Source organism: Brassica napus, chromosome A4, assembly GCF_020379485.1.
Source record: "Brassica napus cultivar Da-Ae chromosome A4, Da-Ae, whole genome shotgun sequence".
Taxonomy (NCBI): Eukaryota; Viridiplantae; Streptophyta; class Magnoliopsida; order Brassicales; family Brassicaceae; genus Brassica; species Brassica napus.
Window position 1 is genome coordinate 10,368,049 of NC_063437.1, and position 133,936 is coordinate 10,501,984.

The following is a 133,936-nucleotide window of genomic DNA, read 5'->3' on the forward strand; positions in this document are numbered from 1 at the left end:
CCAGGAAGTCTTCCATACGACTTCCAGGAAGTCTTCTGATGCAATCTTCTCTCATGTCTCCCTTTCATAATAGATTTGAGCGTTTTGGTAAGTTCTTATGTTGATTTTTTTTCATTTGGTAACCTCCTGTTGCATAAAATTCATATTTTTTTCTCAAACTAAAACTCTCCAAACCCATAATCTCTTTGTCTTGAAAACACTAAACTTTATATGAATTTTTCACTTTTGTCTCATGTCTTTCTCGCTAATATATCTTTTTGTTGCATGTTTTAATCAGATGGTTCTCATCTTCCACTTGGATATGTACTTTGTGTGTTTTATAAAAGTATGTTTATCTAATTTTCCACTCATTTTCTTTGTTTTAAATTCATTTGAACGTTTTTTGATATGATATGCAGGTTTTACAAATCTAGGTTTGATATACATGTTTTTCAGATCTGGATCAGACTTTGGAAGACCTATGGGAATTCTTCTCGAAATTCTTCTAAAATATAATGTGCTAGAAGACTTTCAGAAGACTTTCAGGAAGTCTTCTAGACGACTTCCAGGAAGTCTCTCACGAGGTCTTCTTCCATATCAAGTAGAGTCTAAGCTTGTCTTTGTAGAGGAATGATCTATAATAGTTTTGTGTGTGGTCTGTTTTGTGATTTGTATGTTTACTCATTTAGTTGTAACTTTTTTTTGTAAATTTGAAGAGATATTAATGAAAAAGTTTGGTAAATATGTTCATTTTCCACGACATTATCTTGCCAAATTTACTTGACATAGTTGAAGTTATTGATAAAACTTCAATAGGAAAACACAATAACACAAAAATTAATCAAATTTATTACAACTAAGGGAGAAGAATTCTCAAAAAAACTTAGTCAAATTCACAAAAGATAAAACATTACATAAGTTCAAAGCTAGAACACTTTCAATAGATACATAAGTAAAAAGTATATCTTATGATCTGGGAAGACACATTGAATCATGTTACTTGATATTCTTGAAGTTACTTAACACTTTTGAAAATTAAATAAACATATTTTAAAGTTACTTAACAAATTTACAAAAACTAACGTAGAAGACTTCCACGGAAGATTACAAAAACTAACGTACAAATTTACAAAAACTAATGTAAATTTAGAAACTTAATATTCTAGTTTGATTATTTTTAGGAAACTATTATTAATTAGTTATTATAAATAAGGAGATAAATATATAATTTTCAGCAACTTTTACAAAAAAAAGTAAACACAAAGAAGAATGACTAGTATAAGCTCTATTGAGAAGAAAAAAGAGGAGTCTTCAACTTCTTGTTTAATCAAATCAAGAGTCTACGGCTTTTGGTCTAACCACTATCCATGTTCTATTGCTCTATTAGTTTTCTTATAGATTATAACTCATGATTGTTGATATAAAAAATCAAAAGAAAAAGGAAACTGAAATATTCATAGTCTCAAAGAGGTGTTTTTTCCTAAGGTTTTAATTATAAAACCAAAATATGTTAGTAAAATATATTATAACAATATTTTGTCAGAAAAACATAAATTATTTTAGGTTAGTAAAAAGATCCTTATTTCTTTTTGAACAGGTCTCTTTAGAGTTTGAGACGGCCCTGCAACAACCAGACATGGACATAGATTGCACAAGCGCCTCATCACTACTGTCAACAAGAGAGCCAAACAAGACGCCAATAGGAGCCAAATATAGTCCCACAAGAATGACAGAGTAAACAAAAAACATGAATGAAGCTTCAGCTCTGAGACATGTACCAAGAGAACCAACAACCTACTACACATATCTAACTGATGCCAGCAGAGTCACCATCACCCAAAGCCACCATAGAAATGAAATCGCAGGTGAAAGAAATAGCCAGAGGAGGAGAGCAAAACGACGCCACACACACCTCTTGAGAAAGGATTTCAAGCGGGCCACCGGAAAGCCATACCACGAGTGACTCCTAACCTGAGAAACTGCGCTATCAGAGAGAACAGAAAAAGCCAAATGAAGGGAGGAAAGAGCATGAAGATCCTCCCCCAATGGTGGCAAAGCCAAACCACCAGAGGAGGCGGCAGATCAGAAAAATTTGGAGGAGGTTGCTGGAAAGAATATTAGTTCCATTTGAAATCAATATTCAGAACTATAAATTATGTGGTGTATATTCGAAGGAAATGTGTAAAACTTTTGCTCAACTTGGGGCTGGGTAAAAATTTTGAATTCGAAGAACCAAACCAAATGTGATCCAAGAAAGTAATACTGAATCTAAACCGAAAATTGGTTAAACAAATTCAAAACTTTGATATCTAGAGAACCAGAACTGAATATGAACCGAACCAAAATATTTCAAGTATCTGAATATATCCAAATCAGACTTACATACTTAAAAAATTAATTATTTTTAGAATTAATATCCAAAATATAAAAAATATTTTAAAATTGTCCAAAATATTTGAAAATATATACAAAAGTCAAAAGTAAATATCTAAAATAGCTAAACAATACTCAAAACACCAACAATATTTAAAATATCTAATTCAAATATTCAAGTCAAACAAATTTTTTATGTTTGAGTATTTTGGCAAAATTATTCAAATATTATATAAAATATATTACTCTTATTTATAGATTTTGAGAGTATATATAAATTATAAAATAATTTAAATGGGTTATTTGAGTCTTAATTGAACCAGCAAAAATCCGAATCGAATCCGAACCAATAGAACCGAAATCTTTAACTCCAGATATTCAAAACTCGAATAGGATCTGAACGGGTACTTCCAATACCCATCCCTAGCTCAACTGTACTTTTCAGTTAGTTTTAAAATATGAGCGTCTTTAAATAAAAAAATAAGGAGTATTTAACTATAAATTGATTATATTAATAGTGCTCTTTTTGGTACTTCAACTACCACTTTATAAAACCACTTGCTTTTGTGTTGTCGGCTTGCACGCGTGCGATATAATATTTGTACAGCAGTTAGCTTTCATTCACTTAAACCATATTATAATGAAAAATAACGCAAATGATTGTAACACAGAAGTTATTAATTAGTTGTATAAGGTTATTAATCATACATCTCGGCTAACCTACAAGTAATTAGACCTATGTCTACCAGTCTGTCACTCTGTGTACGTGTAAACATGATTTTTTTCTTTCTGTTTATATGTATGTATGCATATATTATCATTCATAATTAGGCATGGGAGCGATAGGTTCATTCCTGCTTTTCAATCCTAGAGTTTGGATAGACCAATAATTCGGTTCAAGAAAATCATACTAAAAGCAACCAAGTTAGATTAGGATTTGGTCTAGTTTGAATAATTTGGGGTTTAACTTTTTTTTTAATACCAAATCATGCCAATTTTTTGTTATAATCGGATTAAAATAGTGTGTTACAAAAAAAAAGAGAAAAGAAATTGGATTAAAATAGATAAATTCAATTAAATTAAGATAAAATTAGTTACTTCAATTAGATTGTTTCTTCAAATTTAAATATTTCAAATTTAAATTTATATATCGGTATAAACTGATTTCTGTTGAAATTAGATGGAGATATATCGTTTAATTAATTGGATTGACTAAACCGTACCAATATTTTATGCAAAAATCAATAATGTTTAATTTGCAACCATAAATTTTGGTAGATATATTCTAACATTTCAAAACTATTGATTTGCCCAGATATTTACTGCTAACAAGTATCAGTATAATATATGTAAGTTTTAATTAACAAAAAAATATATACAATTAATTTTATATAAATGTAATATTGACCAAAACAAATAAAAATAGCTATTATGGTTAGTGTTAGATATTCATGTTTACGGTTCAGGTCGGATCAGATTTTTCGGGTTTTGGATTATTTGGGTTGGAGTGTTTAGGACCCATTTAGGAACTGAACATTTTCTGAATCGGATTGGTTGGGTAATGTCGGGTTTAGGTTGGGTTTCTATTTTTTTATGAAACCTGAAACAAAACTGAACTAATATGATTCAGATTTAAAGCAAAAAAAAAAAAATTGAGTTAAACCCAGAAACCCCCCTCCCCCCCCCCCCAAAAAAAAAAATTGGTATTTCAGGTTTTTAGATAATTTTAATGTATAAACTTTAATTTATATATATAATTAAAAAAACATAATTTATTATATTTTTAATATTTTGGTATCTTTCGATTCTGGTTCAGTTTTTATTTTTCAGGTTTAGAAAAATAGGAACCGTTCAAGTTTTTTCTAAATTTCAACCTGTTTTTTTTTTCACTTCCGATTTTGTTTTTTTGAGTTTCAGATAATTTGCCTAACATTAATTATGCTTCCTCACAAATCACAACATCATATAGTAGCTTATTTTAAAAACAAATGTACAAAAGAAAAAAAATCACACTTTGAAATCGTGATCAAAATCTAATTTACCATCATATAATATTATATTTGATTACATGTAAATGCTTTCCGGTGATAAAACCCTGAATTTATATGGCTGCAAGAGCTTAGTCAGAGTTTTGATTTGAAATTATCTTTGTTAAAAAGAATATAGAGGATGTAAGCTTTGAAACTAATTTTAAATTATGTATTTTATAACTAACCAGTCGCTATAGGTTTTGAAATTACTATTAAAATGTAGTTTATTATATCAATATTAATTAAGTCACTGACTTTTTGATAAAAATAAACCATTGATCTAAATACTCATTTACTTGAGCCGATTTTCCTTATATAAGAATGAAAAATGAGAAACATCCACAACAGTGTTTCAAAAAAAAAAAAAAAAAAAAGAGAGAAACATCCACAACATCTCTAATATTTGAGTTAGGATACAAATGAAAGATCATTTCAACCTTAACATCAATTATTTTGTAATAGTATATATTTGTCTTCATGGAATACAATACGTGTTTGAGTTCCAAAAAAAAAAAAAAAGGAATACAATACGTGTTTACGTAAACAGAAAATATTACATCACATGCAAAGCCTTACACATCTCTAAAACTGAAAACTAGAATAGTATCGTGTATGCAAATACTTCTGCACCAGAAACTATGATCTTCAACATATAATTAATCACTCAATTCAAAACCTAACAAATGTGAGACAATACAACAAATTACAACACAGACATAATACTCCTACAAAGAACTTATCGAATTTCTCTTATAGAGAGTGTTTCAAATAGATTAGAGCTAATTAATCGATTGACTGATTAATCGATTATTAAAGTAAGGAATCAAATTAGGCAGTAATTGGGAGGTGAAGAAAAACGAAGAAGTTTCAACTCCTTAAAAGCAGGATCTTGTAATAAAAAGACTTTGTCCCCATCCCCAACACCTATCATGTGCAAGTATTCTCGGTCTTCTCTTTCCTTCCCTTTGAACAAGAGTCTCTGCTCTATTGGCTCAATTCCACTCACTATTGCTATCATCATCTTCAATTCACCTGGGAAGAAAAAAATATAAATGAGGAACTGTACAAACAAGTTATCGATTGTATCAAAAGGCGAAATAATTAATTTAAATGTAAATACAGTTAGTAGTAGCTTCATCAATTACCAGCCAAACTAGAATCAACGTTTGTTTTATTTATTTATTTTTGGCCAAACAGTCACTATTTTTATGCTAAACTGAAAAAAATACTAAGGTGATATCATTTCCAATGGTTCACTCTATTTTTACTCTAAAATATAATAACTTTATAACAAAATCATGATATACTCCAATTGTACTATATTTTACAGTGGAAAATAAAGTGAAAAACCCAAAAAAACAAAATAGTATTTGAACATTTTTACTGTAAATTCTATTTTATAGTGAAAAATAAAGTGGAATTTGAAAGTCCTCACACTGAACCAAAAAAAAAAACAGGATGGCTACACTATTCATTGTATATAATTTCAATATTTTGAAATTCGAACGCAAGGTTAATATTTGTATTTTTGAAAGATAGAAAGTCAACTATTACAAAATAAAAAGTATGCCATAAGTAAAAAAGTTTGCAATATATTCTAGCTAGTCGATCTTACACTCTTACTAATTACTACTTTTATGTTCGGTATTTTAATTATGTCTACATGAGGAAGTCAGAGTTTAAATTTAATACTTTAAAGTTTAATACAATCCTACCTGCTGGAAAATATTATGCTGACTGAATACTTAGTTGTCTAAGCTGGCTTTGACAAAAACAAACAACAAATATATACCCTAATGTGCGAACATATATGAACACTATGTGTAATTATTACCAAAAGTGGAGTTTGCATCAATGGAGATTTCATATGAAAGCTGAGAAACAGTGGAAACTTTAAGGCTGATTAAATCTTCAGTGTTGGAATCTTCTGATCTCTTCTGAACCAGCATCCCTCCGGGCCTCATCTCCCATTTTATGTTGTTATTGTTACATGATAATGATGACGACGAAGAAGAAGATAATGATGATGATGACCTCTTGTTGTTGCTGTTGCTTGTCCCACTTCTTCCACACACAAACCCAATGCAAAACCTCTTTGCCGTTAGCTTTCCCATTCTCTCTCTTTCTTTCTTTTGCTTGCAAGAAGAAGATAGACGTGCTGTCTTATATTTATAGAAAAACAAGGTTTGATACACACTTAATAAAATATTTCATAATCATCATATGTTTGGAAAAGCAAGTAAAGAAAAAGAGCGTATATTCATTTTTAATTTGCTCAAAAGAGCTTGTTAAAGTTATAAAATAATAGTTCAAATACTCTTCTATTTAATTTCTTCATTTTTCTCTCTTGTGGGTTCTCTTTCTCTCCACTTTTTATGGTTTTCTTCTTCCAGTTTCTCTTTCTTGGAATCTTTATTTGTTGATCTTTTTTCTCTTTTTGCTCATTTTAGTTTGTTTTTTTGCTCCACGATCTTTTTATGAAATGAATCTTGTTAAAAATCAGGGTTAAAAATTCTTGACAAATAGATTTATGCAGCATTTTACATTTCACAGTTAACGTATGGATCAGACTTTGTTTATTGTATTAGCTGAGTTAATTACTGTTTTGACAAATATAATTTCATGAATATCATATTCATAGTACCATTTTCATCTTTACACTAACCACTTCTAATGAAGAATAAAAACACTAATATTCCTAGGGTTAACTAACATATACTTAGGGTTTAGAGTAGAGGGGTGGAGTAGAATTTTTGGAATGTGAAATTTAGGATTCTAATAATTATTTAAATAAATACTTAATATATATATATATATTTTTTAAATAGTTTCAAACATAATTTCGATCAAAAAATTAAAAAAAATTAGAAAAATATTCGAATTTGAAAAAATATAATTCGAAAACATAAAAAAAAAATTATTTTTTATTATTTAAATAATGAGTTATTATATATATAAGTATAAAATTCTTTTGTCACTTAATGAATAAAGTATTTTTGAAAATGTCTTTTTAATAGTGGTAAAGATGAAAAATGGTAAACATGAAATTTCTCTTTTATAATTAAGGTCTAAGAGCATGATTATCAGGAGTTCTTAGAGTGAAACTAAGAACCAACTCTTAAATTACCCCCCCCCCCCCCCCCCCCCCCCCCCATTTTGATTACCATAATATGACCTTCCTCTCTTTGTCTATTTTAACGTGGTTTTGTTGTAATTCAGGAGTCAAATATCTTTATGATTGATTTTTAGTCTATTACATCATGATTATCAAAAACAACCCTAGCTAGTGTCCACAAAGGAATCTAATTGTCTAAGAGAAATGATGACTACCAAACTGCCTCTTTTTCTGTGGTGATCTGTACAACTTCAACATCTAAAACTTCGGTTGAATATTTTTTTAGTAAGACTATAAACACCAGGGTTACCCATTAGCTTAGCTTACTCATAGGATATAGTGGTATTCGGTTCCTATAATTTTATAACTGAAAATCTAAACTAACATTTTACCCAAAAAATCTAAACGAACACCGACGAAAATACCTAACTAGTTGTGTTTGGAGTATTTAAAATGGTTGTGTATATTCTTCTATTTTTGTATTATTATCATTTTTGAATATTCTTCTATTATTTACTTGTTAAAGGTAAAAACGTAATTTCACAAGATTTCATCCACTTTATAAACCTATAATTCGTGTCCTGTCGTAGTAAAGCGTGTGGATTCTTGTGTTAGTTAATAAGGCATTGTTAGTTAGGTGAATAAAATCTTTTATTTTCATATATCTTCCTCTAAAGATGTCCCTTGAGACTTACTTTACGATAGAGAAGGCCACTTTTGTTATCCTTTAGGGTATCAACCCACGTGGGTCGAAAAGTCATAAATATTTTTTGTTACTATATTGATTTGAAATATTTATAATCCAGATCATGTACAATATAAATTTTAACAAAATAAATATATTATTAATAACAGATTAATATTTTAATTTTGATTTATTTTATAATTTAGATGTATGATTTGTTATAAACAATATTATATTATTTTAATTTGATATGTGATTTTAGATATATAATGACTATTCAGTGTGTTATTATTTGTATTGTATGGCATCTATTTCTGTAAAATCAACTATAATTTTGGTTGGTTAAAATATATTTTATTAAATTTATGTTTTTAATATATATTTCTTTGGAGAACCAAATGAAAAATAAACTAAAGTGTTAATGAAATCAAAGATCGATAAAACCTAGCTAGTTTTAAAATATGTTTGGCTAGTTATGATATTTAAAAAGATTTTTCTAATTATTTAATCAAAATGGACTTATATTAAAAAAAACTTGAGTTTCATTATATAATATTTATTGCCTTGCTTAAAATAAAATATAAAAATAATATTATTTAATATTTAAAAATAAGATCATATTTGAAAATTTATTTTGAGCAATCATGTTATATAAAAATATTATGTTATTTAAAAATATTCTGGAGAAATCATGTTATATAAGTTAAATTTAAGTTAATTTTTAAATATATATATATATATATATATATCTAATATATTAAAACAGAAGTAATTACTTCTTTTCATGTGTGATTTTTTTTTCAGTTTGTACCAGTCCTAGAAAATATTATATTTTACATAAGTTCATTATTATATCTTTTAATATCTTTATCTTTTTATTTGAAATACAAATGAATATATTTAAAATGTTCTAACAAAATCTTTTTAAAATCTTCATAGAATCTTTTTAAATTTACTTTCGAAAATTAGTTAGTTTTAACTTAAATATCATAAAATATAATTAGAAATAAAAATTGAATATAGGTTTGGTTTATAAATGAAAATTTAAATAAAATGAAATTAATTAATTTCAAAAATACATTTACTAATAATTTTTAAAGATTTTGTTAGAAATATATATTTATTTCTATTTTAATTTTTTCCATTTTTTTCTAATAAAATAAAAATCATGATTTTTTGATGAGTGATATTTTTATTTGGACCATCATTTAAATTTTTTATTAAATGTATATCAATAATGCTAATATATATAATATTTTTAACTACTTTAATCATAATATCTTTTATATCTTTTAATTAAAAAAAAAATTCTAACAAATCTCTTGAAAAAGATTATAATAAGATCTTAACTGTCATAAATTGAATATAAATATTTTCAACTAATTTTGTAATTAGTAATGAAATGTTACTAAAAGAATAGAATTATATCACATTTTATCAATTTTATAATAATATCTATCATTTTAAAATAAAAACGTTATATTGAACAAAATATGATAAAATTATTTTAAATTGATAAGTTAACATATTTTATTTTCATAAATATATAATATTTATGCCAAAAATATAATATGTTGGTAGAACGGGTTAATATTAGTAAACTATATAATACATGTATAAAAATTCTCTTATCTTAAACTTTTTAATTACAGTAATTTATTGTATAAAATTAATAAACATTAAAAATTACTTAAAAAATCTAGCGATTTGAATTACAGATCATTATTATAATAAATTAAATACAAAATTGTTTTCATATATGTTGTTTCATGCATTAAAAAAATTAGTTTAGTAATTAAACGCAAATTCAATAGGACAAATATATAATATGCAACATATATATGTGATTATTTTAATTTGCAGCATGAAAACTATAAAATTATTATATTTGGCATAATTATACAAACATTTAAATATGTGAGTAACATTAAAAATATATAATAATTATGTAAAACAAATATCTATATATATATATATATATGTGTGAAAATATATACCCGCACGGTTGTGCGGGTGGAAATCTAGTTATGTAATTTAAAAATATAAATAAGTCATAAATTAAAGTTATTTTTTTTAGAAAAATGATTATGTAAAACATAAATAAAAGATGTCAGTAATATTAGTTCTACATTATTTTAAGTTCATTAAAGACATTTCACTTTATATTATTTTAAATTATTATAATGCTTTAAGAAAATAACTTGATATAAAGAAAGTATTATTTTTACTTAAAAAAATATTATGTTAATTAAGATTATGCTTAAGAAAGAATAATATTTTTAATATCAAAATTATTTTTGTTAATATTTTTTGAAATCATATTATGTATATATATTCGTTTTAATTAATAAAAAAAATATTCGTTTTAATTAAATTTTATAATTATTTCGATTAATAAATTTTATTTGGAAATAATATAAAGAAAAAGAAACAAAAACTTAAACAAAAATAATAATGGCAATTAGATATAATATATTTAGTTCACTAAGTGTAATTTTTAATTAACCTTAGTGTGACATGTAAGAAAGTGAATTATCAGATAATATTAGATATAAATAAATACCATTTTTTTCCTGTGAGTTATTTTTGAGAAATCATGTTATATAAGTAAAAATTGAAGTTAAAATTATAAATATTTTTATGTAGTTTTATAAAAATAAATAAATCAAAATATAAACTTTAAGAAAAAATATTCAGTAATATTAATTCTTAATCATTTACTTCCTTAAAGATATTTCTTTTATGTTATTTAAATTATTTTTAATCCTTTGAGAAAATAGCTTGATATAAAGAAAACACTTTTTGTTACTTTTAAAATGAATATTATGTTATTTAAGATTATGCTTTACAAGGACTATTATTTTTAATATCAATATTGTTTTTTGTGAACTTTCCTTTTTATGAAATCATATTATTTATAATATTTTGTGCATTTTAAATATAATAAATTTTCTTTAATAAATGTTATTTGGAAAGAGTATAAAGAAAAAAGCTAAAATTAGTATATATATATAATGATAACAAGTAGATATAATATTTTAAAGATATTTATGTATTAAATTGTCATAATAATTAACATTAGTGTGACATATAGGAATTGAATTGACACATAGAGGTTACGACTTTACCGTCAATTCTAGGAAGATGGTGTTTCACAGATGCTTTCTAGAAAGAGAATGATATTTTCTCCGGATAGGGTTGGTTTAGTATTCTAGAAGGATTTGATGGGCTGTTAGGGGCGAGAAATGTCCGGGCTAGTCTTTCTTCTCTTCATCCAGAGATGAAAGCACTAGTCTGTGCAATGGAATCCTTGAGAAACTTACGTCAATTTCATGTTACATTTGCAACGGATTGCTTTCAATTGATGAAGATGGTTTTGGAACCAGAAGAATGACCAGCTTTTGCAAATTATTTAGAAGATTTAAAGGTCCTGAAAGAAACTTTCCTCCATTCAGAGATTATCTATGTATCAAGGACGCAAAATACAAAAGCGGATGGCCTAGCACGCAGTGTCAGGAAGCAATCGCCTTTCGTCGTTCACATGGACCAAGATCTCCTGGTTTGGTTCATAGAGTCAGTATGAGTCTGTATAAGTCGATGACAAACAAAAAAAATATTATAGAGATTTCAAACAACGCCGGTCTTCTTATTTAATCATTACAACTAGAGCTTGACCCGCGCGGCCGTACGAGTGTTTTTTTTTAACTATTTATATATATATATATATTTTTTAAGACATAACAATTTAATGGCTTTCTTGTGTTGTTTTAATTTATTATTCATATGATATATTTTCTTATTTTATCGTGTTATATATATTTTTTATTAGATGTGTGTTGGATCAGTTATGTAACTATACAAAAAATATTTGATATATATATTAATATACTGTTGGATGATATTTATATTGATATTTCTTTCGTATTTAATTATACGATTGAAATATACTATTAGTATATTATGTGTTTGAGTCAAACTAAAAATGAGTTATAAATATTAGAAAAAAAAACAATAGGCGGGTCAACTAATATCCCGTCCTATTGGGTTTTTTCAATATTTATAACTCATTTTTAGTTTGACCTAATCGGCTGGGATATAAGTTGACTCGCCTATTTTAACAAAAACCATGGGAATAAAGTTAATATTATATGCAAAATATGAAGATGATATTGATGATATTGCTGGAATAATCTTTTTTTATAAAACAAACGGATGACATTATTCTAATAAGTTTATAATAGAGAAAATGACACAAAGAACACTAAATCAAGTTTTCCTTCCCAAACTAGCACTCAGGATTAGAAATCACAAAAATAGGTTTCATTAAAGGGGCAATTTACCCTTATGCCCCCTTCTTTAACTAATTTAAAAAACAGATTTGAAATCAATTTGTCGCCGTCCTCGTTTCATCGCTTCTTCGTCGTCGTCTCCCCGTCCTTGTCGTCGTCGTCTCTCCGTCGTCGTCGTCGTCGTCGTCGTCGTCTCTCCGTCGTCGTCGTCGTCGTCGTCGTCGTCTCTCCGTCGTCGTCGTCGTCGTCTCTCCGTCGTCGTCTCTCCGTTGATCCGTCGTCGTCGTCTCTTCGTTTATTTATCGTCGTCGTCGTCGTTTCTCAATTGATCTGTCGTTTCTACGTCTATTCATCTCATTCTCTCTCTCGTGTGTCTGATTTGATTAAGGTTTGAATCATTTCATTTTGTTATACATTATCTAGGTTTTGTTATATATTATTCATTTGTTGACGATTTGAAGTTGATTTTGTAGAACAATGGAAGTTTTGTGCATCTGTGGACAATGGATCTCAAAAGAATCTCTCCAGTGGGAGTTTCTTGTTGATTTGAAGAGGAATGCATCAATCATTTCCATAGAAGAAGATCTACTGTATGAAGATTTGATGAAGATTGTCTCTGAAGATTTTAGTGTTAAAGAGGAAGAAATCAGTTTGAGTTATGGTTTTTCATTGGATATGAAATGTATTATTGAAAGTTTCCCCCCACTCTCGATAGGTAATACTCGTCAGCTCAGAACTTTCATTTCCAAGACTAGAGCATTTGATGGAACCTGTCGTTTGTGTGTTAAGGTTTTTTTCTTACTTAGACTTTTCAGGATATGCTTCATAACCAAGTATTATGCCTTACAGAACTACTTGACTTTATGCAGGTTAGTACTGATCCAGCTAGCTGTAACACTCAAGCTTCTGATACAGTTGCTTCTACTGTTCCATTGAATGCCAATCCAGCGATTCTTTCTACTGTGCAGAGTGAAAAACAGGTACATTGTCCTTAATTCCCTTTTTCTGTTTGTGTTTGCATGATATGCTTCATAATCAAGTACTATGCCTTACAGAACTACTTGACTTTTGCAGAGTCTTCTATTGAAGGTGTTTCTACAGTTCCTGTGAATGCTCTTCCGGATTTTAGTACTGATTCAGCTAGCTGTAACATTCAAGCTTCTGATACATTTGCTTCTACTGTTCCATTGAATGCCAATCCAGTGATTCTTTCTACTGTGCAGAGTGAAAAACAGGTACATTGTCCCTAATTCCCTTTTTCTGTTTGTGTTTGCATGATATGCTTCATAATCAAGTATTATGCCTTACAGAACTACTTGACTTTTGCAGAGTGTTCTATATGAAGGTGTTTCTACAGTTCCTCTGAATGCTCTTCCGGATTTTAGCCCTGTCCATATTGGACTTTCACCAAACACGAGAGTAGCTGGCGATATTAAGGTGAATAGCTATTTTAAGACAAAGAGAGAGTTGATGTTGAGGATGAAGAAATGGGCTTTAGAGTGGAAGTTTGAGTACAAGACTGTCTCTTCTAACAAGTCAAGAGTGCTTTTGAGTTGTGTTGATGAAAATTGCACGTGGAGGATGCGTGCTATCAAGCTACCTGTTTCAGATTTTTTCGTTGTTAAAAAGTATGTTCATGAGCATACATGCGATACAACACACAGGAAAGCCAACCACAGACAAGCATCTGCAAAGTTGTTGGGTTCTTTGATTTCCAGCAATTATGGAGAAAAAAAGGAAGGTCTCAAACCGAAACAGATCATTGAACAGGTCAGGATGCTGCATGGTGTTCACATCAATTACAAACAAGCTTGGAGAGTGAGAGAAGAAGCTCAGATTTTGGTTAGAGGGACTCCTGAAGACAGCTATTACAATTTGTCTAGGTGGTTGTATAAAATCACAGAAACAAACCCTGGTTCCTTGACTTATCAACATGTTGATGCTGCAGGAAAGTTCAAGTATGCATTTGTGGCTTTTGGTCCATCGATAAGGGGATTTTCATTGATGAGGAGAGTTATTGCAGTAGATGGTACATTTCTGAAGGGAAAATTCAATGGGACTTTATTGGCAGCTTGTGCTCAAGATGGGAATTATCATCTATATCCTCTCGCTTTTGCAGTGGTTGACGCAGAAAACGGCGCCTCTTGGAAATGGTTCTTTAGAGGTTTGAGCCAGAAGATCCCGGACGCTTCGGATCTTGTTTTTGTATCAGACAGGGCTAACTCCATTTCTTCAGCGTTGGAGGATGTATATCCCTTATCTCACCATGGAATTTGCAGGATCCATCTGCTCCGCAACATCACTCCTACATATGCGAAGACTGGGTTGCTACCTCTGGTGGAAAGCGCTGCTGATGCCTATACGTGTCACGAGTTCTGGTTAATCTTCAAGGACATAAAGGATAAATGTCCTGAATTGGCTAAGTATCTGGAAGAGTCTGATTTTAGGAAGTGGGCACGAAGCTATGCGCCTGCGAACAGGTATAATATCATGACTACCAACATTGCAGAGTCTCTCAATTCTATGTTGAAGATGCCTCGTGAGTTGCCCATTATCTCTCTCCTTGAAACTATCAGATTGACGATGACCACTTGGTTTTTTGAGCGACGCGAAGCGGCTGCGAAACATAAGCACCTGGTTACTCCAAAAGTTGTTCAGAAATTGGTATCTAGGTTAGGGGCCGCAATGTTGTTGAATGTGTATCAAGTTGATCGAAGCGAGTTTGAGGTGAAGAATGAAACAATGAAGTTTGTTGTTGACTTGGAGAAGCGGCATTGCACATGTAATGTTTTCGACATTGACAAGATCCCCTGCATCCATGCCATCGCTGCTGCTAAGCATATCAAGAGAGATGAAAACCGTTTTGTTGATGCTTCTCACTTGACAGAAACGTGGGCTAAAGCTTATGCTGAAAGCATACATCCTGGTGGAGAGTTGTCAACGTCCACCTATCCAGAGAATATTGATGAACTGTCTTGCCCACCTCCAGCTACCAAAAAGAAAAGTGGACGCCCTCCTACAAAGAGAAAGAGATCCGTTGGCGAGTTTGGGGTTCCTGGATCTAAATCTCAGTCCCACAAGTGCAGCAGATGTGGCACAGGAGGGCACAACAAGATCACATGCCAGAGGCCTATAGGATGAAGTTCTACATTTTTACATTTTTATCAATTATTATTTGGATGTTGGCTATTTGATGGTTACATGATATGCACAAGACCATATACATTTTTTCTTTTGGAACCCTATCCTGAATAAGTATAATTTCTTACAACTTTTGTAATATACAACATTATCTTTTGATCTCATTTCAATTTTTAGTTTAAACTTCTTTGCTAGAAAAAAACACAGTAATATTCAACTATTCTGGAATCCTATCCAACTTTTGTAATATACAACTTTTGTAATATACAATGTATTATACTATCAATTGTATGGTTAAATACAATTATGTGGAAGCAACTAACAGATGATTCTCCTCAGCCTAGCGGCTAAACCTCGAAACCTATGACACCGAAACATTTGCTCGACCCGGGTTCGACTCTCCTACGAGTAATGGGTGTTTTTTTTTTTGTTCAATTGTATGGCTAAATACAATTATGTGGAAGCAACTAACAGATGATTCTCCTCAGCCTAGCGGCTAAACCTCGAAACCTATGACACCGAAACATTTGCTCGACCCGGGTTCGACCCTCCTACGAGTAATGGGTGATTTTTTTTTTTTGTTCAAACATATATCTCAGGAATCACATTTGTTGCAATCGGAAGCCCATCCTGAACTATCAAAGATCTTTCCAATGTATTATACTATCAATTGTATGGCTAAATACAATTATGTGGAAGCAACTAACAGATGATTCTCCTCAGCCTAGCGGCTAAACCTCGAAACCTATGACACCGAAACATTTGCTCGACCCGGGTTCGACTCTCCTACGAGTAATGGGTGGTTTTTTTTTTGTTCAAACATATATCTCAGGAATCACATTTGTTGCAATCGGAAGCCCATCCTGAACTATCAAAGATCTTTCCAATGTATTATACTATCAATTGTATGGCTAAATACAATTATGTGGAAGCAACTAACAGATGATTCTCCTCAGCCTAGCGGCTAAACCTCGAAACCTATGACACCGAAACATTTGCTCGACCCGGGTTCGACTCTCCTACGAGTAATGGGTGATTTTTTTTTTTTGTTCAAACATATATCTCAGGAATCACATTTGTTGCAATCGGAAGCCCATCCTGAACTATCAAAGATCTTTCCAATGTATTATACTATCAATTGTATGGCTAAATTCAATTATGTGGAAGCAACTAACAGATGATTCTCCTCAGCCTAGCGGCTAAACCACGAAACCTATGATACCGAAACATTTGCTCGACCCGGGTTCGACTCTCCTACGAGTAATGGGTGGTTTTTTTTTTTTTGTTCAAACATATATCTCAGGAATCGAAAGTCTCTTCCAAACGACATCATGTAACTCAGTAACCGAAGAGTTTCTTTTCGTCAAGATTGGCTGTTATATGATTGGTTATTTCAGTAACTGACTTCAATAATCGAAGAGTTTCACAATAATCAAGAGTTTATTTTAACTGACTTCAATAATCGAAGAGTTCCTTTTTGTTCTATAAATATAAGGGACGATATCAGACCTTTTATTCACTCACTTCATTTCGTCTGATTTATCCTTTTGCAATACAAGTTAGTTTTCGATTTTTCTCATTTTCCATTCAATTCATGAACTTTTTTCTATTTCTATTTTATCGTTACATCTTAGTTTCGATTTTGTTGCAGGACAAAGTTTCAATGGAAGGAAGTTCAAAGAAGATGATGAAGCGTCCCATAGAGGAGGTTTACGGATGTGATGCCGCCGAAGGTTTCAAGAAGGGGAAGAAGGAAACTGTGGAACATTACAGGGCTCTTCTTCGTTTGTCCAACGAATACAGGCTATCTGAGAATGATTGGAATCTTGCATCCAGCAAAGCAAATTCAATTGCTGTCCAAATCGAGTTGCTTGAAGATATTATCAAAGCTGATGGAAAATTTGATTTAACTGCTGAGTTGGAGAAACTCAAAGAAGAGCACTCGGAAGCGGAAGGAATGCTTGCTGATGTGAAGGTCAAAGTCCCTGATTGGGATAAACTTGGCGAAAGTTGGTTGTGTCATGAGTAATTTCATGTTATCGTCTTCTCTTTTTATGTTTTTAAGGACCACATTATGTTTGAATTTCAGTTTTTTATTTTAAATGAATAAGTACTTTTGTTTCTCTTGGATATTCAATGTTTTTCACTATTTTGTAATGGTTTGGCCTAGTGTTCTTATAACTTGGTTATCTGATTTGGAAAGCCATCCTGAATACATAAAATGATATCCAGATTATATAAATCTATCGTCTGTGAATAAATGAGTTCACATTTACTCTGTTATCGAATATGTAGCCTAGTGGCAAGCCCTTCTACTCTTAGTGTACCCTTCACACAATAAGCCGTGTTCGATCCCCGTTGTGTATACTCACATTTTTTTTGTTTTTAATTAAATATTCGTTATTTTCGTTTTATTGTAGCTTTTGGCAAGTATAAGACCCTTGGTACAACGGCTGCACACTTGGATTAATCTATCGAGAGTTCACGAGTTCAATCAACATCAGATCACATTCTTTTCATTTTTTTTGGTAAACTTTAAAGGAATTTGTTTTTGGAAAGCTATCCTGAATACCTAAAATGATATCCAGATCATATAAATTTATCGTCTGTGAATAAATAAGTTCACATTTACTCTAATATCGAATATCCACCATAGCCTAGTGGCAAGCCCTTCTACTCTTAGTGTACCCTTATCACACAATAAGCCGTGTTCGATCCCCGTTGTGTATACTCACATTTTTTTTTTTTTTTAATTAAATATTCAAACGTTATTTTCGTTTTATTGTAGCTTTTGGCAAGTATAAGACCCTTGGTACAACGGCTGCACACTTTGATTCATCTATCGAGAGTTCACGAGTTCAATCAACATCAGATCACATTCTTTTTCATTTTTTTTTTGGTAAACTTTAAAGGAATTTGTTTTTGGAAAGCTATCCTGAATACCTAAAATGATATCCAGATCATATAAATCTATCGTCTGTGAATAAATAAGTTCACATTTACTCTAATATCGAATATCCACCATAGCCTAGTGGCAAGCCCTTCTACTCTTAGTGTACCCTTATCACACAATAAGCCGTGTTCGATCCCCGTTGTGTATACTCACATTTTTTTCTGTTTTTACTTAAATATTCAAAAGTTATTCTCGTTTTATTATATCTTTTGGCAAGTATAACACCCTTGGCACAGCGGCTGCACACTTTGATTCATCTTTCGAGAGTTCACGAGTTCAATCAACATCGGATCACTTTCTTTTTCATTTTTTTTGTAAACTTTAAAGGAATATGCTAGGCTTTGGTGCATTTTGCTTTCTCACTCTTTTTCTGGAAACCCATCCTAAAAGTACCATAAGCATTTGACAATTCATCAATACATCCTAAAAAATTTTCAATAACAATCTAAATGAAAAAAACGTTAGGGATAATTCATTACAAACTTAAACTTAAACGTTAGGGATAATTAATATCAAAGTAGAAAAACAGAGTAGAAAACAGAACAAATATGACAGAAAACAGAAAACAGAACATTTTCACTTCCTTTGACCTTCCTGGAAATCTTTATCCATAAACTGGTCGAAGATCTCACAACATAGCTTGCTTCGTAAGTCCATCGCAGTTTCATCATTTATATTAGCCATGCTCTTCAATCCCAGTGACCTGCATTCCAGCATCTTCACAACAAAAATACCACAGTTGTATGGAAATTTTGTCTTTGGAATCCCTTCTGCAAACTTAACTTCAAATGGACTGATATCTTCGAAATTAACCTCTTCACCAAGAAGTTCCATCTTTATGGCACTAATCAAAACTGTCATAAATACCCAAAATTATACAATAAATCAATCACCAACAGACAACAAAATGAATATGTAAAAATGCATCACAAGCACAAGCAGCAAGTGACAAACTTTTATTTTCTAAATTAGCTAAAATCTTTTTTCAGGATACGCATACTTTCACAATCCTATCCATTATCAATGTAACAATATAAATTAAACTGATTTTTCTACACTGAATGATAAAATTAATATTTTTACCTGCCAGTTCTTGGATTTTATTAAGAGCACGTTTGATATTTGCTTTTGGAAGACCACAATGGAAGAGTGTGATTGTGTTGTCCATCAATTGTATCTCCACCCCAATATAGTGATAGCTCAACTTATCTTCAATGACACCATATATAACATCAACATCTTCCAGCCATACCTTCTTTGGATGTATTAAACCTTTCACAAGTTCGCCTACACAGCCCTCCAATAACTTCTTATGTGGCTTCCTGACAGATTCATAAGCGTACCCAACCACTTCTAAGAAATCGACTGGTACAAAGCATGCTGCTGGAAGATTGTTGTTGCGGAACCAAGCACCTTGCTCAACCCTCTTACAATTTAGCATTTCAAATGCAACATTTATGTGCTGCCAATGTAACAATATAGTTAGAAACTTCATATAGAACTGCTATAACATGGACATCTAGCATAGCTCAACTCAACCTCTTCCTAAACATATGACACAATCAAATAGAAGACAGAAACAGAGTGTTGATTACCTCTTTGTTGAGATTTTTTTCTGCATCGTCCATTTTTTGAAAGAACTCTTTTTCAATTTCTTTTCCATTGATATAAAACGGTCTGTAGTTGATAAAATTAACTAGTATCAATCGAAACTTTTACAAAATAAATTAGGAATATTTATGCGAGGACAAAAAGTTGCTTACACACGATATATGCCCCGTAGATCCATCCAGTGTGCAAGCCTTGAAAACCGAGGAAATTCAGGTGTCACAAATGGATCAATTGGAAGGATTACCTCAGGTGTTACAGGTATAGGAGGGTTTCTAGGTCGTATTGGCCTCTTCTCTTCTCGCTGTAGAAAAGGAAGCAAATCTACTGGCTGAGCATTTGCTTTCTTCTTCTTACCAACATGTGGCTTCCCCTTTAATTAAAAATAAAGACAAAAATTCAGGATCGTTTTTATCTTTATACTTGAATGCCTTCCTAATATGAAGTAAAAATATTTTTTATACCTTTTTTGCATGATCGTCTTGACTTGGTTTCACACTCTTACCCTGCTTTACTTCCATCTGTGAAACAAAACCGATATATCAAACTATTGACCTGAACTTCAATTCAAGTGGATCTTATTCATTTTTATTACCTCTTTTGCCATTTTCCCAACAACATCTTCTGATGGACCAGCTGCTTCATTTTTCTTACAAGCGACAGCCTTCCCCTTCCCCTTTTTGAATGACAAAAATTCAGATACATTTATATCTTAATTCCTAGTATGATGTATAAATATTTCATACCTTTTTATCACCATCTCCTTCACTTGGATTCACACTCTGCGTCTGCTCTTCTTCCTTCTGAAAATCAATACCGAGATATTAAACAAATGACATTATTTTTCAATTCAAGTGATCCAAGGCATTTGTTTTACCTTTTTTGTCATCTCCCAAACACCATCTACCCATTTTCTTGGTTTTCGAATCTCAGAATGGTGGAAGTAAATTTCTTGTTTAGAATTGTTCAAAGCGACAAAACACGAGCTATCAAACAAAATGACTTTAACTTTTCCAGCGCACCAGGCACCATCGTCGAACGCCTCCACGTCCTGCATTAGCTCATAACTTTTCTTCGCTCCAGATCTCTCAGGTGGTGGTTGAGGACGTATTCTGTCAATTGATACACGTGTCTCAACACTCCTTTTCCTCTTCTTTTCGTCCAGAGACGGGACGGAGTACTCAACTTTCACCATCTCAACCCCATCAACCAAATATGTTGCCAACACATTTCCTGGATACCATTTATGACAAGTATTGTCATCTTGTGATGAAATCTCCACATTTGCTCCGATCTCAAAGGGATTTTGAACTCTGCTTTCTACATCCTGTGATGGTTTAGATTCAAGGATATCCAGTCATTTTGATAGTTGCTGTATATTTATTAAAGGTTTTAATGAAAGTAATACCTTATTTTGCTCTGTTAAAAGATTTCTGCGAGCTCGGGTATTTGGCTGTGTGTCGGAAATGTTTGGTGAAATGATCTCATTCATAAGCTCGTGAGTCTCCTGAATTCAGGAATGGTTGAATGAACACGTACAAGGGCTTCCAAAAATTACTTGAAAAGTCCAATTTTTTAAAGAAGGTACCTGCTGCGTCTGAATTGGAGTAAGGACTGGAGTCTCAATATTCTGTTGAGCTATTGGAGAACCAGGTGTCTCTTTCGTGATGTCATTCATAGGCTCTCGTGTATCCTGAAGTCAGGAATGGGATTATGAACACGTACCAAATTCATAATTTTATAAATACCAACAGTTTTCAAAATTATACTTGCCTCATTGTTAAGTTGTTCATCTGCTTGATCTGCATTGGCTTCACCTTGTCTGGAAGCCGTCTCATGAAATGGAGTTGTGTCAGTCTGTGCAAGTACAACAAAAATTAGGAAGGCAATCCTAAATATGTATAACATCTTCCAAAAAAGTTACCTCATTGTTTGGAGTTCCATATGAAGTAACTCTTTGTAGTTTCTCTAGTTTTGTCACACGTTCTTTAATCTGTTTCCTGTCTTTTTCAATCAAACACAAACGATCGTTCATGATCCTTAAATTATCTCCCACCATCTCGCTGATTCTGTTGATCTTTGATTCCAAAGACTCCTCCTGATACGAAGTAGAAGCTTGACTCATCCCTCCATTCCCAAACAGTAAAGATGCTCTTCTTATTTCTTCATTAGCACCGTATAGGTCTACTGACATGTTTCGCCAATCTCTAATTTTAAACTTATAACCTCTCTTGGATAAATCGGCCATGTCATCCAGATCTTTATTAGCTTCGTCTTCCATGCAAACATCAGCTTCTGGATCATTAGAAATAGGAGGTAGGATGCATGTGACCTTAAGCTGAAACCATAAAAATAATTAGCTTTTAAATGGAGAATCATAAGGCAAAACAAGAAAAAAATAATGTAAAAACTTACATGATCTTTGATTTCAATTAGGAGAACATCTATCAGCTGTGGAGAAGCTATTTGAAGGTACTTCTCACACAAAAATATTGGGGTAGACGGTTGAACGCTCAGAATAGGAACAACTTGACTGAATGCATACTGTAGCAAAGGTACTGACTCAAGTATCCATATAAGAAATGCCATAGGGAACCCTTGCAAATCATAATTGTTTTTGTCGAGGCTTTTGTCGACAGCTCTCTGAAGTGATTTTAACAGCAAATTATAAGCTGTTCTCCCCCATGGGTATGTCATCAAGACATCCATATCCTGCGCTATTTTCACATAATCCAAAGTAAAAGTTGTGCCACCGTCGAGAAGGCTCTTCTGTAGTAGTATGCTCTCAATCAGGAGGAGCATTGCAAGGCAGAATCTCTCATCAGAAGCATCTTCTCTTGTGTTTCTGAGCTGCTTCTCCACGTCCTTTACTGTATGAGTACGCCCTTTTAGGAAGTCCCACTTAAATTTCTCGGTCCCCTCTCGTGGTTCTCTTGCTTCACCACTACATTTCAAACCAGTCACCATGTGGAATTCTCTTATAGAGAACCTCATTGGCTGAGCACCAAAATGGAACCATGCTTCGTGTCTCTTCACTGTCTTGATGCTTTTGGTGAGAACTGCGTGCACTATCTTAGCTGATAATTTCAAAGACCTCTCTCCAAGCTTGATCACCGGTCCCAAAAACGTCCCTCTTATTCTGTTGAACTCATCATTTCCTAGAATTTCCTTAACAGTTTTGATATAAGCAACTATCGAGTGTTGGTTTATCGATATCGTCTTCTCTGGCTCTGATCCAATCGGATACCTCAGCTCAGGCAGTGCTAGTCTTAATGGTAATGGATCTCCCATCTTGTTTCTATCCTGCGTAAACAAGAAATTTTTTATTAGGTGTTGGTTTCCTGAAACAATACAAATCCTTCCTGAAGTCTATACACATGCATATTAGGTTAAAACGAGCAAGTCTATACACAAGCAAAAACCAGGAGACCAATCTCTCAGAAAGAAAACACACATAAGGTTGAATCTGCAACATACCTTCAAGAGATAGAGCTCTAGAAATGGTTTTTCTCGGAGAATAGAGAGAGCTCGCGTAAAAGATCGAGAGAGAGAGAGTTTCTGGAGATGGGTTTTCGTCGGAGATCGAGAGATATGGAGATGAGAGAGAGATTCGAGAGGCGGAGACGAGTGAGATTCGAGAAGTTTGAAACGGCGAGATTGTTGAGACGGCAAGAGTTTTGTTTTTTTTCAATCGAAATGTATTGTTTTGGAAACCTATCCTATATTAATTGGGTTAAGTATGCTTATGGTATATTCTTTAACAGATGATTCTCCTCAGACCAGCGGTTAAACCAAGGCATTTTATAACTCAAAAGTCTCTCTATCCCCGGGTTCGATATGTGGTGGATTCAAAATCTATTTTAATTTTTTTTTGTGTTACAGTTTGGAGTTAAATAAAATTAAATGTAATCCTTTAACAGATGATTCTCCTCAGACCAGCGGTTAAACCAAGGCATTTTATAACTCAAAAGTCTCTCTATCCCCGGGTTCGATATGTGGTGGATTCAAAATCTATTTTAATTTTTTTTTGTGTTACAGTTTGGAGTTAAATAAAATTAAATGTAATCCATTAACAGATGATTTCTTCTTGGCCTATTGGCTAAACTCCCACACTATCCAAATACGCAGACTCTCTCCCTCTGGGTTCGATCCTTTGTGGTTCTAAATTTTTGTTGTCTGTAAACATCACAATTTTAAGCTTACCATATACATGTCCAATCCTTAGTATATAATCTCATTTCATTCTTTTTTACATTTGAAACACTTAACTTTTTTTCTGGAAACCCATCCAGAAACATTATTTTAACCTTCCAAGATATATGATACCCAAATAAAATACTTGATATCCTTTCCAATCTTTCTTATGTAACCAGACGCCAACAACATAACAAAATAAACAGTCATAACTAAAACCGAGTCTTAACTAAAACAAAAAATGTTTTCATGCATCATTCTCATTTCCCAAAGCTCTCATCCACAAATTGGTTGAAGATCTCACAAGACAAGGTTCTCCTTAGCTCCAATGCATTGTCATCATTAATCTTTGTCATGTCTCCTATCTTCAATGACTGGCACTCCAGAATCTTGACAAGAAATATCCCACAGTTGAAAGGATGTTTTGTCTTGGGTAAACCTTGTGCCTGCTCAATCTCAAATGGAATCATCTTCACCTTATCTACCTCATCACCAGAAGATTCCACCAGCAGATTAGAAATCAACACTGTCATATTTAAAAATCAATATCAAGATAGAATCAGTTGAATATTTCACACCAGAAACAGATGAATACATCAAATACAGATTGTTTATACATACCTGCCAACTTTTTCACTTGAGGAATATCAATGCTGTTGCTTTCCTTTTGAAAACAATCATATACTGTGATTCTTTTCTTCTTCAAATGAATTTCCATCCCAATCCAGACATTGCTTTTTTTTCCAAGAGTAATCCCATACACAACATCAACATCTTCTCCCCATGTCTTCTCTGGATATACCTTCCCTCTCACAGTATCTTTAAATAAATCGTTGAAAATCTTTTTACCTTTGACCTTTTCTTTCTTGTAAGCCAAATCATCAGAGAGCAAGCAATGCAAGAACTCCATAGGTAGGAAGCACGCCTTTGGAATCTTGTAGTTGTGGAACCAAGCAGCATTCTCATTTCTTCTGCAATTTAGCATTGCAAAGGCTCCATCAATGTGCTGCAAAAAAAAAGGCAAACATTATCTAATTTGTTACTATATAATTCCTGAAACTAAACAAATCCTTCCTGAATTTTTTTTAAAAAAAAAGCTCAAGGCAAGAACATATGTAAACAAATTACCTCTTTCTTAAGGTCCTTTTTTGCATTTTCCATGCTTTGAAAGAAAGATTTCCTTATCTTATTATCATTGATTGATAGGGACCTGCAGTCGATTAAAGATTCAAAGGAATTACCAAACCTCTTATACATAAATATAAGAATATATAGACAAGGACAGAAACATGCTTACGTTTCATGCATGCCGGGCTTTAATGTCATCCAATTTTGAAGCCTTGAAAGCTTATGTTCCGCAGGAGTTGAAAACGGATCAACTGCAGGTATAATCTCAGGTATTACAGTTAAAGCCGGATTTCTGTCAGACTTGAATGGAGTTTTTGTGTCTCTAGATCGTTTAGGCACCCTCTCGCTCCTTCTTAGGAAAACATTATCCATTCCTGAATTTTGTGATGAGGCAGCAGCTTTCCTTTTCTTATCAGGCTTCACCTTTAATCAAACAATAGACACCAAGCAAAATATTATCAAATTTGTTGCAATCGGAATTTCTGGAAACCATTCCTGAAACTAAAATGTATGTATATCAAACAATTCACGTGAAGTATAATTCTAGTTATGATTTACCTTATCTGCCATCTTCCAGACTCCATCTTTCCATTCTCTATGAATTCGCAAATCTGAATGTTTGAATAGAATAGTTTCCATAGAAGTATAGAGACACACCGAGTATGTGTTATCACCAAGTACCATGCTAATTTGTCCGCTGCTCCAGCCATTGTTGTAGAAGGCTTCTACCTTATCCATCATCTCAAAGGATTTTTGGTCACTAGTTGGTGTTGCAGGACGTATTTTGTCAGCCGTGATAGTATCCTGAAGTTTCTGAAGTCTATGTTGGTCTGTGAAGAGTGTCGTGTACTCAACTGTCAGCTCCTCTAGTCCTTCACACATTTTAAGATCAACAACCTTTCCTGGATACCATATTTCGTCATCAGTAGACAAAATCTCAACCTCTGCGCCTATTTGAAAGTGAGCTAGAAGCCTGCTTACTTCAACCTATTAAAAATGAAGATTCAGTAACATCAGCGGTTTTAAATTGTTAGAATAATAATTAAAGATCAAATATACTCGATGCATACCTCGTTTGTTTCTGAAAAATCTATAGCACTTGTCTGAAGATGCTCTGTTTGCACAGTAATAGGCGTCATCTTCGAAACATCTGTGGAAACTAGCTCAGTAGTAGGTTCTGTAGTATCCTTGAGATTTTCTTCTGCTTGATTCTGCTCTGATGGTGTCTCATCGGATTGATCTCCCTCACTTGTCTGAAGGTGCTGTGTTTGCGGAGTAAGAGGCTGTGTCTTCGAAACATCTGTGGAAACTAGCTCAGTAGTAGCTTCTGTAGTATCCTTGAGATATTCTTCTTCTTGATTCTTCCTGCTTGATTGTGAATGCTCTCCTTCACTTGTAGAAAAATATTGGGTCGCAGTTTCTGTCTCACTCTATAAGACAAAAGTAAATGGTAAGAGTTAGTTGAATAGAAATATATTACATAAACATTTTAAATATTTCTTCTTACCAAAGCATTCTTATTTTCTTCAATAACTAGTGCAATTAGTGAAGACAATGGAGAGGAAGGTCTGTAATGCACAGCATGTGTATCCTCCTGTAATAACAGTAAAATAAAAGAGGTAGTTATGAAGAAGTTTCTACAATTTAAAATTCAAGTTGTACTTATGAAAGACATTTCTATGCTTACCTTTTTATTGTTTGCTGAAATGATCTCAGTCAATGGCTGTGTAGCCTCATACGTTTCCTCTGTTACCGTCTGCAAAAAAAACAAAAAAAAGTCAGGTAGGGGATCAAAAACACGTACAAAAGCTTTCAAACATTACTTGAAATCTCCAAGATTTTTTGAACATTTACCTGCTGTTTCTGAATTGGAGTAAAAACTTGAGCCTCAATACTCTTTGGAGATATTGGAGAAGAAGGTGTCTCATTCATTTCCAGTGTTTCTTTTTGCAAAACTTGAGTCTGAGCAGCAGGTGACTCAATCACAATCTGCAAAAAATATCAGGAAAGGCCATCATGAATACATTCAATTATAATTTCTAGAGTAAATATTACCTCATCATCTGGTTTTCCTTCTCCTTGATTAGTTTTGGGTGTCGTTTCATCAGTAGAGGTTTGTGTTTCCCTCTGCCAAAAATTAGAAAGGTCTATTTATGTAAATCACCCAAAACTAATTGTAAACTCCAACTGTGATTGAGCATATACCTCTTTTGTCAGATTAGGAGTATAAACTTGAGTATCAAGGGCAGGCGTGTCATCCGATGGCTCTCTCTCAATCTGTAAAAATTATCACGAAGTCAATCCAGAGTACGTTCTAAAGCTTCCAAACATTAACTTAAAAATCCAAGATTTTTTTTTGACCATGTACCTGCTGAGTCTGACTTGGAGTATAAACGGGAGTTTCAATACTCTTTGGAGCTATTGGAGAAGAAGGTGTCTCATTCATTTCTACTGTTTCTTTCTGCAAAACTTGACTCTGACTAGCAGGTGACTCACTTGTTAATTTCTCTCTCACAATCTGCAAAAAAATATCAGGAATGGCCATCATGAATACATTCAACTATAATTTCTAGAATAAATATTACCTCATCATCTGGTTTTCCATCTTGATTAGGATTGGATGGCCTCTCATCGGTAGACGTTTCTGTTTCTTTCTGTCAAAAATCAGAAAAGCCTTTATATGTAAAAAAAAATCACCCAAAACTAATTTGTAAACTCCAACTGTGAAAACAATATCATTGAGCATTTACCTCTTTTGTCAGATTAGGAGAGAATACTTGTGTATCAAGGGCAGGAGTTTCATCATCTGATTCATTCATTGTGTCCTGCAAAAATCAAGAATGCATTCTAGAATATGTACAAAAGCTTCCAAATATTACTTCAAAACTCAACAATATTTTATTGGTTACATACCTCATTTGTCAAATTAGGCTGTTGAGACATTGGAGATAAAGGCGTCTCACTCGATGATTGCGTGTAATCCTGCAAAAATCAGGAAGGCATTCAGGATTTTGTACAAGAATTTCCAAATATTTTCTTAAAAATTTTTGAGCATATACCTCATTTTGTTGAGACTTTGGAGATGCAGCTGATTCAATCATTGTCTCCTGCAAAAATCAGGAATGCATTCAAGAAGTACAAAAGCTTTCCAAATATTACTTCAAAACTCAACAATATTTATTGGTTACATACCTCATGTGTCAAATTAGGCTGTTGAGACATTGGAGATAAAGGTGTCTCACTCGATGGTTGCGTGTGAGACATTGGAGATAAAGGTGTCCCACTGGATGGTTGCGTGTGAGACATTGGAGATAAAGGTGTCCCACTGGATGGTTGCGTGTGAGACATTGGAGATAAAGATGTCCCACTGGATCGCTGTTTGTCAAATATTAGGAAGGCATTCAAGAATATGTACAAGATCTTCCAAAAAATACTTGAAAATGCAAATGTAAAAGAAGATGTTTTGAGAATTTACCTTTTGTGTCACGTTAGTGGGAGAAACATTGCTGTTTCCTTCCAACTCTGACACACGAGCTCTAAGATGTATGTTTTCTTCTTCCAGTAATGACATTCGATCCTTCATGCTCTTCAGATTCTCCTCCATTACCGTGATGATCCTGTTCACTTTTTCATTTACTGAATCCTCATCAATCGGAGTAGAGGCTTGGCCAGTCTCCTTATTTGCCATCATTTGAATAAGAGCATCCAATGTGTCAAATGTGTCTACACACCTATTTTCCCAGTCATCGGCTGTAATCTTGTACCCTTTCTTTGTTACATCTTTCACTGTTTCCAACTCGTCACTATATTTGTCTTCAATGGAGATATCATCTTCTGGATCATGAGGAATAGAAGGTAGTATGCAATGGACCTTCAGCTGAGAATATTTCAAAACGAGACCAATGAGAAACATATTAAAAAGAAGAAGCCAAATAAACTGAGAAACATATACTTGGAAAAGCTTACCTTTGTATCAGTTTCAACCTGTAAAACCCTATCAAGTGATGGATTCTCTATCTCAGTGTATTTTTCACACAAGTAAGTCGGCCCAGGAACCTCAACTGTTGGTACACACTTACTGAACTTATTCCTTAGCAAAGGAATCGACTCTAGTATCCAAAGAAGGAATACTAGAGGATAACCTTGCAACTCAAATTTGGATTTATTCTCCAAATGATTCGCCACAGCGTTTTGAATTGACTTCAGGAGCACCATGTAAGCCTCTTTTCCCCATGGATATGTCATATCCTGTGCATTTTTCGCATATTCCAAAGGAAAACTCCCTCCTTTGCTCTTCCGCAATAATATGCTCTCTACCAGGATGAGCATTGCGAGGCATACTCTCTCCTCAGAAGCATCTTCTCTTGTGTTTCTGAGCTGGTCCACCACGTCACTTAACTTATGACTACGCCCCTTTAGCAATTCCCAATTAAACCTCTCGGGTTCCCTTCGTGGTCCTTCTAATGCACCACTACATTTCAAGCCTGTCATCATATGAAATTCTCTTATAGAGAACCTCATTGGCTGCGCAGCGAAATGGAACCAGGCTTCATTCTCCTTGACAGAAACGATGCTTCTAGTGAGAATGGCGTAGACTATCTTTCCTGATAACTTCAATCCTCTCTCACTGAGCTTTATTATAGGTCCCAGAAATGATCCCCGGACTCTCATCATCTCATCTGGTTTTAGGATGCTTTTGACAATAGAGATATACTCTGAGCCGGAGTATTGGTTGATTGCTGACTTTTCCCTTGGCTGTGAACCAATAGGATACTTCAGCTCTGGCAGTGCTAGTTTTAGAGGTACTGAATCTCCCATCTTGTTTCTATCCTGCGTAGACAAGAAAAAAAAAAACCAATTTTCAGGAAGGGTTTCCTGAAACAATACAAATACAAAACAACACAAAAGTCTTCATTTGCTTCGCTTGTTAATAAGAACGAGTAACAAACAAATCAAAATCAAAACGCAAGTTTCCCAAATTTTAATTCAAAAACCCTAATTTTAAAAAGTTACCGATTTTGAGAGTAGAGAGTGTGACGCTGATGATTATCGAGCCGGAGAAGATGATTAGCGAGCCGGAGAAGACGATTAGCGAGCCGGAGAAGATGATTAGCGAGCCGGAGAAGATGATTCCCGAGCCGGAGACTTCGATTCCCGAGTCGGAGAAGATGATTCCCGAGCCGGAGACGACGATTCCCGAGTCGGAGAAGATGATTCCCGAGCCGGAGACGACGATTCCCGAGTCGGAGACGGCAGTGCCGGTGAGGGTTTGAAGATTCCCGAGAGGAGAAGACACGATTCGCGATCGAATGAAATGAAATGTTTTTTTTTTATTCTTATAACAAAGGGTACCAAGGTAAATTACATCTTTAATGAAACCTATTTTTGTGATTTCTGATCCTGAGTGCTAGTTTGGGGAGGAAAACTTCAAAAGGTGCTATTATTGACAATTGCCCTTTATAATAAGGAAGGTTTAAACACAAGTGAATCATGCCTAATATATATGCTAAATATTTTATTGGTAAGTTATATTAATTAGCATTGATTTTGTTTAAATATGGTAGTATATATGTGTGAAATATGGTAAGTTATAAAACGAAAAACGTGGAAGATGACTTTACAATTGTTACAATATTTTAGATTGTTTCAATAGTTTGCCAATATTTTTTTTGATTTGGTTAGTTAATATATGTTTTGATTCGGTTAGTTAATATATGTCGTTTTGTTTAGTTAAAATTAGATTTAGGATATGCATTAATTGAACTTAAAATAAAAAAATGTAAAAAGTAGGTAAATTTATTACTTCAATGGCATATGATTGTAAGTAAATTAAAAAAAAAACTAAAGGGTAATTTATTTTTGTACTTCTGTTTTAATAGATTAGACTAGATTTTGATTCGCGCTTAGAAAGCGCGGGTTTGTTTGTTTTTTTATTTATTGATCGAAAACTGATTGACAAACTACTCTTATTTTTATTTTTCTTTCGCTCCATAACAATTGCGTTTTTAGCTTTTTTATCATTTGTTTTTTTTTTCTCTTCAAAATATGGTATTTGTTCGAAATATGGTAATTGTTCTATAATAATGTTTGAGTTTTAAGATTTGTTTTCATATCCGACTTAGATTCATGGTTGAACCTATAGACCCAATACATTGTATATACTCCGGTTAAGATTTAATGAAAAAATCGTTAATTAAAAATCCGATATAACCCGATAAAAACCCAAAAACTCGCTATTTACCTGCAACCTGATACCATTGATCCAATAAAACAAAAAATATCTGATAGTATTTTTTAAAAAATTGATTAAATTACTCATATATTTTTTAATATTACATAAATTAGTGATTCCTTAGAATTTGATGAAATTTTATTATGTTATCCAAATAAAAAAATGATAATATAAAAAATCTTATTGATATGACAATATTAGTTTATTTTCGTTATTAATAACCTATTATATGTTTGTGTTTTTATTTTAAATTTAAAATTTGATTTTAAGATAGTTTTTAAAATATTCTTGAATACTCATAATTGCCATATCAATATTATGTATAAAATGACATTATACATGGAAAAATGATATTCAAATATGTATATGATATATGGTGTAGGATATATGATTTTTCAAATGATCTATTTTGAATATTGATACGTATATTTAAGAAAATAATATTTTAATATTTGTTAATTTATTTATAGTTCATAATATATTTATACTTATATTAAATTTAAAGTGAATATATCTTTTAAATATATATATATAGGCTCATTTAGGTGTATACGTAGACTCAAAACCAAAAGACTTAAATGTTATTAATGAATTTTATTAATCCCTTATAAAAATAAGAGTATTTTTGAGAAAACTGCAATTTTCATTAAGGTTATAATTTGGGAATAATTATCTTATAATGGCATTGATGTACAACACTAAAATTCTTCAACTGTAAAGAAATCTATCAAAGTATATGTTATGCATGTCAACATGATACATACGGTGACACACAATTCATTATAACCATTTCATTTTCATACTTTGTAAGGATAACATGTATATAATTATATGTACACGCATATACACACATAATTATATAGTTAACAATATTCTATCCCATATATAGATACACTTGACATATACATACATATACTTGCCAAATTCATGCTATATTCTTTCTTTTCTTTTATGCATGCGATAATCTTTAAAAAAAAAATAGTCAATATTGTCAAAGTTTTTTTCTTACATCAAATGGCTATTCATCATTCTTAAACAAAGAAGTGGTCTAGAAATCTATACCAGAACAGAACAACGAACAAAAACTAAACTCTAATAAAATGCTCATGCTGTCTTGGCTAAAGTGTCGGGCTTCTTGTTTGCCCTTGGTACGTGGATGATCTTGAAGTCGTGGAAGCGCTCTTGAAGAGATGCTAACTCTGCTAGTTAAGTGAAAAAACCTAGCCATGCTAATGGGTTCCTTATCATTGAGATTATATCCTTACGGTCTGTTCTGAAGTGCTGGCATGTTGTATGTTCAATCATATTCTCCATAAACTAAATTAGTGCTTCAAGTTCTGAATGTAAGGGTGACAAGCGTATCTCCTTATTTTTCAATCCCATGAGTTGTTGTTTCCGGCTTCATCCAACCATACTCAACTATATCTACCGTAATATGATTCCACAGTTCATGCTCCATCTACCAAACAAAATACTATGCAAGCATAAGGCTTGTGTGTTCTGTGGTTGCCGTTGTTGCTGTGAAACTTCATCAGATTTTTGAATTAGCATCAAACTAAACTTGACATTCACTGTGAACATGTCTAATTAGATCCATTGAATCACGTGAAATTTCTATGAATAGCTTATCATTTATGGTTTTCTAGAGATACTAGATAATCAATGGATATGGATCTCGGACTAACTCCAGATCATCCATAGCATTCTTTCTCCAGAATAGATAATCCAGGTTGGCGTACCTACACACTAAATATTGGAAAAACGTTTGGTGTTGAGGCGAAGGCCCATGTTTGTAAACCAGGGGAACATTCAAATATCGTGTGGTTCACCAATTCATCATCCTCTATATATCTCGGACACGTGTTAGGTTTCCCATCACACCTAAATAATCAAATGCCATATGTCATATTAGGTGTTCCATTTTTGAGGAGTGTTAATTTTCTAGCGAATACTTGTAATTTTGTTATACTCAGGCTCGTTTACCATAACTTCAGGCTTCCTGAGAATGAGACTTCTTGCAATCTAATATCCAAATTTTACAATATACAGTCCTCTCTTTGTATAGTCCCGACTATATTTATCATATCCATTGGATTGGCTTGTAGCCAAACTTCGAATAAAGGGCATATCCTCTTGTGGAATGTCGACATGCTAGACAAGTATATTGTTAAAGTTATAATGACATGGAGTGTTAATATAACTAATTGCCCTAAAAGAAAGCTGACTAACCGTGATCTTGAAATTCTCACGAAAGCAATAAAGAGAAATGAAATCTTAGTCTCTTGGTCAAAAGACAGATATGACAAGAGATACACCACGCAGGTCAATATATCTGGTTCGAATTCCTAGAATAGTATATTACTGACATATCGTAAAATCTAAAACATATGACGGGATAGAGCATACTCTAAAGTTACTTAAGAGTAAATTATGTCGACAAAAAAAAAAGAGAGTACATTCTATTCTTTAAAATAGTTATTTCTATTACAATAGGAAGAAATTCCAGTTTTTCTAATCATACCAAAGGTCACACAAACTATTATATAATTCCCTCTATTCCTTAAAATTACATATTCTAGATTTTTCACACATCTTAATAAAACACATTAAATTTGCATAGTTTTTTGTGTTTATCATTTTTCCATAATTTTAAGCCAATAAAAATTTAACTAGTGTAATTAAGTTTTTTGAAGTTTGCAATTAGTTAATAAAACATGCATCGAAAATATATAAGATGAATCTTTTTAAAACAAAATTTTTCTCTAGAATATGTAATTTTAAAGAACAGAGGTAGTAGCAAACTAAAGGAGAGTACAAGAGTTTTTAATGCAAGCACGTTATGCGTGAGTAATTGGAGAATGTAAGAAGAAAATCAATGTTTCATGTTTAAAAGTTAACAAACTTATAAAATGTCTAGTGTGGTATAAAGGCATTGGCTGTTTATTGTAGGTGTGCGATAAAACCATATAGTATTATAAACTTTTTGTCGTTCAGGTAGCTTTCTTCGTTTTGAAAATGTTTGTAGAATCAGTACTGTGTTTTCATGTATTCGACAGTCAGACAGATACTAAAACCTAAAATCAGGAGAAAATAATTAAAAAGGGGACGTGGGAAATATAGAGTATGCAACATAAACTATTTCATGCACAAATAACTATATATCGTTTTTAATAGTATAGATTGCATGAAAATAAAGTACTATCTATCGGTTGGAAAACAAGGCTGATTCTTGGACGGTTCCCAACAGATTTGCTCATGTGGTCTTGCTTTTTTCTCGCTATACATAAACAGATTTGTGATAAGAGTCCATCTGATGGACGTGAGATTCTAGTTTGGGCTAGATATGGTTTATGTCTCGACATTTTAGTTAGAAGATTATCTTGTTATAAAACTGATTGGTTGATGTTCAAAAAAAAAAAAAACTAGGCCCAGTAAAAGAAAAGGACGTTACTAGAATGTCAGTTCTAAAAAAAATGACTTTTTTTTAACACACTAAAAAAAAACAACTAAAACAACTAAAAGACGGTTACTAACTTATTATACAAGTAGAACGAGAAGAGTTTAGAATTCCTAATAAAATAATTAAATATATATTTTTGGCGGGCACTCAACTCAATGGAGATTTACAAGATGAAGATGAGTGACAATGACAATGTTTGTAGAATCAGTATTAATCAGAGATTTACAAGATGAAGATTCAAATCTCATCTTCTTCACAAATATCTAAGTTAAGATTGATCCAGCTACTAAGAAGAATATATAGAAACAACTAGTGGTCGGTCCGCGTTTTGTACGGGATCTTAGTTTTGCGGTTGTGTCATGTTAATTTATATGAATGATACTAATTTTATTATTTGATTTTCTTGTAGAAGTTTGTTCTCAGTTGTTGTGGTGATGGCCATGCACCACATGTGTTCTCAAGACCCACGTAAGCTTAAAAATTGATCATGATTAACAAGTATCATTCATATTTGATAAGAATGGTATTACAAAACATTGTTTGAATGTCTTCATGATATGATTTAGTTTACCCAGAGATTTTGTTCACAATGGGAGTTTTGAAAGGAAGTTCAAAAGGGAAGCTTATATTTTGTTTGTTTTCTTTAAAAAGACAACAATTTATTGGTGAATTTGAAAGTAAGAAAGTAATGATGAAATTATATATATCTCTTTGGTAGTGGGGTGATGTTAGATATTTGTCAGTAACCATGGATGCCTTAGCTCACTTTCTGACCACATGATATTTCATTTAGTACACACATATGAGTGATGAACTTCTTTTTCTAGGTACCAAATGAACCTTAAGATATTGGTTATTTCGTCATTTTTGGCAAGCGAAATGTTGATGCGAATTTTTTAGTGAATGGCTCTCGCTTCTATATATCAATTGTTGAGTACAGTGATGGAAAGGTAGCCTTCTTCAACGGATGTTTCATGTACCATTTCTACATAATGGGGAGGGTGTATGTACAGTGCAGCCTACGTTCGGTATACTTGTTGTGATTTAGCACATATATATAAATAGTCTTGGTGGTGTGATTGTTGTTGTCTCGTTGAAAAAGCCAGTTTTGGCGACTGTTTGATTTTACCCTAGAAGCTGAGTTATAGGAGACGTTTATTTTTAGTTGATAGAACAGAAGTACAAATATAATACTAACTTTGATACTAAATATAATACTAACTTTGATACTATGTACGTAAAATACTACGTAATTCTCTATGTAGTGTTTTAGTGATTTTTTTTTCGAATGCTAACCATCAGCTCATGGAGGAATTGGGGAAGATGGTATGATGCAGGCCTTACTGGAAGATGAAGGAGTGATTTACACATGTTCTTTGCAACTTATGATGCAGCCTTCGAGTTTCACTTTGTATATTTTCACCCTATTGATTTAGATTTCCTTTTTTGGTTCTTAATTGCATGGACAAAGCTATGGCATCTCAGGCTCTTAGTCATGTATGCTAACCAGCCCATATACTATTTTTATATTGAAAAAATGTGAATAATATTGTAACAAATTACTTCTTTTTGTATGTGTGTATCATGTAACCAATAGCTTTCAGAATTTGGAGTTCATACCATAAGCAATGAAGTGAAGATAATAGAAGATCCATGAGACCATCCCAAAAATTTGGGATAAATTGATCACCAAGTTAAGTGTCTGACACTGTACGTTAAACCAGCAAGTGAAGGTTGCTCCAGTGGTGTTTCATGATTTTGGTAAAACTTTTTTTTTTATATGGTAAAACTCTTATTCAAATGTATCTTTATTATTAAAACATAAGTACAAAATAAAAATACTCCTTAATTTTATCATTTATTTACATTAGAATGTCATTGAGATATTTATTGAACATATATTTAAGTATGCTTGTATTTTCCTAATTTAAATAACAGATTTAAGCATTTAATGTATTTTCCTAATTTAAATAATAGATTTCTTTAATCAAATCTTAACTAAAATAGATTTCCTAATATATTTTATATTAACATATTAAATATTTTTAATATTTGTTAGTAATAAATAATAAAATAAAAAATTACACATCATAATCAATTTATATAACAGATGTAAAAAAATCAATTTATATAACATATAAATAAAAATTTAAAATTCTTTATTCATATATTATTAGTATAATGCTTTCATAATATAAGTCCAATTAGTTATAAATATTGGATTTTTATATGACACATTTTGATATAATAGAAAATTAAAATAAAAAAATATAATTATTCAAAGTAATAAATAAAATTGTTATGTTTTAAAATATTATATTAACAATTATGTAATACATTTTAGTTTACAAATATATATTATACCATTAGTACAAAGAAAAAATTTAAAGTGAAAGCAAATATTTATATTTTAAGTATTTATTTATGTTTTTATTAGAATCCTAAATTTCACATTCCAAAAATCTTATTCCACTCTTCAACTCTAAACCTTAAGTTTAGATTAGTTAACCATATGGTTATAAATATTTTTGTTCTTCTTTAAAAGTTAGCGTAAAAATGGTTAGTGTAAACATAAAAAGTGATATTATAAATGTGGTATTTTTGATAATTTTTCTAAATAGTTAAACAAGAGCATACAGTTTATGCAGCGTACTGCTTATATATCATGTTGTTACTGTTTTATAATCTACTCTGCCAAAGACCTAAAAACAAAACTCTTGAAAGAAACCAAATTCGGGTGTACCGATATCTAAACAAAAATCTCTCAAAAGTTATGTATATAAACGAAAAAAATCTAAATGCATTTCACAATCATCCAGAAAACTCCACTAAACTCTGATTGGGACATATCTCTTGACATTGGTTACAAGAATTTGGTTATGCCCCATACCATAAGGCATAAATAATCTTGTGTCCACCCTGCTGGTAGTGTCACAAAGACTGGAGGAACAAATTCTATGTTTTTTAGGAGATCCAGTCGGCCGGTCATGTGGTGGGTAGCACAAGTATCCAAGATTCATAGTGTTTTTTTTGTTCTTACCGTTTAGTCGTGTGTCGGGTTGGTTCTTTTGTGAATTCATCAGATTCACCAAAGTTTGCCATTAGGCGTTGGTGAGGCCAGCAAGGCCTTGTCGATCAGTGTCGGTTAGAGCAGCGTTTGCTCCAATTTTAGTCATTGAAACAACTATTTTAGCGGAGTTTACTTGCGCATAATTGGTTTATTCCGTTGATGGTGTATTGCTTTATTCTCCTTAATAGTTGTTTGTGGTTCGTGGTCTGGTTCCCCACCATTCCGGGTATCCAACCAAGCAAAAACGCTCTAGAGATAAACAAAAACAGCGCAAGATTATTTTTCTTTAACAAATTTATTTTAATAGATATTATAGTTCCAAATATTTTTATATATTTTATGTATTTATAAATTTATTTTCTTTGTTTTAAAGGGATGCTAAGATTTTGAAATTGGAAAAAGTTATGACCCACCTCTTTATTATTTTAATTAGGATAAAATTTATATCAGAATATTTTATTAAATTTTTAATTTTAATTTTTATTATAACTGCAAAGATTAATTTTTAAAATAAATTTATGTTTAAATACTACAAATACATCATTTAATATAAACTAAAAAAACTAAAAACATAAAATAAATATCCGTCCGGTCGGACAGATCAAGGTCTAGTTTTTCTTTTATTTTTTGTGTCTTTAAACTTTTGGGCTTTTTCTGTAGTTCAAATGTACGTTCACATGGGTTGCTTAAATAGTTAACTGAGCTAAATTAACACTAATCCACTTGGAGTTAGCTTTAGTTCCCACATAACTTTTGGACCCATTTGTGAGGCTCATTAGAAATGTCCAGCAACCACAAAGTTTTGAAACCACATACATTCCCAAAAGCCTTGGAACATCAAAGTCACACTAACACAAATACTTCATCGACATCTACATCTATAGCATCTGAAGACTAATTAAGTTAAAATTTACAGAAGAAAAATAACAATACATACTCTTTACCGAATATGGTGAAGACAAAATCGTATACATAGAGCAGGAGACACACTTGAAAACTCCAAAGAACGTAAACGTAGAGGAACTCAGCAAGTGCTCTGTGCTCATAAACTCACCAGGTTCAACACAAAAAAAAAACAGGTCGAGAAGGTAGGCAGGTAGCTTTGATTTACATCATTTCCATTCAACAGTACTGGAAACTGTTCTCATCTCTTTAGTTCACCATATAATTTACTTTCCAGTTAGTTAGACGTTAGGAAATTACAGACTCACAAATCCAAATTTACGGCGGAAAGATTTAATCACACTGTCAACTCTCTCAAAAGATTGTCTACCAAGGATTCCCACAAACTCTTTCTGCAAATGTTGTTGAGTACCCTGCTGGTGAAGGTATGGTTTCAGTTTCTGTATCATAATTTTCAAAAATTAAAACTTGATTAACTGCAGGCTTTCATCTGCTGCATATGAAAAAGAATTTTGAATCAAAACCTTTATTAAACCGAAATAAAGGGGTTTGTTTTTCAAGATAATTTAAACCCATTTTCTCTTCTCCCTCATCAAACGTAGAGGCAGAGCCAGAACATTCTCACATTGACACACCTTCTGCTACGGAGCTCGGTTCAGACAGTTGAATCTTTAACAGACTCATACCAGATGTGTTAAAAAGAAATAGACCCATACCAGGAGCTCTTACCACTGCAAAACAAAAATAAATAAACAGACAATCAATTCAAGTCTCGTCTCAGACAAGAGTTTGTGTAATTATTAATAGAATTGTTGGCTCCCAATCTTCAAAGATGGAGTCGACGATAAGAGCAAGAGGAATCAGGGAGATGGTTGAGTGTATGAGTTTGAGTTTAGTCTGATAATCAAAACGAAGTAGAAAAATTTGCAAGCGTACTTTTTCATCCCGCATGAGCTCCCTTCTCTTTTCGCACCTCGTGCCTTGCCAAAACAAAGTGGACGCCTAACAACTGTCTGCCTTCAATGACCGGTCTTCAACTGAGAAACATGAGATCGGCAATAGCATTCTCTTCACCCTTGTTTGAAAGCTAAAGAAAGCGAAGAAGTAGAGAGAACAATGAGATTATTGACAGAAAAAGAGAGAGAGAGAGAGCGATGAGATTTGGTGTTGTCTTCATTCATATTTATAGGTTTAGAAATTTGCGACTAAAACGGAGGAGGTTTTGAGGTTCAAATTAATGAGCATGTAGTGGGACTGAAGGATTAGACCATCTTTATCCCAAAGACCCTAATGGGTCTCTTAATTTTTTTTTAGCATTATTTAAAGAGTTAATTTTGGTGAGAGAGTTGATTAAGAAACTTACACTTTTCCTCCCTCCATTGCAAGTCTCTTATTTGAGGTTTCTTAAAAAAAATATTAAACATTTTTTATTGAAAAAAAAACATAATTTGTTACATAAAGCATAATAAAATATTACATTGTAAACATAGATTTTTAAATTAAAACATCAAAACAAAGATTAGAAAAACAAACGAAAACATTTGAAAGAAGCGTTCGAGCTCAGTTGTCGTCTTCATCTCCTCCAAATTTAGACCATAAATGTTCAACTAAATCAGCTTTTAGTTGTTGATGCATCTGTCTATCACGAATTGTAGTTCGAACACCCATCATATTAGCAATATTTGTAGGCATATCTGTGAAGAAATTGAGATCGACATGCGAACTTCCGTTGTCTTCTGCTTGTTCGAACTCCGAAGAATCAAGCAGAGTGTATGAATCTCGTTCGTCTTCAACAATCATATTATGGAGTATGATACATGCTCGCATAATCTTCCCAATTTTGACTTTATCCCAAAAAAGTGCGGGATTTTTAACAATGGCAAAGCGAGCTTGCAAGACTCCAAAAGCACGCTCGACATCCTTTCGGATAGCTTCTTGACGTTGAGCAAATAAAACTGCTTTCGGCCCTTGGGGTAGTTGAATCGATTGGATAAAAGTTGCCCATTTCGGGTAAATACCATCTGTGAGATAGTAAGTCATGTGATACTCTCTTCCATTGACAAAGTAAGTGACTTCTGGCGTATGACCCTTTATAATGTCATCAAAAACAGGCGAACGATCAAGAACATTGATATCGTTTAACGTACCTGGAGGTCCAAAAAATGCGTGCCATATCCAGAGATCGTATGAAGCAACCGCCTCTAAAACAATTGTCGGTTTACCCGAACCACGGGAATATTGCCCTTTCCAAGCGGTGGGACAATTCTTCCACTCCCAGTGCATACAATCGATGCTTCCAATCATTCCGGGAAATCCTCGATACTCTCCAACATTAAGTAGACGTTGAAGATCAGCCGGTGTCGGTTTTCTTAGGTACTCATCGCCAAACAAATATATAATCCCTTCGACGAAATTTTCCACGCATAACCGAGTTGTTGTTTCACCGAGCCGTAGGTATTCGTCGACCGCATCAGCCGCAGAACCATATGCCAATACACGAATGGCTGCAGTACACTTCTGAAGGGAAGAGAGACTACTCCTTCCGAGACCATCTTGCTTTTCCTTAAAGTAAAGAACTTCGTTGGAGAGATGATCAACAATGCGCGTAAATAATGGCTTGTTCATTCTAAAACGTCGACGGAATAAATTTTCAGGATACGTTGGAGTATCACTAAAATAATCATTCCATAAACGGATATGCCCTTCCTCACGATTTCTTTCTATATACGCTCGTTTTTTCTTTTCTTTCTCCGTTCTTCTTGATCACGATGAATGATCAAATTCTCAAAGGCTTGATCAAAATGTTGATCAAAGACCTCATCAAATGCATCATCAAAAGCATCATCATCAAAAGATTCATCTAAAGTATTTTGTGAAGAAGAAGCCATATATGGTGATTGAAGAGATGGCGTTAAGAGAGAAAATATGAGCTGGTTTTTGTGAGTTTGTTGTTGTTGTGTTTGAAGAGAGGAGAGGAGTTTGTTGCTGTTGTGTTTGAAGAGAGGAGAGGAGTTTGTTGTTGTTGTTTTGGCGATTGATATAGAGAGAAGATGAGCGCATATAAATAGAGAAGATGAATGCATATAAACACGTCCGTGACATACAAGTCCACTTGACACTAACAGACATACAAGTCTGTGACATACAAGTCCGTGACATCCCAACTTGACACTAACAGACACATAAAGGCCACACTAACAGACACATATAGACACAGACACATAAAGACACTAACAGACACTCCACTCCGTGACTCGCTTCAGTGGAAGGCAAAACTCCAAAACTCATGTCACGCAAGCATCCTGGCCAAGACAAAGACATACATTAACATTAGCATGATAAGAAATATAAAATACTACAGACGAAGACAAATATTGACATTAACTTAAAACATTTAATATCATCAGTAACCAGTCCATTACAATAAAATCCTAGAGAACTTAAATATTTTAAAACTTAAACTCTTTAACAGAGCTTTGAAATCCGAGAACCAAACATAATTAACTAACAATCACAACACCTAATTAGACAGCAACAACTCTTTAGTTAACTTCTTCTTCAGAGCTACTTCATCATCATCTAGAGGTTCTTGTTTTGCCATGAGCCTGTCCAGAAGCTTCATCGTCGACATCTTCTCCTTCCTAACCAACATGTTCTGAAGATCACCAACGTCTTTCCCCTCAGCAATTGGTTTCTTCCCACGGGCTTTTGCAGCCTTAACACCAGGGGGACGAGATGTTCCTTCTACAGCAGCCTCGTTTTCATTGACTTTCGAGCTTGCTCCTGAATGTGAACCGTCGGCAAACTTCCTCCTTTTCGAGCTGGTATCAGTTTTAGCAGTAGCGAGCTCACACCACTTCTGGTCGTTGCGAAGCTCGTTCCAGGCATGTTCGAGACCGAACTTCTTTTTTTGGTTATTGAAGAAGATCTCGTGGGCCAGCTTTAGAACATCATTGTCATTCATGCCACTGGTTTTCTCTCTTGTGGCTGCTTCATACGCCCCTGAGAACTTGCAAACTGCTTCATTCACCTTGTGCCAACGTTGCTTGCATTGACTACCCTCTCGTTTTTCAGAGGCTGCAAGTTTAGGACTAGCCGAGAAGTATGCTGCAACTCTGGTCCAGAAAGCCACTGACTTCTGCTCATTCCCTACAACGGGATCTTTGCTCGTGTTCAACCACGCGCTAATGAGCACTATATCCTCTGAAACTGTCCACGACCTTCTTTCCTTACGCTCTGGTCGCTGCTCTGCAGCTTGACTGCCTGAGGAGGGTTGTTGACTGCCAAAGACAACATTTTGTTGACTATTAAGTAGGTCAACAAAATTGGCAGAATCCTCAAATGGATTGAAATCCATTTCCGAAGACAAGGATATAGTAGAAAGAGGAGACGGTGGAGAAAGAGGAGACAGAGGAGACAGAGGAGAAAGAGGAGACAGAGGAGACGGTGGAGAAAGAGGAGACGGTGGAGAAAGAGGAGAAAGAGGAGACGGTGGAGAAAGAGGAGACAGAGGAGAAAGATGAGACAGAGGAGAAAGAGGAGGCAGAGGAGCCGGAGGAGAAAGAGAAGGAAGAGCTATCAAGCGCATTCAGATGTTGGAGATTGAAGAGAAAGACAGTGGTTATAAATAATGCAAGGAAGAGAGGTAGCATTCAAGACACCAACCCAAACAACTCAACACAAACAATTCATCATAGAAGCTTTTTAAAATTTATGTTTCAACTACTAGCAGACTTGAATGCTGATCGAATTGACACATATCTAACAACAAACAAAGGAGTTTCACAGAAGCTTTTTAAAATTTATGTTTCAACTTATGTTTCTATCTAACCATCAGTTCTATTTAATACCATACACAACCATCAACCATAAATCTAACACTTAACTACATCTTTAATTACACGAGTTTCAAATCATCACAGAAGCTAACCACATCACTTCTAATTCAATTCATTTCATTTCATATTGGACCAGATGTTGGAGAGTAACACTAACCTGCATTGAAGAACCTTCCTGACCTCTCTTTCCACTTAGCAGATCAAACGCAAGTTGATCCCTCGTCTCACGTTGATCCTCTCATCTCACCACACAAAGGCAGAAACAAAATAAATTCAATCAGCAAAAATAGCCAAATAAACAATGATGAACTTGCAACAAACAAAACGAGCTTGGAAACAAATTGATTCACAGCTCACAACTTAAAAATTAGCCAAATAAACATTGACAGAAACATTATCAAAATAGATTCACTTGCAACAAACAAATCAGAACTTATGAAGCCACAATGAGATACATGCATCATTGAAGAACATGAAACAGAAGCATTACCTGTACGAATCGCGGAGAGGCATCGAGAGAGAGCTCTGTCGCCGTGGAGGAGAGCCACCGACAGATAGCCATATATCGCCGACGACGACTACCACCGCGAGAAAGAATCGAACCTACAAACCAAACAAACCTGCAGTCAGAACAAGAATAAGTGTAGAATAAAACATGCATGCTTGAAGAACACAACAAACGCTTTAAAGTTACCTTCAGATTCCAGTTTATCGACGCAGAAAGAGAGTGCCGTCCTTCGCCGACGAGAAGCCCCACGGAGAGGGAGATAATCGGCGATTTCCTTCCTCGACGTCAGCCACCGAGAGAGAGAGGTCTGGCTTCGTTTCCTCCAGGAGTCACAAAGAGAGAGAGAGAGAGAGAGAATCACCCTTTCATCTGCGAGCCACACAGAGAGACGATCTCGTTTCGTCTGAGAACCATGGAGACATGGAGTTTTGCCGGCAAGTCGAAGAACCATGGAGGAAGAGAGAATCGCCTTCTCGGAAAGGTAGGTGGAGAGGTTTCGAGAGAAAGAGAGAATGAACCAAAACAAACCGTAGACGCTCTTCCTCTCTCTTCTTCCTTTGCCTACACGTGTCCCTCAAATACGGTCTCTACCTTACCCCATTTAAGCGACGTCTCCAACGTTTATTGTGTTTTTGATTTAATTTTAATGCACAATTAAATTAAGAGACCCCCTAAAGACCACCGATAATGGTGCTCTTAAAGGCCATAAATGTGAGAAGTTATTAGACATCTGCAACCGTGATACTGGGTAAAAAATCCTTAGAATTTTTTTTTATTTTTTTATTATTAAAAAAAAAGATGATCAATGGTGAGCCGCCACCTAACAGCGGGGCCCGCGAACAGTTACAATACTCCAAGCGAATTGATTCTTAGAGAAAGATTTGAAGAGGCCAATCCTTAATATATTGTGGGACCCATCAAGTTTTTTACTATTTTTTACCTAAGTTTTGGAGCTAAAAAAATTGGCAAGAGACTCCATTGCGGGTGCTCTTAGTTGTAAAATTTTAGTAGAGACGGAGAAAACTGGTAGATGAAAAGACGCAAAGGTTAGAGGTAGGAGAAAAAGTAGTTGGACCTAAGAGAATAGGGTTTAGCAGAATTTACTTTTAGAACCTATTTTCTTGCGAGGTTCATACGTTTGAAGGCCAAAATTACAATCATTTTAGAAGGCTTAGATATGAGAAGTCCACGAAATACATTTTCAAATGAAGAAGCAAAACCGAAAGTAACTTTTTAAAATTTAAGAAGCAAAACTGAGAGTAGCTTTTTAAACTTTAAGAATTGATTGACACGTGTCACAATATGGAACAAGGTCGATCTTTTGAGGTGGAAGTTTGAGAAGCGACAAAACTCAACTTTATTGTTATAGATTTTCTTACTAGACTCATATGTTAATTTTAATCATTTTTGAAAGCTTAGATATAAGAAGCCCACGAAATATATAGTTTGTCAAACGAAGAAGCAAAACCGAGAGTAACTTCTTAAACTTTAAAAATTGACTGACACATATCGTAATATGGAACATGATTTTCTTAGGTAGAGGTTTGAGAAGTGACAAAACTAAACTTTGTTGTTATAGATTTTCTTACCAAGTTCATACGTTTGAAGTCCAGAATTATAATTATTTTAGAATGCTTATATATAAGAATTCCATGAAATACATAACTTGTCAAACGAAGAAGCAAATCCGAGAGTGGCTTTTTAAACTTTAAGAATTGACTGACACGTATAGAATATGGTCTGCTGAGGTGGAGATTTGAGAAATGACAAAACCCAATTTTATTTTTATAGATTTTCTTACAAGGCTCATCCGTTTGAAGCCCATAATTATAATCATTTTAGAAGGCTTAGATATAAGAAGTCCACGAAATATAGCTTGTCAAATGAAGACACAAAACTGATAGTAGCTTTTTAAACTTTAAGAATTGACTGTCATATATATATGGAACATGATCTACTGATATAACAACTTGAGAAGTGATAAAACTCAATTTTATTGTTATAGATAGATATATAGATAGCCAACTCCGTGTCTATCTAGAATCGTTTGTTGACCAACTGACACAAACAACAATCAAAATATGCGAAGGTATCAAGTGCTTTAAATATGTTCAACCGATTTAGCTCACCGCTTAACCATGTACCTTAGAATTAGACTAAAAAAAATCAGTGAACCATTCATTTTCTCATCAAAATGGGAATCGGATTATGAACTCTATCAGTCTTTAACAAAAAACTTTGTTTGCTCGAAAATCAAAAACACATTTGTCTCTTTCTATTCATTAATCGACAAAATAGTCATGAAATAACCTAATATACTAACATGATGCATATATATATATATATATTCTGTTCTTTTTGTCTAGCTTCTAATCCTGGTTGAATTTGAAATACATGGAAAACCAGAGAGTTTAAAAACCACTACACTAGTATATTTGGAGACTATCCAAAATAAGACGGACTCAAAAAGTAAAAAATTTCGCAAATAGACTTCTTTTTTCAAAGGCAACAGTAGACTTATTTCCACATATTTATTTATGTAAAATCATTAAGATTTTTTTCTTCTTCTAAAATTCTGATCAACTTTGGTGATTTAAAACTTCAGAATTATAGAGTATTTGAAAACATCACACTGAAATTCTTTTTTTTTGGTCCATTGTTTAAAAATTCTAAGAGTAGCTCCATTGTTTAAAAATTCATAAGAGATTCTTTCTTAAAAAATTATGTTAAAATTTTAATATGATTTGATTATATAACTATTTTTCCAAAAAGCTAAGCTATTGATGAAGTGACATTTGTCGGGAAGGTATCTAGGTGATGATTGTTTAGTAGTTTTTGGTTTTAGTTTTTAGTTTTTGGATTTTAGTTTTTAGATTTTAGATTTTGGTTTTTGATTTTCAGTTTTTGTTTTTAATTTTTCAGCTTTTGGTTTTAGTTTTTAGATTTTGATTTTAGTTTTTGGTTTCGCAGTATTTTTTAGTTTTTCAAAGAATAATTATATATTACTTTAAAATAATACAACAAAATATCAATTAAATATTTAGAAGTTACCATAAAAATTTATCAAAATATTATGATTTTATTTAGAAATAAAATACAGTAACGTGTTTCTAGTTATTATATTTTTATAAAAATATATATATTATAATAAAATATAAATCATAAAATAGATATAAGTTGCAAAAATTAAAATATTTTAAAATAATAAACTACTTGGAAATTTTCGTATATAAATTATATTTTATTTTAAAACTTGAATGACAATTGTTTTATGATATAAATGATTAGTTTTATTGGTAATCTTGAGTGGATGAAAAATGATTTCTGAAAATATAATAATTATTAAAATATTTAAAATTCTATATTTTCACAATTAAAATGTTTCGCAATTTATCATGTTTAAAAAATTTAACATATTTTACTAAAAATATAAATAATGAATAATAAAAAAATTTATGACTAATACACAATATTTATAAACTAAGAATACATTTTTACTTTGTGTTTCAAAAAAAAAATACATTTATTCTAGAGCATATACATTTAATCAATGTTGATAAATGTTATATTAATATTATCAAAAAGCTAAGAAAAAAAATATAAGCTGAAGCTACGTGCTCCTCTACAAAAACTAGAAAAACATGGATTTTGGTTTTTCACTTAAAAGTTGATACATCATGTAAAAACTGGTTTCCCTAGTTTATAGGAAAACTCTTTTACTAAAATCTTGATTGGCTGTAGAAAGAGTTTTTGTTTCCCATAATTTTAGGGAATCAGCTTTTTAAAAATCTTGATTGGCTAAGAAAATGGTTTTTGAAAAACAAAAACCAAAAACCATTCTAAAAACTAAAAACAATCAACACCCTAATGGAATACTCTTTTTTTTTCTTTCACTTATTTAAAAAACATTTATTGATGAAACTCACCTATATGTCACAACGGTGGAGGTTGTTTTAAGACAACCGTACGCCAATATTTTATTTGCAAAAGATGTGCCCCACTAAAACAGATCAAACCAAATCAACTTGTTGAACAACAATAGTCTTCTTTAATTAAAAACAAGAAAGGTATACATCATAGAAAAAGCTCTACATACCTTTTTGTTCAAAATACAAATTCTTGATCTACTTAAATACTTAAATTTTAAAATTTATTCATTTATTGGATGTCATATTCGGTTTGATGTTAAGAAAAGATAGTTCATAGTAGTTGTAAATGTGAACACCATACCTTTTGCTTGCTTTTATATTATCTGATAAAAAGAAAAAACAATAATAGTATGATTCCATAAAGTGTCTGACGCTTAAGTGTCAGTAGTTCATTGTCGTTTTCTCGTTGATTTGTGGTTAATTGTTTGGTAGAAGGGGGTTACTCGTAGAGAACACGGTTTTCTTAACCTTAACAAAATCCCATGTGACACACACACACACAACACTCTCTGTCTCTCTTGTTTCTTTTAAAATCCTCGGATACAAAGATTATTACTTCTTGTCGTGTCTGCGACAGTTTGTCTCTTTCTCTCTGCTTCACCGTTTCCTCTAATTCTAGGGTTGGAAAAGGAGGGAGGAGAAGAGATAATTCAATGGAGCCTCCAAGGGGATTCTTGTCTTCTCTGTGGCAATTCATACTCTTCATTCCTTATTTCACTGGCTTACTCCTTCTCGGTGTTCTTAAAGGTATCAACTTTCACTCAACCCTACTCAAATTCGTTGATGGGTTTTATTGCTTTTCTCTCATTCAATTCCCAATTTTGAATCTTTTTGAGACAGGTTTTATCAGAGGTTTTTGTAATTTATTTTGTGGTCCAGATGTTGACCTGAAGATTGACTGCTTATTCTGTTTAGGGCCCCTTAGGTCAATCTCAAGAGTGCTTCTACAGTCACTTGAAATTAGCAGTTTTAACCCAGTTTAGGGTTCTTCAATACCCAAAAAGTTCCAAACTTTAACTGAGGACAACAATTATAGAGTAACTTTCCTTTATTTAATTTACCAATTGCTTACAAAGCTAGTGAAAGTATATTGAATTAACATTTTTACTTTCATCTGTTCACAATTTAGTGTTCTTCAATACCATAAAGTTCCTTTTTTTGTAACCAAATCCGTCACTTATTATGGTAATAATCGTTTCTTTACTCACTCTCTGTTTGATTAGGTATCGTTTTGTGCCCGGTTATATGCATCATTGTGGCTATTGGAAACTCTGCAATCATCTTAGGCCTTTTCCCAGTTCATCTGTTTTGGACTCTCTATTCCATAACGAGGTAACTTTCTCTCTTTTGTTCTCCACAATAGTATTCTTACTCGACATTGTAAAGTGTATCTTTGTTTTGGTTACAGTGCTAAACAACTAGGTCCAATCCTGAAGCTCTTTCTATGCTTATGCATTCCTCCCGGCATCGTTCTCTGGCTTGTGGTTAGCATCGTAGGAAGCATCCTCGGAGGAGCTGTGTATGGCTTTCTTTCCCCAATCTTCGCCACTTTCGATGCTGTTGGCCAAGGGAAGTCTAATCCGCTCTTCCATTGCTTTTATGTAAGTTACATTCTCTTATTCTGTAAGCTTTTGTGAATCTTTCCTTCAGTGACATTACTCATGTTATTAGGATGGGACATGGAGCACTGTTAAGGGCAGCTTCACTGTTGTCTGCGACTTTAGAGATGTCTGCTTCCACTCCTACTTTTCCTTTATGGATGATCTTAGAACCTCTAGCGCTGATGATCATCACTACTATGAAATAAGGTCTACACATCTCTCTTACTTACAAAATTGTGCTTTTTTCTTACAGTTTGTAACTTAAAATATGTGTATATTCTCAGGTTACTGCAGATTCCAGGCGCTTTGATAACGGCGGTTCTTGGAATTCTTCTTGACTTCCCAATGATTTCACTCATAGCCTTGTTTAAAAGCCCCTACATGCTGTTTAAAGGGTGGCGCCGTTTGTTTCATGATCTCATTGGACGTGAAGGTCCTTTCTTGGAGACCATGTGTGTCCCTATCGCTGGCCTTGTCATCTTACTCTGGCCTTTAGGTGTTGTGGGAGCTGTTCTTGGATCTGTGGTCTCTAGTGTCTTCCTTGGTGCTTATGCCGGCGTAGTCTCATATCAGGTTTGTTATTTTAAAAAACCCTCAGCTTGATTTTGAGACAAAACAGTAAGTCTTTTGTGATTGTTTGTTGTCAGGAATCTTCCTTCCTCTTTGGCCTATGCTATGTTGTTGCTTCTGTTTCTATTTACGATGAGTATAGCAATGATGTTCTTGACATGCCAGAAGGTTCTTGCTTTCCCAGGTTTGTTTCTCTTCATTTGCTTAATGAGAATCTCTATCTCTCTGTTGACTCTAGAAACTTGTTCTTTTTTTTTCATAATACAGGCCAAAGTATCGAAGAAAGGAAGAGGAAGGTGGTACTAATGGTGGTCTTTCAAGACCAAACTCTTTCAAGACAACTCCATCAAGAGGAGGATCTAACAGAGGCCCCATGATTGACCTTAAGCCACTTGATGTACTCTACAATCCCTCTAATTGACTGCTTATCCAACATCTTTGGTTATTAAACTTGAAATCCTTTTCTTACGGTATTTGCAGCTTCTGGAAGCTCTCTTTGTGGAATGTAGGCAGCACGGAGAGATTCTAGTAACAAAAGGGATTATAAACTTAAAAGACATAGAGGAAGCAAAGTCTAGCAAAGGCAGTCAAGTGATCAGCATTGGCTTACCCGCTTATTCTCTTCTTCACGAGCTCTTACGCTCTATCAAATCCAACTCCACCGGCTTGTTACTTGGTGACGGTAGGACAGAGATAACAACAAGGAACCGACCAAAAGACACCTTCTTCGATTGGTTTCTGAATCCTTTCCTGATCCTTAAAGACCAGATTGAAGCAGCTAATCTATCTGAGGAAGAAGAAGACTATCTTGGGAAGTTGGTATTGCTGTTTGGAGATTCAGAGAGACTCAAAAGCTCTGAATCTCCTCCTTTGACCGAGTTGAGAAAAGCTGAACTTGACGCCTTTGCTCGCAGGTAAAAATGTAAAAATAAAACTTTATAAATGAAAATATTGTTGTGGTTTTAACCATTTCTGTGTTTTTGGTTTTAAAAGGCTTCAAGGATTGACCAAATCAGTATCAAGGTATCCAACGTTCAGAAGGCATTTTGTGGAGCTAGTCAAGAAACTATCAAATGATCTAGACAAGAAACATAACCGGTCTGAAGGCGGCGGTTCAAGACCGGTTAAGAAAACCGTTTCTATGATTTTCAGCCAGAAATCGTTCAAAAAAAAGACGAGTGACAATAATGGGTCTGATCAAGATTCACCAAACCGTGGCTTTAGAGACGTTGATATTGTGTAATGTAAGTACTAAGTGAACAGATATTAGATCGAAACGAAACGACAGTTGTTTCTTAGCTTCTGTAATGATACACACTTTATACAGATTCAGTGTATATGAAACTGTTTTCAATGATCTAACAATTTGATATTACAAATGTTGGCTTTTCTTGATCATGTTCCTCAGAAGCAGCAGAATCGTTTCTTCTGCAAAAGAATAGCAAAAACGTTTTTTTTACTTTTTAGTCCTTGTCTCATTGAAAAGTAACGGTTGAAGGCTAATGTTTTTATTTGTGTAAACTTAGTCCTAAGTTTTGACAATGTGTTAAAAGGAATGTTACCGTAGGTTCGTCTTGTCCTTTGTTATTATCACGGCGTTGGGACGGAGCACGACCACTAGCGTTTGTCTTCTTGTCGTCTCGAGCTTTAGCGAATATAACGGTGAATCCTTCGGCTGATGCTGGATCGTTCACGTCCCATTCTCCAAATTTTGGTAATGGTCGATCTTGTTGTTGTTGTCTTTGTTGATTATTCTGATTTTTTTTTTTAAATATTCATTAATAAATTATTGATTTTCTAATCAATTTTCAACAAAATCAATACAAAACATTACAAGAAAATGAAAATTTCTGAAGACTATGGCGATTTAGATGTTAAAACGTAATTTGTATTTGAATAAAAAATGTGAAATCGTAAAATAAGAAAGATCTTACCGATGCCATTCAACGATTTGTAAAAGTTTGAGATTTAGGACAAGAGAAGATCTTCAGACAATGTGATTATCTTCTGCTTTTTTTTTTGTTTTTGGTGTTCTTTATTGAATGAGCGCTTTGATTACGTTTTTGTTTGTTTAATAGCGAATTTAATCAATGTTAAGAATAAAAATTCAGAAACAATGAGCGTTTTCTAAGGTTTAAATATAGGGTACGTTGTTTTTATTGTTGCAACTTGAAACTAACAGCAGTTTAACAAAAAAAAAAAAAAAAACTTGAAACTAACAGCACACGAGAAAACGGCATGTATTGTTTGTCTTTTGTATCGAAACGGGACGTGTTCTCGTTCTTTTACTGATTACCTATGTTAGTCGATAAATTCATCGACTCAGATATTGGCACGTCTCGGATTGTCCTTGCACACTTCCAACGCCAGCACGCGCGTTGCAGAACATATCCGTTAGTCTTTACTGATTAGTCTTAAGCGGTATTCATAAACGATCAGGATTATTTTGCCTTTGTTCAACGGTGGTGATGACGACGTAGACGAAGCTAAGCCTCACTAATAGTTATCATCAATTTTCAACTAATCATCAATAGATAATTAATTAAACTGTAACCATCTTGTTCACGATTCAGATTGCATCTCGAATCTGGTTTGGTCAATGACTCAATATCTATGGACGTGTTTGATACATAAGTAAAACAAACATGCCACTTTTTTTTGTGCAAACCAAACATGCCACTCGAACCACCGAAAAACCGATTTCAATAAAAGGGCCATGTATTGGCAATGAGGAAGAAATAAACTATTAAACCAGTTGGTATGATTTCTCAATTCAACGTAGTTCCACGATTAAGTAGAATCACCTCAAAAGCTGCACGAATCAAAAAACTATGCAAATTACAAATTAGAGGTTCTCTACTTAAAGCAATTGTGAGTATCATCAACCTATTGAAATTGATTTTAGTCCAACCATGAAACGGTATGTCCCAAAATCAACCGTGAACTTCAAGATGGATTTTTTTTTTTTACTTTCCAACAAAGCTTTAAACAAAAAAAAATATCAACATTAATTTCAAGTTGTGATCCATTTTTCAAAACGGATCAAACCGGTTCTCGTTTACCTTATTTGTAAGTTTACGAGTTCAAGCCCTTTCAAACAAGATGAATGCGACTATAAGAGATATCTAAACACTCAGAAGACACATCTAACAATTTATGGAGACTCATACATCATCTTACCATGTAGCGGCAATCATAGGATTACGAGGATCTTCATTTTGTTAACTTATTATTTTTGGATGCATTCACACTTTGAGATTTAAAGGACCAACAACCAAATTACCTGTGTTGGGTTTGTTAAAGCTTCATGTCCAACTCTTTATTATCCAATTAGTATGATATTGTCCACTTCTGATTTGATTTCTGCCACACACCTCTCATTCCTAACTCATAGGATACCATTCATCTCTCGAAGGGTATTTCGGTTTTCTTGCAGATTTCTCGTCAACAGCTCTGATACCAATTGTTGGGATTGTTAAAGCCCCATGTCCAACTCTTTATTATCCAATTAGTACGATATTGTCCACTTTGGGCCTTAGAGGTTGGTCCGCATGAATTTACTTTTGGTTTCCTTCCCAAAAGGCCTCGTATTATTAGAGTTAGACATCTCTTTATATATTAGACACTCCTTATCTAATTCTCTAATGTGGGACTTAGTTTGTTATCTCACAACCTGGACGTCCTAGGGCAATATTACTTATATGTTAAAGCTCTTAAGACTCGAGTAAATCATCAAATTCCTTTAATTTGGCCAAAATCCCATTATTTTTGTCCAAACCGTTAGTTTTATTTACTAAGTAATCTTTGTTTCTTGTTTTAGTTCCTTAGGTCGGGTATCAAGCCTATATAAACTTAGCCTTGTTTCAATTTGTAAGTCACTTTTTAATCTAAGTTAATACATAAATATTTTGTTTCGAAGAAAGTTTTTTTTCAAGTTGTTCGTCTTTAGTTGTTTAAGTGATTTGCTTATGTCCCTATTGACCCATTGATTCAATATTGTTTGTGTGATTCAAGCAAATTTGTTCACCACTTATTGAGAGAGAGTCAGTCACACCCACTGACTGAGAGAGTCAATCACAAGATTCACCATCACGTCTATCTTCATTCATCTTCCCCGCATCACTTGTTGACCACTTTGATCACCTTTTGAGACACAAAATTGTGGTATGATTACTAATCATGCATCAGTAAAGTTAAACCCAAAGCGAACTTCAGATTATTGCAACAATAGGGTCTTCACCTATTTAGGTGGATAAACGAAAGCTAAGACGAGTACACTAAAAAAAAAGATTCTGAGCTATTTAATACGAATTCCAACTGTACCAATACCAGAGCCGTACTTTTTAGGCGGGTGAATACCCGTTTGAATTCGTGTCGATGTTCAGATTTTGGTTAATCATATTTCAAATTCGCATAGATTTTAAAACTCTTGGTATATTTTTTTATATTGGATTCAAAATTTTGAGTTTGGTAAATAATACTTTGGTTCAAATATTTTTAGAGTCAGTTAAAAATAAACATGAAATTAATTATTGAAAGTATTCATTTCAAAAACACATTTCATGTATTAATTCAGATTTTCAGATCAGATTTTGTTTTTTATAAAAAATTAGAAGTATGGGTTTTAGAGTTTTGTTGGACACTTTTTCGGATTTGAATAATACAAGATACCCGAAATAATACCCTACAAAATCCATTAAAATTTGGATTCAGGTTTTTCACTTTTGATTTCAAATTCAGTTACAAATGCACATACCTAGTGCTCGTGCTTGTCCCAAGGGATTGAGCCAGGGTGACACATCGTAGACATTAAAGTCATGTTCTTTTTGTAGCCGCCGGGAGCAGCGGTAGCGGCAAACAAATAACACTTCGACGGAAACAAAATGAGCGATCTTGAAAGAAAATTTAATTAACGTGGCTTGCCGGCGTTGCCGCAGCGACTGTAAAAGGGGATGCGGCTGCCGCTGTTAATTCCAGCGTCCCAAAGCATGTCTAATCTAAAGCTTAAAATGATCGCTGCGTCCAAACTCTGGAAATCTTTTCTCAGATGCATGCTTTAAATTTCGACGCTGACGCTAAAAGCCGCGACTGTATCCCGAACAGGGCTTAAGTAAACAACTTGAGAAATCTGGTCAAGCAACAAACTCAAACCACACAGCACCCACTGGAATCTCATTCACTAATGTGCAAGAAACTCTGGCTTTAGTTTCATTCTTGTATTGATGTAACCCTTACAATCATCAATTCTACAAACAGATAAAAGCTTTATTTTTGGAATAACTGAAAAAGGTACTTGAGCAAAAGAGACTTAAGATCCGTTTTGACGGGATAGAGCAAGAAACACAGTAGCAGCTGAGATTTGAACTTTGAGATCAGCAATATCAATATCATGCCCACCTTCCACTAATCCCCATTTGTCCACCTGTATGAAACGTGTGAAGAAGATTAGATACATTAGAAGTAAAAAGGTCTAAATGTAAGCAAGAGAGTGAAGAAACAAACCTGTAAATCTTCTTCAAGTCTAATCAATTTGATTGCATCATCGATCTGCAACTTCCCACAGTAGATGCCCAGAGCAATTACTACAGAGTGAGCTGATGCTTCAAGTGCATCGATGCTAGCGAGTTCACCATCATTTGTCTTCTTGAGCAGACCTTCTACTGCTTTCACTAGCTTGTCATCTTGTTTTCCTCCAAAGATGCTTGAATACACTTTGGGTTTGATCCCAAACTCTGATTCTACCCACTCCAGTAGAGGATCAATCCTCTCCACCTGAACCTCTGCAAAAGCCACACAAGCGATATAAGTCTAAACTCCAAGTTCGTTGAGTTGAAGAGAAAATGCATACCATGGACGTCACTAGTTAGATCGTTATCCTCAGGTGCTCTGAAAAAGACGAGATCTTGATGCAACTTTCTTAATAGATGCTCGATAATCTTTGGGCGTGTAAGAGGAACTCTTTCAAGCGCAGTACATGCTAGTTTCATCAGCGGCATTGTGAATGGTCTGATTCCTTCTGCTAACTACACATGATCATTGCATTTGTTACCAAGTCAGTCACTGCACAGACATTAAGTAGAATGACAAAAGAAAACGAGAAGAGAAAGGTCAAGCCTAATGCTTTAACATCTCATGAACCAAACTCACTTCCACAAATCCAACTTTCAACCTATTGGTCACATATAGAACTCAGATCATAAACCCAGAAGCAAATCGAACATTAGAGACTCTAACAAACAGTAGATTATAAACAACAGCAGCTCTCAGCTTTACCTTTGTATAAACAATAAAGAGACCCACTATTGATCAAACACTAGGGACTCCAAAAATGGATCTGTTCTTTGCTTATTCAACTCTGGTTAGTTGTTCATTGACATAAACAAACTAAGAACAGCAAGAACTCAGCTTTAGGTTGAATAAACAATAAACAGATCCAGTTACAAGGATTCTACCTAAATCCTATCAAACCCATTATTGATTAGCTCGAGAGAAGTATATTTATAAAGCAAAAGAGATCTAATCTGAAAACGAAGATAGAGGAAAACGAGCAGAGAAGGCCAAGTCTAATGCTTTAAAATCTCATAAACCAAGTTCACTTCCACTAAACCAATTTTCAAACTACTGATCATATTACAGAACTCAGATCACTTAACCCTGAAGCAGTATCAAACATTAGAGACTCTAAAGAGCTTTAGATTACAAGTATCAAACTCTAAAAACTCTGGTTAGGTGTTCAGTGACATAAACTAACAACAGAAAAATCTCAGCTTTACGTTAAATAAACAATGAACAGATCCAATTACAACGATTCTAGCTAAACCCTATCGAACCCATTACTGAATTAGCTCCAGAGCACTAGATACATAGCTCAGAGAGGCGAAAGAGATGGACTTTTGAAAACGAACAAACCTGATACTCCCACTCAGCTGCAATGGCCTTAGCGAGAGCCAAAGAAGGAAGCTTGAGAGGTCTTTTCGAAGGCGTTTTAAGTGTCCTGTAATCGAGCATCACGGTCCATCCATTCCCATCGTCCGCTTCTCTCGTCGTCACCTTCTTGTAGAATCTCTTCCCAACTATCGAACCCGTCATGAAAGACGTCGGCATCGTCACCGAATCCGAGTCGTTGTTCCGCCGAGCGTTCGGGGCTTTCACGAGGATGGGTTTCTCGTTTTCCTTGTCGAACGTGAACGACGACGATGAAGAAGATTCCGTTGACTGGCCATCGGAATCGGGTTGACGAGCAGCAGATGATGTACAGAAAGATCGGGCGCGAACGACTCTAGCTGATTTGAAGGCTCTTCCGATTAGCATCGCCGCCATTGACCCGACGAAAATGGAACTCTCTCTCTCTCTCACACCTCTTGCTTAGGGGTTCTAGATCAGAGAATCAGAGAAGTCGATCGAGGAAACGGCGTCGCATTACCGGAAGTGATAACCCTCTAAGTCAACCAGAGTATTTGGAAACAAAAGATGCAAAACCGAGCCAAACCAAATGCTATTGCCGAACCCGAACCAAATTTGATTACAAACCAAATGGTGGTTCCATTCTTTTCGTGGCATTTTCTCTTCCACTTTTGATCATATGATGTGTTTATAATATTGTTATAGCTCCACTAAGGTCTTCATGACATGCATGCATCAAATACATTATACATTCCACAGGTCCGAGAAAGATATGTCAATTATAAATACAATGAAATCTAATATATTAAAACAGAAGTCATGACTTTTTTTCATGTGTGATTTTTTTTAATTTGGACCATTCCTAGAAAATATCATATTTTACATAAGTTCATTATCATATCTTTTAATATCTTTATCTTTTTATTTGAAATACAAATGAATATATTTAAAATGTTCTAACAAAATCTTTTGAAAATCTTCTGAGAATCTTTTTAAATTTATTTTTGAAAATTAGTTAGTTTTAATTTAAATTATCATAAAATATAATTAGAAATTAAAATTGAATATAGTTTTGGTTTATAAACGAAAATTTAAATAAAAATAAATTAATTAATTTTAAAAATACATTTACTAATAATTTTTAAAGATTCTGTTAGAAATAATATTTATTTCTACTTTAATTTTTTCAAATTTGTTTTCTAATAAAATAAAAATTATGATTTTTTGATGAATGATATTTTTATTTGGACCATCATTTAAATTTTCTATTAAATGTATATCACTAATGCTAATATATATAATATTTTTAACTACTTTAATCATAATATATTTTATATCTTTTATTTTTTTAAAAAAAAATTTAAAATTCTAAAAAATCTCTTGAAAAAGATTATAATAAGATCTTTATTGTCATCAATTGAATATAAATATTTTTAACTAATTTTGTAATTAGTAATGAAATGTTACTAAAAGAATAAAATTATATCCTATTTTATCAATTTTATAATAATATTTATCATTTTAAAATAAAAAACGTTATATTGAACAAAATATGATAAAATTATTTTAAATTGATAAGTTAACATATTTTATTTTCATAAATATTAAATATTTATGCTAAAAATATAATATATTGGTTGAACGAGTTAATATTAGTAAACTATATAATACATATATAAAAATTTATCTTATCTTAAACTTTTTAATATACAGTAATTTATTATATAAAATTAATAAACATTAAAAATTACTAAAAAAATCTAGCGATTTGAGTTACGGATCATGATTATAATAAATTAAATACAAAATTGTTTTCATATACGTTGTTTCATGCATTAAAAATTTAGTTTAGTAATCAAACACAAATTCAATAGGACAAATATATAATAAGCAACATATATATGATTTAAATATGTGAGTAACATTAAAAATATATAGTAATTATGTAAAACAAATATCTATATATATATAAATGTGAAAATATATTCCCGCACGGTTGTGCGGGTGGAAATCTAGTGAAGTTTTAATTGGTATGAAGGTACTCAAGTCCAAGAGTCATCTCTTTTATATCTGGTCGCCTGACCTCGGTTTCTAACCTTTGCTGCAAGGTAATTAGGTAATTTACATAAACAATTTTACTCCACGGCATATAGATAATACTGAAATTCTCAAAAGTAGTATGCAAAAGAAAATTAAAGCTCTGAAGCAAATAGTGGTCAGTCAGCAGATCAGTTGTCAACCATCTCCATCAAATCTGAATAGTCAATCTCAATACGAATCACTTGGATCTGTACGTAACTCTTTTATGCACGAGATCATCTATAGCAGTTCTTCCATCTCCACAGATAAAGTTGAGAAATTTCTACAACAATCTTGTAGTCCAAATTTTATAAATATGAAATAAAAGAAACTTATGTGTAGTATGGGTTACAAATTTTTATTAAATTGGCGATAAGGAAGACGAAGTTGTTCGGCCCAGCCGGCATTGAACATAGCCGTGAAAGCCGTCAGGTTCAGAAGATAATCATCATATCATATCATCTGTTTGAAGTTTGAACCCATCACACCAAGAACGTGGGATCTTTAGTGTCAGAGTCTCCAGGATCCTGACACGTCATTAAATGGGACCCCATAATTTTGCAAGCGTTTTGCTTCTCTCATACATTTTCATTTCCAAATAGAGCACAAGCTTTTTCTCAATCATCAATCTCCCTCGTCGTCAACTCCAAGAACAAATTTAGAAGCAAAAAAAAAAAAAAAATCAAAACCATTGATTCGAAATGGCATCGTGGAATTCGATTCCGCTAGAAATATCGTACGAGGTCGTAGGGTGGATCGCGTTTACGTCGTGGTCGATTAGCTTCTACCCTCAGCTGATTCTGAATTTCCGCAGGAAAAGGTAACCCCAATCTCTCAAGATTTGTTTTTTCTTTAGCGGAAAATTGAAATTGGGTTCTCTTTGATCGATAGTGTGGTTGGGTTGAACTTCGACTTCGTGCTGTTGAATTTGACGAAGCACTCTTCCTATATGATCTACAACGTCTGCCTTTACTTCAGCCCCATCATTCAAAAACAGTACTTTGACACTTATGGCGATCAAGAGGTGGGTACCCTTTTGCTTCAACAAAGTTTCTTCCTTTGAGAATTTTCATTAGACTGCTACATGATTTATTCTTAAAAGAGTCGTTTGTTACGTTTTGGTACCATTTCTTCAAGAAAGTTTGTTTCTTTAGAGTCATTTTTGTTAATAATTTTCTCGTAATTTGCAGATGATACCTGTGGCTGCTAATGATGTTGCCTTCTCAATCCATGCTGTTGTACTCACAGCTCTTACACTCTTCCAGATCTTTATCTATGAAGTTAGTACTTTGCTTCTCTTTTTTTATCTTATGGAATGTCTGCTTTGTTTCTCTGCCTCTGATGGTTTGTTTATATGTGACTTAATAATACTCTCAGCGTGGACCTCAGAAAGTATCCAGATTTGCTACTGGTCTTGTGGTTCTTGTCTGGGGCTTTGCAGCTATCTGTTTCTTCATTGCTTTACCTACACACTCTTGGCTCTGGCTCATTACCATCTTCAAGTATGCTCTCTTTTCCCCTCCCTGCCTTTTGCCCAACTCTCTTTTAATGCTAATCTGACTCTTTCTTTATGGTTTATTGTTTTGTATAGCTCGATTCAGGTTGCCATGACATGCGTCAAGTACATTCCACAGGTTAGAAACGATTCTGAACTTTATATTTTTGCAAGCAGAGTCATTCATCTGTATTACTCATGTTCATGTGTTTCTTCACAGGCGAAGATGAACTTCACTAGGAAGAGCACTGTTGGGTGGAGCATTGGGAATATTCTTCTCGATTTTGGTGGAGGACTTGCTAATTATCTGCAGATGGTTATTCAATCTATTGACCAAAGTAACAATCTTTTCCTCTTCATTACATTCCACATCATTAGCTTTTAGTTTGATACACAAAAACTAATATCATCTTCTTTGTTGTTTCTTCCAGATTCTTGGGTGAATTTCTATGGGAACATTGGAAAGACTCTTCTCTCACTCGTAAGAAAAATCCAGAGTCCTCTTCTTTTTTTGGATTCTTCCTCTGACTGTTATTTGTGTTGTCTCTTGTAATAACTCTCTCAATATCTTTGTGCAGATCTCAATATTTTTCGATATCCTCTTCATGTTTCAACACTATGTGTTGTACCCTGAGAAGAAATCCCCAAAATCTCCGGAAACTGGTGAGGAATCCAATGAACCTCTGATAGATCCTTCTCATGAACATGTTTAGAATCAAAGTCACAAAACCCTTCTTAGTTCCCAGCCTTCCCTTTGTACAAAAACGTAAAAGAACTCTTCGGACTTGTAGTTTATCCACATGTTGTTGTCTTATTATTTGAATAATTTCAGTGTATCATTTATCTTAGAAACAACGAATATGTAACAACACTATCTTGAGAGCAAGACGAATGTTACTGTCCATCAAACATTAAGGTCAAGATGAATGTCTAGTGTCCATTAATTGGCACAACTGATTTTCTTTTGAGATTTTCATATATCAAATAAGTTTGTGAGAATATTTCCTGTCCTAGAGACTATTATGTAATCTTGTTTATCAATTGTGTTGGATCACTAATTATTAAAGGTTTTAGTACTATATAAAAATATATAGTTATTAAAAAAAGGAAAAAAGTTTCATAGCTACACGAAGTTTACACTAATATGGTGTAAACCATCCAGTGTATGAGAATGTGTCAACAACTACACGAAGTTTATGTTAATACATGTCACATGTACGAAGTAAATAATAATATGGTGGCAACATCACAATCGGGTTTAATTGATTTTAAGCTAAGTTAATGGGGTCAATCTGTAATTTACTAAACTTAATAAACTTAATGATTTATTAATTTTAATAAATTTAATTGATTTTGTTAATAAACTTAATAATTTGTTAAATTTACTTAATAAACTTAATAAATTTATTAAACTTATAAAAATTAATAAATTTGTTAAACTTAATAAAATTAATCATTTATTAATAAACTTAATAAACTTAATCATTTATTAATAAACTTAATAAAATTAATCATTTATTAATAAACTTAATCATTTAATAAACTTAATCATTCAATAAACTTAAGAAACTTAATAAATTTGTTAAATTTATTAAGTTTAATAAATTTATTAAGTTTATTATGTTTAATAAATTTAGGAAGTTTATTAAGTTTATTAAGTTTAAGTTTATTAAGTTTATTAAATTATTAAGTGTATTTAGTTTAATAAATTTATTAAGTATAATTAATTATTAAGTTTATTAAGTTAAAGTTTATTAAATTACAAATTTTATTAATAAAATTAATTAAGTTTATTAAACTTAATAAATCAATAAGTTTATTAAGTTTAGTAAATTACGGATTCACCCTATTAACTTAGCTTAAAATCAATTAAACCTGATTGTGATGTTGCCACCATATTATTATTTACTTCGTACATGTGACATGTATTAACATAAACTTCATGTAGTTGTTGACACATTTTAATATATTGGATGGTTTCCACCATATTAGTGTAAACTTCGTGTAGCTAGAAAACTTTTTTTCTTAAAAAAAACCAAAAAAGAAATACTTACCTCTTCTGCAAGAATAAAAAGTCTCCAATAATTGTATAGTGGAAGTTATCTACACAACTCCATTAGATTAGGTCCACAAGTTACACCTTTTTGGGGTATTTTCTTTTGACTTTTGTGAGGATTCCGTGTCCCGCAAGCATATTCCTAAGTACCTCTACTTATTATATCCTTCAAGCAACCCTTTTTATCATTTTCACATCTTTCATTCTTCTTCTTCTTTGTGTAGTAAAAGGTCTCATCAATAACCTCCTGAGATGAAGCGTGAAGGCAAGCAACACGGTATGGTTAGAACCTACAGGATCCTGCCTCCGTCGCTGAATCCAAGACCGGAAGCCAAGTTGGTCAACCCTTTGACCTGTCGTCCAACCGCCGGTTTATTCACCAAAGTGTCATCTAAGCCGACTAATCACTCAAAGTTCACCGGAAAGTGTGGCCAGGCAAGGTGCCTTGAGTGCCATATGCATCCCATCACCAAGTCCAAAGGAAAAAGTAAAGGGTCTTCCAAGGTGAGATCAAATGACGTCACCTATAAGATGCTGACTTGGCAGGTTGCTTCTGGTGGGCACAGACCCGGTTTGAAGCTTTCCGGGTTCTCGGCTACTGGACTTCTTGATCTTATGTCTGATGATTATGGTTATGATCATGATTATGAATATGATGAAGAAGAAGAAGAATACAAAGGATGTGTTGTAGAAGAAATTGTTAATATACAGAGTGATGATGATGATGATGATGATGATGGGGAAAAAGGAGAGGATGTGTCTCATGATGATAGTGAAAAGGAAGAATATGGGTCTCCTGTTGCTGCTGCTGATGATGATGGAAGGATGAGTTTCTGTGATGTGGGGGTGATGATGATGATGATGGATCATGTGGAAGAATTTGATGAAGAAGGATGGTGTTTGGTTGAAGAAATGATGACTTAATTGATCCCTTTGATTTATTCCCCCCCAAATAATTGTATTTCCTTTTCCTTTTGCTTTGTAAATTGTTTTAATAACTTTGGGGGATGAATGATTATTATCTATGTAAATGTGATTTATTATTTAAATCAAAAACTATGATTTGTAATTATAATAACTTCTGTAAACTTGAAACATCTACTTAACAACTCTCAAATTATATCCTGCAATCATATCTCTATGAACAACAACACTAACAAACATATCAAAACGAATATAAGATTGCAAAAAAAAAAAGTATTTCAGTGAAGATGAAGATACATACAACATAACTTTCATTATAGAGATACAATACAAACTTCTTGGTATTCCAGTTGTTCAGCTACTGTACACTCAAAGATTCTCTTCTCTTTTATCATACTTGAATCCTGAGGACAGATCTTTCTAAGAGCTTTGAATCCAGCGGAGAAGAGTCTATCTTTTATCCTCAGAGATTCCTCCTCTGTGTTTTGGTTGGCCCTTCTGTTTCCCCAACCATCTCAGGGTTGAAGCAAAGACATAGAAACGGTTTGTTTGGTTTCTTATCAGTCTTTTTCTGAAAGAACAACACAACCAACTAGTGTAAGTCTTCACATTAAATAATAGATGTGAGAAATATTCATTCTTCTCATGATTTGTTGAAATCGAAATATTACCTTGGAGTTTTGACGTTGAGCCTTAGTGCTGCTGCCCATCAAAAGCCTACATCATAAAATAATTATACAATTAGGACAAGAACATCATCAATTCAAATGCAAATTGACTCCAGAGTAGAAAACAAATCCGGCTTACTTCAAGAAACTGAATCTTGGACGAACTAATTTTTCGTTCTTCTTGATCGAGTCTTCGCTGCAAGATTAAACCAATCAGATAAGAGGACAAGTTCATTAGAGAAAAAAAACAATCAAAAGCTGCTTTGCTACCTTAGTTTCTGTGTGACAACAAGCTCCATTGTTTTGTCTGGAGTTTCTGATGGAAACACCGATGACTTATTGGTTACAAATTTTCTCTCTTCTTCTTTTTCTTCAACAGAGGAGCTCTTCTTCAACAATTCTTCATCCTCTTCCCTTTCATCAAGCACTTCAACAACAGCTTGTAAATCATCTTCAGTCACCGGTTCAGCTAACGACCTACCCACCACAACGTCTTCTTGTTCCAAAATTACAACAACATATTTTCTTTCGGGTTCTTCTTCTTTATCTTTCTCAGTACTCAACACCACAAACTCTTCACTAACTAATTCAGTTTCACCGCTCTCTTGTTCCTTAACCTCATCTTTAGTCAATGTCTCCAAAGTGTTTAGCAACACCACAACACTTTCTGGCTGTTCTTGTTTTGATTCATCTAAAGCAGTTTTTGCTTTCTTGGCTTCAGCTATTTTCTTGTAATGAGCGTCAAAGAAAGCTTTCTTCTGAGCAACGGATCCAGGCTGAGAATACTTCTCTGCCTCGTCGACGTACTTCTTGTGCGAGAAACTTGACCATTTTCCCCATTCAAGATTCTCTGTAGCGAACCTACCAAATGAGACTGATTGGCTAAGCGCATGTTTAGTATTATCCTGCAATCCAACAAACCAAATTTGTAAACTTTCTATTGAATCAAAGTGTTTCCAATCAAATCATTAGCTAAAGCGCAAGCCCAAACTCAGTAAATTAATAGGAAGATTCATACAAAAAACATTCACAAATTTTTCCTCTCATAATCTATCCATAAAGTTAATAATTTTTTTATTCGATATCGTCCAGAAAACATTGAATTTTCCCGAAAATTTTGTTATTAGGAAAGGAAAGGAACAAACCTGATGAGTTTCATTACGAGAAAGAGGAGCTCCGAACGAATATGAATGAAACAGAACAGCAGATTCACCCATTCCCAATCCCCCACAAGATTCTCTAAAATTGTTTTCCTTCTTTTTTGTAAGCCAAAACGGCTAATAGAATTCGAACGTTCGGAAACAATTCTTTTCTCAGACCAAACACATGTTTTAGAAGACCATCCGAAGGAGTTTTGTTCGAATTTGGGTCCCACAAAACAGAAATAAAATTTTGAAAAACTTAAGAACCTCAACCTTTGAGTTTTATATAGGGGAATTTGATTTGATAGAAAAATGCAAAACTGTGCTTAAATTATGAACCTAACAAGTTTAACCAAAACACAATTATTTCTGCTATGGTTGTTAACATGAAGTGGTTGAGAATTGAAACAAATGGGGAAAACGAAATTTTCTGGTGATGATATAATTAAAAAGTTATTTTTCTTTGGAAACTCTGTACTTTCTAAACTGAATTCTGTGTACCTTTAAATTGGCAGATAATAGTAACGCGCTTTAAAATATATTTTATTTATTTTTACTAAACATTTTTTCTCTCTATCAAGTTATGCTTTATCAGTGATCGAAAGTACATTTATCAGATACAATATTTTATTAAAACTCTGGACAATTTCTCTATCAAGTTTAATACCATTTTTTTAAATGTACCTTTAAAAGATTATTTTCATAAATACTTTAAATTTGTGATAAGAAGATTAAATTAACTCTCATAAAAATTATTCTTAAATATTAAAGATTAATTTATAAAACATCTATAGAAGTTTATAAACTCAACACCACACCCCTTAAATACTAATCCTAAACAATAATCAATAAACCCTAAGCTTAAATGTTACAGTATTTTTATTTGAGTGTATTTTTGAAAAGTAGTAGCTAACTTAGGATGTTTTAAGCAATTTCTCTTTTGAAAATTAATTTTCCTAATTTTAGGAAAGTATTTGTTGAAAATTGTGATTGGTTGATAAAATAATTTATTAAAAATCAAACCTAAAATCCTAATCTTCACTAAAAGTTATTTTAAAAACTATTCTCAAGACTCAGTTTTTTTTTTCAGTTCAGTTCAGTTTTTATGTTTTTGGTTTGGTTTTTGCTCTCCGGTTTAAATCTCATAATTATACGATGATTGATGATGATGCATATGTTCAGAGGTGCCTTGTGCCACGTCTTTCAGTTGATATCATTGTTGTGGTGGCCATTGTTTTCATCACGCTTTTCGCAATCGGGAATTCTTTCTGCTATACTAACATTCTTTGGTGTTATTTGCAAAATCTTCTATGTATTGGTTGGTTACGCTAAGCACTCCCTTACATTCGATGGTAAAGTCATCTCTCTCTCTCTCTCATTGATGAATGATCAATGTATATAGTATTTGATTAAATCACAACAGGCAATAGCAGTGGTGACTAAGAACGTCGGCCACGTGTCGTTTTGGATATCTGTCGTTGCTGTCATCAGCGGTATGGCTTGGGGTGCTTACTCTTGCATCTACAAATTTGATCTCTACCTCTTTGTAACAATTTTTTTTAACCATTGCTATTTTTTAATTCATATCTTGATTTTGAATTGTTAACAACATTTTGTTTTTTGTTTGTTTGTATAAGCAGTTTTCTTCAAATACTGGTGTTTACTTCGAAGTTATGCTTACTATTACAAATCTACTGCAAAGGTGAAATCAGAGTAGATTGAGCTTTTGAGTTATGGTTTGTTCACATTTCTTTTTTTAGGCCAGACATAAACTTGATTAGGTATGCAGTTACTCTACATAATGTGTCATGTCTAAATCATTCAAATATGTTCAAAGTCCTCCACATTCTCTACTCCAACTCTCAATAAACATCAAAAAGCTCAGTAATGTTTAATTTTTGAACTACCTGTAAACTCAATGGACACAAAGAAAATCGACTTAGAGACATGTCAAGATACAACTATATGACTTAGCTGAAACGACTTTCTTAAAATCCAATTTATATTATTCAAGTCGGTTTAAAATGTTTTATATCGGTTAAAGCCGAGTAAATCGGTTTAAATCGATGTAAATTAGTTTAAATTTGTTAATTACTCAATAATGTTCATATAAATCTTCAGAATTGTCTAATTTCTTTTGTTTTGTGTATCTAATTTTTGTAATTCATGAAAATAATTTTATAATTAAATCCAAACTAAAATATCTTATAAAAATGTAAAATATATCTAAAATAAATCAATAATTCTTTAATACCTAGGTTCTTTTAGGCCTTGAATAATCCATATAGTCGTTAGTCCTCTGTAAAGCGAATAGTTACTGCCTAACAATTTTTTGAACATTGGTTGGGATCTAGTGAAGACACTTTTTCTTAGGGTCTGCATGCTCCCTTGATTAACTTTTAAGGTGTATACTAGTTTGCAATTGAGTATCTTTATGGTCCAAGAGACTGTACGATGTAAAAGACGCCACTAGTAGTATTAAAGGGCCCAATATAGACCTAATATCTGATAGAATATGTCAATATTCAGTTTTGATATACTTTTATCAGTTCATATATACTCTCCTATTTCTGTGGATCTCACAACTGTAATTAGCTTAAATAGGCTACTCATTGTACGTTGTTATTCAATCAAGTATATACAAACTTTCATGGTATCAGAGCTATCTCTCTGATCCGTTCTTTTTTTTTCTTTTCTTCGCAAAGCTACCTCTGCTCTTCTACGTAATCGATGGCTGCCCCACGCACCTCGACCGAGAGAGCTTACGGAGTTACGAACATCAAAACGCACATCCCGCTTGTCCTTGATCTCGACGAGTGTAACTATGATGCGTGGAGGGAGCTGTTTCACATGCACTGCCTCACCTTTGATTCTCTCGGTCATCTCGATGGATCCTCTACACCGACAGACGACAACGATGCTGCCTGGCATAAGCGCGATGCGATCGTTAAACTATGGCTGTATGGAACATTAGCTCAGCCGTTATTCAAAACTACGTTCAAAAAAAGGAGGAACTGCACATGATGTGTGGAATCGGATTGAAAATCAATTCCGGAACAACAAGGAGGCACGTGTGATGCAACTGGATGATGAACTCCGCAACAAGGAGATCGGTGACATGTCAATCCATGAGTACTGTCAAAAACTCAAATCCATTGCAGACCTCTTGTCTAATCTCGATGCTCCTGTACCAGATAAAACTCTGGTAATGTACATGTTAAATGGCTTAAATGAAAAATTTGACTATGTGCTTAATGTGATCAAGCACCAGAAGCCGTTTCCTACGTTTGAAGATGCTAAAAATATGCTGGAGATGGAGGAGACTCGCTTGAAGAAGTCTCACAAGGTCACTGCTGTGACACACAACGACAATCCATCGTCATCTACGGCTCTCATCACCACAAACACCCAGAACCAGCAAGCCAACACCTCAAGGAACAACAACAACAACCGTGGTAACAGACGAGGTAATCGAAACAGAGGCCGCTACAACAACAACAATTACCACCAAAGACCATACTACAACAACTGGAACACACCACCGCCCTGGTATGGAAATTACAACAGCTGGCCTCCTCAGCAGCAAGCTCCGGCTGTCCCTTGGCAAACTTTTCCGAATGGGTTCTACCCTCCGCGTCAGTTCACACCTCCTCCTCAGTCGCAAGCACCATCTGAGGCACATTTAGCTAACGTCAATCTCCAACCAACGAAGGATTTTGCAGAGGCGTTCAACACCATGACACTGACAGACCCTTCTCAAAACGGATGGTTCATGGACAGCGGTGCAACTGCTCATCTTGCCTCGACGTCAGGTATGCTCCAATCTGTTTTTAATTCGAACACCGGAACATCTGTCACTGTTGGAAATGGTACAACCATTCCAGTTCATTCCACTGGTTATTCTTCACTTCCTACTCAATCTCGTTTGTTACATCTTAAAAACGTGTTGGTTGCTCCAAATATTGTCAAGAATCTAGTTTATGTTCGTCGTTTTACCACTGACAATTGGTGTTCTGTTGAGTTTGACCCGTTTGGTTTCTCTGTGAAGGATCTGCACACTCAGAAAGTCATTCTCCGCAGTGATAGCACAGGTGATTTGTATTCAGTGCCACATCTCCTCAATCAAAAAGCACTGTCTGCGGTTACCAACGAGTCCTCCTCCACTTGGCATAGGCGTTTAATTCATACCAATAATGTTACTCTCAATTCTCTCATTTCATCTGGTTTTATTTCTTGTAATAAAGACAACTTGCTCTCTTGCTGCAATGCTTGTCAACTTGAGAAACACATTAAACTTCCTTTTCAGAAATCTCTTACTCAAACAAATAAACCATTTGAACTTGGTCATTCAGATGTCTGGACCTCCCCGGTTCCTAGCATCAATGGGTGTCGATATTATGTTCTCTTTTTAGATGACTTCACTCACTATCTTTGGGTCTATCCACTTCGCAGGAAAAGTGATGTTTACTCAAAGTTCTTACACTTCAACGCCTATGTCAAAACTCAATTCAAAACAAACATCTTGAGTCTTCAATGCGACAATGGGGGTGAATATGACAACAATCGCTTTCATGATCACTTTTCAAAGAATGGCATGACATTCAGGTTCACTTGCCCTCACACCTCTCAACAAAATGGCAAGTCGGAACGAATGATCCGAACTCTGAATAATGCCATTCGCACTTTGCTTTTCCAGTCCCACTTATCTCCAACTTATTGGGTGGAGGCTCTACATGTTGCGGCTCATGTTCTTAACATATTGCCTTCCTCTGCAGTCGGTAATGAATCACCCCACTTTCGCCTCTTTAAGAAAAAGCCTACTTACTCTCATCTTCGCATTTTTGGTTGTCTTTGTTTTCCTAATCTAAACATCTCAACCACAAACAAGCTTTCTCCTCGTTCAACTCCATGCTTGTTTCTAGGATATCCTACCAATCATAGAGGATACAGATGTCTTGATCTAAAGACAAACCGTATTATTTTATCTAGACATGTGGTTTTTGATGAAAACACTTTTCCAAAAGCTGAAAAAGCCTCACAAAATGCTAGAGTCTTTGATTTTCTTGAAACAGATGCTCCTTCGATGATCTTTAGAGACATTCTACAAGGAACTTCTCTTTCCCCTGTTTCACCACAACATCAACCTCCTGACACGTCAACTCAAACCAACACAAATCTCGTGCGGCCTCCTCCTATCCAGCCCACGAAAATGACGACAAGAAGTCAGGTTGGTGTTCAAAAACCAAAGAAAATCTTTTCCTTATACACTTCCTCTGTGTCTAGAATCCCTACTAGCCATCAAAAAGCTTTAGGTGATCCGAACTGGAATCCAGCTATGACAGATGAATACGATGCTCAAATTAAAAATAAGACTTGGAGTTTAGTACCTAGACCTTATGGCGCTAACATCTTTAACTCCTTGTGGTTGTATAAGCTTAAACATGATGCAGATGGAGTACCTAAGAGGCACAAGGCTCGCTTGGTCGCCAATGGAAAATCTCAGCAAGCCGGTGTCGATTATGACGAGATCTTCAGCCCCGTGGTTAAGCCTGCAACAATTCGCACGGTGCTAAACCTTGCAGTCTCTCGCGGTTGGGATATGCGTCAACTGGATGTCAAGAATGCCTTCCTCCATGGCACCATCTCGGAAACTATCTACATGCATCAACCGCCCGGGTTTGTCGATAAGACAAAACCACATCATGTATGCAAGCTTAATAAAGCCCTCTATGGTCTTAAACAAGCGCCAAGAGCATGGAATGCACGGTTTGCAACCTATCTCACACGTCTTGGCTTTGTTACTACCAAGAGTGACTCCTCTCTGTTTGTTTATAAAGATGGACACGACATAGCCTATCTCTTACTTTATGTGGACGATATTGTGCTAACTGGTTCATCTAAGGCCCTGGTTTCAGGAATCATTGATAAACTAAAGACAGAGTTCCCGATTACAGATATGGGAAGATTAAGTTACTTTCTAGGCATTAAGGTGGAGTACAACGCATCAGGAGTCCTTCTTACACAAAAACAGTATGCAACAGATATAATTGCTCGAGCGGGCATGACCGAATGCAAGCCTGTCTCCACACCCGTTGATGTCAACTCAAAGCTCTCGGCTGATTCTGGCGATCCAATTAGCAATCCAACGGAATACAGAAGTTTAGCTGGCGCTCTACAGTACCTGACCTTCACCAGACCGGACATCACGTACGCTGTTCAACAAGTCTGCTTGCATATGCATGACCCGCGTGATAAACATATGAGTGCCCTCAGACGTATCATCCGCTACATACAAGGAACAAGCTCCTACGGCCTTCAAATCTTCAAGACGTCTCCCACAACGCTTTCAGCATACACGGATGCTGACTGGGCTGGCTGCCCAGATACGAGACGCTCCACCTCTGGTTATGCAGTTTATCTAGGCGACAACTTAGTATCATGGTCTTCAAAACGACAGGAAACTGTCTCCCGCTCAAGCGCAGAAGCCGAATACAAAGGAATCGCAAATGCTGTCGCTGAAACTTGCTTCCTACGCAATCTCTTGCTCGAGCTACACTGCCCCATTCGAACAGCTACTCTAGTGTTCTGTGACAACATAAGTTCAGTCTACCTGTCGTCGAACCCTGTCAAGCACCAAAGGACTAAACACATAGAGATTGATCTTCACTTCGTCAGAGAAAAAGTTGCAATCGGCCAAGTGAAAGTCATTCATGTCCCCTCTTCCCTTCAGTATGCTGACATCTTCACTAAGGGCTTACCAACATCTCTATTCAGAGACTTCCGATCCAGCTTGACTGTCCGCTGCGCCAACAATCTCACTGAATGAGGGTGATAGAATATGCCAATATTCAGTTTTGATATACTTTTATCAGTTCATATATACTCTCCTATTTCTGTGGATCTCACAACTGTAATTAGCTTAAATAGGCTACTCATTGTACGTTGTTATTCAATCAAGTATATACAAACTTTCAATATCTTCCGTTGCTCACCCAATGAACCGTCTAGGTCGGGTCAAAAACTCGACGCAGAGTGAAAGAAGACCATTTGCACCATAACGCGAAACGCAGCCAAGTTTTCGAGAAAATGGATGATGTACCATTTTTTAAAGGTTTTTTAGCTTAAAGAAAAGGCCCAAAATTTTTAATTTGATTGGGGCCTTTAATTTTGATGCCCCATCCCTGGATGTACCACACCGAAATCAGCTAATAAATGGTGGTTCATCTACGACAATAATAGATCAAGACGTATATTATATGTTTTCTAACTTTAGTTTATCAAAAAAAGAAACATGATAGTGATGATACGATAACTGATTACCAATTTACTATTATCATAATATATGAATATCTTTGTGTTTTGTATAATTATTTATACTACTACACCAAGCATCATCATAATCATCAAGTCTGCGTTTTGTTTCCCACATGGCTAGCTAAGGTTATATTACAGTATTTGTTGGGTTAAGATATTATACATGTTTTAATACGGATTATTTTCCAAATCTACTGGTATTTGCTATTTAACACAAAATATATTTAGGAGTTATCTTTTCCATCAGCGTTGACTGCACATCCGTAACTAACGTAATTCGCTTCATAATCTATACTATTATTTGCGAAGTAAATTTTGAGAACAAAGCTCTCACGTTAAAAGTTAACACGGTTAATATCGTTTATACCCTTACTAAATAAATTAGATTAAATAAAAAACGAATTTAGTGTTTATTTGATTAGATAAGTGTTTACAATTAATAAAAATAAAAATTATCCATAATTTAAAAATATATTTAAAATAAAAAGAAAATTCCTATATATATATATATATTGTGTTGTTATCCTTTTTGGAACAATATTGTGTTGTTATGCAAAAATATATATATTTTAATAAAATTGTTAAAAGTTCAAAAACAGAAAATACATAACTAAATATAAAATAAAATTATTAATTCTACATAATTGAAAGAGAATATCAAGTGATTTCTAAGATTTATATATTATTTATTAATAATGAATATAGTGTGTACAAAGGAATTTTAAAAATTTCTAATACATAAGAATTTTCAATGAAAACATAAATAATAATTTAAAATTATCTTTTTAATTAGTAATACATGTATTAATAAGTATTTATAAAATATCTATGCCCGCACGTGCGGGCGATACACCTAGTTATAATTTATAAGCAAAGTAACGGGTTTAGATCTCTACTCACTTTTTAAAACGATTATCATTTGTTCTTATTAACCATTAGGAAAAATACGAGCTTATTATATTTAAAGATACTAGATTTTTTAACCGCGCTACGCGCGGATAAGATATTATATGTATTTCTCAATTCTAAAAAATAATGTATAATATTGTATTATATTATTTAAAGAATAGAAAATAAGATTACATAACATAAATATATTTTTTATATTTTCTTTGTGGATATCATTATGTTGTTTGATTGTTGTACTTAATTCACATATTTGCATAGATATTTGTGATAGATGAATAACTATATTTTTATTATCAGTAAATAATATATATTTATTATATAATATAAGAAAAATGAAATTATTTACTTTTTAATAAACTTGTCTCATGTTGGGGACTCGGTTATAGACATATCATATTCGAATGAAACATTTTTACACTTATCAATGTTCTTAACAATCAATAAACAAATCTGAATATTAAAACAATATCTCATACGATCTCTTTGTGGAATAACTGCTTTGAAGAAATTGAATTTATGCATCAAAAAGGACTGGAAATGGATATGCATATAGGTTATCTAAGTCAGCTTTACAAAAAACTATTTATAGTTCATATATCATTTATGTCCATCCTATTTTTTTGTCCATCATTTCTTAAACATCTTGAAATAAGTAATGCTAATTAATAATAAACTTTTTGCTCACAAAATAAAAATCAAATTTGTTTAATTATCGCTTAATTTGTCTAAGTGATATATGTATTTCTCAATTCTAAAAAAATAATGTATAATATTGTATTACATTATTTAAAAAATATAAAATATGACTACATAACATAAATATATTTTTTAAATTTTCTTTGTGGAAATCATTATGTTGTTTGATTGTTGTACTTGATTCACATATTTGCATAGATATTTGTGATAGATGAATAACTATATATTTATTATCAGTAAATAATATATATTGATTATATAATATAAGAAAAATAAAATTATTTACTTTTTAAACAAACTTGTCTCATGTTGGAGACTCGGTTATAGACATATCATATACGAAGGAGACATTTTTACAGTTATCAATCTTCTTAACATTGAAAAAACAAATCTACATATCAAAACAATATCTCATACGATCTATTTGTGGAATAACTACTCTGAAGAAATTGAATTTAGGCATAAAAAAGGACTGAAAATGGATGTGCAGATATGTTATCTAAGTTTGCTTCACAAAGTACTATTCATAGTTCATATATCATTAATGTCCATCCTATTTTTTTGTCCACCATTTCTTAAACATCTTGAAATAACTGATGCTAATTAATAATAACTTGTTGCTGGAAAAAAAAATCAAATTTGTCTAATTATCGCTTAAATATTTTATTAATATGGTCAAAGAAGCTTTTAAGTGATATCATAGTTTAATTTATTAGTTTTTTTTTGTTAATTTTTAGAGGTTTTCGTATTTAAGATTTTTTTCCATATTAAGCTTCTATTTCTTTCACAGAATTGATATATATATATATATATATATATATATCATAAAAATTACCATCAAATCAGTTTTACTTATTTATTATTTTGTTTTAACGAAAATACACTTTTTAAATAATTTAATTTAAAATAAAATTATATATTAATTTGCTGTATTTTAACAATTTCATTGATTTAATTAATTTGCTTTGGTGGATAACTTAAAAAGTTTTCATATGAATCGGGGAAAGCAAGTTTATGTTGTTATATTATATTTATTTTGTGTATATAGAATCTATATATAATGCTAGTGTAATAAAGAAAGAACATTATTTTTTTGTAACTTCAAAAATATACATTATTACAATTTAAAATGAATCAAAATTGAATAAAATGGTAATTAAATATTTATAAATCTAATTGTTTAGTTGGATTCTCATGAAAAAAAAATCGATTGGTTAAACAAATGTTTCAAAATTTGTTGTGGTATTGTTTTGTCTATAAATTATAAAATTTATTGAATTAATATATTTAATTATTGCATCCTTAAATAATATTTTATTAAGACATTATAAAAATATGTTTTGAGTTGTTTTGTGAAATTGTACAAAAATCTATGCTTTTTCATATTTGTAACTTCAAAAAGATACATTATGATAATTTGAAATTAATCAAAATTGAATAAAATGGTAATTAAATATTTGTTAAATCTAATTATTATTTTTATCTTGTTTAGTTGGATTCTCATGAAAAAAAATTGATAGGTTAAACAAATGTTTCAAAATTTGTTGTGTTATTGTTTTGTCTATAAATTACAAAATTTATTGAATTAATATATTTAATTATTGCATCCTTAAATAATATTTTATTAAGACATTATAAAAATATGTTTTGAGTTGTTTTGTGAAATTGTACAAAAATCTATGCTTTTTCATATTTGTAACTTCAAAAAGATACATTATGATAATTTGAAATTAATCAAAATTGAATAAAATGGTAATTAAATATTTGTTAAATCTAATTATTATTTTTATCTTGTTTAGTTGGATTCTCATGAAAAAAAATTGATAGGTTAAACAAATGTTTCAAAATTTGTTGTGTTATTGTTTTGTCTATAAATTACAAAATTTATTGAATTAATATATTTAATTATTGCACCCTTAAATAATATTTTATTAAGACATTAGAGAAGTATGTTATGAGTTGTTTTGTCAAAATATTACAAAAATCTATGTTTTTTCATATTTGTCACGAAAATTTATATGTTAAACTTACTTTTACAAAATTCTTAACTTTGTCACGAAAACAAAAATCTATGTTTTTTCATATTTGTCAACGTTCTCACACTTTCTAAGAATATATTAGCTTAGTCACTTACTTATTTTTTTTTACAAAACAAAGTATCGGAGTCTTGAAAGTTGAATTCATATTATTGTAAATGTACATAAGAATTTGTGATTATATACTTAGTGGTTCTTGTATATGTGTCCAAGAAAGTTTCAATGGCTTAGTGGTAACTGTCCTATATATATATATATATCATACCAACCCGGGTTCGATTCTCAACTTCGCATTGTTTTTTTATTTTTTACGAAAAATAAATGAGATGACATGGCAATTTCGGATTCTCTGATTGGTTGATTTTTCTATCCTATGTGGACACTCTCTCCATGGCTTATATCCCCCTTTTAGTATAGTATAGATACGCTTGTACCATTTTCCTATCAATTTTTAACAATAAATAACGAATTGTCTCCACGTCTATTATTATTATTATTATTATTTTTTTTGTAAAAGGGCTGTCCACGTCTATTTTTACAATCATTTTAAATTAAACACAACTAATAATTCTATGAACCGAGATAATCACAATTAAAGATTTTTTGTCATTATGAAGCTAATACTACCATTCATTGGCTAACTAAAAGAGGCAATAAACTTTAATTTACTTGATGATAACGATAAGAAACATTATTTTACTTTCAAAAACTTTCTAATTCTGCAAGATATTTTCACCCCTTTCTCTTTTGCTTTTCTTTTTAAAATCCAAATTATTGGCCGCTTATGGGAACGTAAAATACAGGATCAATTATAATCTTGATTAGCTGTCTTGATCAATGCATCAAAGCCGGCCAATTTTTTTTAAAAAAGAGATACACATCTTTAATTTTAGTCCCAAAATAAAAATAAAAAAATTATTTAATAAATTTCAATATTCCCTATCTTAAATCAATAGTTTCCTCTCTCTATATAAACAGATCTCGCAAATTACTCAACAAACTGCAACAAATATTTTCTCATTTACTCAAAGTTCAAACCAAAGCAAAACACAACTCTTTTTACGAAGAAGATGATGATGAAGATGTTTGTTCAGATCGCAGTGTTTTGTCTATTGGCTACGATCGCAGCCGTCTCCGGCCACGAAGGTCACGTTCACAGCCCGGCTCCGGCACCGGGACCGGCAACTAACTCAGCTGTCGTTCCAACCACCAACATGTTCACTGGATTGGCTTTTGCTGCCGTAGCGCTTGTTCTTGGTCTCAACCACTGAGTTCATCATCACTACTGCATTCAGCTTTTCTTGTTTGGTTCAGTTTCTATGAGATTGTTCTCTTGACTTTTTCAATATTCTTTTTGTTCTATCAAAGTTTCATTTTGTTGTTTATCTTATTTGGTGAATAAAACAAAACTCCATTGGACTCCTGTTGTTTTCTACTATGATTTTGGATTTAAAATCCGATTCATAGGAAACACCACACAAATTAAATCTCAATCTAAGAATTACGATATGGTTCACTATAACTAGATTCGACATGATGTAAACCTACGCATAACTTTTGCAGAACGATCTAATGTATATATATATAACCAGCTTTTTCTTAGTGTGTGCTCTATTTAGATAATTAGAATACACTTAAAAAACTTACGTGAGACCAATGAGGATAATGAACGTACTTAATAAGTAACAAGTTGGGTATCTGATAATAGAGACGAGTCCATAAGTAAAGGTGGGGTTAAGAGAAACCCGTTCCCGTATCGTAATCGTTAAAGGTATGTAAGTAGATAAATGTAAAATGTCGACCTTAACAGAACAGACGTACGTAGATTAGCACACAAATTTAGAGAGAGATGATGGTTAATTTAAATTATACTAAAATGTATTACTAATTAGATCATGTACTAAATAAATATAATTTTATTAGTCATAGAGTAACTAGATCCGTTGTAGCACACCGGTTTATTTCAATCTAATTTGATTGAAATCCGGGTTCAATTCCCGGCAACGGAATTTGTTTTTCTTTTTTAAATAGTTTATCAAATCAATTTTAGAAGACAAAAATAAAAGAACAACACAAATCAAACTCTTCTTAACTCTTTCGCTTTACATCTAAAATTAAAATAACACACAAATCAAACTCTTCTTAACTATTTCGCTTTACATCTAAAATTAAAATAACAAAGAATCAATCTGTATTTTTCAGGGAAACCAACACACTAGAGAGCGACCTGAGCTAGAGGTTTCCTACACACGCAAAGTCAGATCATCATCATTCATTCATCAAGATGAAATCACATTACCAACAAACCCAAGATAAATTAAGAAACACCTTTGTTAACTGGTAACAGAAACCACCTGTATTGAGACCAATCGTGGAAGAAAAAGAAGTGTCATCTTCTTTGTCTGACTCAGGGCCTCTTCATCCTAAAGCTCCATTAAAGCAGCTTCGGTTTCTGACAAAGGAGCTGCAAAAGAAAAGCAATTAGATCCTAGACGCATAAGATTACAGAAAATATACAGAACCGTTCTATTTATGACAGTATTAATGCGTTAGTATTATTAGAGTACACTTCAGCACAATGTGAGGTCATGTAAACACCAAAGAGGATATAATGAACGTACCTAACAAGTCTTCGTAGGTATCTGATAACAGGGACGAGTCCATTAGTAATGGTGGAGAGAACACTTGGTCTTCGACGTCGTAAAACGATTGTTGTGCATCAGAAGCTACACTGTTTGATCCAGCTACTGAGAGAAACCCGTTCCCATTATCGTAATCTTTGAACGAATCCAGATCATCGAACGTGTCAGGTATATCGCTGTACTTGCTTGGCGCTAGCCTATGGGGAACATTGGATTCAAGAAAGGAAGGCTCGCTCAGAGAGGTAAGTAACCTCGACCCTCTGTGAGGCAGGCCTTTGGTTTCTGATGTAAATCGGGTAAAACCCGCTCCTGAAAGAGGTACGAAGTAATGCTCGGAGCCTTCATCGGATTGACTGTCTCGTGATGATCCTGCTGAAGATGGGATCAATAGAGCAGCCTCCCTTACAGATTTCTTCAGGTTCTGGACAAAAGAACTGTTGGTATCTGAAACCAAAATTAGAGTTGTAAGACAAAGGTCTCTGTGAAATGTACTGGCATATCACAGTTCAAGAAAGCCCTTTGTGATATACTATACAAGTTTTGTTTTAGTTGAGAAAGTCGTTATGCAACAAACCAGTCGTCAAGTTGTCTGCTCGAGTCTGTGACAGCGGTTGTTGCTCAGTAGTGTTCTTCTCAGACAAGCTTTCCATTTTGTTGACCTCAGAAGCCATTGGGTGTCGCTTTTGTCTATTTCCACCTTTACCAGAAGAAGTAGGAGTCGAGCTAAATAATTGTGGAAGCTTTAACGTAGGACTGGCTGAGACCTTCTCGAGCTGAACATTAGACATCTTCGAGGTCAGCTCAGCGACATCATTGGATACACCTTCCTGTATTACAAGGGGGAAAACGTACATGAGCGTCTCTATCAAATCTGCATCGGAAGAGAATAAAAGTTAACTAATTAAACTTTTACCGTAATTCTCCCACTCCCCTGAGATTGTAGAAGTGAAGCTGCTTGCCCGTTACTTCTCGTAGCTGGAGGTAAGGTTGGGGGAAGATTATTAACCTTCTCAGTACATTCTAATATGGATTTCTGTATGGCTGGAGAAACTTCCTTTAATTGGTTGATGAGTACCTGCATATAGTATGCCACCAGCAGTAAGAACGTAGTAGAGATTTAACCAGTAAAGTATGAGCTACATGTATAAGAAAGCTCTTGTAGGCATGCTCCAAGAGATCCTATAAACAGTACGGTAATAAAAATGTAAGTTACTCCATCGATTAACTTTTTATACTCTCCCAAGAGAAGCTGAATCAGAAAAGAAACAATTATTCATGGAACTCCGAGAATCTCCAATCAAACATACTGTCTTATATAAATAAAATAGAACTGCACGAAAAGCAGACTTCTAGTTTTTTTTTTTGTTGCTGAAGCGGATGGCGTGTATAAGCTCTGTTTCCTCAACAAAATTCATCAAGCCCTCAACAAAAGCATCTTACTTTCGACGTTTTGCATTTGACTTCCACAGTTGGCCAAGTCAAATGCAACTTCTACCTAAGGCAACAAACAAACAACACATTTACCTGAAAGCTAGCTAAATGTTGTTGATGTTCAGTCAAAGTTGCAGCCAATGATTCAACATGCCCACTTGTACCACCATCATTTGCAGTCCGCAAAATATCTGGACCTTCCCCGTCATTTGCTTTAGCCTAATATGCAAAAAAGTAAAAGATAAGTAACAAATCCATGGAACTAAACACCTCACAGAGAAAAAGAGTGGAGCATTTATCAATGACACGAAGCGTACAATTAGCGAGAATAGTTTGAAGTACTTAAATATCCCCACAGAGATAAGAGAAGACATACCAGCTGAAGAGACTGTTTATGAATACGCTGCAATGCGTGTGTCCAGCGCCTTATGATTTCCGCAACATCAACTGTCTGGTTGATTCTCCCACCTCTGTCATCTACTCGAGAAAGTGTTTCATCACTTGCTTGTGAGTTGGTTTCGAAACTGTCTACTACAGAATGCTGATCATGCATGTTTGCGTACGATGCATCACTTAGTTCTTTGTCATCTGCAAATGACAGAGCTGAATCATCTGAATGGGCAGAGAGCAATTCTGCACGAGGAACTTGAGAACTCTGGTCCATCGCTGCAAGTAGGGCTGATCCTGAAATTCGGTATCTAAAGATCAAAGGTAACCAGAAGTCAGTATATTAGGAAGTAGAATTCAAAACCCTATGTGTTATAAGAGGCCGGTTACCTATGCTCTCTGTGAGCTATCAAATCCTCAATGGGACCTGACGCAAGAACTTCATGCTGACCTGAAGATAGTAAAAAAAAAAAATCAAACTATGAAAGTCTCAAGCATAATTCTAATTTCCAAACACTAGTTATCTGAATTTAACACAAAGAATGAAAAGAACAGCATAAAACTTACCTTTACGAGCCATTATAGAATCCCATAACCGAGTGGACTTTGAAACAAGATGAGAATTTTGGCTGGAGCTAGACACAAGGTCATCCCATACTTCTCCTTCCTGCTTTACTTTGTTTCTTAAATCGTTAAGTTTTTCTAGTTCCTGCTGCAGGTAAGCCTGATGCCAACGAAACAAAAAAAAATGAAATGCATCAAGAAGAGCCTGATATAATCAGAAAAAAAACAATTCAGTCCCAACCACCAAAGGAGAACATACCTCTTCAGCACAGAGACCACGGAACTCTGCAGTCATCTCATGGGCTAAATTAGACCACATGGCCTGTCTTTGTACCGCAGTTTCCGCGTCTTTAAGGAATCTACGACGCTCAAGCACTATCCGTGCCTGCAAACATAAAAACAAGCATTTGAAGGTTATTCCGTTCATTACTACTCAAACGCGTCCACATAGAACACACAATCTTGTAGAGAAACTATATGAATACTACTACCTTGGTAACAGGAAGCAAAGTAGCTGCATGTGAGAAGGATACGTCAGTTAGAGAAGAAGGCAGAGGATTGGAAGCCACGTCAGCAGGAAAAGTCCGTCTATGAACTTCTCTTAACGCATGCAGTGAAAGCTGCCATAAGAGCTCCACAAACCTGCAATCAAAAACAGGAGGTTCCACAGTTACATATCACATCATCTCTATTGCTGCTAAAATTAGCTTCAACCACATCAGAAGCAACCTTGGTCCACAGCAAGTGGCAAGTGATGAAACTCTCGAGTTACTCCTTGGTAACGCCCCTTGTGATTCAAGCTCGCTTATAATCCCTTGAACAACCTTCATTGCCATCATTCTAGCGTTAAGAAACTATTGATTCAGTAAGCAAATTCTCAATGATTTACCTTTCGAAAATCGCGAGATTGAGCCGAATCGAAAATTGGCCAGACCTTATCGAAATCCTGAGAGATCAACGAAACTCAGAATCAAACGAGTGATTTCAAAACAGATTTTGAGAGAGAGTGGAGAGGAATCGAACCTTTGAAGACTGAGCGGGTCCTCGGAGAGAAGAGAGGATGAAGTAGAGAAGCTGTTCTCCCAGCTTCGGGTTGGAATGGCGGAATAACCCCACCCGAGGCGTGCCGTTGGAGGATCCGAGCCCGATCACGTTCGGATCCAAACCTAAGAGTAAGCAGTTGGTGTACATTGCGCTCTCGAGCTCTAGTTCCCTCTCCTTCTCTCTGTCCATCGTCATCACCGATTTTCCTCTCTCTCTCTCTCTCCTCTTTTCGATTTATTGAATCTCGATCGAAATGTGTTTTTTCCGGCGACGTTTTTAAATTTAAGTCCCTGAACATAACTAATTTAAGGAAACTGTCCCTACATTTTTCTAACTATCTGAATAGTGGTGAATTAGCGAGAATGACAGTAACTTTTTTAACTCAAAGTATATTTTATTTTTTCAAATTTACTTTTAAATAATAATTGTTTTCATTAATATAAAATTAACTTCTTAAATCATTTATAAATGTTAAAAATTATTTATAGAAGTTTGTAAACTTAATCTTATTCCCAAATATATTATTTTTAAATAATAATCATTAAATATTAAATCTAAATGTTATGGTATTTTTGAAAGTTGGTATCCAATTTAGGGTATTTCAAAAAAAATCTTTTGAATATTTTGTTTCTTGAAATAATAGTGCTCAACTGCTCATACAAAATATTCAATACAAAAACCAAATTATATACTAACATAGTTTAAAGGGCAATTCTCATAAATAGACTATTTTCAAGTTTTTGTCACAAAAATAGATCATAAGGAAGAAAATGACCAAAATATTTCATTTAATAGGTAAAAGAACACTAATACCCTAGATATATAAAAAATTAAAAAAATGTTTCAAGTTTTTAGATTATATGTAACTTTTTTATAAATTTTCTTTTAATTTTTTTTCAAATTTTTTTTTTCAAACTTTTTTTTTTCAATTTTTCTTTTTGTAATTCGAAAATACTTTTTGAAACTATTTTTAAAATTTTTATTTTCAAATTTTTAATATTTATTTTCTATTTTATAAAATTTTAAACCTCAAACTCAAATCTCTACCCTTTAACTCTAAACCCTAAGGTTTGAATTAGTTAATCCTATGGGTGTAAGTGTATATTTACCTCTTTAATGAAACATTTTGGTCATTTTGATTCTTAGAGTCTATGCGGATGATTGGTAGTTGTTGTAGGTGTTGTCAACATCTCTATTTATTTCTACAGTACCAAATTCAGAGCAATCAAACTTTAATTTTTTTTTTGAAAACACAGCTCTTTAAATAATCTACAGCTGTATAAATGCTCTGCAGAGCCAAATATCCAAAGCAATTTTTTAATCATTTCAATAAAATTCTACAGCAATAAAATCTAAAGCCACATCAAAAAGTTTACAAAATTTTTTCTAGAGTAAAAATTTTAAAGCTACAGCCATTACCAATCGGACCCTATATTTGTGATAGAAACTTTTTTATTGCTATCTTAGGGTATTAACCTAGTTTAAAAGATTTCATTAACCAAATTTAAATCTGAATCAAATTTCAATAATTTTAAAATAAAATAAAAATCATATGCGACTAAAATTAGAATTTAAATTGAAACCAAAAGCAAACTAAATCAAATTATGCATGATATATCATGTTTTACTTTGGATATTATCATCCTTATATCAAAACAAATCAATTGAAAAATTTAAAACCAAACCAAAATTCGAATTTAATATTGCTAAAGTTATTGTAGCATGGTTAGTAGACATCTTTTAACATAATAGTATAAATTTGAAACGATAGAAATATGGTTTAAAAAAAAAATTTCCCAAAACATATAAAAGATGTGAATCCAACATGGTTGTTAATAAAATAAAAAAGAACCATGGGGTAACATTATAACAAAATAAAATTGGGGGATATAATTTGAGTTTAAGAAACTAGAGTGCTCTTTTTCTAAAATGTTTTTGACTTTATCCCAACGACACGTCAATTAATCATAGGCATTTTCCAAATGTAGAAGCGAGGCTAATGCTAATGTGCACCTACGGCATAATCAACAAATCACATATAAATACTGTCTTATTGTTCTGCCGTATTTGTCACTTTTCTTTAACATAAAATCTCCAACGGTTGGAATGGATAATAACAGAAAGTATTACTACATGTTAGTATATGCTATTGACCATACTCAGGGGCGGTCCCGAAAGAAGTGGGGCTCTAAACAAATGAAAAAATGGGGGCCCTTCTAACATAACTAAAATTTTAAAATTCATGAGCAAGAATTTTTTTTTTAAAACAAAACAGAAAAAAAAACTAATTCTCAAACAAAAAATTAAAAAAACTGTAAATGTGGGAAGAGAAAAGATTTATTTTATGTAAGTTTCACTAAATTCTGTTGTTCGATTTTATTATTTATACATATAAACATTTTTTTAATGTTTCAAAAAAAAACAATTTTTTTTTAAATGGGGGCTTTTTAATAATGGGCCCCAGGCCCATGTTTCAAATGGCTCTCCTCAGGGACGTCCCTGACCATACTACATGTTATAGATATTAGATGCATGTAATAATAATACCAATGGCAATACGATAATATTTCTTTATTGGTACAACAGAACCTGGTGGATTCAACGTATTATTAATATACTTTCTCTGCATTATCCTTTGAATTTGAACCAAAGCAACACACTTGTACGAAGTTGCTTGAATTTTCATTGTCGTGAATCTTCTTTTTTTTAAATGTGATAATTATGGCGCATAGGAAATTATGCTTTTTTTTATAACCACACGGGAATTTTTGGGTCTTTAGAATTTTTTTAAAAAAAGAGTATATAGAATGTTTTTGCTTGTTCATCGTTTGTGCCATAAGGCTAAACTAGGTTTTGACCCGCACGCCTGTGCGGGTGTATTTTTTTAAAGAAAATATGATGCTATTTGATTTTTATGTCACTATTTAGGATTTGACAAAAAACTCGAATTCGAAAAATTGAACCGATCCCAATCCGAATAAGTAGTACTAAATCCGAACCGAAATTGATTAAATATCCAAATTATTCAAAATTTTAGTATTTGAAGAACTGAAATCTAATCCGATCCGAACTGAAGTATTTTGGATATCCAAAATATATTTATATACATATATATATTAATTATTTTTAGATTTTATATATATAAAAACATCCAAAATATATATGATACTTTTAAGTTTGCTTAAATGCTTGAAAATATATACAAATAATCAAACGTAAATATCTTAAATAGTTAAAATATACTCAAAACTCCAAAAATACTTAAATAATTATTAACTAGATTTCCACCCGCACAACCGTGCGGGTATATATTTTCACATTTATATATATAGATATTTGTTTTATATAATTATTATATATTTTTAATGTTACTCACATATTTAAATGTTCGTATAATTATGCTAAATATAATAATTTTATAGTTTTCATGCTGTAAATTAAAATCATCACATATATATCTTGCTTATTATATATTTGTCCTATTGAATTTTCGTTTAATTACTAAACTAATTTTTTTAATGCATGAAACAACATTTATGAAAACAATTTTGTATTTAATTTATTATAATCATGATCCAAAATTCAAATCGCTAGATTTTTTTAGTAATTTTTGATGTTTATTAATTTTATATAATAAATTACTGTATATTAAAAAATTTAAGATAAAAGAAATTTTATATATGTATTATATAGTTTACTAATATTAACCCGTTCTACCAACATATTATATTTTTAGCATAAATATTTTATATTTATGAAAATAAAATATGTTAACTTATCAATTTAAAATAATTTTATCATATTTTGTTAAATATAACGTTTTTATTTTAAAATGATAGATATTATTATAAAATTGATAAAATAGGATATAATTTTATTATTTTAATAACATTTCACTACTAATCACAAAATTAGTTGAAAATATTTATATTCAATTTATGACAATTAAGATCTTATTGTAATTGTTTCAAGAAATTCGTTAGAATTTTAATTTTTTTTAAAAAAATTAAAAGACATAAAAGATATTATGATTAAAGTAGTTAAAAATATTATATATATTAGCATTAGTGATATACATTTAATAGAAAATTTAAATAATGGTCCATATAAAAATATCACTCATCAAAACTCATGATTTTTATTTTATTAGAAAACAAATTTGAAAAAATTAAAATAGAATTAAATATTTATTTCTATCAAAATATTTAAAAATTATTAGTAAATGTATTTTTGAAATTAATTAATTTCATTTTATTTAAATTTTCGTTTATAAACCAAACCTATATTCAATTTTAATTTCTAATTATATTTTATGATAATTTAAATTAAAAGTAACTATTTTTCGAAAGTAAATTTAAAAAGATTCTAAGAAGATTTTAAAAAGATTTTGTTAGAACATTTTAAATATATTCATTTGTATTTCAAATAAAAAGATAAGGATTAAAAGATATAATAATAAACTTATGTTAAATATGATATTTTCTAGGAATAGTCCAAACTAAAAAAATCACACATGAAAAGAAGTCATGACTTCTGTTTTAATATATTAGATTCTCTACCAAATATTTAAACCAAACCTATTTAAATTGATTATCCAAATCTGAACCAAATCCAAACCAAATCCTCAAAGATCTGAAATGAACACGAAATCCCAAAAAGACCCGAAAACAAACCCGAACGCTCACCCCTAATCACTATTATATATATATATTTATATATATATATATATCCTATATATATATCCTATATGTGTCATCATAGGTTACAAAATATGTGTTATCATATAATTAATCATATTTTATACGTACCATCAAATCAGTTTTCTTATAATTAATAATATTTTATACGTACAATCATATAAATAATCACATAAATTATATTATTAAATTTAATGTGAAATATAAAACCATAATTTAAGTTGGTGTTTGAAATTGGGCTTTGTATTATATTTTTCTTATATATATTGAAAATATTTTTATAATAGTTATTGAAAAATATGTTAGTAAAAATCAAGTTTTGAATATATGTTTATTTTTGAATGAATTTTTGATATAAATCAATTTTAAATTATTATTTTGATTTTAATATATATATTATCAAGTAATATAGACCCATTACTTTTTAATATAATGTAATGGACTTCCAAATTTTTAGTAACATAAGCCCATTATTTTTTTTTCTAACTTACTACTATTCATGTTTCCAAACAGTACTATTTTTAACTACTATTCATATTGCCAAACAATCTCAATGTGTACTTCAACTTTAATAATATAGATATATACCCATGTATCTTTAAGCGATATGTACCAATCAATAAATAAAAAATTGTAAATCTTCTTAAACATGTATACACCAAGTATTCATACTTGATATGTAACTTGCCTGCATGGCTGCAAGCATATCACAATACCTTCTCTCAAGTTAAAGCGTGAAGATTAAAAGAACGCCCAAATTGGAAAAAAAAAAATCAAACTCTCGATGTAGGAGGAACATGTATCAGTCCAGTCAGCGGTTCCTATAAAAGATGAAGAGGTGGTTGTTCTTGGACAATATGAAGGGATATATATAGGGATAACCCTACTTTTTCAGACAACTCAAATAGCTCAACGTTTGTCATAACAATTCTTGGCATACACAACCAAAGATGGGAAGGTGCCTCTATTAATTCAACTCGGAAAAAAAAAACATATGATCATAGATAGCATCAATCTTTAGTGAAACCAAAACCAACATGTTTGTTTGTACATTCTATTTTTTTTTTCAATCATATTTTTGTCATAAACACGGCTGGTCATCATCTTTTCATTGAATGGATATTACATCGATTATCAATCATACGAGTTAGGGCTGGGCAAATAAACCGAATCCGAAAACCTGAACCGAACCCGATCCGATAAAAATGAATCCGAACCGATCCGAACCCGACATAAAAACCGAATGGATCTTGTTTTATGGTATTTCGGATTATGTGTATTATCCGAACCGAACCCGAACCTAAATGGATACCCGATAGAATCCGAAACATTCAAATTTTTTAAAAAGAACTTATACCAAACATGATCTCAATTCCTAATATGTATTCAAAATATATTGAATATCTAAAATAATTATCTATTATATGAAGATTGATGGTTGAAGGTGGCAATTGAAGGTTGAAGTTTTTAGATTTGAGTTTTATTTTTCATTGAATAATGTTTTTGATTTCATGAGAACTTGATTTTCGTTTCATGCTTTCATTTATTTGGTTTTCTTTCGATCATTAACTATGTTTACCTTTCACTTGATTTTGTATGATTACATTTGATGTTCCTTTCTTTTTTTTGAACCGAATTTATTTATGTTTTGGTTACAAAATAGGTAGAAATCAAGTATTTTAAAACCGAAGAACCGATTTTAGTTACTTTTTGGTTACAAAGTAGATATAAATCAAGTACATTTAAACCGAAGAACCGATTGGGACCCGAACACGAAAGTACATCGGGTTGTACCGGTTCTTTGAAGATTTACTAAACCCGACCAGAACCCGATAGAACCCGAACCGGTCCCGAACCGAATTTTCATATAACCCGAATGAGGCTGATTTTGATAAACCCGAAAAACCGAAACCCGATTGGACTAAACCGAAACCCGATTGGGACCCCGGATGCCCATGCCTAATACGAGTGCATATTAATCAGCAATGAAAGATGATGTTCGTTTCACAAGGTCTTATAATAAAACACGCTTCACTCCACCGCGTATCCTCAAAACTAACTCTTACATCAACTACGTAATTGTGAACTGAGACTGCCTTGTGTTTATTTATTGAAAATAAGATAGATCTCAAACAAGGTAAATGTTATATAATTCAAAGAGCATTTTGGCCAAGTAAAAAGTTTCTTCTTTTTCTTCACAGTACAAAGAGCATTTCACCATTTCATTAAATCCAGATTCACAACTTGATCATTAAAATATCGTAGAGGTTCCCCATAACCTGCAAAAGAAAAAAAAACCACAAGACGAAAGTATTCAGACAAATCTCACAGCAACAAGTTCTTCCAAGACAATAACTACATAATTCTAGTTTGGCTTTTTTCCACATACCATTTAGTTCATCAACGGTTCAGAGAAAAGAGCATGCTCTGGCCACCGGGCAAGTAAGCGACATTAGGAGATCTAGCAAGCGTAGCTGCAACCTCCCTCGAAGCTTCAATCCTCCTAAGCTCGATAAGTCCCATACCAGCTTTAGCCGTAGCGTCAGAGATCAACTGTGCAGCTTCACTCTCACCTTCAGCTCTTATAACCGCGGCCCTCCTCTCTTGGTCAGCCTTCATCACCACAAACTTAGACCTCTCAGCCTCCTGCTGGGCCACCTGTTTCTGCTCAACAGCCTTTGAGAACTCATACCCGTAAGACAAGTGCGTGATTGCAACATCGTCGAGCACAATGTTGAAGTCTTTGGCACGTTTGATTAGCGATTCACGAACAAGCGCTGAGACGTGAGGACGCTCAGTGAGGAGCTGGTCAGCGTTGAACTGTGCAACCACGGCTTTCAAAACCTCGTTTCCAATAGAAGGAAGAACCTTCTCGTCATACTCTAGACCCAATGTTTGGAATATGTATGGGAGACGCATAACCTTGAGGCATGATTAACATCAGCATAAACAATTCAAATACTATATAATGGGATTAAAAGCAGCATAAAGATTCTACATTGGGCAAATCTCCAAAATAGCACATTTCTAAGTTTATGTCACAAAATAGCCCTCAAAAACTAAAATGACCAAAATAGCATTTTATCTTTTGAAAAATTTAAATTTTTTTTATTTTTCAAAATTTGAAATCTTATCCCACTCCCCAACTCTAAACCCTAAAACCTAAACTCTAAACTCTAAACTCTAAACTCTAAACTCTAAACTCTAAACTCTAAACTCTAAACTCTAAACTCTAAACTCTAAACTCTAAACTCTAAACTCTAAACTCTAAACTCCTAAACTCCTAAACTCCTAAACTCTTAAACTCTTAAACTCCTAAACTCCTAAACTCCTAAATCCTAAATCTTAAATCTTAAATCTTAAATCCTAAATCCTAAATCTCAAACTCCACCCCTTAACTCTAAACACTAATGTCTAAATTAATTTACCACTGGGATATAAGTGCATATTTATCTCTTTTGATAAAACATTAAGTGCTATTTTGGTCATTTTTATTCTTAGAGGCTATATTTGTGACAAAAACTTTTTTTAGTGCTATCCTAATCATTTTCTGAACTACATTTCCATAAACCCTAACCCCTAAATCCAATTCCTTAATAGTCAAAACCCTAACCCCTAAATCCAATTTTTTTTTTCCCCTAAATCCAATTCCTGAGATTCGAACTATGATAACATCAGCACAACCTCAATCTTCGTGGCGATCAAGCTAAGTCTAGTTCGAAATTTATACCTCAGGGCGAGAGAGAACACGAAGGGTGAGATTGACCATCTGAAGATCCTTCGTGCCGGAGATCGAAGAGAACGTGTGGGGCTTCGTGCGGATGTCGAAGATGTGAGGCTTCTGCAGAATCGGGATCAGGAAATGAGTCCCTTCGCCGACGGTCTGGTCCATCACTCCTCTGAATCGATCGAAGATCACAGCTCTCTCTCCGCCGTCAACGGTGTATAGCGACGTGTTCAGCACCGTCGCCGCCGTTCCAAGACCAAAAGCCGCCTTCGCTAGATTGGAGAGGAACGAAACCGCCGCTTGTTGGCTTCCCATTTCTCGATTCGGAGTAGGGTGAGGCGTGGAGAACGAAGTGTGGAAGAAATTGAGACGACGACGAGAGGAGAAGAGTTTTGTTAGGGTTTATGGAAGCTACTATGGAAAATGCTTTAATGGGCCAAGTTTATTACCCAATAACATGAGTGTTAAGCCCATTAATAACCCGTCAGAATTATCAAAAATATAAGAAGATAGATTGGCCCACAGGAGAGAAAACATTTACAAGATTGCAACATCCCCTTATTATTAAAAGGGAAGCAATTTTTAAGAGGAACCTTGCTTTGATGTTTTAATTACAAGTATGCCATTTTGTCTGATGTGGCAAACCCACAGCTCTCCTCAACCATCCTAATTAAAAGACCTTTAATTACTAGCCAATTTACAGCAATTGCCATTGGTACTTATTATATATTTTTTCTTTATACATTATAACATATATAACATTCGACAGTAACCTAGGTTCGTAAATAACCAATTTTAGTAAAGTGTTTGTGGCCCAAGTTTATAAAACAACTCACTAAACATTGAAGAAAGTTGTAAACCGAGTTCCTACTATAAAACAGAAGCGAGTCTTCAATAATCTTCTTCATTGCAAGAGCTCTCAAAGAGCTGTGTTTGTCAGTAATCGCCTTCTTCGAGTGTTGCCAATACGGATATGAAACAGCAGTGGTTCGTAGATCGAATGACAGAGTTTGGATTGTGATTGGTTGGGGAAAGGTTTCCGGAGATTCCGTTGTGAAGCTGAGTCGCCGGTAATCGAACGGTGTGCACCGCCATTGACGCCAAACGGAATGGAAACGCATATGAGGATGAGGAAGAGAAGAAATAATTGAAGACAAATCAGAACACAACCCTTTTCACAGGTGTCTATACCCAGATGAGAAATCTACTTGAATTTACACTAAAAAAAATACAATGAGAATAGCCCTTGAAACGTGGAGACTGGGCCAGAAACAAAATCGAATCAGAAAACTGAAGTCTAAGTAAGGAAGCAAAGATGGATACACTTGAAACGATCCAAGAAGGTGGAAGATCGAGAGAATTGATCCTAAATCTAAATATAAAAAGAGCAAAGAAAAAAAGGAAAATCTTTCTTTACCGGTTTGCAAAACATGTTTTGGTTGAGAGGTTGAGTGGTTGCTTGCTTATGATTTTCTGCTGTGTGGAGATGAGAGAGATGAATGAGTTGTGAAGGAGAAGAGCGACCTTTCATTTCTTTCTTTAATCTTTTCCTTTTTTACGTTTATAATTTCTAATGATTTTTCTAAACATTTTTTCCCTACAATAAAAACCAACCACTCACTTATTTCGTTGGTTTCTTCTTGTGTTTTTCATGCCGAGTTATTATTAAATTAAAAATATCAGTATAAATCACATTAAAATAAGGTTGAAAATCTATTTGGGTACCTAATCGAGTTTGGGTTCGGATCTATTAGCATTTTGGGTTTTTGGAGTCAAAGATTTCAGTTCCATTCGGGTATTTCTAAATTTTGGTTCGGGTTTGGTTCGGATCTTTACGGGTTCAGTTCGCGTTCGGATAACCCATTTAAATTATTTTTAAAATTTTAAATTCATTATATATTTTAAATTCTCAAAATCTATAAAAAAATATATTACATAAAATTTTGAATAAACGGTTTTAAAATACCTAAACTTAAGATATAGAATTGGTTTGGTTTGAATATTTGGATAGAGAATCAATAGATATTTCAAGTATTTTTGGTGTTTTGTGTATATTTTAGCTATTATAGATATTTATTTTGATTATTTACATATATTTTCAAATATTTTGGACTATTTAAAAGTGTCTTATATATTTGGATGTTTTTAATATACATTAAATCTAAAAATAATTAATATATTTTCTAGAATTTTATTTGAGCCTGATCATGTTCGAGAGATCCAGTCTTTCAGAATGAGGTAATATAATTTGATTGTTCAATAGATATTATATGTATGCACACTTATTTATATATTTTTTTACAGGATTCCATACTATGCCTAGTGAAGAAAAGAATCATTGATGAGCTGAGCTGGTTACGAACTAAGTTTTAATGCTGTCGTTTAGTTATGTTTTGTTGCTTTGAATTATGGTTTTTTGCTTTCATATTTGGTGTTTCTCCTTATGTTATCTTTGAATTTAAACGTGAAGTTATAAAAAATATAACAAAAATTACAACTTTTTTTCCAATAACAATTGGGCTTATAATTTTGTCACAAAAGCCCAATATAAATCTTTTTAAAAGCCCCGAAATATTATTAAGTTTACCAGCTGGGTTTCTATTTAATCGTAATAAATATTGTGGAAAATTAAAAATTAGGCAGCGTGTTTAGGCCTGGGGTCATCGGGTCGGGTTCGGGTCGGGTCTTTCCGGGTCCGGGTCCTTCAGGTCCTAGAGTTTTGGACCCACACAGGTACTTTAAAAAATTCGGGTCGGTTCCGGGTCGGGTCTTGTCGGATCCGGGTCGGTTCGGGTCCATTTTTCTCGTACCCATTAATACCCAAATTTTTTCGGTTCTTTAATGTTTCGGGTCGGGTCCAAGTATTTCGGTCCATGTTCGGGTAGATGGCACATTTTCGGGTCGGTTCCTGATTTTTTCGGGTCAGTTCTATATATTTTTGGTCTAAAATATATGTTTCGGGTCTACTTGTACCCATGAATCTTTAATTTTACCCGACCGCCAAACTTGAAATTTTGAAAACGAGCAATAACCATAAGAAAATACAATCTGAAAACCTGCAGTAGACCCGAAACACATATAAAGACTAATAAAGTCTACTAACTTTCGGTTCTTAAAATACCCGATCGGGTCCCGGGTCGTTCTGGATCCGAACCTACTACTCGCGGGTCCTCCATCTTTAGACCTAATAGGGTAAAATTCTCGGGAATGCACATTATATATATAAATTATTTTATATATTATATATTTATAACATTAATTTATATATATACCATTATATGATAAAAGTGATAATATAAAACTTTAGTTTCAATGCTTTTACGATTAAAAGTCAAAATGGTAAATATAATAATAGTAATGATTAAGATTTAAGAATTGTATTTGAATAAATAAATGAATTGAATAAATTATTGTTAGAGAAATACATGATAACATATTAATATCAAACTCACTCCGCGCAGGGCGCGGATCCAATCCTAATCTCTATTATATAAAAGAAACTAATTTAGAGACTTCTAAGCTATGCCACATCATTAAAAATATTCCTATTCAATCAAAGTTACACATCACTTTTAGTTTAACAAGCCTAAATAAAATCCAACCTTAGTCGAAACCCGTTCTATAATCATATTACAACAAAGCCCATTTTCTTTAAACAACAAATTTCCAAGAGATTAAATATGACCCACATTTATTTAATCTCACTTTCCCATACTTTTTTTCTATCCCTTCTCTATAGTTTAAAGAAAAATCAATAGTCATCATAAATCTTATCATTTCCTTAGTTACCTAGATCTGTAACTGCCATCTTCCACTAATTCTACTAGCTCCATATAAATATGCCGATGTATCCTTCTGCAGCCAGAATTTTCCTCACAGTTGGTTGCCACCGGCTTCCATGCATGCGTGGCTAAGCAACTTTTCTGGCGAAGCTATCTACAGCCGGGTCTAGTTTCGATCTGATGCTTTTGAAAAAAATAATAAGGTTACAACATTTATAGTTACAAAAATTCTCTCTGAGATTCTGCATTTTTAGTTCATTTATTTTTCATTATGTTATGTTATGAATACATTTGAATGTGCTTGCGTCTAAATTTTTGCAGTTAATGGAAAATTATTAGCTCTGTTTTTTTTTTCCTTTTTGGAAATATTAAAGATTTGAAAATGGATGAACCATAGTGTCTTCCGTGCACGAGAGACTGAAACTTGGAGGATAGTGGCTTTGAAGAAGGTTGGATTTGATAAATTTGAGCCAGAGAGTGTGTACATTGCAAAAGACTTTGTGATACATTTTAAAAATAACTTGAAGAAATATTGTGATACTTAGGAGACTCAATTTAAGGATAACATATGTCTTTTCGCAGAAGTCACTCTTCCTCAACTGCCATATGGCATGGTTCAAAAACTATTACTGAGTTGACTAAATCCCAGCTTTTGGTTTCAGCCAGAGCCGAGAGTGTTCATGGATTCCAGAAATTATGCGAACCAGAAAGTTCAGAGGTTAGAAGCTGTGTATCCAACGTTTTCGTACGCCATGCCGATGACAAAGAAAAGTGAATTCTTTGAGGTTCTTTCTATGGTTTTTTTCTCTTCTTTCGTTCTTCATCTCTACATGATGGGGTTGAATGGTATAGAATGTAGCTTTGGATCTTTTGCTTTAATTTTTTTTAAAAAATTTAACCTGTAGATTTTGTAGCTTTAGCTTTAAATTTAATTGATGTATTAGTTTTAAGTAAAGTCGGTTATAACCTGCCTAAAAGTCTTATTGCATATGGTCTAGTGTGTACATTCGTGAACTGTTTCCTTGAGCAGGATAAGCTGAAGAAGATGAAGCTCCGGCAGGATTACCGGAGCTTATGACACTCCAATCTCATAGGGACTGCTTCTACTAAGTAGACCATTGAGAACATGCAACATTGGAAAGGGGCAACACATGATAGGATAGTTTATTCAATGTAAGTAGAATGCCCTAAAGGTTAACATTAAAGGGTGTAATTTCCATGTATATGGTAGTTTTACATCAAACGAAAATCAAATAATTCAGCTCGAGCAAGCATTCCCAATAAGTTGCATCCCAAAGTCCTGGCTCCAGATGGTCAGAGTTACTAAGATCTTAAAATGATTTAGCATGGTCATAGTTACTAAGATCTTAAAATGATTTAGCATACTTGAAAAGTAATGTGAGCATCTAGGTTGCATGAAAACGGAAACGGATACGTGGAAACGAAACGTTTCGAAACCTGAAAACGTGATTTTTGATTTTTTTTTTTGCTTTGGAAATGTTTTAGAAACGTGTATATATATATATATAACTGATTAATATTTGCATTCATTTTTATTATGTTTAGTATATCTTAGAATACAAATAAACAAATAGCCATTCTATTTACTCATACCAAAAAGAAGTAATAAAAGCAGGCAAGAAAAAGAAATCTGGTAATAACATGAACACCAGTTTCTCAAACTTGACTCTAAACAACAGTGAGCAAAGCTAACTACCACACCTCCTTGATGATTCGCTCACCTCCAACACAACTTCCTTAAAAAAAATTATGTCTACCATATCATTTTCAAAATATGTTCCACTTTCAGATAATTTTGTTACATCTATACTATATAATTAAGAAAGTTAAATGAATCATTAATTCAAATTGGGAAAAAAATGATGAAACAAATAGTTTTTAAAATCAAATAATGTATAAACATATACAAATAATTTATTCCAAAAATGTTATAAAATAAATAGTGAAAATTTAGCTGAGAGATAACTTCAAATATATAATTAAACTAAACTTATATATTTGTTTTCAGTAGTTTGGTGATATGAATAAATTTAAGAAAAAACAAATCAAACTATTAAGTTAAAACAGTTTATTTTCAAAATATAAGAGCATTAAAATTTTGGATTAAAACAAAAATTTAAATATTTTATATTTGATGGATATACAATTTTTTGGATGAAACATTTATTAAACACTATTATATACTATTTCTCCTATTTTAAAATAGTCAATAGATTTATAATTAACACCCGATCAAAAAAATAATAGCTGAGAAATTACATAAATGTAAAATAAAAAATAAAGTGAAATTTATCAGTTCAAAAAATCACAACTAAAACTCAAATCCATCACCATATGTTACACATTACCTTAGACATTTTAATTTTTTGAAAAGTAAAATGGTATAAAATATTCAAATATATAAAGATGTAAAATGAGTTTCAAAAATAATAATAATAAAGATGTAAAATAAGTTTATAAGGTACAATCCGCGCATAGCGCGGACAAGAATTCTAGTTTATTATACTAGGGGCATAGCTCCGCGCTTGTACGTTGTTGATGGGTTGCATAGTTTCGTGTACGGGATTTTGTCATTTGTTTTTTTTTTTAGAATTTTTTTTTGTGTGTTGTCTATAATGATGATGAAATGAACACTGGAAAGCATGTAGCTTGATTGATTAGGTTGAAATAAGAATGACTGGCAAATTCATATGTGTTGTTATTTTCATATCTTAAAGTATTAGCGCTTTCATGTTCAAAAGCTGAGGTTTATGGAGTTGGTTAGTGTTTAGTTAGGTAGTTGTTAGTATATAAATTAAAAAATGTGTAAGGAAAAAGATAAAAAAAATTTGTCCTTAAAAATTAACAATTTATCCGAACAATAAATTAAAATATTTTTATATTTTCCCTAAATTAATTTCAGAAATATAGAATTGTAATAAAATATATTTTTAAAAATTAATAACTATAGAAATTTATAAAATTATATAGTTACAAAATCATTTATTTTTTGAATTTTTACTGGAGTTTGTTAAAAATAATTTGTGGTGGACAAAAAAAGTTTAAAATAGGTGGACCAAATAAATAAATTTTGTTATAGTTTGTGGCCAAATATAGTAATTAAGTAAAACCTGGGTTTTAAAATATTTTCCTTCAAAAGAAGTCGGCCTTGAATCTGTAGTTTTGTCTGCTTTTGAGAAAACTCATGTTTTTCCGTTTCGGGAAAGTCGACACAATTTTCTTCCTGTCAGTACTTAGCGTTTTTAGTTTGTGAGATTGAAAAATGATAATTGTTTTACAGCCTGATTGATTAGAGATTTGCTTACATCAGCTCCGTCTTCCTCCGGTGTAGTCATTGATCTTCGGCGGTTTCGTTGGCTTTGGAAGTTAGACCTGCAAGAGAGAGGGTTTGAATATGTTAATTTGCTTGTTTGTTTTGTTATTCGTTTAGGTTGGTTATATGTGAACTGAAACAATGGCTTCTGATTTATGATTTAATGTTTTATTTGTTAACATACCGATTGATTGTTGCAGGCCATTGTAGGCCTTTCTGTACACGATGTTGGCTATCGTCCTACACCCATCCTCATTTTTAAAATCTTGAGGTCCTTGGTTGTAGTGACTCTTGACAGTGCCACATATAGGTGATCATGGCTGAAGACTGGTTTAGGCAAGTATAGAGCAATGTTTGACAAAGTCTGTCCTTGGCTTTCTGTCACTGCATAACAAACCCGGATTGGAAACTGGCGTCGTTTCAAGGTGAATGGATGGTTGGATTCTGGTGGTGACAATATGATCCATGGTAGCAGGATAGGATCCGTCTTGGTTGTTATTGTAAGCATTTCGGTTTTAATAACCTGATCGGAGATAGCTACGTGCGGGATTTAGTATAGTTCGACAAAAAAATTGATATTTGTTTGTTCTTGTTTTGTTTGTAACAGTGTTTTGAATGATTAGTGGGGCTTATGGTCTGTTTCTTTTTAAGTGGCCCTTTGGATCGCATTATAAGTTTAATGTTTCAGTCTTTTGTTTGCAGTTGCTTGCTGCTGAAGAAGTCTTTCCTACTTACCTTATGATAAGATTGGGCCTATTTTAAATAAATTTGAGTTAATATATACGTGGAGTTCTGTTTGTGGACTTAGTTATTAGGATTCGTAGGGACATTAGGTCTAGTGTCGCGGCATTTAAGTTCACGTGTGGCAGTACTATGAAATGTGAAGTTTGGTGGTTACATTCTACGAACTGATGTTTGATGCTTCATGTATTCAGTATCCAAACAGGCTTTTTGTTGTAACACTTTTTTTGTAACACTGGTATACAATCAGGTTGGTCCTCCATTTTAATAGCCTCATTATTGTTGTTTCTCATTTGTCTGATAAATGAGGAGATATCAGCTTGATTATGGCTAGCTTGTTTAAAATCGTGATTATTGCTTTTTGATATTTTAACGCCCCATCAGAAGTTTTTACTGTTGTACGTTGGGTATGTGACAGTGTAGATTTAGTTAAAATGAGCTTTGTTGGACTCAATTTTGGTCAATACATTAATGGACCACAATCAAAGACATGGACCGCGAGAACTGAAGCCCATAGCAAATATTCAAGCTCGAGACGGAGACCCCGAGGTCTCGGAGATCGCGGAGCGGTTACGAAGATCACGATGTCGACCCACTATAAAGAAGGAGGAACGAATATGAAGGAGGATCCGTTGAAAACCCTAGAGAGATCTACACCCACACTTCGACCTTGTTTTCATCAACCTTTAGATCTTTTCTTTGAACGATCTGATTGTAACATTCGATCTCGTTTTGCTCATTGTATTCGAACTCATTCATCAATAAAAGTCCATTTTTGCCTACCGGAAACTGATTATATCGTTGTGTTCTAAAGATATTGTTGCCTACATCATTTATCTTCTCCTGATTAAACTCCCGATCACTATCAAATTCTTAGTGCAGATTTTAGGATCTCCAAGCTTGTATTTGAGTTTTTGTTAACTATGGTCATGGTTTTACAATGTGGCATGTAATTTCGTGTTCTGGTTCAACCGGTCGTCTGGTTCAATAAGCAGCATATAGTGTTTTATAGAGTGGAGTGGGCTTATTTTTTAGGCTTCTCGTAACAGTAAGTTTATTTTTATTTGGGATCAAATAAGTTTTGGCTAGCCTGTGTTTTTTTTGTCAAAGTAAAAATCAGTTCAAAATGGCTATCAGTTTGTACAGAGTAGTTATGATCATAAGGTTTGTAGCTATCGACGTATCAAAGAGAAGAAGGCTAATAGAAGGATTTTCTCAATAATAACCGTCCACACCCACCCGTTCTAATTTTTGGTTAAGTAGGCCTCTCTGGTACTTCTATTTTTCGCACCATCAGTGCTTGGATAAATATACATTTCCGTGAAATGTAATACACATAGTAATAATAAATATAAAAACAAATGTCAAGTCAAAAATGTTAAAAATTGTTAGCCTGTAGAAAATATACTAATAAATATATCTTATCACCTTACAGGAAAAAAATATACTAATAAATATTAAAACAAACCGAAGTAAATAATACAACGCTTAAATTAATCATTTATACAATCAAACTACTATATTGATGACTACGCGAGAGTATTAAATTATTAATTGAGCAGATCAGTCTGCGACGACAAAAGTGGGGGGCCCTTGGTGCGAGATCGAGCTAATGTCAAATCACCAGTAAGGAGCAATGCACTTTGAACTTGGAATTCCATCATACAATTTTCATGGAATATACCGCAGTTAAAAGTTTTATCTTAGTAAAAATGTAAATATAATCATGAAAGTATTAGACCATCTCCAATGGTACTCTATAATTTTCTCTATATTTCACTCTAAAATAGAGTAACTCTATTATAGAGTTGGATTTGCTCCAATGGTTCACTCTATAATAGAGTGAAATATAGAGTATTCTTATTTTTCCACTCTATATTTGGAGTAAAAAAATAAGATTACTCTATATTTCACTCTATTATAGAGTAACTCTATTATAGAGTGAACCATTGGAGCAAATTCAACTCTATAATAGAGTTACTCTATTTTAGTGTAAATTATAGAGGAAAAAATAGAGTCCCCTTGGAGATGCTCTTACATCTAGAGTCACATTTACACTTTTAATAACACTAGGAGTCACTTTCTTCTACCCACACACTTTTTCTAACTATTTGTTCACTTTTGGTTAGGTTTTCTAACCAAAACAGAACCATATTATAATTTGTGGTCCCATTCTCTTTTATTCTTTATCAATTATTATTTTTAAACTGATTTGAACTTTTCAATCTCGATTGATCTCTGGTATGCTAAGGTTCACTTGAGCCACGGTCACAGCTTACGGTGGGTGATTCACCGTCACGTACTATGGACGCCGGGACTGTTCCAAGTCAACGAGGTATCCGCCAGAATTTTCAGTCATAGCAAGCTCCATCCACCGCCGCGTTCTTCCTTCTCCACGAGTCTACTCTTCCGCGGTGTCTCATGTCATGTGGGAAGCTTCAACGCCCTCCCCAGCTCCTCCGTCGTCGGAATCGACGGCGACTTTCTCCAGATCTAGAAGCTCCTGATAACAATGGCCAATTTTGGCTTTTTTGCAAATCTGATCCCCCGAATTAAAGTTATATTTTACTTTAGACCCTAAATGTTTCGATTGTACATGAATATCCATTGATTTTGACCTCAAACTTCCGATTGTGTATTCCATACATTTTCAAATGCAAATGAATCAAAAACAAGTGCTCAAAGCTATAAAACAGGAATTAAGACGGCTGCTTATAGAGTATAATTCTAACATCAATTAGGCTCGAACTAAAAAACTTTATAACAAGTCAATCTAAAAATAATATAACTTTATAGTACAATGGTAGTATTTGTATCAAATTATTCGGCGTTTTTATTTTTATAGTGGTTGTTTGTAAACATATTGTCTGGACATGTGAAAGAGTACTACTCACAGTTTTAAACATATAGGTCGAGAAGTATCACTTTATACACGTTTGGTGATGTCTCACATCTGATCAATGATAGCTTCAAAATTACAATGTCTCAGTACGTCCAAACTAATTTTCGTTTGGCCCGGTTTTGTTAACCGGTGATTGGTTGATACAATGAGTACTGACTATGTTTAACTTTTTTGTTTAACGTGCAACACTCCTTATCCAGTTTTTTCTTGTGTTTTTTTCTTTTAAATAGAACATGTACATATGGATATCATCAAAAAGATGTACGAAAAATAAGGTACATGTAGATATTAAATTTGTTATCCATACTGGTCAAACATGCAGATATACATGTTTAAATCCAATGTTCGCTTTTACATAAGAAACTTGAGTTTATAAACCATAACAATATGTACACATGTTCCATGATAGACAAGATCAAGTGCTTGTACACAAGAAAATTGTTGTACATATGGACATCAACAAAGATATACATTACAAGTCTACAAAATTTTTACATCTTGAAATAGTATCATTTAAATCTTACTACAAGAAACTTGAGTTTATAAACGACAACAATATGTACACATGTTCCATGATAGACAAGATCAAGTGCTTGTACACAATGAAATTGTTGTACATATGGACATCAACAAAGATATACACTACAAGTGTACAAACTATTTACATCTTAAGATAATATCATTTAAAATTTACTACAAGAAACTTGAGTTTATAAATGATAACAATATATACACATGTTCGATGAAAGACAATGTTCCATGATAGACAAGATCAATTGCTTGTACACAATGAAATTGTTGTACATATGGACATCAACAAAGATGTACACTACAAGTCTACAAACTATTTACATCTTAATAGGGATTGGAGTGCACAGTCTAAAATTTGGGGCTATATTAACAGGTTATCTCTGAAAATTTCAAAGTTAAGGGTGGGATTGATAACAACCATTAGTTCAAGGATTGTTTGTGCCAATATGGAAAGGTTTGTTCTGTAAAATTAAATAGTTTGGGGTTAATTCAAAAGGACTTACATTCAATTATACAAGTTTTGGGGTGAAAGTGAAAACAATTGAAACTACAAGGACGAGAACTGAAAATTAACAAAACTTGATCTCAAGATTTAACAATGGCGATCTCGAACTCGGAAGGCGTCTATCTACAGTACACCGGAGGTCACTACGCCGGGAGAGGAGCCATGCACGGCGAGGAGGAGACGACTTGGACATGAGAGCTGAATCGAAAAAGGAGGCTACCTATGGTGGAGACAATTGTCGACGTGGAGACATGACCGTGATCGGAGCAGAGCCGCGACGGAGAGACGCCGAGTTAAATCAGGTGGAACCGCCGACGAAGATCATAGCACAAGCTCAGCCACGAATTGGAGAAGCCGATGAAGACGACGAAGCTTGAACGACGAAGTCTAACTCGACACGACGGTTAAAGGCTGTGGCGGCATGCACGAGCTTCGGTGGAGAAGAAGAAGCTTTGATTTATTTAAATACGTTTTTGGTTTACAATTATTTGTCGGGTCTCGAGAAAAAAAAAGGGAAGGAAAGTGATCAATTTAAGAAGTTTGTGGGACCACTCTAGTTACACTGGTTTGGTTTGTTGTCACAAAAACTACCTCGGTAGTAACATGTGACTTCAAATGTAATAAAAAGACAAAAAGTGTCTATTAATGTAAATCACTCTATAATCATCATCACTTTTAACATTATAGAAATAGAAGTCATTGTTCTCAAAACTGAGTCATAATTACATATATGAAATCTATACTATACTAAAAGCACAATATAAAGCCCTCTGAGCTATGCCACGTCGGATTGGAAAATCAGCCGGTAGAAAGCTTCCAAATTGCCACATCAATCTTTTGTTACTCGAAAATCAATTCACGGGAGTTCAATATATAAATAAGCCATGGCCCGTTTTTAACAAGCCCAAACTTCTTTACTAACACCCTGCTTCTTGAGCTGTCTCCGACTCTTCATATTTCACGATCATCGTTTTCTACTTCTTCAATCCAACGTTTCTGTGGAGTTATCACCACCAATCAGTCACGCTCATTTGATTTTGTTGTTTATACCTATCTTAATAAAGATATTTTATTCTTTCATCTCCCTTTCTTTCTCTTCTGATATAAACCCTACATCAAAGCTTTCATCGAACAACGATCTACGACCTCCATACAACAAATTGCATTACAAAGTCGAAGGCCTTAGATCTTCAATGAAACTCTGATGCTTTGTTATTATTTCCTATCAAAGCGATAGAGAACCAAGTAAGAACCCCAAACACAAATTATTCTGTGATTCATTACCCTCTTACTTGCCTTACGATCTCTCTTTTATATATTTTTATAGACATTTGTATCTATGGTTTCTGTTTCCAGACACAAGCATGCTTTCTCACGAGCCAGTCTCTATTCGTGAATCAGGTTATCAAAGGTCTGATGGGAACTATCAAAAGGAACTCTTTGTCAGAAGAAGTTCATTCCAAGTTTATTTTGTATCATGACAATTGACAAACATGTTTTATCGATCTCAACCAAATTCAAGAGCCTCGAATTTTCTTATGAAGCAGGTCAGGTCAGGTCAGGTCATCTCATTGTTAGTGCGGAGTTCGTTTTCTTTGAGGTACTGTGAATATATATATATACATATGCAGTTTTATAAAGGACATTTCTCAAGTGGAAGTTAATTAATCAGCGTACATGGTTTGATTTAGTTACCGAGGAAGTGGAAGCCGTGGCGAGAATATGGATTTCATTGCTGTGATGAGATCATGAGAGTTATGATTATGATCATAATCCGTTGTCTAGATGGGATTAGAGTTTCCGGCATCTGAATCACCACCGTACCGGTGAAGAGACAAAGTAGCAGAAAGCTGAATGTTTCTTATCTTCTGACAATTTTTGTTTTCAATTTCTGCCACAAGAACTCTTGCTAAGCTTATTTGACTGATTTGTGCTGTAGATCATGAAGACCTGAAGAACCTACTCATTTTATCCAAATCAATCAGAGAAGTTGTAAGTTAAACTATCACCATAATATCTTTTTTATCTAATTGATTTCCAAAATTCTTATAGGTATTTTGACAGTGTAACAGAGTTTGATAGCTAAAGAGTTACATTTTCCATAACTTGAGTTTTTTAAAACCAAGTTGGTCTCGAGCTATCAATTGGAAGACGTTGAGTTTCCTAAAGCACCGGTTCATCATTGTTGGACCAAGGCTAAGAGGAAAGAGCAACTCTCTCGGTGGAATTGCTTACTTGGAAATGATGATGATGATGATTTATGTAGATGGTTGGGTTCAAGAGGCTAAGTGTTTAGTATAATTTGTACATGAATATATTTTCTATAAAAACTGAAATGGTTTTAATGTATTTCAGCCATTCAAAGAAAATGTTTTAGGTGAAGCTTAAGGAAATCAAAACTGTTTTACAAACAACGTCACTGGAAAAAATAATGTGGTGTGAAACAGCTGGTCATGTTCTCATAGATGCTAATCTCCGAGATTTAGGTTGTGCGTGACATTTGGGAAGTTATAAAATGCATACCCTGATCTGTGATATGTAAGATTCAGTTTAGATACATGTCATGACATATATGATTTTCATATTATACGATTCATATCATATATTGTCAAATTATATATCTCTTGATATTTAACTAGGTGAAAACATGGGTTCCGTTTCCGAACATGTTTTGCAATAGCGGAAAGCTAGATTTAGAGTTGTGGTACAATGACCAAATGCTCTGCTATGAGGATGCAAAGCGTATGAACGTTTCCATAAGTCGTGAGATGCCTCTATTAACTTGATATCAATGCGAAAACAATCCTCCACTGCTTCGTTAAGGAACCAACTGAAAGGCAGGTTCGTTTTAAAAAAAAAATTAACCGGCCTTGGGGTATTTGATCTGATTTTTCATTTGGTCATGTGCTTTTCACTTATGGCCTCCCAGGTCTAGGGCTAATGAAGAGGGAAGCCTCACAACCCTACACAATATTCATAACATTGCTTGATCAATGTAAATTACTTCTACATACATTACTATAAGTTCATATGTATTTATTCCAACACAATGAGAAGCTTACAAACCGTGAGAAAGCAATCATGAAAGTGCAAACAAAGCAATGACGCAAGCCGTAGTTTTCACTGGCCGTATTTTCACTGGCTGTAGTCGCAAGCCGTAGTTTTCACAGTAGATATGACAGATCCAGCGTGGTGGTATGACTGGCTGTAGAACCCAAGCCGTAGTTTTCACCAAAGCAGAAGCAACAAGGAAACAGAAGAGTAAAAACAAAGTTGTGCTACTGCTTTCCCTCATTTCCTTGCTCTCCTGTGAAAACGTAGATATACTTTTCGAATGTGTTTTTTGTTAGTCTCCGTAAAATGCATGTTTCAGTTCAAAAACATGTGTAGTGTAAACGTCAGATATTGGCATTTACTGTTTTAAATCAGTACGGTATATATGCAGTATATATGTACTAGATGTTCTTAAACAAATATTTTCGTAAAAATGGTATAGATCATTTTTCCCCACGTCAAAAGACTGTTCTGTCTAATTTGGAATATACTTTCAACAATTTGCGTTATAACAAAAGGGTATATACCATTTCTGTTTTTTTTATTAAAAAACTTATACCATTTTTATTTCAGAAGTGGATTATATTTAATTCGCACTCAATAGTATTAAATATATGCAATTGATTCAATTTACCGACTTAGCAAGGTTGTATTTTCTCATTTTGTTGGATTATGACAATCTTTTTTACTCTTGCCTTATATACCAACAAAATAGTTTTGTTAAGTTACAAAGAAAATTTGATTAAAAATTTATACTATTCGAGCCATCATCATTAAACAATTTAATTGAGTTTTCACATTTTAATATTGAGACAAAAAAAATGTTTTAACATTCTCAATAACCTTTTGCACCAAATTTATATGTTTAAAAATAAGGTCCTTTTAGCTATAAAATACTATAGTGAGTTAGTAACACTTCTTTCACCATTATCATCATACTGAGAGATACGTTTAGAAGAGGAAGTACAGTAGAACCTCTATAAATTAATAATTTTGGGACTTTAAATTTTTATTAATTTAAAGAAATATTAATTTACAAAATTTTCCTTTTTAGATTTTTTTCTATTTTATTAATAAAATAAGAAAATATTTTTTTACCTTATATAAATTATTTAAATTTTATAAATTTAGCTTTCATATTATTTTATTATCTTATTTGGTGTATATTTTATGTTTCATCGAATTGTTATGTGATTTTTTATATATTCTTACTAAATATTATCAAAATATATTAAAATATTAAGAAAACTAGAAGTATTTTCATTGTGAATATAAAACCAACAATATAATGTTTATTTTGTACTTATATAATATATATAGAGATAGATTAGCAATTCATGATTTTAATGGGACTATATATTTACGTTAGAGTTTTAAAAATATTATTATCTTTTTATTTTATCGATTAGTGTCATATTTTACATTGGCTCAAGTTGGGACTGGCGAAATTTATTAATTTATAGAGATTATTAATTTATCGAGTATTAATTTATAGAGGTTCTACTGTAAAATGATGATAGCATATGTTTAAAACACAATAAATTCTACCACAATTCACAAGTTCTAGGTTTTCAAGAACGATGGTAAAGGCACAAATGCAAAATCAGGTTAAGTTCTTAAAATTCATGTGTTTGATGGTCATATAGCCAAACAATAATATGTTAAATATCAACAGAATAACAAGAAGTTATGATTAAACTTAGAAGAAAAATTAACTGCACACTAATATTTATATGTCATACTGTACTAAAAAGATAATTTTCAAATAATAAAATACATCTATTGCATTAAAAATTAATTTACATTAATGAACAACCTCTAAAATAAAAAGGTTAAGACATTCTAAATAAAATAAAGAAACATAGCAAAATGATAAATTAAAATAATAGCAATATAACAAAAACTATTTTCATAATTATAATTCATGTTATGTTATATATTATTAATTTTTTTTACTTAATTCAATATTGCAATACCAAACATATTCAAAATGGTTTCAGTCTTAAAACCGGCATTCCACAATTGATTTCAAATTGATGATGTAAACTTAGCATGATATTTATAAGTGTGTTATTGGAAAGAAGAAATTTCATATACATTTATTTATAACAATTTTGATTTTTTATTCAAACCTGTATACAAACAAAATAATTCCAAAATAACTATCTTACATGCTACCATTATAATTCAAAATGAGTTTAAAAATCAAAATAATTCTACAACATCTGATATTTATACAACATACATTTGTAAAAATTTTAAGGCACTTAACCGCGCGTAGCGCGGAAAATGATCTAGTAGTATTAAAGAAAGCGAGTTGTGAAACCAATCTACCAACCTTTTTTTTTTTAAATTAATCTACCAACCTTTTTTAACGTTAAAAAACCATTCAATAACCGTCCACTCCCGCCCTTTCTATTTTTTTTTGGTGAAGTAGGCCTCACTTGGTCTTCAAAGACACTGAGGCAGGCTGTTGCAGACCTGCATTGTGTGGACTCAGATTAGGTCCTTAGGAATATATTAACCTACACGTAAAGCTTTTTAAGAACCTAAGGGCATCCACAATGGTGGGATTGTGTTTCAAGTCCCTTAGCATTTTTAATTAAACTTTTATTTTAAGGGACCTAAACTAAGGGACTAAGTGGATTATTAGTGGGACTTTGATTGTCCCTTAGTTTATTATTTAATTAATTTTTTTATTTGAATAAGTGATAATATATGTAAAGAAGTTTTAATTAAAACTTAGAAGATAGAAGTTTAACATTAAAATTGAAATGTTAAGAAAATTACAAAAAAAAAAAAATACAAAATCATAATTTAAAAAAACAAACAAACATTTATTCCAATACAAATAGAAACTTAGAAACTATATGTTATTTGGAAGATGTCCAAATTTATTCCATATATTTTCAATCAAATCATTTTTTAAACGTTGATGGGTTTCTCGATTCCGAAGGTTCATCCGACGTTCAAGTGGAGTGCCGAGAGGTGACGGATTATTGACGGTAAAGGTATCCGCCTCTTCTCTTTCTCGAAATTCAGCAATGTTGTACTGAGTTCTTGACGATCGTTCATCCTCGACAATCATATTATGAAGTATGACACAAGCTCTCATAATATTACCTATTTTTCGTTTATCCCATATGTTAGATGGATTTCTAACAATGGCAAACCGAGCTTGTAGGACTCCGAATGCACGCTCGACATCTTTTCGCACACCTTCTTGGGTTTGAGCAAATACAGAATGCTTCTGAGTTTGTGGTAGTCGGATAGATTGAATAAATGTAGCCCATTTTGGATAAATACCATCCGTGAGATAATAAGCCAAATTGTACGGATGATTGTTAACATAGAAGTTAACTTGTGGTGCTATTCCGTTAATTACGTCATCAAAAACGGGTGATCGATCGAGAATATTAAGATCGTTCATAGTACCTGGAGCTCCAAAAAAGGAGTGCCATATCCAGAGGTCATATGATGCCACCGCCTCTAAGACAATCGTTGGTTTTCCGGTTCCTCGTGAATACATTCCTTTCCAAGCAGTGGGGCAATTCTTCCACTCCCAATGCATACAGTCGATGCTTCCAATCATCCCTGGGAACCCACGTTGCTCCCCAAAGTATAGTAGTCTTTGCAGATCTTCCGGTGTGGGACGTCTTAGGTATTCATTGCCAAACAAGCGGATTATTCCGGCGGCAAAATTGTGCAAACATCCTCGAGCAGTTGTTTCACCCATTCGGACATATTCGTCCACTGCATCAGCTCCAACACCATAAGCCAATTGACGAATTGCTGCGGTACATTTTTGGAGTGCAGTAAGACTAGACCGCCCGGTTGCATCAACTCTTTCTTGAAAATACCGTACTTCTGTGGAGAGACGCTGCACAATACGCATGAATAATGTCCGGTTCATTCGAAACCGTCGCCGGAAGACATTGTGCGGGTAGGTTGGAGTATCGCTAAAATAATCATTCCATAACATATCTTGACCTTCCTCCCGATGTCTGTCGATAAAATTACGTGGTACACGCTCATTTTCTTCTAGTAAATCATCAATGTCTTCAAATAAGTCTTCGAATATATCTTCATTATCAGGTTGGTGATCGTCTTGGTGGTAATGAAAATGAGAGGAGGAAGCCATTGATAAATTTTCGCAAGAGAGTAAATGCTATGTAAATTAAAGAGAAGAGAATGCTTTGCATTTTTTCTAATCAAAATAAGTCTGTTATTTATAGACCTTGGTAGTTAGGATCCTCACATGTGATTTTTAGGTATGGTTTTTAGGTAGAGAGTAAAGATACATGTGATTTTTAGGTAGATAGAACAGATACATGTGATTTTTAGGTAGATAGAAAAGATACATGTGATTTTTAGGTGGATAGTAAACATACATGTGATTTTTAGGTACATAAAAAACATACATTGCAGAAATATGGAAAAATAGAAAACATACATGTAGATATAAAACATAAATCCGAGTACAAGTACAATGATCATGTTTGACGGTCCAAACTTGATACACAAGTTTTCAATGTCTGAAAATGATTACATCCGAGGGCTTAAAAAAAAACAACGAAAACGCATTGCCTAAACCGACGCTACGACCATCCCTGCCTAAACCATTACACATACATAATCCCCAACCCTATTAAAATTAGTACAACGACCATAGCACACACGACATACTCAAACCCATCACTACAAACAGATTTCTCCTTAGCATTATCACACACGGAAGATAACTTATCATAGTCACTCAAAAGGGACAGGTTATCTACCTTTTCCTCCAGCTGGAGGACATGTCTATCTCTGGCTCTCATCTCCTCCATCACCGCCACGTCCCACCATTTCCATACATGGCACTCTCCGTCGTCTTTATTCGCGCAAGTGTATACTAAGCGACCTGTATCACACACGGATCATCAATTATCATTTCGGACATAACTGATGACTAGCTACATTGTGAAATGTGTGTTGTCTTACCTTCACCATTAATACTTCTAGACGCTACAAGCTGTGGCGGAGAACCACAGTAGCAAACCTGCGGGAACCCGAACTCCACCTCCGGTTGTGGAGGGTATATGACGGATGAACGACGTTCTAAGCTTAGCTCAGCTTGATCACGTCGGATTAGATCCTCCGTCTCGGAGTATTCACTGTCTGCATTGTTTCCAAACATATCCCCCGACTGTGATGGTTGGCTATAGCTGTAGCGCCCCATTTTCTAGTAAACCTGCAAAAAAGTAACAAGCGTTTTTAGTACATTAATATTAATCATACATAGAGAATAGATTAAACATTACACAGAGAAGAATGAGCAACGTACGTAAACCGCTAAATAATAAAAGTAGCAAGCGTTTTGAGGTGAGCAAACTACATTAATATTAATAATAAAATGCACTTAGGGGAACTTAACACCGAACAACATAACAAAACATAAAACATTGAGCAGAAAGCAAAGGATCCATACATTAAACATTACACAGAGAATAAAAAGGTTAAAAGTTTAAGCCACTAATGTTTAGAAGCTCTAATTGTTCAGAAACACTCCGCTAAGAGCCTATTCTTCACATCTTCTTCAGCCTCACTCAATGGTTGAGTCCTGGCCAGGAGAGTGTCAAGTATAGCTAACTTCGACAGTCTCTCCTTCCTCTCCAAGTCCTCCTTCTTCATTTCCCAGTCCTCCTTCTTCATTTCCCAAACACTCGCATAGTCTGACACTGACTTTCCTTTACCACCATTTCTTCTAGCCTTAGCAGCTTTGATTCCTTCTGGCCTCCGCTCAGCATCAACGACACCGTCGGTGGTGGAAGGTTGTGTCGTTGTCTCAACATTCTTCCTCTTCCCACCGTTGCCAGCTTTAGGTGCGTTAAGGGAAAGCCACTTCTGTTCAAATCTCAACGTACACCACGCATGTTCAAGAGTAAACTTCTTAGCTTGATCAGCAAAGAAGATCTCATGCGCCTTCTTTAGAAGATCAGTGTCACTCTCACCACTTCTATGCTGTCTCTCTGCTGCGGAGTATGCGGCACAAAACTTGTTAACGTCATCGTTTATTCTATGCCACCTTTTCTTGCATTGCCCGGGTTCTCTCTCACCATCTTCTAATCCATGAGGACTTGAGGAATAGAGATGAGCAACCCTATCCTAGAAGGTCCCCGACTTCTGCTCATTTGCTACAATTGCATCTTTAGAGGTGTTGAGCCACGCACTGATCAACACCTCGTCATCAGCCGGGTCCCATTTGCGTCTAACACCACGGGGCACTGGTGGTACTTGAGATGGTTGTGAACTGAATGACGGGATAGGTTGAGAATCACCAAAGTTAATACCACCATGGTAAACGCTCCCTTGTTGACTCTGAAGCAGTCCTAATAAACTAGAGCTCTGACTATGAATATTATTTGGATCCATAGCAGTAAGAAAAGAGAGGAGATATATTGGAGAAAGACAAGAGATATATTAGAGAAAAGAGAAGAGATATATTAGAGAAAAGAAAACAGATATATTAGAGAAAAGAGAAGAGATATATATGAGAAAAGCGAGTGAGATGAAAGAAGTGAGAAGAGAAAATTGATTTTATAGGAGGAACTGAAGACTACAAAGTACAAACGCAAATAAATGGCTAACTCCGAACAAGAACTGTCTAATCCAAACTTATTACAGAAGAGAAAAGCTATCTAACATTCCTAACTACATCATTAATATAATGAGATTTGGTTTCAAACAAACTAGACTAGTTGTAACTAAGCAGTAATTCCTAACAACATCATCAATAATAATCCTAGTCTATTGCGAACAACTTGTGTCTTTCAAATACACGCAAGTGTCTTTAAGTTTCACAAAACTAAGACTCAAAGAATTACAAACTCAGGCAAGGCAGATAGATGATAGCAGAAACATAACTATGGCAAGGCAAAAAGAATTACGAACCAAGTTTCAGACGATAGCAGAAAGAAAACTAAACTACAGCACAAAACAAAACGAGCAGGATCTAAAGAGACACACACTACCAAAGAGACACACACTATTTTGTTAATATCAAACTGTAAATATAGAAATCACTCAACCTATTTTCTTACAGGATCTAACCACAAAAGTTTTTAACGGATGCTGTTTTTTAGCTACGAATCACGCATATAATCTAAAGAAAACAATCTCTCTGCCTACAAAGATACAAATCATACAATCGAACCATGTAAATCAATAAGCTTTTTTCTATTCCAAACCCTAGATTCTAACCATTTCATCTACGAGTTGAAGACCGTACCTTGACGAGATTGGGACGATTCACCGAGGATTTGGAGAGGAAAGAAGCTTGCGTACAGGAGCGGAATCGAACGGAAGTGGATTGAGATTTCAAAGCTGCGACCTCTCGATTGGAAGCTGCGACCTTTCGATTGGCAAAGACACACCAACGGAGACTCCAGTGGAAGAGAGAAGACGCAGGTGGAGTGAGGAGATCAGGTCCTCGCTTTCGTTTGGAAAGGATCGATCTTTGATTCGATGCTTCAGTTCATCGCCATGGAGCTCTCCTTTTTGGATTTTGCGATTTCAATTTCAGGAATGGGAATGAGCCGAAACGACCGTCCCTTCGTCGTTTCCATCGTCCAATACCGTGTTGCCACGTCTCCTTCGGGACGAGCCCGATTGTCCCTTAATTACGGCCCGTCCCACCCATTTTAATTTTATTTTGATTTATTTTCGACCCAATAAAGAGGAAGGGACGGCCCAAGGCACGCCCGATGCAGATGCCCTAAGTGGCTGATACACGTGTTAGGTACCTTAAAATTTTGGATCTTCGCCATAATGAAGTGATTTGTATGGGCATGGTCATTGCAAGTTGTCTTGATAAGACTCACTTCCCCTAATATGTTTGCAAAGAGACAGTAACGTGGGAACCTTTTGGAGAGGTGTTAATTAATTTAGGAAAATGGGGGAATTAAGAGATAGACCTTTGCAGCTCAGAATTTTTTTTTGCGGGCCATGAGTTGACAAGATATTTGTCTCTAAAGGGAACCTGACTCAGGAGATTAAAGAGAAAGAATGGACTGAGTTGTAGCACCAGACTGAGCAAGTGAGCACCCTCCTCGAAACTGGATGTGATTCAAGAGATAGGTGTGTTGGTCTCAAACCCCTTGTCAACGTTATCCTGACATTCAGACCTGTAGGGAACAGTCATATCCGCTCCTGCTAGCAGCACACAAGGCAAGACAAACAACAGTTAAGCAAGATGCTTGAGTTTATCATGTTAATATGCAAACTATTACTACCTATGACAACACCTTATTTATCCAGTAAATTTTCCATCAATTTTGGTGAGCTTACTGCAATAACTTATCCGTCTTGCATATGCTTCAGGTTGAGCACTTGCACATTCTTAAACGTCAAAATTGGGCTAAACCCAAATTTTTAACCTGTAAAAAAAACAGAACCATTTTAGTTGTTTGGCGTGAAAGTTATCTAATTCAATTGCTTTTATTAATTAACATACATCCACAGAGGCACAGACCCACGCTAACACTTAACAAACATATATAAGCCATGTAGCCATCACAGTTATTACCTAAGTAGCGAAGGAGAGATAAACTCAGTTTTGGTAATGGATGAGAACAATAAGAGTTTTAAGGAGAATTTAATTGGAGTATAACGAAAAACTATCTAAACAATACACAAATGTAAATGAACACTAACCCTAGAAGAAAAAAAATTAAATGTGGGACCCACAAAACCGCATACCTAGACACCTTCAGAAGTGAGGAAACTGTACTATTATTATATAACTTTACATTTAAATAATCCATAGAGAGAAGGTTTTGAAAAAAAGTATCAATAAATCACATGTTTATTTTATCATTTACTGTATATCTTCTTTTTCGTCAAACTAGTTTTCATATATTGGAACTTACTCTAAATTGTTGAACATACAAGAAGATACAAAAACTAAAATGGTTGAAAGAACCACAACTACATAGATTAATAACCTAAACATTAAAGAAATTAATAGCTGCATACAACCTAAGCAACTAATAACTCTGTTATTGCTAAAAAGTGAAAAGAAACTTTGAGAATGAGATGATCTACTGTCCAGAGATGCTGTAGCAACTAGGCATTGGCAAGAAAACCAGAACCAAAGAACCAAACCGAAACCGAAATATCCGAAAACCAGAACCGTACCGAAATCTTCAAATATCTGAACGGTTCCTATATTTCTATATCTGAAATAACCGAACTGGAACCGAATCGAGAACCGAACCATATCCGAATATATAAAAATATCAACTATATATACATATAACATAACTAAATATATATTTTAGTTCAAAATCTATTAAAAGTATCCAAAAATATTTGAAGATTACTAAGTTATTATAAAGTATCCGAACAACCTGAAAGTATCCAGATAGTTTTATCCGAAATATTCAAAGTAATCCGAAATATTTTTTTATCTAAATCATCCTAGTTATTTTATATTTTACCCTAAATAACTGATATTTTATCCGAATTATCCGAACTATCCCAACCCGGACCGGAACCAAATGAGAACCACTTTTTCGGGTATTTTTTGGTTCCTAGTTTTACTATCCAAACCGAATCGAATCTGAAACTATCCGAATTAAACCAAACCAAACATATGCCAAGTAGTAAATGGATCCTTTAGCCTCCTACCCGAACTATCCGAAATCCGACATACCCGAACCAAACCGAACCGATACCCGAAATGCCCAGGCCCAGTAACAATTAGTACATAAGCAACAACAAAAGTCACGTCAACAAACACACAGGGCCACATGCAACAGGGCACCAACATGGGTTTCAAAAAGCGTTTTAAGACTTCTCTAAGGCATGAGGCGACCTCGGTTGGGGGTCACGCCTTGAGGAGGTGGATCCATGTGAATTTAAGTAAGTGTTGCTTCAACCTCGCCTGAAGCCGCCTTGGAAGCCTTACGCCTAATTACTTATCACAAGTTATTTTGCATTCAAAAATTGGGAATTATGATTACCATTTAATACCCACTTCTTGTTGCGGTTTCAAAACTTCATTTCACATAAAAAATAATTAACGTCTTTACATTTTTGAATAAAGATACTTTTGTGTGTGACTCTTCTACTATCCAAGTATATATATATTTTTTCTTGTGTTTCTGGTTCTATAAAGCTTTTGCTTCTGGTTCTATAAATCTTTTGCTTCTTGCTTCTGCTATATTCTCTATATCAATACTCTTTTCTTATCACCATGTATACTTCGACTAAACAAGTCGATCCAGCAAAAAAGTATGCCACTGCTGATTCTAAGAAGTTTGATTGTTGGATATATAAGTTTTGTGGTAAGGTCACAAATGGTGGAGTTTTACGTGTTGAACAGCATATGGTTGGAGGCTAGCCAACTGTTACTCTCTGTCCTAAATTCGTACATCATGTGAATAAAGAAGTCAAAATTTTCTCATTAACAAGGCTGTAGCTAAAGCTTCTCTCCAAATGCAAAGTTTGATTATGATGATGAACTAGAAGAACTTCAAACAAGTTAAAAACGTCCATGTCAGTTCAATCTGAAGAAACGTAAGGGTCCTATAGACATCTTTGTTGCTCCTATTCCTCTTGATGTATTGAAAGGAAGAAAAGACATACAAGATTTTTTTGGAGTATGTTATTAAGAACTTATGGACAGCGCGTTTAGTGCTATTCCAAAGTGGTTCTACGATTCAGCGGTTCTTTTCAATGCATCCAATTATGACAATTTCAAGGAGGAACTTGAATTTGTAGCTCAATATAGTTTTGGTTTTAAGCCAGCAAGTATGTATGAACGTTGAGTTCCTCTCTTGGTTAAAGAAATCAAGAAAACTGAGAATCAGCTGGTGGAACACAAAGCCTAATGGGTAGCGAAAGGCTGTTCAATCATGTTTTATGGATGACATGATTCAGTTGTACAAAAGAACATCATCAACTCTGCATTGATCTCATGTTGGAGAATCTACAAAAGATTCCTTTATTTAAGGCTGCAATAAGAAGCTGCATCTTTTTGAATAGCTATATCTATGGTCATACATCTCTCGTAAATATGATGAGAAGGTTCACAAGCCAAAAAAAATTGCATAGACCATCAGTTCATCAAAAAAATGATTTGTCTATGTCGTTCACCACACTTGGACAGTACTACCACCACAAGTATAACTTGAGAAAGTTTATAACTTCTCAAGATTGGATTGATTCAAAGTGGTCAAAAGAATTAGGAGCAAAGAAAGTGAAACAAATCATTATGTAAGACAGCTTGTGAAGAAAAGTTGTTTATAGAATCAAGTTGACTGGGCCGTTAGTTAAAGTTCTCGATTGGTAGATGGGGATAAAAACCAGCTATAGGGTACATTTATGAAGCAAACAATAAAGCTAAGGAGAAGATTGCCAAAACCTTCCTCCATAAAGGAGATCAGTACAAGCGTATATCTGAAAATAATTGATGAAAGGTGGAACTGCCAAATCTATCAGCCTTTTACATGCTGCTGGCCACTTTTTGAATCTTGAATTTCAGTACAAAGGGCCTGGAATGAATTGTTAAGAGCTCATGACAGATTTACACAACACCATTGAAAGATTGGTTCCTCAAGTTACAACACAAGATCATGTATTTAAAGAGCTAGATCATTTTAAGAATTCTTACTCTTTGGTAATCCCATGGCGTTAAGACAAAGGGCAACAAAGGCACCAGCTGAGTGGTAGTGGTCTTATGGAGCTTCTACTCCAACACTTAGAGATTTTGCTGTAAAAGTTCTTAGTCTCACGTGTAGTGCAACATGTTGTGAGAGAAATTGAAGTGTGTTTCAACATCTCTAGACCAAGAAAAGGAATCGATCGGCTCAGGTACGGTTGAATAACATGGTCTTTGTTAAGTAAAATAGTGCTTTAAAACATTGTTACTATCTGAAAGATAACATTGATCTTGAAAAAATTGGTGAGCGTAATTGGTAGGAAGAATGGATGGAGAATCTTCAGATGATGACTTTGTTGTGTTTGCAGAGGATGATTTAACATGGGAACTGGTAAGCAAGGCATCCAAAGTTAATGAACCTAGTTACCCTACTAGGCTACTAGAGCATCTTCAAGTATGAGCGAAAAAGGTAACAATTCATCCACAAGCTAAACTCAAGGTCAAAGAGCTTCTCAAAGGCCGTCACCATCTCCAGTGATGTTGAGTGATGATGATGATGATGAGAATGAAATTCAAGAATATGTTGGAAATGTGGCTAATAAGTTTGTGGGCAGGGCCGTCTTTTAGCACGTGCAAGTGGAGCGGTCGAACAGGGTCCAAAATTTTAGAGGGTCCATAATTTTTTTGTTTTAGTAATAGTTATAAATTTAAAAATCAGATAACTATATTTAAGTTTAATTTTTTTTTCACTAACCAATAAATATATATTACAAATTTGATTTTGTTTACATAACCAACAAATGCAATAATTCAGGAAGTAATTACCATTTATATCAATTATATATTTTGGAATGTACAAAATAGCTGTCGGTGTTTGTTTTAATATTCAATGTAAATTTAGAAAGTTAAAATTCTAAATTGATTATGTTTAGGAAAATATGATTAATTAGTGATTATAAATAAGGAGAGAAATATTTATTTTTTCAATAATTTTTACAAAAAAATAGTAAACACAAACAAAAAAGACTAGTCTAAGCTTCTGTCGAGAAGAAAAATGAAGAGTTCTCGACTACTTGTTTAATCAAATCTAGAGTCTATGGCTTTTTTTTTCTAACGACTATCCAGATTCTTTGCTTTATTAGTTTTTATATAGATTATAACTCCTAATTATGGATACAAAAAAAAATCAAAAGAAAAAGATGTTGAAAAATTCATAGTCTCAAAGAGGTGGTTTTCGTAAGGTTTTAATCATAAAATCAAAAGATTTTTCTTCTACTTATATATTAGATTGTGTGTATTTATTATATTTTATAACAATATTTTGTTAAAAAAAATATAAATTATTTAGGTTATTATAGAGGGTCTTGTTTTTTTTTTCTGAACAGGGTCTCTATTGAGTTTAAGACGGCCCTGTTTGTGGGTGTTGATTAGTACGAAGGCAGCGATGATTTTTACTTTCAGTGTATAAAGTATGTTTCCAAATATATGAAGACTTAGGTTTTACGTTTAGTTTTTTTTTAAAGACTTTGTTGGTTTGATTCTCTGTTTTAAAACTTTGTTGATTTGATTCTCTGTTTTCTTGAAGACTTTGTTGGATCAATTGTCAGTTTTAAGTTTTGTTTTATGAAAGACTTATTTATCTTAAATTTTAATGATATGGGATATTGACAAAGAATGGAAGAACCAGAATGATTTTTATGTACTGACTCATTAATCTTATGTGTATTGTTCAGACTACAGACTACGCCTTGGGTTGGCAATGCGTTCAAAATTTGACCTTCTTCCTATCCTCAAAGGATGACACGTTATTTTAAACCAGGGCCACCAACTAGTTGAACCTGAAAGCTGTGAAGAGAACCTCAATGGAGAATAGTTGTGAAGTTGCAAGAACCTCAAAAATTCATTAGAACGTTTATATATATAACTAGATAAGAGATATGTTTAAAATAAATAATCATTAAAAATATAAAAAAAATCTTTTTTCGTAAAACATAATTTTAACTTTATTTAAATTGAACTAAAATTAAATTGAAATAGTTAAACCTAAGCAAAAGAAATAAGACTACAAAAATATGTATATACTCTTTTTTGTTTTCAAATCGTTAAAGTTCAAATATAAAAATAATAATGTCCAAATGTAAATTAAATTTTTATTTTTAAATAAAAGAATGTTATATTTAAAACTATTATTTGTGCGCATGGCCAGAAAAATCCTAGTAATTATTTAAAAACCTGTTATTCTAAATCGAATAAGTTTTATATGTATTGGAATTTATTGTATATTCAGTTTTTAAAATCGAATAATAATTCAAATCAAATTGCCACAGTTATATATATATTCCTAAAGTCAATTGGTACAAGTCAATATTCTTGAACAAAATATAACGCGAGTTATTTGACAAACTCGAATTCAAGAAACTTAGGGTATCCGGATTTGGATTCGGATATGTCGAATCTGGATTTCGGATATCCGTCTAGATAACATACTAGCCGCGGATATTCAGATCCAGATCTGTGAAAAAGAAATTAAATATAAGAATTTTTTTTTAAACATAGGAAGTCTAAAAATAACACATATATTAAATATTTATACAAGATTATAAATATAAATATGTATATAATACTATAAAATATAATATTATTAAACTAATTTATGTATAAATTTTAATATGTCAAATATAATTATTAATAAATTAAATATTAATATATTTTAAAAATACAGATATGGATCCGGACCTAAAATCAAGATACAAATATGGATTCGATATGGACGGATTCAAGATTTTACTATCTTGATTACCGGACACTCCGAATATCCTATTTTTTTAGCGGATTTTAGGGTAGCATGTGAATCAAATTTAAATCTGGATACATATAAACCTTCCAAGTATTTTATATTTGGAATGATTACGTGCTCGCCAACTTATATAAGATTCATTATTAGTTCGTCTCGAATACTATGAAAAAATAGAGAGAATGACGGAGTTTTACTTACAAAGTCACACACGGTGACTTCAGCACGTTATCTAAAATGTCAAATGTTTCGGTGTCGAATCTTACATGTTTGAAAATAAGAAATATAAATATCCTTCAAAATTCTTGTATATACTATGTTTTTCTAATTAATATGATATACATTGGAGAGTTGACTCGACTTTGTTGGCTCATAGTAAAGCCGTAAATAGTTTCTCCTCCTACAATATATAAAATATCTAGATGTTCTTGTAAGTCAGATCTTCAAACTAAGCTTAAGAAATAATTAATTTGTTTTGCTAAATAAGTAATTTGTTATGGATGATCGACATTTGTCGTTTAGTACAAATAACTTTTCTCTACTTATCTATGCTAATGGTCACCCATATATTATTTACAAACTAGTAATAGTACAATGATTCAATGAACGTAATTATGTAAGTTATACTCACAGCGATGCTTACATTCAAAGAATAGATTATAGGAAGGTACTATGTAGTGATGTTCCAGATCGTGTCAATAGCAATTACAGAGTCAATCATTCTAATATAATAATTTGGTTGACCATTCTGATTGGCGATTATCATTGATAGAAGTGTGTTTCATTCATTTCTTCCCTCGTTACTATGGACTTTCACAGAAATTGTAAATTCTAAAAAACAGTTTGGACTTCATTTTTTTTTTCGTTATTAGGTCAAAAACATTTTGGACCTTAACCAAAAATAAAAAAAAATTGGTGACCTCAAAAGATAAATTCAATAATGAGCTACTCACTCATATGATGTTCCTGACAAATCTCCTTAAAATATCTCGGAGAAATGTTGAAGCAAGTCAGGTTCTTAGAGCATCTCCAAAAGAAACTCTATAACTCCAAATATAGAGTTTTTTGCTCTCCAAAAAGGAACTTCAAAACTTCAAATTTGAAGTTTTGAAGAGTGAAACTCCAAATATAGAGTTTCACTTTTCAAAACTTCAAATTTGAAGTTTCATCTTTTTATTTGCATTTTGGTCCTTACAATTATACATCATATTTATAATTCTTAAATATTTTTTTTGTTTATTGTTTTAATCCTTAAAACTTTTATATCTCATAAATATTTCAAATTTGTTATATAAACTTAAGTTTTACACATGAAATTAAATAAAAAAAATTAAAACAAGATTTATAATATTTTAAAACTAGAATTAAACAACAAGAATATTACAAAAAACCATAATAAAAACTGATTAAAAAGACACATGAAGACATAATTATTACTCAAATTTAAATATTATAACAACACTAATAGTCTGGTAAATTTGCTCCGGAACCTCCAAAATCTCCAAAATATTGTTCAACAAATTTTGTATAACCGAAGATGATTGTTGTTGTTGCTCTTGACGCATTTTTCGTATGATTCTTTCTTGTTCAGATCGAATGTATTCACGAATATTAACGTCATCGATAGAAGCTAAGTTTTTTAGCAATATTTTATTTTCCTCTTTTATTTCTTTAAAAGCTAACTTTTTTGCTTCATTTTGCAGTCGTAATTCAATCATCTCATGACCTTTTTCCCTGCTTGTTGTACTTTCGTTTAAAAGATCAAGGATTTTTTTCGTTTGATGATATCAAACTATCAGCAGACATATTATGAGGATATCCGGTTTCAACAATTTTTGGCTCGTAATCTACAAATAAAAAATAAAGAGAATCATTTCTTACTTCGAAATAGTTGATCATATATGGGAGCATTATGGAAATAATTTTATGCAATAATGTAATATTTGCTTGCAGTTTAATATTTAATTATGTACTTTTATTTATAATTTTATATTTTAGTGTAAGATTTTTTTTAATTAATATTTCTGTAATATTTATATATATGTATTAGTTATTTATAGAAGTTTTATGAATTTACATCAACTATGACAAACATAAGGATCATAGTGTAAAATATAAATAATTTTGAAGTTAGGTTTGAAGTTTTACTTTTGGAGAAGAACACATTGAAACTTCAAATATAAAGTTTTGGAAACTTCAAAATAGAGTTCCTTTTTGGAGATGCTCTTATGTGAAAAGGATATAGTGATGTCATTAATATCAGTGCAGTGAGATTAAGTTTTAGAAACTAAAAATATAAATTTTATGAGATGTTTATGTATCAGTTGTGAAATACTCACGGAGTTCTAGAAAAAAAAATTCGTTGCAAAATAAGTGTCGTTTTAATATTTCAATGCAGAATTTATTAATTTTATTTTTCAGTTTATTTTTCTATTGGTTGAAATATGGTTAGTTGTATGGGTAATGATGTTTTTATATAGAAGAGATGCAAAATTAAATATTTTTCTTAATCTGTATGCACAAATCTAAAGTGACACTTAATATGAAACAGAGAGAATACTATATAAAATAGTATTAAACTAAAAATTATACATAAAGCGAAGCTGATAACGTGGTATTAAAGTATGGACAAATTTTAATGATAAAGATAAAGCTATAAGCGGTTTATCGAAAAAATGGTATCTTGAAGAGAAAATTGAAAACTTAAAAACTCATTTTTCTTTATGAGAAGTTTCTTTTTCCTTGGTACAAAAATGAAAAAGGAAGATTCACATAGTGATTTATATGACTTTACTGTGAAATGTTAGACACAAACTATTAAGTATAAATAACCAAGTGGGTGTGGCCGGGAGGCAAATTTTCAGTGTTTTTAAGATATCTGGGTTTGAGTTTTTGCTAGTTCAGATTATCTATCTATGTGGTCACGTGGATATAGAACCATATTTTGGACGTCATTTGAAAACCTGAAGAAATGGTCCATCTGTAGTAGAATGCACTTCACTTTGGAGATTAGTCTGAGCTTCGACATGGGATATTCTAAATTAAAAACTATTAAGTATAAATAGGTGTGGAAAAGTATTGTATGTATTTAACACAAATGAAATAGAACTTTAGAAAAAAATGTTTTAGGCTTGTTGTAAGTAAGAAAAACAGCTAAAAAGGTTTCACTGAAATGTTTTTGGATTGTGTATCAGCTAAAAAGGTTTTATTGAAATGTTTTTGGATTGTGTATAAATCCTTGAACATTTAATGCTAGATCAAGAGCGTTTTTGAGCTATATATATATATATTTTAATTATATATGGGTATCATAGTTTCACATAAGTGGTCTAAACTAGTCACGTGTTGTCACGTGTCGGTTCTCTATGATGATGCCAAAATATTAATTCTTCAGTGATTGAGAATCTAACCTTGGTAGCTTTAACGTTTGGGTTTTTTCCCTCAAATTAATCACGCCCTGGTTAACTATAAAATATATTATTTGTAGAGAATTTTCTTATGTTTCTATTGTGTTCTGTTCTGTCGTGGTTAGTTTTTGCACTTTCAGTTAATGCTTGAGGTTAACTAGTTTTTTATGATTAAGAAAGTTAAAAGAGCAAATTGAGTAATGTTGAGTTCTCGTGCTCACCGCTATATGAACTGTGAAAGCAACGGATAAAATTCAATGGATAAAATACATGTAGAACATGGTCCTGCCATATAATTCATAAATGCTCACATGCGTAGGGGTAAGATAACTTCTCCTATAATAGACATAATAATAATATGTAGATATGCGTTTAGATCGAATCCCTAATTTCGTTGGTGTTAATTTAATGTTCATTTTCAATAGAAACTATGCAGACCTTTTGTTAATGTGGTCTATTGACAAAATATACAAGTATTGAATAAAGTAATTGAGATCAATTTACCAACAGCAAAAAAAGTATCAAAAGAAAAGTCACTGTAATTTTTAGTAGAAAAGTTCATAATGGTTTGATGAGTAGGTGTTAAATTAAAAGACAAGTCATCCACTATTTACACGTCATAGATTCGTGTAAAGCTCTTATGCCTTATGGCTAATGTTAAACGCTTGATTAGTTCTGAATTCAGCCTCCAAAATTCCAAAATCTAATTGTTGTAGCTTAATAGTTAAATAGATCTCGACCTGCATAACTGCGCGAGTTTTTGTTTTTATTTATTTTTATATAAATATTTTATTTTTGATTTTAAATTGATATATATTATAAGATATATGTGTCTATCAATTTTTAAAACATAATAAGTTTACGGTATAGTTTTTCATTGAATATATTGTTTCAAACTTTCACGTGTATCTGTATCTTCTTCTATATATATATTTTCAGATTATTATTTCATTATTAAAATCGTAACTATATATATAAAAATTAGTAAAATATTATTTTATTGTCATATTCAAAGATATTGTAACATTTCACAAATTTCGAAATTTTTTAAAAAATTGAACTTTTCGCTTCATAGATTTATATTATCGAGTAAATAATTAAACATTTAGTTTTTGTTTAAATTTTAATTTTTAAAATAAACTATATAGTTTAAAATTTGTTTTCATTGGTTTAAAGTAGTAAAGATTAATCATTGTTAAATAATATGATTTTTGTTATTTAAAAAAGATCTTTATAATTTTAAAAGTTAACATCGACAAATAATTAAATATTTAACATATTGAGGTATAGTATTACAACATTAAATTATATCTATTTAATTTATACTATTTATAAATCCAATGAATAATCTATTGTTTAAATCCAATTATTGATAGCCCAATAAAATTTTTTCGTAGGCCCAAAATTTAAATGATAAGATTAAGATTAAATGTAACATAACTTTATAGGAATATGTCCATTTAGTCCATTTTTAAAAAAAAATCACACATAAATCAAGGTTGTAACTTTTGTTTTAATATATAAGATAAAATTTTATGGTAGGTCCAAAATTTAAATGATAAGATTAGAGATTAACTGTGACATGACTTTATAGGAATATGTTCATTAGGTCTATTTTTTAAAAAAATCACACATGAATTAATGTTGTGACTTTTGTTTTAATATATAAGATAAAATTTTCTGGTATGTCTAAAATTTAAATGATAAGATTAGAAATTAAATGTGATATGACTTTATAGGAACAAGTTTATTAGATCCATTTTTTTTAAAACACGCATAAATCAGGTTGTGGATTTTGTTTTAATATATAAGATTCATTTATCTATCTTGATCAACGATGAAGACCAAATATAATTTTTCTCGCAAACATTTTCTTCGTTGCTTGAAATGTTTTATACCGAACTAAATTCTAATAAAAATATCATCAATGTCTCATTGATCTTTTTTTTTTTTTTTTTTTGATCAAACAATGTCTCATTGATCTATTCGAGGCATTACAGCCGTAAAACAAAGGCCAAATCAATCAAACACAACAACAACTAAGAAAGAAAAGTCAATGGAAGAACCACTTGACCGAATAGCAAGAACGTGACAATATAGGAAATGATAGAGTTGTTCAAAAAAAAAAAAGGAAATGATAGAATAGTTTAATGGCGATTATTTAAAGCGAACCAGACACTTCATTATCTTTTCTTTTCGTTGACTCGTCATTTTCTAAAGTCGCCCTCTGTTTCATAGGATATTTCTATGAACCCTCCTCATTCACATATTAAACACTAAAACCAGTAAATTAATTTAATAGATGATGTCAGAAAATAAAAATGATAAACGAAAACACAGAAAATTAAAGGGAAAAGCCAAATAACAAAAAAAAAACACAAATTCAATAATTACCCAAAATCACTTCCTCTATCATACTTTTTCTTCATATTTCTTTCTACCCTTTCTTTACGGATTTTTTTTTGGGTAAATAAAACCAAAATTCAAAGACAGAACTGAACAAAATACCTCAATTTTCATCATTATGCTTTTCAAATGCCAAGAAACTAGGTCGCCAAAAAATATGATTTTTTTATAATTTACTCAAATACATTATCTCTGCCCTCATCTCTTTTACTTCATTTTTCAAAAAAAAAAATACATTATCATACTTTGTCAAAATACTCCATAAATCATTATTCACTACATCTTATGAAAATGCCATTTAAATATTTTTACATGTATTAACAAAATGATATATTTTTATTTTTATTTATTACAGATATTTAATCAATAATATTTGAAATAAATAAAATTACTTTTAATATTAATTCATTTTAAATTAATAATTAACTTAAAGTAAATATAATTTGCATTAAAAATTTAATGACATTTTTAATAACAAAAATTGTGTCAAAATGACATTCATGATGTAACATAGAAAGTATTACAAAGATAGTGAATAACTGCTACATAAACAACCATAAAACTATTGTATTAGCTTCACAAAAGAATTATTGGCTTATAGCATATTTAACAGTCGTTACCCTCTCACTCTCATTTTAGGGATTTTGCTAGACATTTATCTCTTCAAATTTTGAGTGGGTGAATAGTAGAAACCCAAAAACTGTTACTTTTATTTTAGCCATTGTAATTCATGTATTTTACAATTTCATAAATAACTTTCTCTATTATATTTTAGTAAGTATTGGTATATTTTTTTAAAAAAAATCATATATTTTATACTATTTATAGTTATATTTGATTACTAATTATTATATTTTCATAAATCTTATTTTAATATCTTTAAAATCATATGTTTTATTTGTTTATAAAAGCTTTAATAGTTGATTATTTAAAAAATTGAAGATGAAGAAGTAAATTATAAATTTTCTTAGAATTAAATTTCAAAGTGACCATATGATTTTGAAGGTGTTTCTTCTGTAAAATGAGAGACATTTACATACAGAGACACATTACGTCTTTCTCTTACCTTTACAGACACATTATGTGGTTGGGACACATTGTCCATACAGCTGTTTTTTTGTGGACGGAATTACCCCTGCTTTAGGTGGAAAGGGAAGTCTGTTCCTTTTAAGAAATAAACTACATGGTCAATTGGATTTGGTCACATAGTAACTTATTTATATTAGATTTTGGTTTGAGTGACTAAATGATTGTAACTTGACCGATGAGTTGCAATTTTTTGTATTTTTTTAATATATTTTTATTATTTTTATAAGTTCACCTCTCGTTCCATATTAAAGTATAAAAATTAAAAAATTTGACATAGTAAATTCTACCTTTTTATCTTCTACATTTTAACATCCATTAATATATATTTTAACCATTTGATGTCAGATTTTTGGATTAAGCATTTGTGGACAAATGAAATATGGACATCTATATTGTGGATAGAAAAAAAAAGTGGATTCATGAGTTGTGAACACGTAAATTACAAATGAATTGTAGAAACAAGAATTATGGACAAGCAAACTAAAATCTATTTAATTATCTTTTTACTTGTTATATGTACATAAATATAGTATAAAAGTTAAGTAAATTTGAAAAGTTATCGAGCACAAGCAATAGAAAATTTATGGACAGAAAAAATGTGGACGCAAGAAACTTGGACACTTAACAGATACTTATGGATGGATATATATGGACGCAATACTTGTAGTTACGGTGAACCGTTGACAAGGAATAAACTATTCTTTTCCGTTCTCTGCTAATTTTAGAACAAAGAGACGAAAATTGAGATATATCATTACAAACAAAATAAAGCTAAAATGGTTCGATTTTGAAGCAGAAATCGCACATTGCATCAAGTGTTTGTGGACACGAAAAATTGTGGAAGAGTTAGATATGAAGATACACATTGTGGATGGTAAAATTATGGACACGGGAAAACGTGGACACATGAATCAAGGTTTTGTGGATGAAGATCTTGTGGATGAGGTCTTATGTTCAAGGTTTTGTGGATGAAGATTCGGTAGCCACCTCCACTAACCACCACCATTGTATCCATACTCACATCTTCCACCATCGCTTCCACAACCACCACTGCCTCCACTACGGTATCCACCGCTTCTTCCACCACGCCCTCCACAGCCACCACCATCGTTTCCACACGGGACTGAGCCTAGAGAAAGGGGTTCAATTTCTCAAGATGTAAAAAGTTAGGGTTTGGACCGAGAAGACAGAGTCAAGTAGTTGTTTTAAGAAGCGGGATCTAACCTTCAGTTTGGAGTTAATCTGTGAATCACCAGACGCGGTAAAGAACAGAGTTTCGAGGTCGAGAAACAGAGATCGAGATGTCGATTTCGATTTCGGGAAGAAATTCGGGGAAAAAAAACGTCGAGATTCAGGGAGAAAGAAGACGTCTATTAGAATGAGAAAGGGGTTCAATTTCAGATTTAGATTTCTGGATCAAAAAGATGTCGGGGAAGAAAGAAATTAAGATTCATTAGAAACGACGATAGATTTTGTGAAGATAAAGGAAGAGATAAGGTTATTAGAAATGTTTTATTCATTTTCACAAAAGGTAAAAATATTATATCAGTTTGGTTAGTTGGATTGGCTAACAAGAGTTACCTCACTCTTTGCCTCTCTTAGTTGGAGGTTTTTTAGTTGGAGGTTATGTTTGTAAAACTAACATGAGAAAGTGTGTTACATAGACAATGTGTCTCTTAGTGATATTGCAAACTCAAATTGTGTCTCCCAGCGTAAATATTTCGTAAAATGAAGCTGCATTTTGAGATGCTCATAAAAGGTGCGTGAACCCAACAAATCACTTCAAACCCGAATTTTAATTAGCCATGGTTACTTATAACTTCTCATATATTGTTGTAGACTTGGGCATTTTAAACGGATCCAAAAATCCGAACTGAAACCGATTCGAAAATACATATTCGGATCCGGATCTAGGCCAAAGTACCTATTGGATATAATTATTTTGGATATGCGGGTCTCGGTTCGGGTCTGGGTCTTATCTAAGACTCGATCTGCTACCCGAAATATCCAAAATTTCTAGTATATATTGTGTATATTTGGGTGTTCAAGTATATTTTTGGTATCATGGATGTTTTTTTTTAAGTTTCGGGTTCAGGTTTTTGGGTATACTTTTGGGTTTTAGGTAAAATTTTAGATTTTCAAAAATATAATTCGGATATTTGAATAAAATTTTGGATATTTTTTTTTATTTTTGGGTCAGACTTCGGGTAAAAACTCGGGTATTTTCAAGGTTTTCGTGTATTTCTTTCGGGTCTTCAGGTATTTTCCAGTTTTCGGGTATTTCGGGTCTTGAATACCCGAACCGACCCGAAAACCTGAAATATACCCAAAAATTATGGGTATTTTACGGGTATATAAATTATATATCCGAACCGATCCGGACCCGACAAAAACTGATTTGAACCCAAACAAAAAATTCTAAATATCTAGTTGGGTCCAAATATCTAGGATTCAAAGGATTTGCACTCGATAAGAACCGACCAGAACCCGATCCGAGGACTCGAATGTCCAAGCCTAATTGCTGGATTCATAATTGATAGACGAGGAAATAAATTTGTATTAGTTCCTTTTGGTTAATATTCTGGTCATGGATATGGTGATAAATTTTATTTTTATCATCACTATTGGAGAACCATCATGATTTTCTTTTTATAAAGTTCTTCATTTTCGATTTTTTTTGTTTATATTGCAAGCGAGAAAATAAAAATAAAAAAAATCTAAAAAGATAAAGAAGCCAAAAATCCTAATGAACCGAGTTGGTACAATATAATCGACCATGTACAATTTAAAATCAGCAAGATTATATTCCCTCCATTTCATAATAAGTGTCATTTAAGGTTTTTGCACACGAATTAATAAAATTGTTAATTTTTTTGTTTTATCCATATTTAATATATTTTTGTTTGGTTTTATCAGTTAATTTATTAAAAATAAAAGTTAAAACGAAAATTTTATTTAAAATATGGATTGAAATATAAATCGACACTTCTAGTGAAAAAAATAAAACGATGAGTATTATTTAGTAACTTTTGTTTTGATTTTACTTTGAATTAGAAACATAATCAAATTATGGACAATAAACGAACGGTCAACTATAAGCTAGCTTGTCTCTTTATATAAAAGTTATTTGAAGTTTATATTTCTGCATTTAATTTCACAATATATAAACGGTATATATATATATATATTATTTTTGTCAGCATATAAACGGTATATATAGTATCATATCAAAACGGTATGTTTGCTGTAAAAAAAAAAAGAAGAAAGAAAAAAGAGAGATAGATGATGTGTAACTCTCAAAATCACAACCAAATAAAACACTTGTTGTAGTTTTCCACGAGCAATAAATATATAGTTTGTTCTGATTAGGTGACTTGGAAGTCTGAACAGAAATTATAATATTTTCATGTATGACTGAAAGCAAGATTTACATAACGTCAGTTTGAATAACCCATAAAATTTTAAATTAATGCAAACAACAATAGGTTCCTTAGAAGAAAAACAATAATAACCGTCTTAAAATCGTGCAGAATATCATGTTTAAAGACATCGCCGAACGTTGACAAGAAAAAAAAAAAGATTGCCGAACGCATTTAACTACGTCTCTATCTAGTAATATAACAGTGAACCAATTGTTTTATGAAACATTTACAACATTTACGCTTTAGGACACTTTCCTACTTTATATTACAGTATCAGACACTTTCCTATACTGAGACATTTTCCCTAACAGTTCTTGTCCCATCTAGTTTGTTTCCTAACAAATATATTCCCTTTTTCGTTACAGCCCAAGTACCCTGCTTCTTCCCATTTGTCATTTAGGCGGGATTAAACCCTAACCGTCGATTTTGCATTTTTGTCAACGGCTTAGATTTTCTTACCCAGATCTTGACAAGACACCTTACTTTCTGTAAAACTCTTCTTTAAACATCAACCGCTAGATCAAACCTAGTACATCGGACGGCCGAGATTAGTTGCCGCATAACCACCATCTTCTATCTACCTTTTGTCGTTGTTTCTCAGAACATCTTCAGCTTTACCTCATTCTGTCTTCAGAAACTAAGAACATCATCAATCCCCTGAAAGGGGAATCTTCTTATCTGTACCACAAGTCGAGCTTGGTTAGCTAACTGACCACTTTTTTTAGGTCTTCTTATCACGTTATCTCCAACTAAAGGAATATTTATCTAATTTGTTGCAGGCAACTACCATGGCCGACCACTGTATGATCATTGCCAGCGAATGAAAGACCTCCGGCGACGGTAGCTGGAACTTCTCCATCGACAAACACCAAATGTCGAGGATCCTGACGCTTAGCCCCTCCATGACGTTGCTAGAACTTCAAAACAATGTCTTGGACGAGTTCTTCCCTAACACCCAAACCCGCCCAGAAGCCTCTTTAAGCTACTGGCCTCCGAACTCTAAAGAACTGGCAACGGGGATCTCAACCCCACCTGTCATGCTCACACACGATGGTTCTGTTTGTTTCTTCTACCGGCATTTCGAGGTACAGAAAGGCATGAACTTGTTTGTGACGTTCAACCATCAGTCGGACCCCGTCAACACGAGTCAAGTTGCTGAAAATCTATTCCCATTCACCACTCCCGACCAGTCTATCACCAAACCCCCCCCATCTACTCAACCGTTATTTTGGTCCTCGTCCTCCTACATCTGAACTTTCTCCGCCATCTAAAATCCCTGGTTTTTCCCTTTTCCCTGATGGTAATTTATTTGGAGCCAGTCCTTCTAAGCCATTTAACACAACCAACAGCCCTCACTCAACTCCTTCCAAGATCCGGCGTTTTTCGTTTATTGATGAGACTGTTCTTTGTAGCGATGATATGCTAGAAGAGATGTTCAAAGCAGACTCCGACAACATCCCCGATAGTTGGCGAACAGAAACTGAGGAGGAGGAGGTTATCGGTCCTGACAGTCCCCTTCCTCCCGGCTTTGAAGAGGTTCAACCACGCGGTTATGACCACGAGTTTTGAGACCCTTTGATTGCAAAACATCTCGGTGAATCTGATGCCGAACAGGTGTTTGCCGGCATAGATGTTCCCAAAACGGCTCCATACAATGTCGACAGTAGCTATGCCCACGCTGAAACATCACCCGCAGTGCCACCAGCCAGCCAAAAGCCTGATCCTGAAGACCCTACCTCACACCATCACAGCTTCACCCATGTCTACCCTAAGCCGATGGACACAAGCACACCACAATCAGTTCCCTCAACCACCACACCACACCGAAGGCATCCACATGGACAACCCGCAACACCTTCAGCCGGAGTACAACGACAGACAAATCCACATGGACAATCTAATTTTATCCCCAGCGGTGTACACAAGTCAGCTACTCCACATGTACACCCAACCTCATCCCCGTGTACACCCACACCTCGTTTCAACAATCATCCCCCCAAGTCCCTCCTTCCACTCCGCCGGTGCGCGAGACCAGGCCACTCTCAGAGATCAGTGATGAGGAATTCGACGTCCCACCACTCTTTGACGATCTTTCCTACGAAGCTGAGGATGTTCCTGACTTGAATTGGGAGGATAGCAGCGATGAACCATTTGTGGGGAAACTGTATGCAACTAAGCAGGATTGTCAGATTGGCCTTGCTATCTATGCAATCAAGGAGCGGTTCTACTTCAGGCAAACCCGGACCACTAGGCATTCATTTGTGCTTAGTTGCCATGATACTAAGTGCGATTGGCGCATACTGGCGAAGGAGCTAACCAATTGTGGTTACTACACAATCAAGAAGGCTCAGATTGATCACACCTGCACCATCGAGACACGCAACCTATACAGGAAGAAGGCCACTTCCAAAGTCCTTGCCCACATATACCGCTCTCGCTACACTGAACCCATCAATGGACCTAAATCACTTCAGCTTCAGCAAATGATATTGGAAGACCTTCGCATCGAAGCTTCCTACATGAAATGCCACAAGACCAAAGAGCAGGCAGTGGATAACACTGTTGGAAATGCCGAGGATTCATTCCTCAACATCGCTTCCTATTTTGAGAGGCTCAAAGCAACGAACCCAGGGACAGTTACTGCAATTGAAACCGAGCCCGACATTGAAGGCAACACCCGTTTCCTCTATGGATTCCTTGGCTTTGGTGCTTCTATACAGGGGTTTAGGCGCCTACGCAAGGTCCTTATTATTGATGGGACACACCTCTCCGGGAAATATAAGGGGGTACTACTCACGGCTAGTGGTCAAGACGGGAACTTCCAAGTCTTCCCTCTTGCTTTTGCTGTTGTTGATGGCGAAACAGAACATGCCTGGACCTGGTTCCTCACCAAGCTTGAACGGATCATTGCAGACTCAAATTCACTAACCATCATATATGATCGTCACTTATGTCTCATCAAAGCCAAGCTGGCAGTCTTCCCAAAGGCACATCATGGAGCTTGC

General features: G+C 33.2%; 19 protein-coding genes and 2 long non-coding RNA genes across 24 annotated transcripts; 6 read left to right on the top strand and 15 right to left on the bottom strand.

Moving 5' to 3' along the window:
- Positions 1-5,019: 5,019 nt before the first annotated feature.
- LOC106449631 (BAG family molecular chaperone regulator 2) lies at positions 5,020-6,746 on the bottom strand. Its single transcript, XM_013891371.3, has 2 exons — positions 6,217-6,746; positions 5,020-5,414 (listed from the first exon to the last, which is right to left on the bottom strand). The coding sequence occupies exons 1-2, from the start codon at positions 6,494-6,496 to the stop codon at positions 5,206-5,208; spliced, it is 489 nt and encodes a 162-aa protein (XP_013746825.1). The 5' UTR covers positions 6,497-6,746; the 3' UTR covers positions 5,020-5,205.
- Positions 6,747-13,950: 7,204 nt separating this feature from the next.
- LOC125608169 lies at positions 13,951-15,612 on the top strand. The gene has a single exon (XM_048778130.1). It carries the CDS (start codon positions 13,951-13,953, stop codon positions 15,610-15,612), a length of 1,662 nt encoding a protein of 553 aa, XP_048634087.1.
- Positions 15,613-19,141: 3,529 nt separating this feature from the next.
- LOC111199424 lies at positions 19,142-22,084 on the bottom strand. The gene is made up of 11 exons (XM_048778131.1): positions 21,762-22,084; positions 21,582-21,680; positions 21,051-21,500; positions 20,920-20,976; positions 20,769-20,849; positions 20,638-20,694; positions 20,329-20,546; positions 20,161-20,242; positions 20,105-20,110; positions 19,649-20,027; positions 19,142-19,419 (listed from the first exon to the last, which is right to left on the bottom strand). Exons 1-11 carry the CDS (start codon positions 21,849-21,851, stop codon positions 19,142-19,144), a joined length of 1,797 nt encoding a protein of 598 aa, XP_048634088.1. The 5' UTR covers positions 21,852-22,084.
- LOC125608170 lies at positions 22,065-23,464 on the bottom strand. The gene is made up of 2 exons (XM_048778132.1): positions 22,589-23,464; positions 22,065-22,511 (listed from the first exon to the last, which is right to left on the bottom strand). Exons 1-2 carry the CDS (start codon positions 23,462-23,464, stop codon positions 22,065-22,067), a joined length of 1,323 nt encoding a protein of 440 aa, XP_048634089.1.
- Positions 22,367-27,614, bottom strand: LOC125575289. The gene is made up of 10 exons (XM_048777480.1): positions 27,551-27,614; positions 27,350-27,484; positions 27,183-27,251; positions 27,003-27,089; positions 26,566-26,925; positions 26,054-26,482; positions 25,665-25,918; positions 25,496-25,577; positions 24,989-25,373; positions 22,367-24,893 (listed from the first exon to the last, which is right to left on the bottom strand). The coding sequence occupies exons 2-10, from the start codon at positions 27,425-27,427 to the stop codon at positions 24,628-24,630; spliced, it is 2,010 nt and encodes a 669-aa protein (XP_048633437.1). The 5' UTR covers positions 27,428-27,484; positions 27,551-27,614; the 3' UTR covers positions 22,367-24,627.
- LOC111216063 (agglutinin receptor-like) lies at positions 27,480-28,854 on the bottom strand. The gene is made up of 7 exons (XM_048777483.1): positions 28,688-28,854; positions 28,555-28,602; positions 28,409-28,477; positions 28,246-28,320; positions 28,081-28,149; positions 27,864-28,013; positions 27,480-27,772 (listed from the first exon to the last, which is right to left on the bottom strand). Exons 1-7 carry the CDS (start codon positions 28,841-28,843, stop codon positions 27,656-27,658), a joined length of 684 nt encoding a protein of 227 aa, XP_048633440.1. The 5' UTR covers positions 28,844-28,854; the 3' UTR covers positions 27,480-27,655.
- Positions 28,855-28,877: 23 nt separating this feature from the next.
- On the bottom strand, positions 28,878-30,313 carry LOC125607932. The gene is made up of 2 exons (XM_048777481.1): positions 29,462-30,313; positions 28,878-29,372 (listed from the first exon to the last, which is right to left on the bottom strand). Exons 1-2 carry the CDS (start codon positions 30,311-30,313, stop codon positions 28,878-28,880), a joined length of 1,347 nt encoding a protein of 448 aa, XP_048633438.1.
- An 8,802-nt stretch (positions 30,314-39,115) lies between these two features.
- LOC111215032 lies at positions 39,116-40,392 on the bottom strand. Of its 2 annotated transcripts, XR_002664180.2 has the most exons (3): positions 40,097-40,330; positions 39,685-39,891; positions 39,116-39,600 (listed from the first exon to the last, which is right to left on the bottom strand). It is a non-coding gene; the product is annotated as an uncharacterized LOC111215032 (long non-coding RNA). The 2 variants fall into 2 exon arrangements; XR_002664179.2 differs by having other exon boundaries at positions 39,116-39,891; positions 40,097-40,392.
- Positions 40,393-42,680: 2,288 nt separating this feature from the next.
- LOC125608171 (glutathione S-transferase T3-like) lies at positions 42,681-43,748 on the bottom strand. Its single transcript, XM_048778133.1, has one exon. It carries the CDS (start codon positions 43,746-43,748, stop codon positions 42,681-42,683), a length of 1,068 nt encoding a protein of 355 aa, XP_048634090.1.
- Positions 43,749-48,857: 5,109 nt separating this feature from the next.
- Positions 48,858-51,963, top strand: LOC106448340 (uncharacterized membrane protein At3g27390). The gene is made up of 9 exons (XM_048777484.1): positions 48,858-49,182; positions 49,659-49,767; positions 49,844-50,036; positions 50,107-50,243; positions 50,321-50,609; positions 50,684-50,790; positions 50,874-51,003; positions 51,087-51,520; positions 51,600-51,963. Exons 1-9 carry the CDS (start codon positions 49,089-49,091, stop codon positions 51,847-51,849), a joined length of 1,743 nt encoding a protein of 580 aa, XP_048633441.1. The 5' UTR covers positions 48,858-49,088; the 3' UTR covers positions 51,850-51,963.
- Positions 51,895-52,753, bottom strand: LOC111215033 (protein NOI4). The gene is made up of 3 exons (XM_022718083.2): positions 52,541-52,753; positions 52,169-52,360; positions 51,895-52,034 (listed from the first exon to the last, which is right to left on the bottom strand). Exons 1-3 carry the CDS (start codon positions 52,547-52,549, stop codon positions 52,011-52,013), a joined length of 225 nt encoding a protein of 74 aa, XP_022573804.2. The 5' UTR covers positions 52,550-52,753; the 3' UTR covers positions 51,895-52,010.
- Positions 52,754-55,786: 3,033 nt separating this feature from the next.
- On the bottom strand, positions 55,787-58,034 carry LOC106446173 (ATP synthase mitochondrial F1 complex assembly factor 2). The gene is made up of 4 exons (XM_013887864.3): positions 57,516-58,034; positions 56,455-56,629; positions 56,109-56,386; positions 55,787-56,028 (listed from the first exon to the last, which is right to left on the bottom strand). Exons 1-4 carry the CDS (start codon positions 57,924-57,926, stop codon positions 55,915-55,917), a joined length of 978 nt encoding a protein of 325 aa, XP_013743318.2. The 5' UTR covers positions 57,927-58,034; the 3' UTR covers positions 55,787-55,914.
- A 2,121-nt stretch (positions 58,035-60,155) lies between these two features.
- LOC106446174 (cystinosin homolog) lies at positions 60,156-61,992 on the top strand. Of its 2 annotated transcripts, XM_013887865.3 has the most exons (8): positions 60,164-60,408; positions 60,480-60,612; positions 60,779-60,868; positions 60,966-61,090; positions 61,180-61,222; positions 61,304-61,421; positions 61,515-61,564; positions 61,662-61,992. In XM_013887865.3, the coding sequence occupies exons 1-8, from the start codon at positions 60,290-60,292 to the stop codon at positions 61,794-61,796; spliced, it is 813 nt and encodes a 270-aa protein (XP_013743319.2). In that variant the 5' UTR covers positions 60,164-60,289; the 3' UTR covers positions 61,797-61,992. The 2 variants fall into 2 exon arrangements, with proteins under 2 accessions (XP_048633442.1, XP_013743319.2); XM_048777485.1 differs by having other exon boundaries at positions 60,156-60,408; positions 61,180-61,421.
- Positions 61,993-63,269: 1,277 nt separating this feature from the next.
- LOC106446177 lies at positions 63,270-64,274 on the top strand. Its single transcript, XM_013887867.3, has one exon. It carries the CDS (start codon positions 63,392-63,394, stop codon positions 64,061-64,063), a length of 672 nt encoding a protein of 223 aa, XP_013743321.2. The 5' UTR covers positions 63,270-63,391; the 3' UTR covers positions 64,064-64,274.
- Positions 64,275-64,325: 51 nt separating this feature from the next.
- LOC106446175 (protein WVD2-like 7) lies at positions 64,326-66,299 on the bottom strand. The gene is made up of 5 exons (XM_013887866.3): positions 65,877-66,299; positions 65,002-65,636; positions 64,871-64,927; positions 64,735-64,780; positions 64,326-64,634 (listed from the first exon to the last, which is right to left on the bottom strand). The coding sequence occupies exons 1-5, from the start codon at positions 65,946-65,948 to the stop codon at positions 64,527-64,529; spliced, it is 918 nt and encodes a 305-aa protein (XP_013743320.2). The 5' UTR covers positions 65,949-66,299; the 3' UTR covers positions 64,326-64,526.
- Positions 66,300-77,327: 11,028 nt separating this feature from the next.
- LOC106414674 (arabinogalactan protein 24) lies at positions 77,328-78,332 on the top strand. Its single transcript, XM_013855287.3, has one exon. The coding sequence runs from the start codon at positions 77,899-77,901 to the stop codon at positions 78,097-78,099; it is 201 nt and encodes a 66-aa protein (XP_013710741.2). The 5' UTR covers positions 77,328-77,898; the 3' UTR covers positions 78,100-78,332.
- A 571-nt stretch (positions 78,333-78,903) lies between these two features.
- LOC106448341 (AUGMIN subunit 6) lies at positions 78,904-83,149 on the bottom strand. Its single transcript, XM_048777487.1, has 13 exons — positions 82,876-83,149; positions 82,742-82,798; positions 82,582-82,676; positions 82,344-82,494; positions 82,112-82,237; positions 81,856-82,012; positions 81,679-81,739; positions 81,278-81,599; positions 80,995-81,120; positions 80,384-80,545; positions 80,045-80,297; positions 79,450-79,914; positions 78,904-79,292 (listed from the first exon to the last, which is right to left on the bottom strand). The coding sequence occupies exons 1-13, from the start codon at positions 83,089-83,091 to the stop codon at positions 79,252-79,254; spliced, it is 2,232 nt and encodes a 743-aa protein (XP_048633444.1). The 5' UTR covers positions 83,092-83,149; the 3' UTR covers positions 78,904-79,251.
- A 6,520-nt stretch (positions 83,150-89,669) lies between these two features.
- Positions 89,670-91,836, bottom strand: LOC106446178 (prohibitin-3, mitochondrial). The gene is made up of 3 exons (XM_013887868.3): positions 91,324-91,836; positions 89,983-90,515; positions 89,670-89,872 (listed from the first exon to the last, which is right to left on the bottom strand). The coding sequence occupies exons 1-2, from the start codon at positions 91,633-91,635 to the stop codon at positions 89,994-89,996; spliced, it is 834 nt and encodes a 277-aa protein (XP_013743322.1). The 5' UTR covers positions 91,636-91,836; the 3' UTR covers positions 89,670-89,872; positions 89,983-89,993.
- A 12,983-nt stretch (positions 91,837-104,819) lies between these two features.
- Positions 104,820-105,704, top strand: LOC125607933. The gene is made up of 2 exons (XR_007338998.1): positions 104,820-105,107; positions 105,180-105,704. It is a non-coding gene; the product is annotated as an uncharacterized LOC125607933 (long non-coding RNA).
- A 3,305-nt stretch (positions 105,705-109,009) lies between these two features.
- On the bottom strand, positions 109,010-111,436 carry LOC106426826. 2 transcript variants are annotated; one of them, XM_048777488.1, is made up of 2 exons: positions 111,153-111,436; positions 109,010-111,072 (listed from the first exon to the last, which is right to left on the bottom strand). In XM_048777488.1, the coding sequence occupies exon 2, from the start codon at positions 110,308-110,310 to the stop codon at positions 109,036-109,038; it is 1,275 nt and encodes a 424-aa protein (XP_048633445.1). In that variant the 5' UTR covers positions 110,311-111,072; positions 111,153-111,436; the 3' UTR covers positions 109,010-109,035. The 2 variants fall into 2 exon arrangements, with proteins under 2 accessions (XP_048633445.1, XP_013723011.2); XM_013867557.3 differs by having other exon boundaries at positions 111,153-111,417.
- A 271-nt stretch (positions 111,437-111,707) lies between these two features.
- LOC106426799 (glutathione S-transferase T3-like) lies at positions 111,708-112,583 on the bottom strand. The gene is made up of 2 exons (XM_013867529.2): positions 112,382-112,583; positions 111,708-112,273 (listed from the first exon to the last, which is right to left on the bottom strand). Exons 1-2 carry the CDS (start codon positions 112,581-112,583, stop codon positions 111,708-111,710), a joined length of 768 nt encoding a protein of 255 aa, XP_013722983.2.
- Positions 112,584-133,936: the final 21,353 nt, after the last annotated feature.

Excerpts from the sequence above, each read along its gene's own strand:
- LOC125608169 (XM_048778130.1), top strand. The coding sequence starts at position 13,951 with ATGAAGAAATGGGCTTTAGAGTGGAAGTTTGAGTACAAGACTGTCTCT.
- LOC125575289 (XM_048777480.1), bottom strand. The coding sequence starts at position 27,427 with ATGAATGAGACACCTTCTTCTCCAATATCTCCAAAGAGTATTGAGGCT. Across the intron at positions 27,252-27,349 it reads CTCCAATTCAGAAACAGCAG|ACGGTAACAGAGGAAACGTA; the intron begins GTAAATGTTCAA and ends TTTTTTTTGCAG. Across the intron at positions 26,926-27,002 it reads AAGAAAATAAGAATGCTTTG|AGTGAGACAGAAACTGCGAC; the intron begins GTAAGAAGAAAT and ends TTTGTCTTATAG.
- LOC106449631 (XM_013891371.3), bottom strand. The coding sequence starts at position 6,496 with ATGGGAAAGCTAACGGCAAAGAGGTTTTGCATTGGGTTTGTGTGTGGA. Across the intron at positions 5,415-6,216 it reads TGATGCAAACTCCACTTTTG|GTGAATTGAAGATGATGATA; the intron begins GTAATAATTACA and ends TTTTCTTCCCAG.
- LOC106446173 (XM_013887864.3), bottom strand. The coding sequence starts at position 57,926 with ATGGCGGCGATGCTAATCGGAAGAGCCTTCAAATCAGCTAGAGTCGTT. Across the intron at positions 56,630-57,515 it reads CAGCTGAGTGGGAGTATCAG|TTAGCAGAAGGAATCAGACC; the intron begins GTTTGTTCGTTT and ends GATCATGTGTAG. Across the intron at positions 56,029-56,108 it reads GACTTGAAGAAGATTTACAG|GTGGACAAATGGGGATTAGT; the intron begins GTTTGTTTCTTC and ends CGTTTCATACAG.
- LOC106448340 (XM_048777484.1), top strand. The coding sequence starts at position 49,089 with ATGGAGCCTCCAAGGGGATTCTTGTCTTCTCTGTGGCAATTCATACTC. Across the intron at positions 50,244-50,320 it reads CATCACTACTATGAAATAAG|GTTACTGCAGATTCCAGGCG; the intron begins GTCTACACATCT and ends GTATATTCTCAG. Across the intron at positions 51,521-51,599 it reads CTTGACGCCTTTGCTCGCAG|GCTTCAAGGATTGACCAAAT; the intron begins GTAAAAATGTAA and ends TGGTTTTAAAAG.
- LOC106414674 (XM_013855287.3), top strand. The coding sequence starts at position 77,899 with ATGATGATGAAGATGTTTGTTCAGATCGCAGTGTTTTGTCTATTGGCT.
- LOC106446175 (XM_013887866.3), bottom strand. The coding sequence starts at position 65,948 with ATGGGTGAATCTGCTGTTCTGTTTCATTCATATTCGTTCGGAGCTCCT. Across the intron at positions 65,637-65,876 it reads CTCGTAATGAAACTCATCAG|GATAATACTAAACATGCGCT; the intron begins GTTTGTTCCTTT and ends GTTGGATTGCAG. Across the intron at positions 64,635-64,734 it reads CTCAACGTCAAAACTCCAAG|AAAAAGACTGATAAGAAACC; the intron begins GTAATATTTCGA and ends TTGTTCTTTCAG.
- LOC106446174 (XM_048777485.1), top strand. The coding sequence starts at position 60,290 with ATGGCATCGTGGAATTCGATTCCGCTAGAAATATCGTACGAGGTCGTA. Across the intron at positions 60,409-60,479 it reads CTGAATTTCCGCAGGAAAAG|TGTGGTTGGGTTGAACTTCG; the intron begins GTAACCCCAATC and ends TTTGATCGATAG. Across the intron at positions 61,565-61,661 it reads GAAAGACTCTTCTCTCACTC|ATCTCAATATTTTTCGATAT; the intron begins GTAAGAAAAATC and ends ATCTTTGTGCAG.
- LOC125608171 (XM_048778133.1), bottom strand. The coding sequence starts at position 43,748 with ATGCGCTTGATAGCTCTTCCTTCTCTTTCTCCTCCGGCTCCTCTGCCT.
- LOC125608170 (XM_048778132.1), bottom strand. The coding sequence starts at position 23,464 with ATGGGAGATCCATTACCATTAAGACTAGCACTGCCTGAGCTGAGGTAT. Across the intron at positions 22,512-22,588 it reads TAATTGAAATCAAAGATCAT|CTTAAGGTCACATGCATCCT; the intron begins GTAAGTTTTTAC and ends TTATGGTTTCAG.
- LOC106446178 (XM_013887868.3), bottom strand. The coding sequence starts at position 91,635 with ATGGGAAGCCAACAAGCGGCGGTTTCGTTCCTCTCCAATCTAGCGAAG. Across the intron at positions 90,516-91,323 it reads GTGTTCTCTCTCGCCCTGAG|GTTATGCGTCTCCCATACAT; the intron begins GTATAAATTTCG and ends TCATGCCTCAAG.
- LOC111199424 (XM_048778131.1), bottom strand. The coding sequence starts at position 21,851 with ATGAATGACATCACGAAAGAGACACCTGGTTCTCCAATAGCTCAACAG. Across the intron at positions 21,681-21,761 it reads CTCCAATTCAGACGCAGCAG|GAGACTCACGAGCTTATGAA; the intron begins GTACCTTCTTTA and ends TCCTGAATTCAG. Across the intron at positions 20,850-20,919 it reads AAGGAGATGGTGATAAAAAG|GGGAAGGGGAAGGCTGTCGC; the intron begins GTATGAAATATT and ends TCATTCAAAAAG.
- LOC106426799 (XM_013867529.2), bottom strand. The coding sequence starts at position 112,583 with ATGGATCCAAATAATATTCATAGTCAGAGCTCTAGTTTATTAGGACTG. Across the intron at positions 112,274-112,381 it reads TGATGACGAGGTGTTGATCA|AAGATGGTGAGAGAGAACCC; the intron begins GTGCGTGGCTCA and ends CTCATGGATTAG.
- LOC111215033 (XM_022718083.2), bottom strand. Across the intron at positions 52,035-52,168 it reads AAGGACAAGACGAACCTACG|AAGAAACGATTCTGCTGCTT; the intron begins GTAACATTCCTT and ends ATTCTTTTGCAG.
- LOC106448341 (XM_048777487.1), bottom strand. The coding sequence starts at position 83,091 with ATGACGATGGACAGAGAGAAGGAGAGGGAACTAGAGCTCGAGAGCGCA. Across the intron at positions 82,013-82,111 it reads GTGGTCTCTGTGCTGAAGAG|GCTTACCTGCAGCAGGAACT; the intron begins GTATGTTCTCCT and ends CGTTGGCATCAG. Across the intron at positions 79,293-79,449 it reads TACCTACGAAGACTTGTTAG|CTCCTTTGTCAGAAACCGAA; the intron begins GTACGTTCATTA and ends TTTCTTTTGCAG.
- LOC125607932 (XM_048777481.1), bottom strand. The coding sequence starts at position 30,313 with ATGGGAGATTCAGTACCTCTAAAACTAGCACTGCCAGAGCTGAAGTAT. Across the intron at positions 29,373-29,461 it reads AGGTTGAAACTGATACAAAG|CTGAAGGTCCATTGCATACT; the intron begins GTAAGCTTTTCC and ends AAATATTCTCAG.
- LOC111216063 (XM_048777483.1), bottom strand. The coding sequence starts at position 28,843 with ATGTCTCACACGCAACCATCCAGTGGGACACCTTTATCTCCAATGTCT. Across the intron at positions 28,603-28,687 it reads AGCCTAATTTGACACATGAG|GAGACAATGATTGAATCAGC; the intron begins GTATGTAACCAA and ends TGATTTTTGCAG. Across the intron at positions 28,478-28,554 it reads CAAAGTCTCAACAAAATGAG|GATTACACGCAATCATCGAG; the intron begins GTATATGCTCAA and ends TGATTTTTGCAG.
- LOC106426826 (XM_048777488.1), bottom strand. The coding sequence starts at position 110,310 with ATGGCTTCCTCCTCTCATTTTCATTACCACCAAGACGATCACCAACCT.
- LOC106446177 (XM_013887867.3), top strand. The coding sequence starts at position 63,392 with ATGAAGCGTGAAGGCAAGCAACACGGTATGGTTAGAACCTACAGGATC.